This window comes from Lampetra fluviatilis, chromosome 2, assembly GCF_964198595.1.
Source record: "Lampetra fluviatilis chromosome 2, kcLamFluv1.1, whole genome shotgun sequence".
Lineage (NCBI taxonomy): Eukaryota > Metazoa > Chordata > Hyperoartia > Petromyzontiformes > Petromyzontidae > Lampetra > Lampetra fluviatilis.
The window spans coordinates 2,501-124,637 of record NC_136276.1 but is presented as its reverse complement, the minus strand read 5'-3'; the positions used below and the strand labels follow the sequence as shown (position 1 = coordinate 124,637).

The 122,137-nt window shown below is 45.4% G+C and overlaps 3 protein-coding genes across 8 annotated transcripts; 2 read left to right on the top strand and 1 right to left on the bottom strand.

Annotated features, from left to right (window-relative positions):
• Nucleotides 1-4,358: 4,358 nt before the first annotated feature.
• On the bottom strand, nucleotides 4,359-5,879 carry LOC144937499 (uncharacterized). The gene has a single exon (XM_078864747.1). The coding sequence runs from the start codon at nucleotides 5,854-5,856 to the stop codon at nucleotides 4,786-4,788; it is 1,071 nt and encodes a 356-aa protein (XP_078720873.1). The 5' UTR covers nucleotides 5,857-5,879; the 3' UTR covers nucleotides 4,359-4,785.
• A 4,308-nt stretch (nucleotides 5,880-10,187) lies between these two features.
• LOC144938801 (cytoplasmic dynein 1 intermediate chain 1-like) lies at nucleotides 10,188-50,110 on the top strand. 6 transcript variants are annotated; one of them, XM_078866651.1, is made up of 18 exons: nucleotides 10,188-10,292; nucleotides 20,646-20,761; nucleotides 22,277-22,385; nucleotides 25,037-25,060; nucleotides 27,388-27,532; nucleotides 27,918-27,977; nucleotides 29,819-29,934; nucleotides 31,999-32,091; nucleotides 34,418-34,580; nucleotides 36,413-36,512; nucleotides 36,805-36,930; nucleotides 37,297-37,443; nucleotides 38,077-38,190; nucleotides 40,990-41,123; nucleotides 41,494-41,638; nucleotides 45,283-45,423; nucleotides 46,371-46,496; nucleotides 47,886-50,109. In XM_078866651.1, the coding sequence occupies exons 2-18, from the start codon at nucleotides 20,654-20,656 to the stop codon at nucleotides 47,988-47,990; spliced, it is 1,956 nt and encodes a 651-aa protein (XP_078722777.1). In that variant the 5' UTR covers nucleotides 10,188-10,292; nucleotides 20,646-20,653; the 3' UTR covers nucleotides 47,991-50,109. The 6 variants fall into 6 exon arrangements, with proteins under 6 accessions (XP_078722777.1, XP_078722773.1, XP_078722775.1 ...); XM_078866647.1 differs by lacking the exon at nucleotides 10,188-10,292 and adding an exon at nucleotides 11,072-11,166 and having other exon boundaries at nucleotides 47,886-50,110; XM_078866649.1 differs by lacking the exon at nucleotides 10,188-10,292 and adding an exon at nucleotides 11,104-11,178 and having other exon boundaries at nucleotides 27,439-27,532; nucleotides 47,886-50,110.
• An 11,460-nt stretch (nucleotides 50,111-61,570) lies between these two features.
• On the top strand, nucleotides 61,571-103,404 carry LOC144938785 (enhancer of polycomb homolog 1-like). The gene is made up of 14 exons (XM_078866645.1): nucleotides 61,571-62,670; nucleotides 77,929-78,088; nucleotides 81,401-81,546; nucleotides 86,010-86,219; nucleotides 87,909-88,057; nucleotides 90,565-90,703; nucleotides 92,535-92,753; nucleotides 93,321-93,413; nucleotides 93,845-94,143; nucleotides 96,938-97,128; nucleotides 98,421-98,600; nucleotides 101,536-101,636; nucleotides 101,870-102,080; nucleotides 102,457-103,404. The coding sequence occupies exons 1-14, from the start codon at nucleotides 62,512-62,514 to the stop codon at nucleotides 102,936-102,938; spliced, it is 2,739 nt and encodes a 912-aa protein (XP_078722771.1). The 5' UTR covers nucleotides 61,571-62,511; the 3' UTR covers nucleotides 102,939-103,404.
• The last annotated feature ends 18,733 nt before the right edge of the window (nucleotides 103,405-122,137 follow it).

Genomic DNA, 122,137 nt, shown 5'->3' with positions numbered 1-122,137 from the left:
GACACAATTAGTACACCTGCCAGCCATCTCATTTAGTCAATCCATGACACATTCAGTCTGTTCCGTGACCTCCTTCCTGCGGGCCTTCAACACTTTACGTGGCCTCAAAGTGCACCGAGCATGGCACACGGGCTGTGGTGGGTGACGTCACTGCCATGAAGTTGCCAACTGCGGCAGTTGTTGTCGTGTCTCTCTGTGCGCCTCAGTGTCTGAGTGTGTGTCTGTGTCTCCGTATCCCTGCGTTTATTTTTGCATCTCCCTGCCTGTGTCTCTGCATGTATTTGTGTCTGTGTGTGTTTCCATGTCTCCGTGTCTGTGTGTGTTTCCATGTCTCCGTGTCTGTGTGTATCTGTGAGTTAGTGTATCATGGGGAGTCATAGTGCAGCGGTTAGCCCGCTGCGATACGGACTTGGCGACCCGAGTTCGATTCCCGCTCACGGCCAACACCAGTGACAATTATGTGACCGGTCATGGGGCTCCCCTAGGTCTACTCAGCCTTAAATGAGTACCTGGTGTGTAAACATCGCCACTGGAGAGACAAAGGCGGCCGGGCGTGATGTTGACCACCCACCCCCTCGTGTGTCGTGCCGGCCTTCATTGGTGCTCGCTAACTGCACTTGCTCCAACGGGATATTCAGGCTATACGGGGCATCTGTCTTTTTTGTCTTTGTATTCGTGTCTGCGTGTGTCTCTGTGTGTGTTTGTGTATCCGTATTTCTGTGTTCATTGCGTGTAGCATTGTGTATGTTTACCCAACTTCACATCGGCGACAGAGGGCATTGAGAAGGTCGGGGGAGGGGGCTGACGGCTGTCTGCTGCCAGACTCCGGCGCTCTGCCGTGGCTCAGCGGTCGCGATGGTTTAGCGAGCTTCTTGTGCGTGGCATTTGCATGGCTCACACTCCCTCAAGTCGAGTAGAACTTAAAGCCATGCTGTTCGCCTCTAAGGCCTCAACGAGGGCGAGCTCCACTATATTAAATAACCCATTCTATCTTATGCACTTCTATATAAACCTCGATCTCGGTTACGTTCTTGGGGTGATCGGCTGATTACTGTGGTGACCCTCTGGTTACGGAACACCCTACATGTGGAGATCAGGCTCTCAGACAGTGTTGGTATCTTTAAGTTCCATATAAGTAACCTATCCACTTAAAAATCGCGTTCCTAATGAGAATGATTCCTCTTTGGCTCTTATTTCACCAACCGGATATCTCTTTCATGTTTCTTCTTTTAATTCATGACGCCATCAGAATTTTGTGAAAAGCGCCTTTGAAGTGGAATTTATTTATTTTATTGAGCCCAACTGTACAGCTTTTTTAAAATTACGTATTCTATAATTTCACAGGATCGAGAGGTGACAACGGCTTGGGTTTTTCCAACAGACTATAGATCATGGCTTATGATGGTGAGCGTACAGGTCCGAGTGACACGTTCAGGTTGAGTGATGTTATTGTTTTTATGTTGATTGCGTGAATATTATCTCAGCCACCAGGTGGCTCAGGGACAGAGCGAACGGCTCTGTCGGAAGGATGCGAGTTCAAACATTGGCTGTTACTGAGATTAAAGGAGTCAACGCGAGGCTGCACCCACATCTGGCGGACCCACCTCGGACACCCCCCTCCGCAACTACCCCGGCCACCGCCGGTCCCACCTCGGTCTTCCACCGAACCCCCCCTGGACCCAACCCTACCCTGGACCCTCCCAGGACCGCCCCAGACCCATCCTGAATCCCCCTAGACCCAATCCAGATTCACCCCATACCCATCCCGGACCCCACCTGGACCCAACACAGGTCCCCTTAACTCATTTCGGACCCCCCCACCACGACTCACCCTTAACTCTACCTGGACTGCCACCCCGGACTCCCACGATCCACCCTTGAGCCCACCTGGACCTCGGACCCACTGCAGACACTATCCCATACCTCTAACCCTAACTTTATTTAATACGTGGTTAGTTGTTGCCATCTGGTGGACATATGCAGTACTACACGTTTTTCAATACGTGGTTACGCCTGCCATCTGGTGGGCATGTACAGTAACTACAAGTTGTTCAGGACGCGGTTACCTCTGCCATGTGGTGGATATCTTGCACTCTAGCCCAGCACATGGCGCCAGCAACGTTGCCGTTGTCAGGGCTGATCCGCACATTGCCCACAGCGTTAATCGCTGACGCTGCGGCGTTCCGGAGTTCGCCTGAAGCACGGTTCGCCGCATTGAACCCGCGAAGACATCGCACGGTGTCACTGGAGACCTCTGACAGCTGCTCACCTGACGACAAGATGGCAAAGTGCTGCCTGGGAGGCTATAGGTGGTGAAGAGAAGCCCTTCCTGTGAGTGCTGGCGCGTTTGTTGTCTCTGCAGATTTCCCAAATGTGGAGTTGGCCGAGTCTCCAGGTATGGGGGGCCAGTCGGAGGGAGGCCCAAGGGGGACATCCCTCCAATTTGCCACCAGCTGCCGTCCCCCGCCCGCAGGGCTCACGGCTCCTGTGCGCTCAGGAGAAGGGATGGATGTTTCCCAAGGCAGGAGATGACCTCGGGGTCATCTTTAACTCCTCCCTCTCCAACCACATCTCTACTACTACCCGCACTTGCCACTTTCACATATTCGATATTCGCAAAATCCGTCCCCTCATATAACGTTTTACCGTAGTTTGTTTTTGTATCTCTATTTACTTGCTGACCGCCCATACTGGACATCCATGAAAATGTGTTTCATAGCACATCGAATTCCTACAGTCTGAATAAAGACTGTGATTCTATCTGCTGCTAACCCCCTGGTTCACTCCCTTGTTTTCACTCACCTTCACTATTGCAATTTTATTCTCGGCCTTCCTGCCTACGCATTCACTCCTCTCCAACAGATACAAAATGTCTCATCCCGTATCAATGTTAACCTTCCCCACAATTCCCACACTTCTGCTCTACTTTCCCAACTCCACTGGCTCCCTGTCTACTATATTTCTCACTCTCGTCTATAATTACCTCCATGGTCTTGCCCCCCACCTAATCGTGGCTCTCCCATGGTTTACTGCGTCGCATCTCGCCCTTCACGCTCCCAATCTCCAGCTCCTTCCCTGTGCCTTCCTCGCCCTGCGCCCACTCTCGCTCTCGTTCTCGTTCCTTTTCCCTTCTTGCTCCCCTTCACTGAAACCAACTCCCATTGCACATAAACCAATCATCTTCACTAACCTGCGTCCGTTCCTCCCTTAAAACCCATCTCTCCTCCCTTGCCCATCATACTGCTACTCCCTGCCTCCCAGCTACAACCAGGCCTACCCCAAACCCTCCTTAAGCCATCCCACCTGCAGGAGTGGCGAGCGCGAGCGGGGGCCTGGCAGGAGCCTCCGTCGCGCTAGCAAGGCCACGGGCCACGACAGCTCACCGGTTTACCAACCCTGCTTTGTGCAAGCTTTGCGTGGCATAACAGCGACACATCTTTCATTACTCCAGGACAACTTCATGTGTTGAGGACACCCTACCTGTTGCTATGCAGGTGTGTCAGGAGGTTTGACAAATCTGGGAGACATTACCTGTGCCCCTTGTGGGAGCAAGTGATTTCAGAAGCACTTCCACGATGCCATCTCCTGGGGACTTTCTAACTCAGGCTGGTGCGCTGTTTATCAGCTGAAAGCGCGTTACAACAACACAAATCTTCGTTGACAATACGTTTAAAGCACCAATGGATTATACAGCGATGCTCGCTGCAGCCCTCACCCGGTCCTGCGAGATTGCAGCACACTAACCCCCCCACCTTCTAGGCCGATAGCCGGGCCAGCCAGGGAGCACCCCCCCAACCCCATTAGAGCCCCAGCACAGAACGAGATGCTTCCATAAGCCGGTGGCCTTTCCCACTGTGGCTTGCTGCTACACGTAGAAGCTAATTTGGGTTCTGCCACTCCCATCAGCCCTAAGCACACGGTATACAGGACAAGCCGTGGCACAAGCAGTGTTCATAAACCGAGTGATGCATACAACTGGGTACACAACACTCCACAATGCAATTATGAATTCTCAAATTGGAACATCTACGAGACCCAAGGAGCAAATACTGCCCATTATACCATGCAGTGCGCAGTAGGGCACATGCAATACCACGAGCACTCCAATGAAGCTGTGCAAGACAATTCCTCTACAAAGCGTAATCCAATTCATTACGCGAGTTATTTATGTGATGGAGTACCTGACGACCTAATGGGGAGGTGTGGTATATAAGTCTATCATGGAGACGCCTTAATTAGCGGAGTAACAACAGATGTAGTGCTTCACCTGAAACTCGGCACCACAGTAACAAAACTCGCTTTACGCATTGTAACCATAATGATCTGTCAGATATTAATAATTAGGATTTTATTGAACCATAAGTATATTTACATTTTAACTCATGTCACCATTTTTATCATTTGACCTGGTCTAACAGTAAAGTCAAAAGGCAAACAATTATTATTCTGGGACTCCAAAGTTCACATATATACTCAAAATTACTTAAGATGTAAGCACCGAATTATATTTTTAAAATGTATCAAAGGCATTCCGAGGAGACTGCAAATTGACAATATTTCAAACCTTCACTGCAATTACGTAATTTACTCAAAGCTAATATCTGACTGAATGACGCCTACACTTAGCTGCATGCATTCTAATAATCAGAGAAGTATATGAATAAAGTGAACGTTTTGAAAGTTGTTTCTTACTTACACATTTACCCACACACATCCTAACCACTCCTACTCTGCATCACCGCACAGATCCACATCCAGTAACTGCAGGGATCGTCTCACACTCCCTCAATCTGAATTGTCCTCCTGCTTCATATGGCCTCCATCGACCCGGGGGTTGGGGCCTGGAGTCGAATCTTCAGATTTCACCTCCACTCCTGGCCACGTTTTAAAGTTGGAATTTTCTTCTGGTTCTTGTTCCATTGCAGCATTTCGACTCTCTTCTAACTGCAAAGCGTCGGTTCGCTCTCCATCAGAGCACAAACCCTCCTCCTGCTTCATGCTACCTCCATTTATATGGAGGTCTGGTCCTGGAATCAAATCTTCATATTCCACCTTCACTCCTGGCCACGTTGCAAAGCTGGTATTTACTTCTGGTTCTTTTTTCACAAGGGACAAGCTCCTTGCAGAACTTTCACATTTCAATTTCACCTTCCTCTCCTTGTGTATCTTCTGATGTTTGTTTCGGACCGATGACCGTACAAATGCTCTCCCACACACAGTGCATTTGAATGGCTTTTCACCTATGTGTGTTCTCTGGTGATTACATAGATGTGATGAACGTGCAAATGCCTTCCCACACACAGTGCACTTGAAGGCCCTCTCTCCTGTGTGTGTTATCTGGTGATTGTGAAGATGTGATGACCGTGCAAATGCCTTCCCACACAAAGTGCACTTCAATGGCTTCTCGCCCGAGTGTGTTTTCTGGTGTCTGCGAAGATCTTCTGACAATGTAAATGCTTTCCCACATTGGGTGCACTTGAAGGGCTTCTCACCAGTGTGTGTTCTCTGGTGTCTATGTAAATGCGACGATTGTGAAAATGCCTTCCCACACGCACTACACTTCAATAGCTTCTCCCCCGTGTGTGTTTTCTGGTGTCTGCGAAGATGTGATGACAATGTAAAAGCCTTCCCACACAAAGTGCAAATGAAGGGTTTTTCGCCAGTGTGTGTTTTCTCGTGCCTGCAAAGATGTTCTGACAATGTAAACGCCTTTCCACACACGGTGCACTTGAAGGGCTTCTCGCCCGTGTGTGTTTTCTCGTGTCTGCGAAGGTGTGCTGACAACGTAAACGCCTTCTCACACACAGTACACTTGAAGGGTTTCTCACCCGTGTGTGTTCTCTGGTGATGGTTCATGTGTCCAAAGTGATCCGTGCTGTAGGAACATTGGTCACATTGGTGCCTTTTAGTGTCAGGCTCTGCAAAGAGTCTCTGCTCCATGTGGTGGATTCTGCACGAGCCGTGACTAAGGAATTGGAGGCAGCAGACAGAAAACAGCAACATCCACACAACCTACATCAGCATAAAGGCACAGACGCACACGAGTATGCACACATATAAATCAACAGCCTACTTTCGGCACGAAGTGGTGGTGTCACCACGGCGCTTTGCGCCAGGCTAGGTGTACGTTGAGGCTACGTAAAGCGTTGAAGCTCTCGCTGGCAGGTCACGAGACGGACCCATGTGCCATGGGTTTCCTGAGATGACTGGTAGATGCACCACCTGTGCCCCAACTTGATTTGTTTAAGCCGCCTGGCGCTCCGCTCGTTATTGAGCGTCGCTCCTGTCATCCGCTGTTGTTGGAGGGCGGCTGCCTCTTAACGTCACGCTATCAGTCATTCACCCAACCACACACTTACCTACTCGCTCACCCAAATATCCACCTTATAGTCTTCAACAGACTGTTGGGTCAAGTGCTGTTCGCGAACATCTAGGACTGGCACGGTGCACGAGGGGATGGGTGTCCAACACTACGCACGGCCAAAAGTATCTCCCCAGTGCTGATGTTTACACACTGCACTAGGTACTCATTTAAGACTGAATCGACATAGGGGAGGCCCAAGACCGGTTCATATATTCGTCACCTATGTTGTCCGTGAGCGAGAGTGGAACTTGGGTGGCCGGGTTCGTAGCGCAGTGCGCTAACCACTGCACGACCGCTTCACCACCCACGCACTCACTGACCCACTCATTTTTCACTCAATCGCCCACTCACCCAACACATACTCACACACCTAACTTTTCACTCACCCAACAACACTCACCCAGTTATCCACCCATTCAAGACCTCGTTATTCATCAACAGTACACACCCACTCACTCAAGTGGATGAACCATGATGATGTTCAATGCAATGTATATATTTATATACACTTCGTATTTAAATCACGTCTACGTATATAGACTATACATTTTTAGACAGGTCCGTAATGCGCATTCAAATAATACATACTTAAATACATAAAGTTTGTATGCATGTTAATTTGTGCTATACCAAATTAGACTTAGATTCTAATCTACTTATGAACACTACGCATTAAACCAAGTACACCTATTCACACTATCAATAATAGTTGCCTATACTAGTGCGTACTACGAAGTCTGATAGCGTTCTCATCAGCGCTCGGACGCGTGGGAGAATCTGGGACCGATCCCCTCGGCCCCTCGGCCCCCCGAGCGCGGGGCGAGGCGCGGGGCAAGGCGCGGGGCGAGCGCGGGGCAAGGCGCGGGGCAAGGCGCGGGGCAGGCGCGGGGCAAGGCGCCACGACCCCGCGGACATCGCGCCCAAGGCGGGGAGCCTCGCCGGCTAAACGCGATGAAGACTTGACTCGGCAACACTCACATTGCAGAGCACAGGCGGGAATCGATTCTGGTGGCGGGAATCGATTCTGGTGGCGGAGAATCAAACGCGAATCACGGATCGATCCTTCTACCATTGAGTCTGAAGTTACCTGTGGATCGATTCAGTGAACGAACTTGCGAGACTCATTTTGCGACAGCAGGAACAGCAGCGACGGCGCACCACGTGGGGCGCACCACGTGGGGCACCCCCCCCCCGTCACCGATGGGGGGGCGGGAGGCGACGCCTCTGAGCCGCACACAAATCAAAGATGACCGCCTTTTTATTTTAACAAAGCCTTAATTTCGTGTAGCTTTTCAGCAGAGAGGATTAGGGTGATTATATGCTTGTGATCTATTTTATTAATGTAAAACGCTAGTAATTATCAAATGAAAATTCTAAATCCATGTTTGCCAAACACCTTTAATTTTCAAATAAGTACCGATCTAGAACCATATGATTGTGTTTATACTCATGAATACACCCGCTTGATCTGCAGATAATCCAGCTCATCCTGGCATACACAGCTGCATAGGGCTGTGAATGAGGCCCACGCAATAACATCTCCAGCTTCCAGGAACATTAGGCGCGATGCTGGTCTAGCCATTTTCATCCGCACTGTAGGAACTTGGTGGTGACGTCAGCGCTTCTTTGTTTGCAGTGGCGGCTCGTGACATGTCCATTAGATGGGGCTGTTGTGAGTGACCTCTGAAAATATGATGTTTAATATTCTTTGGGTCTTTCGGTAAAGTCACGTAAGTTATTTCAACCTATCTACGTGACTTTACCGAAAGACCCAAATAATAATTACTTCAGTCACGAAAGCTTTAAGTCAAGATTGATGGTGTTTTAATGAAGAAAAATCTCGTCATGTTATTGGCCTTCCCGTGAAAGTGATACATCTGTCTTAACTGCCATCGGTATGCATTTATAAACAATGCGAAACAAAACAAATCACTCAAATGCTGTCCCCATGACCCACAAGTCCACACTAAACAACCCATTTGACTCTGCCAAGAGCCGTGAGCTGATGTGCTTGCCCAGTGCAACCTCGCGTTGTGACATCGTCTCTCATCACAGCCACGGGCGCCTTTTTCACCGCCCTGAATGGCTACAATGCGAGGCTCATCGCAACGAATAAAGAAGGGAGATCTCTCACTCGGACGCCTTCACAGCCGCCCCGAAACCGCATCCACTGTGGTGTTGCAGCGGTTTTGAATATGAACAACTTAAAGTGTTATGTTCATTAAGTAATCAACGTTGAAATAATCATATTTTAATTGTTTTAAACACAATAACAAAATTACAGAAAAGTATTTTTATTATAAAAATAATTTCTCATCTCCAGCTGCTTGGTGGGGCGGCGCCCCAACAACGCCCCTAGTGGACGAACCCCGCCTGTTTGTTCGTCTTGTTGACAAAGCTAACATCATGGGACCTCCTTTGCCAGTACCAAAATGCAGTAGAACCTCTGGTCACGAACGCTTCTGACCACGACCAAATCGGGTTCCGACTAAAAAATTCACAAAATTTTTGAATCTGTATAGGAATAGGGTTTCCCCTTTTTCCTGGCAACAAAACAGGTGTTAAGATGTTAAAACACCAAACTGAAATTTTAAGTTAAGAGGAATGGCCATTTTGAGAGGTTGAAATTAATAAGTGAAGGTCGATGATGTACCCTTTCACCACCTTTGACCTCAGCACTATAATGTATGGGCACAGCTGGGTTCGTGTCTTTTCCCGACACATAACCCGATCGTGCGTCCTGTGCGAGCTGACTGCCTGATGACGTCTCCCGCATCCCACTGCGTCGAGCCAGGTTCGTGCGCGCTGACGTCACGCGTCGCCCACCCCCTCCCCGGCCGTGGGCAGCTGTCGCCGTCCAGTCCGAGACAAAGGGCTGGGGGGGGGGCTGGGGGGCTGGGTGGAGGGAGGGAGGGAGACACGGCCACGTACAAAGGACGAGCTGGTTTACTACTAAACTACTGTTTGACCCTCACCCTGAACGCCGATCACAACCCTGACTCTCAAGTTCTGCTGCACTGCTATAAATAACCACGAGGACCCAGCGAAGAGAACGAAGCGGGAACCCCAGGGGACTCCAGGGCTGGCGGGAAGGTGCTGCCCCTTCTGTGTGTGCAAGACGTCACTTGAAGGGATTTCATGAATAGCTGCGATATCCACTTTCGTGAGCCGTTCTCTAACACGAAGGGATGAGCTGCTCTGCGAGGTTTGTATTGTCACCTTACAACTTGACGCCAATAGAGGTGCAGTGGAAAGTGCAGTCATGTAATTTCTTACTCATGGAAGGGCCTTTACTCCAACTCTAGAGGGTCCTTGGCCTACTCTTCCATGCTGACCAGACGTGTTGGAAGAGGTAGGTGTACCCACACTTTATCCCACCACACGCAACCCTGCCGATCGATTAACTTCCGATTTCTACTGTGGGGTGGACAGGCGGGTGGTGGAGGGATTCAGTAACCTGCACCATTGATTGATGGAGCTGAGCGTAATGTGGCCGATGGGATGTGTAAATAAATAATTTTATGGACAGACCAATTTAAGAAGCGGGCGTGTTGCCTGCCAATGTATTACGTTCCTTATATTCTCCACAACGACGATAATGATGATTGTGTTGCCATCATCCGCCCTGGGGCAATCGACTTCTCAGTGAAAGCTTCCCGAAGCCACCGCCACCTCTCAAGATTCTGCGATGGAACAATCCCGTGGCTGATTTTATATATACACATCACATGCAAGCAGACCAATGACAAAGCAACATCGGATAATATAATCAATATTGCTCTCACCCCAAGAGCCCGTGCGCCGCCACAATTATTAATATAATTATTCTGCGTCTGGGTGGAGCCAATACACAAGCCAGCAACGTCAGAACTGAGGAGGCAGAGACGAGAGAGAGGACACCGAGAGGAGGAGGGAGCTTGGATACACGGTGTGTACGCGTGCTCTGGCTGCAAAACCATGCCACCATAATGGTGGATTGGCGTGACAATGGAGCCAGCCCCTGGGCTCTCCGATGGCTGCGTGTCACGCTCATTGAGTGTTTTGCTGCTGCTGTGATGGGCATCGTTGTGTTATGAATGAGTCATGCCTGCCGATGTTCTCTATTGTATTCGCGTGTCTATGTACTGTATATTCATACATTGTGTTAATTTATGCTGTCGTGAGCCATGTATGTATGAGCACTTATATACAACGGTGCATTAATTATATTGTAATTCAGCTGCCATGCACCGTGTGTTAATTTCCGTTCCATCGTCCGTGTGTTCATTCTGCTGTCTTAAACGTGCGTTCATATTGCCGCATGTACCACGCCCTGGATCAGTGCGATGAGAATGGACGGTGTGACTCGTGATGCACTGTCTGCTTCATCTTGTCAATGCTCGATGCTCGGGTTGTTAAAATAATTTAGTTTTTATTTTGCATGGGTTATTGTGCTATCGATGGACTGCATCTTTGTGCTATTGTTATAGTTCCGCCTTGTTCATTGTTTTGTTGATGGGCGGTGTCTTGTGAACGCTTTGTATTAGGGTCGTTAGAATCGTTCATTTTTTTTTATTAACGGTAACCGCGTGAAATAATAACGGCAAAAAAACCGGTTCGTCGTTTTAACCGTTTTTATATTGCTTCAAGAAACAATTGCTGAGCAAAGGCCCAAAACATCCAGCCAGAAACAAATAGCACTGTCACAATTATGCAATGTTATTATTGTACGAGCTCGGTGAATATAGACGATGGGAGGGAATTCCAAAGTGGAGCAGTGCGAGGAAATATGCAGCAAGAGAAGTGTTGTAACCTGAAGTGTGGTGAGTGGTTGGGTGAGTATAGTAAGGCAGTGAATAGGTGCGTATACGTGTGTAGTGCCTTGTAACGTCACTCAGACGGACACCTACTTACACTTTATTAACCTAGTAGCGGGAAGTACCCAGCGTTGCCCGGGCGAAAAAGACACACACATCGACTTACACACACAGACTTGGACCGACACACAAACACATCGACTTACACAACAACAACAACCGCCATTCGCCACTAAGTGGCGGTGACGTCACCACGACGCTTGTGCCAATCGACTTACACACACATAGATACACACACATCGCCTCACGCATTTATGGGCTCACACACACATGGACTTACACAGACATCGACTTACACACACATATGAACGTAAACACACACATGGACTCACACACAAACATAGACTCACACACACACATACATCGACGTATACACAAATATCAACTCACACCCATCGACTCAGTTACACACACACATCGACTTGCACACACACATGCATCGACTTACACAAATGGACTCATACACACAGATCGACTCACACACACATCGACTTACAAACACATACACATTAACTTACACACACACATGGACTTACACACAAACACATCGACAGACACACACATTGATCTATACACAGACACATCGACTTGCACACACACGTGCGCTTACAGACATTTCGACTCAAACACACACATCGACTGGCACACATACTTCGAGACACACACATCGACTTACACACACATCCACTGAGCCACACACAGAATGACGCAACAATACACACATCGACTCACACACACATCGCCTTAGACACATCGACTCACACATACATACATACATGGACTTACACACACAAACACAGCGACTGTCACACACACACATCGACGCGCACACACATCGACGCACACCCACACACATCGACACACGACGCACACACATATATGGACTCACACGCACACATGGACGTGTACACACACATTATGGCTTGTATATTTGTAATGTGAGCAAGGATTGAGGGGGGCGGAGTCTGGGTCACGTGAGGAGAGGGAGGAGTTAGGGTCACGTGGGGGAGAGGATTTAGGGAGAGAACCGGAAGGGGATCGGGGAGTTGAGACGGAGTGAAACAGGAGGAGGCCACGCTGGGCAGTACGGGGAGGGTGGCGCGATCGCCACGTGTTGGGAGACATCGGCACCGTCAGCCATCGGTGTCAGGGCGCAGAGGGCTAGCGGGCTGTGGAAGGCTAGCTGCAGAGCGGAGCAGCAGGGTGGCTGCAGAGCAGAGCAGCAGTGTGGCTGCAGGGCGGAGCAGCAGGGTGGCTGCAGAGCGGAGCAGCAGGGTGGCTGTGGAGTGATCGTCAGAGGAGACGCGGGCCTGAGCAAGGACGTCGTGTGAGCGAGATTTACACGAACCCAAATAAAGGACAACGGAGATCGACACTGAGAAAGAGTCCTTTATTACATATTTACTAAGTAAGTTTTTTAAATAATAGTTTCTCATCTTCGTGACTTTAGCGAAAGAAGCAAGCAAGAGGGTAAATGCAGGCGTGTGTTATAATTAAGAGCGAGGGCGATGGTGTTCCGCTATTTTTGTGCAAACATTTAGCGCTAACAAAAGCGGTAAAGAAATGAAAGTCAACGAATAAAAAATCAACTTAGGGGGCCGTCCATAAATGACGTCACGCACCTAGGGGGGTCAGACATTTGCGACGATGTGTGATGATGGGGAGGGGGGGATTTGAGAAATGTGATGTCACATCAAAATGTGCAACTTTAAATAAATATAGACAACACGTTCTACTTAATTGGATATACTTTTAAATAAATGTTTTCTCCTACAACATCAGAGTGCAGCGCCACATTAAATACGTACTACAATGACGAAAGTTTAAAGCGATTTGAAGCATGTTTTTTCTTGGGGGGGGGAGCTTTGGGACGTCATATTTGAGGGGGGTCTGACTTTTTGTGACGCCGTGTGACAAAGGGGGGGGGGTCAAAAATCGTCCAAAATCGCGTGACGTCATTTATGGACGGCCCCTAATCTTACCTGTAGCTATGAGCAGATGCGCACCAATTAAGCATAATTGGCATAACGTCACTGCTCAACCCCCGTTCTGAGGGGGCAAGTGTAAATATGTTCGAATGAAGATTTAATAGCATTCAGTATATTTTTTAGTTTGGCACTCTGCAGTAAGTGATATTAGGGGGCGGCTTATGCCTCAAGAATACATAAACAGGCTGTTATTCTCCTAAAAGTAGTTTTTTGTGAGCAGGACAGTGATATTTAGAACTGTAGCTACACACACAAACACGGCAACTGTGATATAGACACATTGACGCACACATACATGGAGCCACACACACACATATGTGGACTCACACGCACACATCGACGTACACACACACGTGACAACTTTTATATTTACTACGTACATTTATAACTGCCGTGGCGTGGCCGGCTCCGCCCCAGGCCACGCCCCCCTTCTTGATCCTTCTTGAAGGTCCGGGCCCCCAACCACGTGACCCCCAAACTCCCCCCTGGGGCCCCTCGCCCCCCTTTGTCCCGTCACGTGTCCTGTTGGGTTCACGCAGAGTATCACGGCCTGACATGACCTCCGTGACACCCGCCTACAGCATCCATACTGAGCCAACACAGTAGTGACGTCATATGTCCCGATGCTCGTACAGTCCCGACACAGTAGTGACGTCGTATGTCACTACATCACCCCCCCCCCCCCCCCATGTAACACATAGCCGGTTGTAATGTAACTGTGGAAAAATTGAAAGGTGTGCCACCCAACAAGCAACATCAATAATGGTGGCCTCACGCGCGAACCGCATCTCAACGACAGCAACTTTTCCATTACTAAGGCATCGATGCCTTCTTCATTTCATCCGGGGGTAGGCGGCCAGCAGCACACTGCGGAAGGCGAGGGGTGTCTCGGAGTCCCCGTGCCTCCGTGCGGCGAACTGATGGCGAGTGTTGGACGGCGGCCCGTAGATCGCCGCCATCTGTTGCATCGCCTGGTGCAGCGTGGAACGATCAGCCGGTGGGATGGTGACTAAGGCTGCCAGGTCATCGTCGTCGAGGGCAACAGGGAGCGCTCATAGCGCCTCCACCTCTGTCCACCCCGCCATCTCGCAGTTGGTGAGCAAGCGCCGCTGGACGGCAGCCTAGTCGCTTCCAGTGCCCGAAAATTCCTTCAGAACGGGCAGGCGCTGCTGAAGAGATGGGACGCGCACCATCGATCGCTGTTCTTCGTCACTTTTGGCGGGAACTCAGCTGATTTGCGCTGTGAAGATGGCGGCCCCCTGCGCCGGGCGCGCCGATCGTGACACGGCGGTCCCCGGTTAGCGGGAACTTTGGGTGGGAGCTGCGGAGACGTCCTTTTGGAGAATTTCAGCGGGAATTTCAATTATTTAGGCGGGAACTTCGGCGGCGGGAGCTGCAGCCCCGCGCGACTCCCCTTCTCCTTCTTCCGCCGCCGGCACCCCGCGGTGTATTTCATTGAAGATGGACGCTGCTGCGTGGAGAAGTTTGGCGAGGCGGGAGTGTGCCGCCTGAAGTGCCCTCCCCGATGGGGCCGCCAACCTCGGGGCTGTCGAGTTGTCATCCGCTTCATCTGGAGACCAGGGACGTGTTTTACTTCTTGTCTCCATAATATAAACTAGCTAAGTAATAAATGTTTGGCCAATTCTGACGCCAGTTGTAGGGGTTCACACCAAGGAGACGGAGGCTTCTTAGAGGCAACGCGTTTATTAACAATTAAGCCCTAAACACGAAGGGGTATATCTACCCCTTCAGCTATCCTAGGGAGGTATCCCCTCTGGGATAGCTAACTCTAGCACCCACTGGCTAATTCGGACCAGACCCCGACTCGGGTCGGGGCCTTGTAGTCGGACAGGTCTTCTCCAGGTGACTTCTTGCAAACAGTCCCTGACCCATTCAGGCCTCCGGCTTATATTGTCCGTGATGAGGCTCACATCGCCCCTAGCCATGCCCCACTTCTCGAGCCTTCAAGAAGGACCTGGTCCTGTTCACGTGGTCCCCCAGCCCCCTCTTTGGGTTCCCCTGGGCCGGTACCTCCGGTCACCAGGCCTCCAGGTTCACACAGAGTGCCATGGCCCCCTGTGAACCCTTGCACCGTACCTGGCACTCTCGCCCCCTAACCTCTAGAGGCTGGCATTGCACGTGAAGTGCAATGCCATCCATCCTTGATTGGCAATTTCAGCCGGCCCCGCTAGGGCCGGTACTGCATCCACAGTGCAGCTTGTCAGAAGTGTGCATGCCGTAGATGGTGTCTTCCACAGGCCAGCTCACACATCATGCAGTGGCATCCCACGATGCCACTACAAATACATTAGCGACATCTTCCGCCAAATCTGGCCAGAAGAAGTCGAGCTTAAGTGTGGCTAGCGTCTTATGCACACGGAGGTGCAGCAGTCGCTCCTGCACCGCCCAGATGATTTTACACCGCAGGGCAGTGGGCACGGCAATGTTGTAACGGTGCAACCCTCCGTCCCAAGGCATAAGCAATCAGCCTCTGAAGATGACAGAGGCTACACCCCGTTGATCCCCACCCCCATCCGCTCCCTTGATACGTCGTCGTAACTTTAACAGGGAAGCGTCCTCAACCTGGAGGCGTCCCCACTTCGCATGGTCCAAGCCAATAACGGCGTCACGCGCCTCAGGACCGTCGGCTTCTTCAGGGGTGTGAACCTCGACCGACGCCGTAAGGGGAGGGGGCGAAGCCTTGGCAGGCGTCTTACAGTGCCTTGAGCCTGAGAAGCACGCGCACCCGTCGCTTGTTGGCAATCGCAACAGGGCATCCGTGTTTATGTGTCAGGTACCTTTGCGGTAGGAGACAGTTAAATAATAGTCTTGCAGGACTTCCAACCAATATGAAAATTGGCCAGATGGCTATTCAATACGCAGGACGTACTGTAGGGCTGCATGGTCAGATGCACCTCAAAGCGTCTGCCATAAAGATAGGGGCGATACTGCTGCACAAAAAAAACTATAGTCAACAGTTCCCAGCGTGTGACACAGTACCGTTGTTCGGCTGGAGACAGCACTCTACTGCCATATGCTACAACACTCTCCACGCCATCCACGACTTGAGACAGAACAGTGCCAATTCCGGTGTTGCTAGCGTCCGTATCAAAGACGAACGGCAAGGAACAGTCGGGGTATCGGAGGGGAGGGGCGTTCACCAAGCCATCCCGGAGCGCAACAAATGCGGCCTCCTCCTCCCCCCGATGGAACTTCTGACCCCCTGCCGTCAGGGCATGGAGAGGTTTGGCGATAGTAGCGAACCTGGCGACAAAACAGAGGTAATAGGACGCAAAACCAATGAAAGTCCGCACCTCCCCCACCGACGTGGGGGTCGGCTAAGAGGTTTTGTCCGGTTCCGTCGCTATGGAGCAGGTGACACTTCTGCAGTTTAAATTTGAGGTTCGCCGCACGCATCTTAAGAAAGACAGCACACAACCGTTACAGATGTTTTTTAAATGTACGGCTAAAAACTATAACATTGTCCAGATAGATCAGGCATGAGTCCCACTGGAGGCCAGCCAGAAACAGTTCCATCAATCACTGGAACGTAGCCGGAGCGGAGTGAAGACCCATCGGGAGCCGATTAAATTCAAATAAGCCTTGCGGTGTACGAAAGGCTGTCTTGGGTTGAGACGACTCATCTAGGAGCAACTGCCAAAATCCCGATAAGAGTTTAAGAGTCGAAAAATAATGTGCTCCTGCCAGAGCACCCAGGGAATCGTCCATTCGAGGAAGGGGGTACGCGTCAGCCACAGAGAGAAGCGCAAACTACCATCCTGCTTTTTAACAAAAACAATCAGGGCTCCCGTTGGGCTGGTGGACGGCGAGATAGTATCGGCGGCCACAATTTCATCAACCACCAGCCATGTGTGGTCTTTTTCTGTGGGGCTCAGCTGGTAGGGGTTTTGCCGGATGGGAGCGACGTCGACCGTATCGATGTGGTGACTCAAAAGGGTAGTGCGGCCGATGTCAAATTTGCTTTTGCTAAACATGGAGAATTCACGCTAAAAGCGCCCTCAACTCCCTCCTCTGAGACTCGGACAATTCAGAATTTTCAGAACAAAGCGGATCCATCCACTTTTAATCGGAAACAAGTTTTGGCTCTATATTCGACGTGACCCCCACCCCACCAACGATGTTTCCCTCGCGAAGCATGGGCGACGCGTGGACTAGCACAGTGACCTGCTGTATGGGAGACGTGTCCAACCTGCATTGAGGACCTGAATGGACTGCTCCTGTCGCGAATGCACCGGTATCGACGAGCATTCTAATTTCAATCCCCTCTATCATTCCGATAATGGCGGATGAACCCGCAGCCGCGGCAACCACTCTATGGGCCAACTCTGACCACTGACCTGGTCGGAGTGGCCAGTCGGCCCAAGCAAAATCCGAAACCTCATGCCCCGACACACGACGGGAATGAAAACCATCCGAACGCGATGAGTGAGGTGGATTCAGGGGCAGAGTGTGTGGTGTGTCGCGACTCACCTTGGGATATAGTGGAGTGGTGGACGATCGGGCGGATGACGGCGGTGGTCCGGAGAGGTGTCGTCGCGGCACGCGGCAACCCGATGAGATGTGTCCCAGCAGGCCGCAGTTGTAGCACATGATGAGCGGTCTTCCGCCGTCGATGTTGTTCATCCCGTCGCACCATGCCATCCTCCCGCCAGCTTCTGCCTTGGGCCAATGCGCAGGCTTGGATGGGCTCCGCGTCTTCGGGTGTATCACGCGTCTCACGAGGCGCGGTACATGCCGCCAACCCCTTATGTCGTTTCAAAAGCAGGTGTGCCCGGATGCATCCTGCAACTTTGAAAGAAGACAAATCATCTTCTTGGTTCTTACGGTAAAGTCACGTAGAAGGGAAATAATAAAATAATAAAAATTTAACATAATAAAATAATTCTCACGACGTTTCGGCCACAACGCAAGCAGCCATCCTCAGGTGAAGAACAGGTCTGTCGGAAAGACAACTGGTGCTTCAAGGCTGTCTTTCCGACAGACCTGTTCTTCACCTGAGGACGGCTGCTTGTGTTGTGGTCGAAACGTCGTGAGAATTATTTTATTATGTTTAATTTATTTTATTTTATTATTTCCCTTCTACGTGACTTTACCGAAAGAATCAAGAAGATGAATCCCTGCGGTCACGAAAGCTTTAAATCGAAAAGACAAATCATCTTCGTCGACAGCTGGCAGGATGATGTTGAGGTCCTTCGCCAGCAATCTTTCGAGGACCAGCGAGTCGACTCCATCATGGTCCATCTTCGGGAAAGCAGCCTTTGTTAGTGCCAACAGTGCGCAGCGAACTTATGGCGCCATTTGGGCAAAGGCTTGCTGAAACGTGGCCCTCTCCGACGGCAGAATGGTGCAAAACGCCGCCAAGGCATCGTCAAGCGCGGCGAGTAGCGCTCTCAGCGCCTCCGCCTCCATCCATCCTGCCAAGTCGCAGTTTGTCTGGAACTGGCGCTTCAAGGCCATCCAGTCGCCTCCCATGGCTAAACATTCTTTAACAAAAGGTAGACGTCGCCTGAGGGATGGAATCTCGACAGGCGAACTCGGCGTACTTTCAGACTTGGCGGGCTCTCTGTCCCGCTCCGCGAACAAAATGGTGGCCGCGTGCGCGGGCTGCGCCAAGGAGCTTTCCCGCTGGCGGGAAACAGCGACGGGAGGCTCGGTCCCGCGCAGCTCTGGTGCTCTCTCCTCCACCGCTAGCTCTCCACGGTCGAACTCAGCGACCATCGTGGCCACGGCCTCGAGAAGTTCAGTAAGGCGGGCACGTAACGTGCGCCTCACTCCCTTATCCTGGGGTCGCCATCCTCGGGGCTGTCTGGGGAATAACGCCTTCATCGTCCTCGTTGTCCGAGAACGTCCTGGTATGTAGTATGTGTCACGTAAGCATAACCTAACTCGGCCTATCTTACCGACAAAATAACGTTTGGCTACTTCTGACGCCAGTTGTAATGGGTTCAACTGAGTCGCAGATGTAGACTTGGAGGCAACACCTTTTATTTAGTTCCAACACACGGGTAACTTCCCCTTAACAGAATGACAATCTAAGCTGGTGACCACCCGGCTAACTACACTAGTCACTACGTAACTGTTACTACGACCGGGACCGACGACTTCAGCCCGGGTCCACATGTTGGAGACTCGTTGAACGGAGATCGTAGACGAAGGGTTTCTTCCAGGTTGAACAACAACCCTGGCCCCTCTCGGGACCCGGCTTATATTCTCTGTGGCCACATTCACCTTCCAGAATCCTCGGGAAGGATCTGGGTCCCAATAACGTGACCCCCCTAGCCCCCTCTTGGGGCCCTTCTGTCAACTTAACCGGTTACATGTCCTCCCGGGTGAACCAAAGTGCCATGGCCTCACACAACCTTATCTTTCGGTCGGCACCCAAACACCCTGTCCTGTAGGGTCGGCACTGCACTTAAAGCGTGGTGTCTTCCAGCACTATTATTCAGCGCACAAAGTGCCCCTCTAGGGCCGGTTCTCCACCCACAACATTGTGGTACCCGGCGATGTCGCTACACCACATTCTGTGCCCCTCTAGGGCCGGTACTGCACCCACAGCATGGTGACATCCAGCGATGTCACTACATGTGTGTAGTGCAGGACTTCGTCTCTGGGTATCAAGGATCACACGGAGACCAGATTCTGTTCAGGGCTGCCGCCGTTTATTCCTTCTCTCTCTCCACACTTCCCCTCATCGCGGGCATTAGCTACCCCCGCACGTCCCTTCCTCTTCCTTACTCCCTCTCTCTCCAAGCTACCCCGCACGTCTTTGCTACAGCCCTCCTTTTCCGGCTCCCTACGGGACGTCTCCTCCAACTCTCTCCCCCTCTCTATTCTGGTCCCCCGTTTTTATCCCCCTTCTTCGGGCTCCACCTTTTCCGTCCACCTTCCCGCGCTTGCCCCTCGTTCGGTCCTCGCGGTACTCCTCTACACGTGTATAGTAAGGGCGTGAATGGGTGTGTGTTTTTTGACCTGCAATGTGGTGAGTTGAATGAATGAGTAAATGAGTAAGGGAGTGAATGGGTGAGGAGCGACGCTCACAATAACGAGCAGAGCACCGGGCAGCTAAAACGAAGATATTTGACAGGAGCACAGCTGGTGCATCTGCCAGTCAGCTCGATCAACTCATGGCACCTGGGTCTGTTCCATGACCTGCCAGTGAGCCTATGATACTTCACATGGCCTCACAGTGCAGCTAGCCTGGCAAAAGCACCGTAGTGGCATCGCCGCCACTTAGTGGTGAACGGTGGTTGTTGTTGAATGGGTGAGTATGAGGAAGGCAGTGGTCGGTGAGTGAGTGTGTTGTTGTGACCTGCAGTGTGGCAAGTACTGGATCATCAGCCCGACTGCTTTTCATTGAATTGTTTTGCGTTTTTTGACATATACAATATTTTAACTGTGTTGTCCTCCTTACCTTAGTGATCATCATGTCTGACAAGACTGACCTGAAAGCAGAACTGGAGCGAAAGAAACAGCGACTGGCACAAATTCGTGAAGAGAAGAGGAGGAAAGAGGAAGAGCGCAAGCTGAAGGAGGTTGTGTGTGTGGGGTACCTAAGGTTCAATCCCATGATAGATGAGGGGTAAGGTATAAGTGCATCTCTGCAATTGCACTGCTGGTGGCAGGCCCTCTACTAGAGCAAACTAGAGTGGTATTCTATTTGGTCGACACTTCCACATTGACTAGAATCGCCAATAGACTAACTGTGGTGTACTCATACTGGTAGGTGGGCAGATGTGGGGGCGAATAACCCTGACTATTTGTGTCTGTATATTAGTATCTTTTTGTGTATACGCCTGTGTGTACATGTGTATATGAGTATACAGTATGTTGTTTTTACTGCCATCACGAGAGATGGAATCGAACCGGCAACCTTTGGAATACAATTCCCATGTGCGAACCATGACAGCACTGCAGTTCATTTGTTATCCGGAGGTCACAGGTTCGATTACATCTTCCGGCACGGCTGTTGACACAATATCGTTGTTCTTCGGCCGCACCTCAGATTGGCACGTTTGCTACATATGGTGCCAAAGAAGTTGAACATTCATACATGTTCACTTACTGTGTACACTCATATACAAATGCACACATACACTCATACACACTCATTGAAGCCACCAGCTTATTTGCAATGCACACCCTATGAGATGTTTAAATATTGTCTCTGCAGATAGACATGCAGAGCTGCAGATAGACCAAATCCATGCTGCAGATAAATACAATGATGAAGACAATATAAATCAGAGCAAAAACAACAATAAAAATCGGACCATTACAAACAAATAGAAATCGGAGCAGAGATGCCAAAAATAAATCTGATCCGAGACAACCAAATAGCAACAGTATTCCTACTTCAGCCATGTTTGTACTTTGTATAGCAGTCACAATTGTTCAGATTTGACAAAGAGATGGTAAAGAAAACAGAGCTTCTTCAATAACTAACACAGCCATGACAGCACATATTAGCTTGTTATACCCAGAAGATTAATGGATTTACCATGGGTAAGCAGTGACAGGAGTGGGACATAACGAGCCGGAACACCGTGGTGGGAGTGAAAACTTTAACCCGACTGTTCCAGAAGGAAACAGGGACACGTGTAGCGGCGGGTAGTTTATATTTCTAGAAAGTTTATATATATACAATTTGAAAGTGTCTGTCTGTCACACTTTGGATCTTCCAAACATACGTAAAATTGTGTAAAAGCTCTGTGAATTTACTATTCATATGAACGTGCTGAAATAGACAAACATTTGTAACGTATATTTATACATGTTCTGTCTTCAAAGTAGACGAATAAACTCCAGCGGAGGGGTTATGGTTCAGATCTGCGTTCTGTAAAGTGTGTGTAATGCACTGATCTAGCGATGACTGAGCATTTATGAGTTCCCGCAGTAATTTATTTACATTTCCGTCACTGTGGATGATAATATTATTGTTAAATATGATGGGAATAACTGCAATTGCCAGCCTTATGTGATATTTTCATATATCAATGTAAGCATGGAATATTCACTTCATAATCCATTTGACATGTTGCACATGACAGGCGGAAATGAAGAGAGAGACGGTATTTGATGAATCTGACCTGGAACGGAAGAGAAGGGAGACCGAGGCCCTACTTCACAGCATTGGCATCCCACCCGAACCCCCATTAGGTAAGTAGCCTATTGTATGCATTTATGTTGAACTTCTTTCGCACAGTACGTAACCAACCATGCTAATCGTAGGTGCGAGGAAGGACAAAAAACTAAATTGAATTATATTGGAGATACATACCTGTTGAGACTTGATCGTATAGGGAGACATTGTCTCCATTGATTTTATATTGATCCTAGAGAATCGTTGGCTGTGTCGGGTGGTGGCGGGTTTTAACGACACATTTATATTTACATGATCTAACCCCCCAAAAAATATTATTATGGAAGGGTTGGAGACAAAACTTGACATCATGGGGTCTGTTGAGAAATACATTTTAAAAATGGTTGCTGATAACCAGTTCTGAAATGGGCATATGATGAGTTACCTGGCTATGTGTTGTGTTGCCAGGCCTGCAGTATTTGAGCTATATGATTGGTAGGGTGATTGTTAATTTGTTCTATAATTATTATATCGTTTAGTATGTTTATTCATCCTGTATGGTACTCATCAGAAGTTCTCGCCTACACAGAAATCCTAGCACATGCATCAATAACATGGTGGCCTTCAAAGGAATGTAGATATACTAGATATCAGGATAGATAAATCATTAGTCTTGTGGAGAATCTAGGTGAGAATAAATAAGAAGACAATACACATTCTTTATCAACCGGTCTCCGACCATAAAAAGTAAAAATATATATTTTACACATCCCATCAGCCACATGGCTTTCTGGGAGTATATAATTTCACTCCCATTGCTTTGACACAAGAAGCATTCTGGAGTGGTTCCAACATTGAGTGTCTAATCAACATAGTCTGGCTCGCATGAACTAATGTTGGTGAACTACTAGAGGTTTAGAAGTAAGGACCCTCTCTTAGATATGGATTCTAGTTCGACATAAAACTATATAACCCATTGCACAAACTAATGTTCAGAACATGCATTTATCCATTTACGTAATGCAGTAATTTTTTTCCATGAAGACTAAATGTATGTATGTTTAACTTCTTTCGTGCTAATCAGAGGTGTGGGATGCTGACAATGTGTAACCTATTTTATGCAAACATTTATTGGTTTCGGGTTGACACAGCCTATCATGATTTTGTGGGGAAGATAAACAGTGGTGTCTGATAAGAGACCCACCCCTGGTATAGGAACATGGAATTTCCACCACTGGCTCAGGGCTTTAAATAGGAGATGAGTACCGCCTCAATGCTCACTTGAGCAGGAAATCACTTCGACATTTTTAACACAGCCGCTGAGCACAGACCTCTAATCACTGAAAGACAGTTTTTTGGGAGACGTTACCAGCATCCACCAAGGTCGTATTAGCTATTACGTCACGAATGTGACTTACGTCAGGAGATCACCACCACCCTGGTGCAGTCGGCCTGAAGGCCCTGTGGAGGGGTCTTCTTGGCCAGCCTATAATGCTGTGATATAGTTCCTAAGCAACGCTGATATCCATACCTTGGGAGGCCAGGCCGAATTGCCCCCTAGTAGCCCCACAATAGGGCACAAACATCTACTGTAACTGGGACCAACTGGCCAAGCTCTATATGTATAGCTTTATAGATCTCACCACATCTAGAGTGCTTAGATGCAAAAAGCACCAGCCATAAGGAAGGGAAGGTGCAGTTCCTACTGCAAATGAAACGAGGCCATCTTGGTCAGGCACTTGGGCGATATTCGTGATTCCACCATGTCTGCTGAAAGTCGAGAAAAGGGCCAGTGTAAAGGCCACCAAAAACAAAGTCTTCAAATTTATAAAAATCTATACTGCGGAGACCAACGGCTTAGATGATACATGAGCAAATAGCATTCAGTACTCGCCTGGTTCTACGGATTCACGACAGCAGGGTGGTGAGGCTTCTTTCAGGTTATGTAAACACCAGTCCTGAGTTTGTTTGCATTGAACCTATGCTGTTGAAATTATGTGCTCACAGAAACTCGTGTGTGTGGCCCATAAGATGTGAAAAATAAACGTATTTTCCACGTGGGGGACAGATATGGGAACGTGATGCATTGTTTGCTGATTTCGTGTGTTATTAATATCGTCAATAATTCTAATTATTAATTTGTGTTAAGTTTTACATTGAACTAAGACCCAAATCTAACATGGAGAGTCCGTGCCTTGGAACATTTGGCAGTTCACCATTGGCTCAAGCAAGCCAAATCAATAGCTTATACAATTTATATACAATTTAATTATACAATTTGTTTATTCAATTCACATCACATCCATTCCAACACACAAATAACAGATACATACATTGTTAAATGATGTGTCATGCTTTTATAGCTAATACAGTTGCACATGTTGAGTGAGTTTCTTTTAATGATAGATTTAAGTAAGTTCAGACGAGTGGCATGTGTTCGTGTATCTGGGAGATCGTTCCACGTGGAAGCAGGTCTGTGTGAAAGTGTGCCTGTTTGGATTTTACTCGAGGGACAGTTAAAAGACCAGAGTTATTATTGGAGTTTCAACTATACATACGTGCAGCTGACGGATGCGCAAATTGATGTGTTCTTGTAGTGTGTATGTCATTGCTTCATACATGTCTGTCTCAAGCATTAACCATCTTCCGTTGCTGTCATCATATCGTTTTGTCCAATTTATGTTGCTGTTTCTTCCCATGTTTTCATCGCTACTGCATGATTTGCCAGATGACCATTGGACTGATCATTACAGTGAGTGAATGTCTCTTGTTTAACATGTAGCTTTTCACATCCACGATTATGAATCGTAATACATTTTCGGGTTGGGCCACAATTATCTGCCCATATTTTAGTTGTACCCCCCCACCTTTCATAAGCAAACAAATTAAATTCCCACTTGTACAAGTGCCTAATACTCTATTGTTTCAACTCGCCTGCAAGTTGAAAAACAATTCGCACAACAGAATTTATAAATTATATACACGACGTCTCTAATTTAATTATTTCCACGATGTTTCTAAATGAATTATATACATAACGTTTGTAACGAAGTCAATTATATACACGACGTTTCTAAGTGAATTATATACATGACGTTTCTAAGTGAATTAGAAACATGACATCTCTAACTAAGTCAATTATATACACGATGTTTCTAACTAAATTAGAAACATGACGGTTATAACTAAGTCAATTCATCAAGCATATTTGTATCATAAACAAGGACTTTGACAGTGTGCCTGTTTTGTGAAGCCAACATTATTGGCAAAGAGTAATTATGGAATCCATTGAGATGGAAGTAAAATTATTTATTATTGTGGAAAATATATAATTTAAGTGTGGCTTAGAAATATGATGGAGAAGTATGTGATATATGTCAATAGTCGACGGTTATAACATGTCTAGCACCTGCTACTGCCTCGTGAGTATTTATAATGAGAAGTACATATTATGCTAACCATTGGCCCGTATAATTTATAATTAACTTAGAATACATTAATTTGCAATGATCAATGTATCGTATTGGTTGAAATGCTGTCATGACACCAATCTAAGAAGGCATGTCAGGTGACATGATAATTCTGACTTCCTGGTTTGTGATATGAAGATACTTAACACAGTTTGAAATGAAACGTTGAATCTCATTGTTAAATTTGGTGGTGAGAAATGTTCTTCAACTTACCGGTACAGTGAAACAATAATAGTTGGCACATTCAATTATTGCACACGTGATACTGTTATTTGTATTCCTGTGTCTGGTGGCAAAGGGTTTTATGACAAAAAACTTGGCCAGATAATGGTGTGGCCTAACCCAAAATGTATATTATGAATTGTCATCTTTGTTTTTTTGTTATCAAATGTGAAACTAGTTTAACTAGGATTGTTAAATGACAACCCGTAGACTGGTAACCATTTTCAGGATTGATAACTGGTTCAGAAAGTCAGGAATCGCCAATCAATTCCAGTAGAAATTTTAGGCAGAAATGGACTGATTGGCTCGTGCAAATGTACAAACCACAAACAGGAAACATTAGCCCATTGAACGGTAAAGGTGCAGCACTGTAATGACTTTCTTTCATTGCTGGCAGAATGGCCTCCACTAAAGGGAGCTCTAGTAGTTAGTTGATCTACTCTTCCACCCTGACCAGACATGTTAAAAGAGGTGGGCTTACCCACACTTTACCCCACCACATGCGACAAGCAGATTAACTAATTGTGGTGAGCCTTTCCATTTATGCTGCTGGTTGGACAAGAGGAGGGGGATTTAGGTAAATTCCCCCATTGTTAAAACTGTCGTGCCAGGGGGTGGAGTCGAACCTGTGATCCCTGGACTGCTAGTGTCCTAGTCATTACACCACAGCAGCTCCATATGTTTCTTTATATTTTATGTTTATTGCTGGAGTAATTTCGATATGTCTGGCTTACCAATAGCTATCGTTTTAGCGCTTTTTTCATGTGTTTACTGGTTATGCAAAACATACTAATTAACATAACCGCTCTGTGCTCCGTGCAATATGGTAATTACACCAATTTTCATGAGTGGTGTTGTGTAATGCTGCCTTTTTATGGTATAGATATGTGTTCATGCATGTTAGTGGTTAGTTGCAAATGTAAAGAAAGATTCTTTGCAAATGTGGAAAATCATCTGTAACAACAAATAAGCATACAATATGCCTCCTTTCTGTATCCGTCCCCTCGTGAACATTTTTTTTTATTTTTTACGCATCCCATCAGCGACACGACCTTCTGCGACTGCATAATATCAGCAGCATCGTTTATACACCAGCAAACTCTGAACCGGTTTTGACATTCAGTGTTTAATCACCAGTCAGGCTTGCTTGAACCAATGCTAGTGAACTGCCAGATGTTTATAAACAAGGCCCCTCTCTTCATATGGCCCTAGATAGGGAAAACTCTATTTTCAAGGTGAAGTATTTAAACAATTTAAAATTAATTTGATATTTGTTTTTTTTCTTCCCTTATTTCTCTCCATTTTTCCATACTTTCATTTTTTCCCCAAATCATTCCATGTATTTTTTTACCCATTCATTTGCACCCTATCATCAAATCATCATTAGGTCATCCACTAAGGGTCGTAACATGGGATACGTGTTTATTTCATTATTTAGTTCCACCTCCCATGTCACCTACCTCCTCCAAATCACTCAGCACTCCCAGCGAGGCAGGAAGTCAAGACTTTGGTGAGGTGCCACCTGGGGTCAGGTATGCAGATTTTGTGTCTTCCTCCATTTTGCCTGTTTACAGACCAGTGTAGAAATCGCCCACAATCCACGTTGATGTTATTTAGTTTTACAATGAATGGTTTTTAAAATGATTTTTAATAGGCAAAATGTTTTTCAAGAAATTTATTTAATTTAATACTCAATTATGTTTGTGCCTTTTTAAAGATTTCTTCTGCATGGAGGATATTGTTTCACAATTTTTATTGTATTGTATGTGCTCTGCTTTCTATTTTGATTGTTTATTTTCTTAATCCAACTTCTACTGATTAGATTTTTTCTCTGAATTCTATTTTACTGTTTTGGCTGCGATTTTAGTTTGGTTGTTTTTGCACTGATTTATGTTTGTTACATTTCGTTATGTGCAGGACACTTCAATGGGATACAGACCCTGCAGCGTTGCAGCTGCACACAGATTCTGAACTCAGGTATCAAGTCTATACCTAAGTCAGTCTATACCTAAGTCAATCTTAACTGTTGATCATAGCCTGTGATGTACCCATTTATACTGCTGGGTGGATGGCGGTGGGGGGGATTTGAGAAACTTGACTGTTTCAACTTGGATAGTGCTTTTTGCTGCTGGCCATTTTACTTTTTGGTCCTTTGGGCCAGTGCTCAGCACACAAATATGTATGTATGTTGAACTTCTTTCGCACGGTAAGTAGCCAACCGTTTTTGCTGCCATTCGCCACTAAGCAGCGGTGACATGATGACTGCTTGTGCCATGCTAGGTACACCGTGAGACCACGTGAAGTAAGGAATGCTCACTGGCAGGAGGACAGACTCAGGTGTAATGGGTTGGCTGACAGAGATCACTTTATCTCATCCCTTTGTCGCATCACATTCTCTCTCATCACTTTCTTTCTCTCTCTCGATGCACTCGTGTAGAGTTCCAGATGCAATTTGTGGGTAACCAAAATCGCGCATAGGAAATTCGTGATTAACGAGGGAATATTGTATACAACACACTACTGTACACTATGCACTACATTGTACTTACAAACTACTGTACCCTAATGGACTGTAAACTACTTTAGTGTGTAGTACTTCACACATTAAATGTAAAAACATGGCACACATAAACACGCACACAAATACACAAACACATGTGTTAGCAAACCAGCATATATATACATACACACGTGCACATAAATATACACATGTTAGCCAACAAACCCATGCTAACACACGCTAACAAACGTGCCAATAAACGCTAACAAAAACTCACAAATGTTAAAAACGCTTAGAAAACTATAAATCGCTAAGAACTAACGAAGGGCTATACACACACACTTTAATATAGTGACAGATATGCACAGTCACATAAACACAAATAACAATGGCCACCATTCTCCACGCAGTTTAAGACTTTATGGACTACCCAAGACTTTATGAGCTACCAAAAATTCACAAACCTAAAGTCCCATTGAGACCCATAGTTAGTACAATAGGCTCTGCCACATACAAATTAGCACAATATGTAACGAAACAAATACAGCCCTACATCGGTAGGACCTTTTCGTTCATCAAAAACTCTGAACATCTCGTAAATATAATTAAAGATATTAAGCTTAACCCGAATGATATTCTCGTAGGTTTTGATGCGACTTCTCTGTTCACGAGGGTTCCGGTCAACGAGTCAATTCAATTACTCGACACTCTGGTAACGAACAAAGGTTTAGCCAAAGACATCCCAAGACGAGCTGAACACTGTCTAAAGAACACCTACTTATTGTGGCAAGGTGACTTCTACAAACAAAAGGAAGGAGCAGCAACGGGCTCTCCTTTGTCTCTCGTGATAGCGAATTTGTACATGGAAGATTTTTAAACAAAAACAATAGCTTCAAGCACACTAAAATGATCTGTTTGGTTTAGATATGTGGATGACACATTGGTGATCTAGCTACACGGAAAAGATACACTGAACGCTTTTCTAAATCATCTCAACTCGCAAAACCCATCCATCCAGTTCACCATGAAAGTGGAAACTGATAGATTCCAGTGATAAAATATTTTCTGTAAATTACTCATTTCAATTACACATAGCAACATCGTCGAAACTGACAAACGACTGTAGACTCTCTGTGAAATACCTCCGATTAGCACAGTTGGCTACGTACAGTGCGAAAGAAGTTGAACATACATACAGACATAATAACCTTCATGATAGCATTGCACTATACGAATGGCGCGAATACCAAATGTAATAAATACAGATATAGTTTTGTTTTAATGACTGCTATCTTCTGAGCTGTTTGGTGTCTTGCAGCCGCCGTGCAGTGAAGCTCAGCATGACCAAGGTATCTCACGTAGACTTGCCAGCCAGAGAGATGGTGTCATATGCCAAGGAAACACAGACCCCTGTCACAGCTCAGCAAACAGATGGTAAGGATATTATGAGGGAATGGCTTTTTTCCACCCCGACTGCAATGTAGCGTTGTACAGGAAAATCTTTCCAGACACGGGGGTTACGTTGCTAGGAAATATCACGTTGGGCAACATTGCGTTAGACAAATAATATACCTGATGGGAAAAATAGGGTTGCATTCCTGGACCCGAAATTATCACCCCTTTTTTGTTTAACTAACTCTTTATAATTCCCGCCAACTATTATTGTACTAATGGATGTTGAGTAGCTCCATTTATTGTGTGTGTGTACACTTTTTCAATTTCACAAAATCCCCGTCTCCATTATTCTTCCCGCACCACTTGCGCCAATCCTCGCCTATAACTTGAACGTTTGTGATTCGCCATCTAGGCATCCGTGTAACTGACGTCCTTAATGTGTGGACGGCAAGACGCATGTGGCAATGTGTGTGATCCTTTGCAAAAAAAACATATACACAAATAATATTTATACAAAAACATACGTGGTAAATAAATCATTCTCACAGTCGATTAATCCACATGCTTAGTACCTTCCAACGGATGCATTCTCACTTCTCGCAAGCCAAACAACTATCTTAGCAATGTCAAGCCACGTGCAACGGAAACATCACCCGCATGTTCCGGAAAACAGCTCTCATTAAGTAAACCATGTGTAGCCAAAACACGCTTTAGATAAAACTGCGTTTTGCGAGGTTTTCCTGTATAATAAGTCTCAGTGAGAGCTTGCTTAAATGAGCATTAAGACAGTGCTTACCTCCTATTTACATTTCTGTTAACTTAATCCCACATATTCTTTGGTTCTTTCGGTAAAGTCACGTAGGTATGAAATAAAATACATCACGATGTTTCGATTGCAACACAAGCAATCATCATCAGGTGGGAAAACCACAGCAATATATTTTTTTTTGCTGAAGTGTATTTTTTCTTGCTGTGGTTTTCCCACCTGATGATGATTGCTTGTGTTGCAATCGAAGCGTCGTGATTTATTTTATTTTATACCCACGTGACTTCACCGAAAGAGTATGGATTCCTGCAGTCACGAAAGCTTCAGAACTAGATTTAATCCCACATATCAAAAATCAAGGTACGGCCCCTGCAGGCTTGCGGTGTAGAGTCCATCTACTCCCTTACGTACTGACCCGCTCACTCAAAGACAAAGATCCCCCCTATAGCCTTAATAGACTGTTGGGGCAAGTGCTGTTAGCGAGCACCTATGAAGGCCGGTGGATGGCCTGCCTTTTTCTCCCCAGTGGTGATGTTTACACACTGCACCAGATACTCATTTGAGGCTCAGTTGACCTAGGGGAAGTCCAGGACCAGTTCAGATATTCATCACTGGTGTTGACCCACTCATATTTGTGGTGTCTGGCCCATCTACGTGGAATTTTCTGCTGATCACTTTTGGTATGTATGGATGTATGTTGAACTTCTTTTGCACCGTACGTAGCCAACCATCTTGAGTTGACTCAAGACTGAAATGTTCAGTAAAGCTCACAAAGCATAACCATATAGCCTTCATGATATCCTTTGCACTGTAAGAATGGTGCAAATACCAAATATTTTATTTATTTACAGGCTTGAGCAAGTTACTGTGAATATTCCACATTCCTATAGTGGGGGCGAGTCTATCCTAAGGGCAGCAATTGTTGATCATTCTCACAAAGTGGTTCCTATTTTAATGTCCCCAGTGGAATGATGGGCTGAAGCAATTTAAGAATCTGGGTTTTCTTTTCTTTTCCATGCAAATACCTTTATCTTCCTGGAATGTATTCTATATTCCTGGATTCTGTCACTTGAAACTCAGTTTCAAGGGAAATTTACCCTAATTAATAAATTTGGCTGTGAGATTGTTCCACTTGCCACTGATCTGAGACAATGGTGCACTAAACACTTGTATGAGTGAACATTTGGCTGTCTGGTGGAGGAGGGTCTTACAACATCAATTTAGTCAAATCATTACATAACCTAATCCAATAATAATATCTATTATGAATGATAATATTGCTGCAAAAACCTATGTGTGAAGTTAATATGACGCTTTTATGATTGTTTTTGTTTTAGACGTCAATGAGGAAGACGATGACATAATACAGCCGAAGCCAGCTGTTGATGCTGATGTGGAAAAACAAGAAGGAAAAGAAAGTGGTGAAGATGGTAAGTCATGGACGTGTGCACATCATGAACCAAGCAGCTTCTCTTTGACCAGATAGAGGGGGATAAAAATGCATGGCACGGGCTAGAGTAGATATGGACTGATGTGGTACAGCGAAATAATGGAGCTGAATGGACTTTCTGATGACTGGTACCAGCAGTGTTAGATTGGCCTCTGTGGAGGAAGCTCGTTAAAGATGCTACTGGACAACGAGCAGAGTGTTGGGTGGCTAAAACTCTGCAAATTAGCACAGTGGGTTACACAGGTGGTGCAATCATCTCAGTCCGCCAACCCATTATACCTATCTCGTCTATCTTGTATGTATGTTGCTAATCTTGTGACCTGTCAGCAAGCCTTCCACACTCAATGTTATTGCCTCAAAACGCACCTGGCTTGGCACAAGCACTGTGGTGATGTCACTGCCACTTATAGACAAATGGCGGCTGTTGTTGATATATGTGTAAGAGACACCTAGAAGTACTCCCCACCACTTATACATAAAACAGCAGAAGGGCCAAGAAAGGGGTTTCCGACACTGGAGAAGATGCGAATCAATCGGGCCCGGCTGGCAGCAGGTAAGGTTGAGAGCCCTGATTAGCCGCTCCGACTGCCATTCCGGAATGAGTAAAGGACCAGGGGATTGGCCAGGGAATTCAAAAGGACAAGAGTTAAACATAGGAACGGGAAATAAAGACGTTCAGATGTCGAAAAATAGGTGAAAAGTGAAAGAGGTAAACTTGTGTGGAGTTTAGGGGGGATTCTAGAAGGTTCAAGAAGAGAGTGATTTAATGGTGCATGGCATGATCACGGGGCTGTCACGGGGATTGGAAAGGGAGATACGTGTGGTGGAACGAAGTGTGGAAGAGTGCACGTGTGGGGTAAAGACTGCTGAATAATAAAGTACCTCTCAAGGAAATGATGTATGGACCTCTATAACACACGTGTGCATGGTTACGTGTGAGTGTCCATGTCTGTATGGTTGTGTGTGAGTGTGCACATGTATGTGCGACAGGGATGTCCTCTTGCTCCCACATTATTTAACATCTATTTTGACCATGTAGTTCGTGAAGCCTTCAATAGCTGTACCGGAGGAATTTCCATCTGGTACTGATACAATGGGAGGCTGATCGATGCCCGGATATGGTCAAGGGATGGCTCCCTATTGCTCAACCACGTTATGTATGCCGATGATCTAGTTATTGCTGCTCACTCAGAGGAGGAGTTGGAGGCGCTGCTGCTGAACCTGGAGCTTGCCACGAAGAGGTGGGGCCTTATCATCAGCCCCACCAAAACTAAGCACCTGCCTGGGTATTTTGTACCATCGGACACTCCACCCCCACAACTCCCAATTGGTGATGTGGCAGTTGTGCAGAGAGTGGAGAGTTTCCCATACCTGGGCAGTGTGCTCATGACCGGCTCCAGTTTGACAGCAGAGGTCTCACTCCGAATCAGTCGAGCAGCATTATCTTTTCATCGGTTGCGTAACGCTGCTGTGTGGAAGATACCTGGTCTCTCGCTCCGCACGAAGCTTCAGGTGTTCTCGGCCACAGTCATTCTCTCCCTTCTCTATGCTTGCAAAACGTGGACCCCCCTAATGGAGAATCTTCGCTGGTTAGAAACATTTAGGCTGGCTTGCCTACGATCCATCCTGGGTTTAACCAGGCTGGATTGTGTGAGGAGCTCACAAATCCTTGAAAGATCTGGACAAAGTCCCATCAGTGAGCTCCTCCTGCAAGTGAGGTTCTGTTGGCTGGTCATGTAGCTCACCTGCGCAGCTACTGCATGCCCAAGCAGCTTGAGAAGATATGAACTGATATGGTACAGAAGGATGTGGAGCTGATTAGACTTGGCGATGACTTTTATTTGCAGTGTCAAGATCGGCCTTTGTGCAAGAGGTTTGTGAAGGACGCTGCTGGAGAGTTGGAAGCAGTCGCCCTCCAGCCATAATGAAGGGGAGAGGAGCGATGCTCATAACATTCAGCAGAGTACCGGGCGGCTTACAACGTAGGGAATTGGCACAGTGAGGAGCACAGTTTGTGCATCTGCCAGTCATCTCAGTCAAACCATGGCATCTAGTTCTGTTCTGTAACCTCCTGCCAGCGGGCCTTAGACACTTCACGTGTCCTCAAAGTGCACCTAGCAAGGCACAAGCGCCGTGGTGACGTAACTGCCATTTCGTGGTAAACAGCGGTTATTATTGCATACGTGTTTTTACGTGTTTGCAATGTATGTGTCAATTGACACCAATGACACCCTAGTAAATGAGATTTTCTGTCAAAGTAGTTTGCAGGTGAAATACTTTAATTAGAACGAATGTGCGACTTGCAGTACATCCATGCGAGCTCACAGAAGAGGAGAAGGAACAGGTGCTTCACTCCGATGACTTCCTCAACTTCTTTGACCGAACGTCACGTATCATGGAGCGTGCCCTGGCTGAACATCAGGACATATTCTTTGACTACAGTGGCCGTGATAACGAAGAAATGGATGGGTAATATCTAAATTCATATTTTTTAAAACACCATTTTTTATCATCATAAGTGGAATCTTGAGACTGTTTGCTTGTCTGTTTCTGACACCTGTGTTTTGCTTAGATTCATATATGTAGTATACGTTTACATTTAATGAAAATTGCAAGTATATAAAGTGTTGTTGACTAACTGGCCATGGCTCAGTGCTATAGTGAGCAGCTCTAAATTTGAAGGTTCTTAGTTTGAATCCTGCCTGGTGTGGATTGACTTGCCTGATTGCACTCATGCTAGTGTAGCGATGTCGATGGGCTGTGTACACTTACCTGCAGGGGCAGTTAGGGTCCAGCAGGGGCAATCGTTATATCTAGCCCGAAAGCAGGAGGGGGCTGCGGGGTGTCCTGGGATCCCCCGGAGCCCCCTGTGGAACTCTCTGGAAGTTAGGCGGAGCTAGAGCTGAAGCAACGGTGCTGGGTATAAAAGCCGGACCCCGGGAAGGGTCCGGGGCCAGTCCAAGACAGAAGCCAGAAGACTGGCTAGCTAGTACCCTGGGACCCCAAGCCCCGCTGCCCTTGTAAGGGCCGGGACTCTGTGTGGCCCAATGGTGAGACCCTGGGAACCCCCGGCCCGACGTCCTTGTAAGGGCCGGGTCCAAGTGGGCCAGTGGTCGGAACCCGCACCCTGGCTAGATCTGGTTAGTGTAGCCTCCCTTAGGGCACCCATAGCCGGGGACCGAGAGCTGTAGCCCCGTGACAGGGCACGTTAGCCCAGAGGCAGTACTTCCCCAGGCAGTAGTCACAGGGGCCGTTGCCCTGTGTGAGACTTGGACTGTGTACTGCCGAGTATTTGTATTGAATAAAGTGTCGCCTCCAAAGATCCGTCTCCGACGTCACTAGAACCCACTACACTGGTATTGGGTACATTTCCAAATGAAGTTAAACAGAATCTCCAACACGATTTCGACTTAATTCAACATCAATTATCACTAAGATTGCTCCTAAATCCTAAAAAAACGAATATCATGCTCTTTTCTTCAAATAAAAATCCAGTTTCATTCTCCACCTATGACGGATATTAGAACCAATATCATTAAACAAACGGAGTGCTTGAAATAAATATTTATACTGATTGATTCCAAAATTACATTCCCACCCCATATTGATCACATCTAAAAGAAAATAAAACGAAAAATTGTTTTATATCGAAACAAATATTGTTTTCCCATTCGAATGCGCCTGTAAATTGTTGAAGCTATCATTCTACCACTTTTGAACGACTGTGATGCTGCTTACAGATCAGCTAATGAATCACTAAACAAACAAAACCGCTTTATCATTCTAGTCTTTGGGAGTGAGGGGGGGAGGGAGAAAGGGAGCCCTTATCCTAAAAGTATAAAGTATATAATAAAATAATAATAAATAAAACATAATAAAATACAATTCTCACGACGTTTAGGCCACAACAGGTCTGTTCTGAAGAACAGGTCTGTTCTTCACCTGAGGACGGCTGCTTGCGTTGTGGCCAAAACGTCGTGAGAATTGTATTTTATTATGTTTTATTTCTATTATTTTATTATTTCCCTTCTACGTGACTTTACCGAAAGAACCAATAAGATGAATCCCTGCAGTCACGAAAGCTTTAAATCGAAAAGTATATAAGAATATGCAAATCCATATTTTATGCATTAAGCGAAGTTCCCTGAGTTCTGTTCACTGGAATAGTGTTCTAATGTGTTCCGGAACGTATCGTGGGCCACTCATGAAAACCAGATGTAATATAAGTACTAAAATATAGTTTTAAATCGAGTGTATGGCGTGGTGTGCACTGCTACACTGGGACTCTTGTGTGTGTGTAGGGAAGTATCGGCAGGTGCCAAGCTCTCCTTGAACAGGCAGTTCTACGATGAACGTTGGTCCAAACGTCGAGTGATCACCAGCCTGGACTGGTCTGCCCAGGTTTGTGGTGCTGTGTTAATACTTAGGTTGTCAAACAGTAACCGATAAACCAGTCACCGTTTTCAGGATGGATTAACGGTTCCAAATTTCAGGAGCCAGTAATCATTCCCAAGTGAAATTTTAGTAATGCACACACCAAGTGGCTCGCGTGAATATTAAAACGGCACAGCGGCAGGCCTAAGTCACGGCGTAGTATATTTGCCCTCGTTTATCACAAATCTTTTTTTGTGTCGAGGACAGATATACAGTCTCCAAATTGAATCTGATTGTGTTGTGTTATATGATCCCACAGTACCCCGAGTTGCTCGTTGCAACCTATAATAACAATGAAGATAGTCCCCATGAGCCTGATGGAGTGGCCTTGGTTTGGAACACAAAATTCAAGAAAACTACTCCTGAGTATGTCTTCCATTGCCAGGTGAGTGAAAAGTGTTGTCTGTGTAGATTGTAGTCCAAGCTACCTCACCAATGCCTTAAAACATTATTACTGCTATAGAGAGCACATTAGGCTGAAGTTGAAATCCAGCTGTCATCTCGGTTGGAGCACCCAGTGTTTACATCGCTGCACTTGATAGAATTTAGAGTGAATCAACCAGGGTTATTGATGACCCAGAACTCACTGATTGACTCCGATCACCACTCACCAGCAGTCGGTCAGTCACCTTATTACGCTTCCATTGCTACTACTATTGTTAATGTTCCCAAGTCTTCAATATGGGTGGAGGAATTAATGAGTGCAGAATTAACATTGAGAAATGCAATGTGCCTGTCTGTTTGAGTGCAGTCAGCTGTGATGTCTGCAAGCTTTGCTCGTTTTCATCCAAATCTGGTGGTTGGTGGCACCTACTCGGGTCAGATTGTGCTTTGGGACAATCGAAGCAATCGCATGACGCCTGTACAGAGGACCCCCCTGTCAGCAGCAGCACATACGGTAAGCCGTAAGACCGTTTTGAATCTAGGGTCTGGCACCTTTTCCACTTTAGACCAAACCTGGATATTTTTCTCATTCAGCCTAGGTCTATCAAATGAGAGCGTATACTGTAATACAGTTTAACAATACCACCAGATCACAATAAAAAATAATTTCTGCCACCCAAACACAGGTGGCAACCTTACTTGACCAATTTAACCCTTTCTCTCATTTCTATTTTCAGAATTGTTTTATTTTTTATATTTTTGCTTTTGTCATTTTCATGATGCTGGTCACCATTGCAATTCGGACAATCCCAGAGTGAATTGCGAGTTGTTTTTATGGACCTACCCACGTGTGTTGTGTCTGCTGCAGTCTAGTGACAACATGTGAAAAACACAAATATTGCACAAAAGGACTGATTGGTTGACTCGGCCAATCATCGCTTCTTCCAGGGTGGCTAAAACAACGACAACGTTGTGGAGAAGATCAATAGTGGAGATTTACCACCGCCATAGTAATGTGGAATTTCCACGATCATTAGTTCAGGGCTGTAAACGGGAGATAGGCACTGCCTCAGTGCTCGTTTGAGCAGAAAATTATTTTGATGTTTTCTCTGTTCTGCTAACTCTTGTTTTGTCCTTTGGCTGTCAGCACCCAGTGTATTGCGTGAATGTGGTGGGGACACAGAACGCGCACAATCTCATCAGCGTGTCCACAGACGGACGAATGTGTTCCTGGAGTCTGGACATGTTGTCCCAGCCACAGGTACTTCAAACATAGCCACGCATTTGTAACCCGTGCTCACGGTGTCTCATCCTTCTGGCCGTATACCTCGCCAAGAACAAAGGGTGGTTATTGTTAAGTGAATTTGTCAAATTTCGGCAGTACTCGTGCATTGTATTCTTGCTGCTGCTCGGCGTCCCTGTTACTCGTTCGCCACCACGCATACACGGAGCCTCCAGGTGATTTTGAAGAACCACAATGGTGCCCGTTTATTCACACTGACTCCCCATCACGTGGGAACACCAACATGCCAGCACACTAACACGCCGACTCACCAACACTTCGGCACACTGACACCCCAGCACACGTATACGCTAGCACACTAAGATACCAGCACATCAAGACGGCGACTCACAGGCACTCCGGCACACCAGCACACTGACACTCTGGCACAAGAACACGCCGACTCACCGATACACCACCACACTAACACATGGCACACTAACACATGGCACACTAACACATGGCACACTAACACATGGCACACTGACACTCCGGCAGACTGACACGCTGGCAGACTGACACGCTGGCACACCAGCAGGACCTGCAACGCAACCATCCCAGGCCCTGACTCGGCCCAGGCAGTAGAACACCTTCGCAAAGCGCTTCTTGTGCTCTGACGTGGCAGTCCCGAGACTACCGACTTGCATCTGGAGGAAGGGGCGGGGCATAATGTACCGCCCATCTGTCCTTGACCAATCATGGGCCAGCGTTACTCTTCTATTGGGCAATTCCAACACTCGTTACTGGCTGGCATCAATATACGCACAAGATATCATAACCATGACCACACCTGTTACACATATCCAGTTCTGTAACATATATTTTATGAATGTCTTTACTTTCGCCAAAGTGCACTATCAAACCACATTTATTTATTTTATTAAACAGTTGCTGAGCACAGGTACATCAAGCAGCCAAAACAAACAGCGCTATCAAAACTGTGATAAACAAGAGTTGACATACGTCTAGAATTGAGCAAGGTTATTATTCTTCTTGGTTCTTTCGGTAAAGTCTCGTAGAAGGGAAGTAATAAAATAATAAAAATAAAACAATAGAATAATTCTCACGACGTTTCGGCCACAACGCAAGCAGCCGTCCTCAGGTGAAAACCAGGTCTGTCGAGGCTGCTTGTGTTGTGGCCGAAACGTCGTGAGAATTATTTTATTATGTTTTATTTTTATTATTTTATTACTTCCCTTCTACGTGACTTTACCGAAAGAACCAAGAAGATGAATCCCTGCAGTCACGAAAGCTTTAAATCGAAATTTAAGGTTATTATTATATGAGCTCGGTGAAAAGAGACGATGGGAGGGAATTCCAGAGTGGAGCAGTGCGAGGGAAGATGGAGAAAGAAAGAGAAGTGTTGTGACCTGCAGTGTTGTGAGTGAGTGGGTGAGTGAGTGGGTGAGTGAGTGGGTGAGTGAGTGGGTGAGTGAGTGTGTTGTTGTGACCTGCAGTGTTGTGAGTGAGTGGGTGAGTGAGTGGGTGAGTGAGTGGGTGAGTGAGTGGGTGAGTGAGTGTGTTGTTGTGACCTGCAGTGTTGTGAGTGAGTGGGTGAGTGAGTGTGTTGTTGTGACCTGCAGTGTTGTGAGTGAGTCTGTTGTTGTGACCTGCAGTGTTGTGAGTGAGTGGGTGAGTGAGTGTGTTGTTGTGACCTGCAGTGTTGTGAGTGAGTCTGTTGTTGTGACCTGCAGTGTTGTGAGTGAGTGGGTGAGTGAGTGTGTTGTTGTGACCTGCAGTGTTGTGAGTGACTGTTGTTGTGACCTGCAGTGTTGTGAGTGAGTGTTGTTGTGACCTGCAGTGTTGTGAGTGAGTGTTGTTGTGACCTGCAGTGTTGTGAGTGAGTCTGTTGTAGTGACCTGCAGTGTGGTGAGTGAGTGTTGTTGTGACCTGCAGTGTGGTGAGTGAGTGTTGTTGTGACCTGCAGTGTGGTGAGTGAGTCTGTTGTTGTGACCTGCAGTGTTGTGAGTGAGTGTGTTGTTGTGACCTGCAGTGTGGTGAGTGAGTGTTGTTGTGACCTGCAGTGTTGTGAGTGAGTCTGTTGTAGTGACCTGCAATGTTGGGAGTGAGTGGGTGAGTGAGTGTGTTGTTGTGACCTGCAGTGTTGTGAGTGAGTCTGTTGTTGTGACCTGCAGTGTTGTGAGTGAGTCTGTTGTTGTGACCTGCAGTGTGGTAATTCGGTGAGTAAGTAAAGGAATGAGGAAGGGAGTGGTGGGTGAGTGAGTGTGTGTTGTGACCTGCAGTGTGGTGGTGGTGGTAGTGGTTGAATACTGTGTGGTGGATGAGACGAAATAGTCTGTGTCTGGTAGATCATCCTCAACATGGGTGGCGGAATCAACGGATGGAGCTCACGGAACAGTAAACATGCGAGTAGCGATAGAAGAGTGATCATTCATGTCATTGTGGAGAATCTAAGTAACAAAATAAATAAACAGACAATGTGCCGCCACATTCACATATGTCTTCCTCCACACCTCTGCCTTTTTTCTATTTTGTGTTGTATAATTGTACGTCGAACTCGGACCCCCTAACAGAGAGGGTGCTTGCCAATAAACATATGGCAAGCCAGACTGCTGACAAAAAATTCTCCCAGAAGAAAAGCTGTGTTGACTGATGGAATGTGTAAAAAAAATACGTGGAAGAACATACGCGAGAAGGAGGCATATCGTCTGCTGATTTGTGATTTTATTTATCTTCACAGCGACGCTAATGAGTTTTGCGTTCTGTGTGTTCGTACGTCTTGGCAACTGAGCACGTTTCCTCCATGTGGTCAAACAGGACAGCATGGAACTCGTGCACAAACAGTCCAAGTCGATCGCAGTCACCTGCATGACCTTTCCTGTCGGTGACGTCAATAACTTTGTGGTGGGCAGTGAAGAGGGTTCGGTATACACTGCCTGCAGGCATGGGAGGTGAGGTTACTGATTGTGAGTTTTATCTGTTTAAATACTTCACTCTAGAAAATCCCTTGGAATGAAATGTCTCGTTTGCACCGGTATACAAGCTGTCAATTGACATGCATAGGAAACATGCAGTTCACATCCACAAACACACGTACGTGGATACATTCGCACATACACAAAGGGAGTGTAATGGAATCTGGCATTTCCATGGTCACTGACTCAGGGCTGTAAACAGGAGATGAGCAGTGCCTCGATGCTCGCTCGAGCCGCACTGTTGTCGCTACACTCTGGCTTAAGAATGTATTTGCTACACTCTGGCTTAAGAATGTATTTGCTACACTCTGGCTTAAGAATGTATTTGGCAATGTGCATGTTCCAGCAAAGCAGGGATCAGTGAGGTGTTTGAAGGGCACCAGGGACCAGTGACTGGCATTCACAGCCACTCTGCTGCAGGACCCATTGACTTCTCTCACCTCTTTCTCACCTCTTCGTTTGACTGGACAATCAAGCTCTGGACCACGAAGGTCTGTTACCCGCCTACTCACTCTCCCACCCACTAAACTCACCCACTCATCAACTCACTCACTCACTCACCCACTTACCCACCCATTCACTTACCCATTAAAATACTCAGCCATTTACCCACCCATCAACTCAACCACTTGGTTACTTATCTATTCACTCACCTCCTAACTCTCGTTTGTTGTCCTTCCCCCGCACCTCCAATTAGCACGGTTGGCTACGTACAATGTGAAATAAGTTCAGCATACTGTACATACAACAACAAGAACAACTGCCGCTCCCCACTTAAATGGCGGTGACGTCACCACCGAGCTTGTGTCAAGTCAGGTGCACTGCAAGGCCACGTGAAGTGCCGAAAGCTCACTGACAGGAGGTCATGGGACAGACCCAGGTGCTATTGGTTATTGACTGAGGTGACTGGCAGATTTACCAGCTACAGTATGCGTTTTAATGTGCCAACTTTCAGCATTTTAACTACTCGGCGCTCAGCTCGTTGTTGTGAGCGTCTCTCCTCTGCCCTCCATTGTTGTTGGAGAGCGACTGCCTCCAACTGCCCAGTAAATAATGTGGTTGCCAGAGGACATCCCTGTTGCACAGCAAGATGATCAGAGAATGGCTCCTACTCCTGGCCATGTAGCTTTACCCGGGTCTGCCCACGGTGAAGGTGGTCTATGAGCAGAGAGTCAGGGACTCCGAAAGCACAAAGAACAACCCAGTGCCCTGGCCTATTGATGGTATCATAGGCCTTGACCAGGTCAATAAAGCAGAGATGTATATCCTGTTGGAATTCCTTGCACCTCTGCTCTCGCAGATGGACAAAGAATATGGCATTTGTGCAGGAACACCCTGGCTTGAGACCACATTGAAGCTCCGAAAGTTACTCCTCAGCATGCCTGGCAAGAAGTTAAATAATCTTTGCCAGGACCTTTCCCAGCACACTGAGGAGGGAGATACCCGTTAGTTGTTACAATCTGCGCAGGTCCCCCTTAAAGAGGGGGACTACTAGGGCGTCATTTAAATCATGCAGAAGTTGTCCTGTGGTCCATACAGTTGTGATGATGTCATGTAGGGCAGTCTGCACACAGACACCACCCTCCCTCAGCAGTTTCCTTGGGAGTTCATCCTCTGCCCGGCATTTTTCATGGTCTCAGACTCTGGATCACTGCTCGTACTTGAACAACAGATTGCACTTCAGCCAGCCACTCACAAGGGGTGGTTACATCAGCCAATATTTGAGGCACCACAGCTCCAGCAGGGGCATCCTCACCTTGCTTCATGATGTTATTTGGGCTGAGGGAAATCCCCTCCCCAAGACATCATAGAAATACTCTGCAAACCTGCAGATCTGTTCCTGGGGGTCGGAGATCGGATCACCGTTATTTGCCTTATGGATGGTGATAGATAAAGCGCTACAAGTTATTTTCTGATGGGATTAAACAGTGATTGCAGACTACTGAGGCAGATTCCATCTCCTCGGCACTCATTCTTGCAGTGCCGCACTGCTCTCCGAACCTCTGAGCCTCCTTATTCTCCAACGTTGGATGTTGTAGACGACGGGAGTGGGTTTGTCATTTTCTCTCAGCCAGCTGGAAACACCTCTTTCAGCCAGGGTCTCTGGGGAGGTCTGGGGTGGATATCCTATGCAGTCATTGCAGCTGCATGAGCCGCAATCCTGATACTCACCCATTTTCCCTCAGCATCAGGAGGGCGGAGAGATGTCAACTCCAGCTGCAAGCGATGTTGAAATTCCTAACTTGCAACTCGTCAGCTAGTTGAGACCATTCTATTGTGTATTTGAATGGGGTCAGAGGTGGGCACCCACCTCCAGAGTGGAAGAATGGCAGGTGCGTCTTGCAGATGACAAGTCAATGGTCAGTGGACAGATCAGCTCCACAGAAGGTCCTGGTGTTAAGGACATGGGCCCACATCTGCTGTTCCATCAATATATAGTCCAGCATATGTTCTAGTTTGGATGCGGCATGCATCTATTATGTGTGGATGCGCCAGTATCGGAAAAGCATGTTGGTAATGACATGCCCATGGGTTGCACAGAAGTGTAGCTGCCGCCTACCGTCATTACTTTTAATCACTCTGCTCCAGGTGTCTGCGTCATGACCCACTCGGGCATTAAAGTCACCCAACAGGATCACTATCCCGAAGGGTCACTTTAGCTCGCACCTAAAGGTGCATTGAAAATGTTGTATACTCCTACTGATACTCCTGCTGTTATGGAGTGACTCATGCAGCCAGCTATGGCTGCAAAGTTTCAAATCTAGAATTAGTACATGAGAATAGGTTTTCCCCTTTTCTCTGGTAACAAAACAGGTGTTAAGATGTTAAAACACCAAACTGAAACCTTTTACAAGGAATCATGTCTGCATTAACCACAATACTTGTGGTCACAATGAAAACAAACAAAACATACTCTGATAATATATACATTGTCTTTGAAACTGATTGATTCACATCAGAGACAGCCTTCTTTGGAGCCTCGTCTCAAAAGGTGTTCGACCAGAGGACGCCAAAAGGCGTACATGTTATGTATATCGTTTATTGTAAAATTTTAATCACAGTTCCTATGATCACTGTTACATTGCTTTTATAGCTTTATTTTGGTGATTTTGAAAAGTTTTGGTTTAGCCATATTTGTTTGTTGTAATACAGAGTTAGACTGATAACTTTAATCTAAATTGTCTTATGGTTGTTATTGTTTGACTTGCATCCCACTGGGATGTTTGCGCACAGCATTGATATATGGTGCTTTTTCTGGAAGACTTTGCTGTTTTTTCCTGGATTTTTCTGTTTGCGCATAGTCACTTTAAGATGTTTCTTGTTCATGTTTTTGTTTGTTGTGGTTGCACCCGATTCAAGAGCCGAATGGCTCACAGGGCTATCTCCATTAATATAAAAGGCATAGTTGTGATTATGTGTGTCTGTTCAAAATGTTTAGCGTACTTCCCGACATGCAACAAACTTGAAATTTGCCATGTGGGTACTTTCCAGACTGTACACCATGCAAAAATTGAACAAATACACTTGTTTTGGGGGGGAGGGGGCTCAATAATGCATATATTTTTTGCACGGCAAGTGAGCTGTGACGTCAAATCTGTCATGTGACTCGCGCATGTAGAAGCGTAACGCATGTGTATAGCGCGCTGCGCTACGAACCCGGCAACTCGAGTTTGATTCCCGCTCACGGCCACCACTGGTGACGATTATTTTAACTGGTCCTGGGCCTCCCCTAGGTCGACTCAGCCTCAAACAACTAACTGGTGTGGTGTGTGAACATTGCTACTGGGGAGACAAAGGCGGCCGGGGTGAATCCAAGTCCCGGGCGAAGCTGGGTAGTCAAGCTAGTACCAAATAAATGAAACTGAAAAACTTAAACTCACCGACTCACACTCATTCACCCACCCAGTTGCGCACCCACTCTCTCACTGACCCACTTACCCACACAGTTATCCACTCACTCACTTACTCACCCACTCTTTTATCGCTACTACCATGGTTACTGTTCCCGTGAACGTCACTTGTTGAGTCCTCCAGTCCCAGGGGCTTTCTAAGAATGAGCACAGAAAGTAAGAGCACCTGTCTCAAACATGGAGAATGTTCAGATCTTAGTATTTTGTGCTTTTCTCTGCTGCAGAACAACAAGCCACTCTATTCTTTTGAGGACAACTCGGACTACGTGTACGACGTGATGTGGTCTCCGGTCCACCCGTCGCTCTTTGCGTCTGTAGATGGAATGGGGCGGCTCGATCTGTGGAACCTGAACAGTGACACGGAGGTGAGGACGAGATTACTCAACTAGAACTAAACTATTTTTTTTATTTTAACAGTTAAGGGCCACTGAGCTACATAGCTCTTTTTCAGAAGTGACCTGGCCACAAATGATAGCTCAACGAAGTGGCTTATCATGTGGAAATTTATTTTTAAAAAACAACTAGTTGAAACACATGTTGATTCTAAATGTGGAGGGAAAACCGGAGAACCTGAAGAAAATTCCACATGACCAAATATACAGGTGTCAGGGTCGGGATCGAATCCACGACCTCCTGCATACCAGGCAAGGTAGTTAACATCTCGCCACTATGGCACCCAAGTGCATACCCAGGTGGAGTGAGCCAAGCTTTTAGTGTAATTATACATTTCTCAAAAAGGTACCCGTTGCAGCCTTGGGGGAAAAAAATGTGGTCGGGCCTGGTGCTGGCCACTCCATCCCCTTGTGTGCCGTGCCTGCCTTCATAGGTGCTCACTCATGACACTTGCCCCAACAGCCTGTTAAGGCAATACGGGGTATCTTTGTCTTTGTAATGTTATATGAATACATACAAATCCACCCTGTAAAACTTGTCAGTTTTTGTTCCACGTTATTTGTTAAAACAACAAATACAACAATTGATATTCACGCGATCTAACCCAAAAACCTCTGTTATGGATGATATTAGTATTGAAAGCCTACGCGTTAAACGTATTGACATATGTAGTAAACCCCAGCTAGCTGGACCCCCAGCTCGTCATTTAGCCAAACCAGTTCAGCTAAATTCACTCCCAGAAGGTCATGTGGCTCATGGGATGTGTAAAACATACTTTTATGAGGAGGGACAGATGTCAGATAGAGCCTTGTTGTTAACTTATTTATTTTCAACTCTAGTTGGAAATTATTACAATGTGATCCTTATCCAACAACTCATGCACATCTTCCATAGCCTAAATGCGTGTGGTTTATTGCAGGTTCCTGCCGCTAGCGTTACGATTGATGGCTGCCCAGCTCTGAACCGCGTCCGTTGGACTCACTCTGGTCGTGAGTTGGCGGTGGGTGACTCTGAAGGCCACTTGTGGATTTACGAAATAGGCGAGGTAAGAATGTGGAAGTCATGGTGTATTCTCGAGCACATAGTTTATTTATATTATTAATGAAAATATGTCACTGAGATTATTCCTTGAGATATAACATCTTGTTTGCAATTGTGTCCAGGGTGTCAGTTGACATGCACACAGCAAACACGCAATGACACAGAAAAATACACTCTCACACACACATAGACACTCAAATATAAACAGACAAAGATCCCTCATAGAGCTTTTAACAGGCTGTTTGGGCAAGTGCCGTTAGCGAGCACCTATGAAGGCCAACATGGCACATGGGGGTGAGTGGCCAGCACCACACCCAGCCGCCTTTTTCTCCCCGATGCTGAAGTTTACTCACCACACCAGGTAAGGCCAAGTCAACCTAGGGGAAGCCCAAGATAAATTCAGATAGTCATCACCGATATTGGCTCTGAGCGGATATCAAATATGGGTCGCTTGGTTCATAAAGCGTGTTCTAATGTATATATGTATGCTGAACTTCTTTCGTACCATACATAGCTAACCGTGCTAATCGGAGGTGCAGGTGAAGGACAACCGACCACTACGTAACTGCTCCCCATGTCCGAAGCCTCACCTATTGTCATGCAGCATCCCTCGTCATTCCCTCGTCATTCCCTCGTCATTCCCTCGTCATTCCCTCGTCATTCCCTCGTCATTCCCTCGTCATTCCCTCGTCATTCCCTCGTCATTCCCTCGTCATTCCCTCGTCATTCACGAGGGACATGTTCCAGAGATGCTCGTGAATATCACGGTTTTTAATGACTTACCTTAAATGAATCCATGAATACATGAAAATTATAATAACACCAAAAAACAAAGTAAATAAATATATAAAAGTATTAAACAATAGTTTATAAATGAACCTACCTTAAATAAAGATGACGCTGCACAGTATAATGATGCCAGAACGATGATGCTGACAACGATGATTAAGGTGATCGTTGCAATGCCCCTACTCTCTCATCATCACTTTAGCTCATCACTTTCTTTTCTCTCGCGCTCTCTCTCTCGATACAGTTGTGTAGAGGCCCAGATGAGATTCGCAGATAGCCATAATCGCAGATAGCAAGTTCGTGAACAACGTGGGAATACTTAATATGAAATATTGTTATTTTATTTTATCGTGTTGATTTTTGTCATTTGTGCACCACTGCTAACGCAGTATCACCGAATAATTGGATTTTACTCGAAGACTTTTCTTGAATTAAGCCAATGTTGCTGAAAAAATCCCAGAAGCCCATGTGGCTGATGGGATGTATGACACAAATCTATACTTTTGTTTGTTTTATGTTGAGAGACAGATATGGAAACGAGGCATATTGTTTGCTTATGTATTGTGTTATTTCACTTGATGGTTTTGTCTATTGTCCTTTGCAGCAATTGGCACTGCCACGCAACGATGAGTGGACGTCCTTCGCTAGGACTCTTGTGGAAATCCGAGCCAACAGGGCAGATGCTGAAGAGGAATCGTCCCGTATCTAAGATCCAGCTTTTCCAGCGTGCCGGTGTTCCCAAGGCATAGCAGCTGCTTGTAGCTGATAACTGTATATGTGGGTTATACTCCGTGCAGAGTTAGTGAAGACGTGCTTCTGCCACAGCTGCTGTCTGCTACAGAACTTGCCTTATGACTCAAAATAACAATACATGCCTATCCCTCCACATAAAAATATGAAAGTATGTTTTAGACATCCCATCAGCAACACAGCTTACTGGGAGTGAATTCATGGAAACTCTATTTCGGTTTTTGACAGTCGGCGTCTCATCAGTAGTTCGGCTTGCTTGAACAAATGGTGGTGACCTTCTGTATTTTACATATGGATCCTAGTTTGATACAAAACTTTATAATGCATAACACAAAACCATCATAAGTGTCGTTGAGGAGAATATTATGACATCTATATATATGTCTTGCCTGTACACATCTGGAAGTTCACCGGTATTGATTGAAGTAAGCCATAACTACTGATTAGACGATGCATATTGAAACCGGTCCAGAATTTTCTGGTGTTAAACCAATGTTGCTTTTTTTATCCCAAAAGGCTGCGTGCCTGATGAGATATTTAAAACAATATTAGTATTTTATGTGCAGGAACAATAATGTGAAATGAGGCGCATTGTCTGCTTATTTATTTTGTTACTTATAATCTCCAATGACACTAATCATGTTGTCATAAGCAGCATTCTAACCAGTAGTATTTACTGTATGGCTTTTCTTTCGCTTTGGATGTTAGCATTACGATGCATTTAGGGATTCTATACTAATATATTAAAAGTCAACACAACACTGAAAAATAAGTTTTGCATGAATGCCATTATTTAACAATACACTGCAACCTCTGCTGAAATTGATGTTTAAACTGCTACACTACATTGTGTTATTATACACAGGGGTCAGCAACCTGCGGCTCCGAAGCCGCATGCGGCTCTTTAATGACTGCTTTGTGACGTTCTTTATTAACGACTGTCTCTTATTCACTTGCATTGCGGCTCTTGAAATATTGAGTTTATTACAGAATTCGAAAACAATGGCTCTTGTTATTTTGGTTACTGACCCCTGTTATACACCCTTATATGCTGCCTGTAAAGATGAAATAGACCTATAGAACATTACTTATCTAATGAATGGGGATATTATGGTAATTGGAATGCTATCTGTATTTATGTAATATTCTAACTTATTCGTATTTATTGATAAATATGGTTTTCAGAATTAAGTTTATTCATTACCGTAAGTGACTATTGCATTTATTTTTAAACAATCGAGCACAGGCCCAAATGCCCAATACGTCAAGCAGCCAGCAATACACAAATTTGAGTTGTAGATCAGAGTAAACGTGTTTCCTGAATTGAGCTTGAGAGGGAATTCCAGAGTGGAACAGTGAGATGAAATAGAAGTGTTGTGACCTGCAGAATGGTGAGTGTCTGGGTGAGTGTGGAAGCGGTAGTGTAGCGGTTAGCGCGCTGTGCTATGAACCTGGCGACCCGGGTTCGATTCCCGCTCACGGCCAACACCAGTGACGATTATCTGAACCGGTCCTGGGCCTCCCCTAGGTCGACTCAGCCTAAAATGAGTAGCTGGTGTGATGTGTAAACATCGCCACTAGGGAGACAAAGGCGGCTAGGCTTGGTTCTGGCCACCCACCCCCTCGTGTGTGCCGTGCCGGCCTTTATAGGTGCTCACTAACAGCACTTGCCTCTACAGTCTGTCAAGGATATACGGGGGGATCTTTGTCTTTATGGGAGAGTGGGTTGGTGGAACACAGTATGGATGAACAAATGCATAGGTGAGTGGGTTGCTTAGAGTTATTAAGTGGGTAGGTGAGGAAATGTGAATGTGGTGAGTGGGTGTGTGAATGAGGGGGTGGGTGAGTTTTAAGTTGTGACCTGTAGTTACAAATTACCACGCACATCACCCAACATTCTTATTAGGTATTCCTCAGTTGTATGGGTTTATATTGTTGCCATTTGATTTTATTTCAGCAACAAAACAATATGTGTCAGTGTACAAGAAAATTGGATGTTGGTGTGTAAGAAAAACACGATCAACTCAACAAAACAGAATAAAGAAAGGTCCAAAACGTAAAGCGACCAGCAATAAATGACACGATCGAAGTTGTGATGTTTATGTCCAATGGTGAGTTTATTTAGTAGCTATGTTTTGTGTGTACAATCTTATATTTATATAGGGTTGGCTGAGCTACTAAACAAGGTGAAGAGAAGGAGCTCTACTGAGGAGAGAGACTGAGGGAAAAGGTTCCAAGAGGGACAATGCAAAACGAGGCAGGGGTTTCTGGTTAGAGGTGGGGTCGAGGTGCTGTGGATCTGCTAGAAAAAGGGGCCCGGTGCTGCTGGGACTGGCCAACATGATCACCTGTATAATGGAGGTTTTTGGGTTAGATCGCGTAACCCAAAAACCTCTATTATGGATGATATTGGTCGCCAAAGCCTACGTGTTAATATGATCACCTGTATGTATTGCTTATAAGGAATGTTGGTCATCGTGAATCCGCCCCATCACAACCCCCACCGCTGCCCACTCACTTTCTCACTCAAATTAACTGTGATTCATTTGAGCGATTTAGGGGTGGGCCCTAAAGTGGCATGAGGCCTAAAGAGGGAGTGGGTAGGACATAGACATGAAGGGGTAGGGGTCGTACAGATAAAGGGCATGGCCTAGACAGGAGGGGTGGAGGCTAAAAAGGCAGCCCAAATGAGGGGCCAGGTTTAATTCGAGGTTTCTTTGGACTTCCTCTTTAGGCCCCACGCCTTCCTCGTAGAGGAGATCTTCACCCATGAACCTCCCTGTTTTGAGGTAATTTAGCACAGGATCAAATAAGTGCAGCAGGCAGAAAACGTTTAATTCTGCAGATGTGACCACAAGCCTAGTCCTATTATCGTTCCCTGTCTAGGTGCACTGCTTGTGCTAAAATATACCCTAGAAACTGTTCCTGCCAGGTTAGTTACTGTGTACAAAATAGGGCGCTGCGGTGGCGAGATGTTAACGACCGCTCTGTTATTGTGTTCCTTGTAAAGCAGCAGCTGTAGTTGATCATTTATCCATAAGAGGGCATAACGTGACTTGTATAAAACTGATAGTGCACATAAATCCATCACAACCCCATAACCCTGACCCTTACCTGTAAATACCTGAACGCTGTAGCTCTAACCTATAGCCCTAACCCTATAGCTCTTACGTATGTATGTTGAATTATCGCACCATACATAACCAACCGTGCTAATCAGAGGTGACCATATACAGCCCTGAACCTAACCTGTAATGCACATATAGCCAACTCAACTCTATAGCCCTTATCCTATAATCCTAACCCCCCATCCACAACCCAAACCTTAACCCCTGGCTCTAACCCTAAACTCGAACCATAACCCCTAATTAGGGCTACATGAGTCCCAATTACATTTTCGGAAGTCCTAATTCCATAGCGTTGGAATTCAGGCTCCAGAATGTGGCATTCAGATTCCCAGAAGTAGAATTGGGACTCCTGAGTGTGGTCTTGGGACTCCCTGCAATGGAATATTAGGCTCCTTAAGTTTGCAAGTGAGATGCCTCAAAAAGCACCTCCGATTATAACACTGTAACAATAAATATTTGTTTTTGTTCCTGGGTAGTGTTATTTTCTAATTGCTTATGCCTCAAACGTACAGAAAATGGCTATTATTCCCCACAAACTTTGCTTTTGTGACCAGGACAGTGATATTTTGAAATGTACCTATTTTTAATGAGAAAACGTGTGCATTTGTGTCATTCCTTCACATAGAGTCATGGTCACAAAAGCAACGTTTATGGGGAATAATAGCCATTTTCTATACTTTTCAGGCATAAACAATTAGAAAATAACACTTACTACCCAGGAACAAAAATCGTGTTACATAGTGAATTATCAGAGTTGGCTACGTACGGTGCAAAAGGAGTTCAACATACAAACAACATGCTATGTAAAAATATGTTCAAGGACGCCCCGGACCGACACCGGAACACCCCCGGACCACCGTACCCACAGGACCCATCCCGGACCTTGTCCGGAAGTACGCCGGACCCCCGACGGATCCTCTAAGGATCCACCCTGGACTCTATACCCATCCCGGACCGCCCCACCTGGACACCCAGAACCCCCCCTCCCTGGGGCCTACCCAAGACATCGCCGGACCCCTTCTCCCCTAAACCCGCGGACCCACCCCAGCACAACCCGGACCCTCCCCTAACACCAAAATCGTTATCGTGAGCCCGGCTTTCCAGCTTTAAAAAAAATACGTCTTCTATAATTGTACAGAACCGAGAGGTGACAACGGCTTGGGGAACCCTTTATCCAGCAGTCTATAGATCATGACTGCCAATGGTGAGCGTACAGGTGCGAGTGACACGTTCAGGTTGAGTGATGTTATTGCTTTTATGTTGGCTCAGGGAAAAAGCGAACGGCTCTGTCGGAAGGATGCGAGTTCAAACCTTGGCTGTTACATCAGATTAAACGAATCAATGCGAGGCTGCACCGCCACTTGGTGGTCACATCTCGATCTTGACTTAAAGCTTTCGTGACTGCAGGAATTCATATTTTTGGGGTCTTTCGGTAAAGCCACATAGATAGAAAAAAATAACAAAAATTTTAATCACGATCACAACACAGGTAATCATCTTCACCTGAAGACAATTGCTTGTGTTGCGATCGAAACGTCGTGATTTTAACTTTTGTTATTTTTTCTATTTACGTGGCTTTACCGAAAGACCCAAAGAATATGGTCATATCTAGCTTATACACGTATGTGTGTAACAATGAAGATACAAGTACGATTACAACCATACTATTTTGTTCTTTCATTAAAGTCACGTAGGTAGAAAAATAAAATAAAATATAAAATAATATATCACGACGTTTCGATCGCAATGCAAGCGATTGTCCTCAGGCGGAAAAAATAATCCAGCAGTGGAACTGCTGAACCAGGAAGAAACACAGCGAGTGAGCTGTTACAACAAGAGGTTATATATGTTGGCCAAGGGCAAGCAGGCGGTGTCCGAGCTGGAAAGGAATTCCATCCCCGCACGCAAGCACGTCAGTTGTGTTAATGGGAGAGATTAGGGAGATTAGCAAGTTAATGTCACGTCTATGTGTAACACAAGCTGCAGCGCTGCCAACTGCGCTGTGAGGAGCAAGCGCGTCAACGCAAGAGAACCACCGCAACGGTGGTCACGCCAGGGAGACACTCAGCCATCACACAGCCAGAACCATCGATACATCGAGGCTAAGGGAGCAGAGGTGGCCATGTTAGTGAGACCCCAGCCTGTTAATGCAGAGGCACCCAACAGGGAAATGCAACTTAGAGAGTCGGAGATAACAGCCAAACGGCAGGAAGGATGGAAGCACCACAGCAAGTTACGACTTTGCTTGGTTAATAACGTCCTTCCAATGATTGCTCAGCTTATACCCATCTTCTCGGTTGCAATTGTCTCTGTGTTTATATATCTGGATGGCTTCATGGACAAATATTTGATGGTAGCCCGACGGTTTGCAGAGTACCTTGGTCTCGGGAAAAAAAAACAATATCGTGCGAGCCCACTGCATTATAACAATGATCAGCCACGGCAGAGATATTGGTTCTCCCGTGTTTCAAATCTGCCTTGTATTCGCGAACACGGTCTGAGACGTGTCGTTTCGTTTCCCCAATGTAACTGCTACCGCAGACACAACTTAGTTTGTAGACACCAGGGTATTGCATGTCTGAAATGACATCCTTCACAGATGGGATCAAATCACGAATTTTGTGTACTGTATTGAATCGGACCTGGATCTTGTGTTTGTTTAAGATTTGGGAAATATTTTTGGTAACACCTGCTATGTATGGCAAGGTGATGGTTTTGATTGGGTCCTCAGATGGTTTTCTCCCCATGGTTGGGGATACAGCTTTGCGGATTGTGTGGTCTGAGTATCCATTCATCTTGAGGGCTTGATGTATGTGCTCCAGTTCACTGGCTAGGTGGCTCTGGTCAGAGATACAGTGGGCCCTATGGGGTAGTGTTTTGATGAGAGAATGCTTCTGGGCTGGATGGTGGTGGGAATCAGGCTTTAGATAGGAATCCGTGTGGGTGGCTTTCCTGTAGATGGAATGTCCCAACGAGCCATCAGGCCTCTTCTCAATCAAAACATCCAGGAATGGTAGCTTGCCAACATTTTCCACTTCCATGGTGAATTTGATGGATGGGTGTATGGAATTGATGTGGTTGAAAAATTGGTTCAGTGCTGGCTGGCCATGTGGGCAGATGAATAAAGTGTCATCTACGTATTTCTTCCACAGGGAAGGACGTAGGGTGGATGTCAGGATGGCATCTGTTTCAAATTTCTCCATGAAAACATTCGCTACCACTGGTGATAAGGGAGAACCCATAGGGGTACCTTCATTTTGTTTGTAGAATGTACCATTCCAGATTAAGTAAGTGCTGGTAAGGGCAGTGCCTCACTAAAGTTGGTACATCAGGATTCAGTCACTGTTGGACCAAGCCTTCAATGATTGCTATGGTGTCAGGTACAGGCACCTTGGTGAACAGAGAGACTACATCAAAACTGACAAGCAAATCATCTGGAGACAGTGAAATGTCCTTGATTAGAGAAACCAAGTGAGCTGAGTTGAGTACTGCTGAGGTGGTCTTGTCCGTGAATGGAAGCAGGTTCTCAGACAGAAATCGGGCCAGTTTGTAGGTAGGTGAGTTGATGGTGGATACGATAGGACGGAGTGGAGTACGTTCTTTATGGATTTTTGGAAGGCCATAAAATCTGGGTGGTCTAGCAGCCAAAGGTTTTAGAGAGAGCTGCTTAGTCGGTTTGATTAGTGATATTGTTGTTTTTTGAAGCCAGGCGGTTGGTGGGATCTTTGTTGATTTTGGTATAACGGCCATCATTAAGAAGGTCCTGGATTTTGTTGTTGTATGTGGTTTTATCCATGATGACTGTGGCATTGCCCTTGTCGGCTGAGAGGATGACAATGTTATCTCTATTTTTCAATTCGGCGAGTTCAGAGCGCTCGTCCCTGCTGATGTTACGAATGGGTTTCTTGGCGTTCATTGAGGATGGCGGCGGTTTCAGATCTTGCCATTGGCTAGTGTCAGAGCCAGATTCACACACGGAGGGGGCGTGGCCTCACGGAGGGGGCGTGGCCGAATTGAGGGGGGGGGTGTCTGACACGCCCCCCTCAGTGAGGCAGTGAGGCAGATGTGATAGCTGCCTCCCCTGGTGCTTTTTCATTGCAGTTTCATGACGAGACCAGCGAGCCTAAATATTTTTATACACATACATGAAATAAGTTACCTGGAGTATGGAAGGCGAGGACATGGAATTAAGGGGTCTACAAACATTACATTGGTGACATACTGAGATAGTAACAGGCACGTGCTTATTGCCCGCGCTCCATTCAGTTACTGAGGGGTTGCGCAATCAGAGGGGAGGCTGAGCTCGTCGATGCCTCACCTCTCATCTCTTCCTGTATTTGCAGCGGAACTCCGCAAATTTGGCGATTTTTATTATAAAAAAAATATTGTAATCGTACAGAAATTACATTTATAACACAGATCAGTGGAAAAATCTTAATATTTATTTGATTTGATTATTCTTTTTTTTTACTTTTTGTAACAGCTATTTTCATTGGAGTATGACAGGTGAGGCTCTGCCTCCCCTGCCTCCCTTGACCGCACGTCCCTGCATAGCAGGTGTTGCCAAAAATATTTCCAAAATCTTAAACAAACACAAGATCCAGGTCCGATTCAATACAGTACACAAAATCCGTGGTTTGATCCCATCTGTGAAGGATGTCATTCCTGACATGCAATACCCTGGTGTCTACAAACTAAGTTGTGTCTGCGGTAGCAGTTACATTGGGGAAACGAAACGACATGTCTCGGACCGTGTTCTCGAACACAAGGCAGATTTGAAACACGGGAGAACCAATACCTCTGCCGTGGCTGATCATTGTTATAATGCAGTGGGCTAGCACGATATTGTTTTTTTCCGAGACCAAGGTACTCTGCAAACCGTCGGTCTACCATCAAATATTTGTCCATGAAGCCATCCAGATATATAAACACAGAGACAATTGCAACCGAGAAGATGGGTATAAGCTGAGCAATCATTGGAAGGACGTTATTAACCAAGCAAAGTCGTAACTTGCTGTGGTGCTTCCATCCTTCCTGCCGTTTGGCTGCTATCTCCGACTGTCTGAGTTGCATTTCCCTGTTGGGTGCCTCTGCATTAACGGGCTGGGGTCTCACTAACATGGCCACCTCTGCTCCCTTAGCCTCGATGTATCGATGGTTCTGGCTGTCTCCCTGGCGCGACCACCGTTGCGGTGGTTCTCTTGCGTTGACGCGCTTGCTCCTCACAGCGCAGCTTGTGTTACACATAGACGTGACATTAACTTGCTAATCTCCCTAATCTCTCTGTCTAATCTCGTCCATTAACATAGTACTAATTTCCCATTAACACTGCTGCTCTGCGCATATGCGGGGACGATACTCTTATGCGGCAACGAAAGCTCATTTCATGCTAATCTCTTTCTCTAATCTCTCTCTCCCTTATCTACCCCATTAACACAACTGACATGCTTGCGTGCGGGATGGAATTCCTTTCCAGCTCGGACCCTGCCTATTTGCCCTTGGCCAACATATATAACCTCTTGTTGTAACAGCTCTCTCGCTGTGTTTCTTCCTGTTTAAGCAGTTCCACTGCTGGATTATTTTTACCGCCTGAGGACGATCGCTTGTGTTGCGATCGAAACGTCGTGATGTTATTTATTTTATTTTTCTACCTACGTGACTTTACCGAAAAACCAAAGAGTATGGATTCCTGCAGTCACGAAAGCTTAAAATCAGGATTGGTACGAATACGAAACACATGAGCAGACACACGACGCTTGTTTCCCAGATTAATCTCTACACATAAAAATGAAACTTATTTTAATAAAACTCATATTCTGGACAGCGACGGCAATGGTTATTTTGTGTTTTGTATTATTTAGTTTGCCGTTGAACGAGGAACCATATCTGCCAGCATCCTTGCCAATAAATGTCTGGCGGTTCACATGCATTGGATCAAGCAATCCTGATTCTGCTGATGAAACACTGAATATCAAAACCGGTTCTGAGTTTGCATGTATTGCAAACTGTATTGAACCCAATGCTGTTGGAGAAAAAAAACACTCCCATAATTAGTTGTGGCTTATAGGATGAAATTAGGCCATTCTCCGGCTGGACCACACCACCCACGACATGAGGGATCGAATAAAACGACACAGAAATATAATTTTTCAAGATTCGGGCGATATATACGTTTGTATGTATGTTGACCTTCTTTCGCACCGCACGTAACCAACTGTGCTATTCATAGGTGCCGAGTTGGCAAGGCGGACGGTGCAGAATAAGATGGATAGCAGAGATAAAGCAGAATAAGATTAAATAATCAAGAAATTGCAATCCAATTAAATGCTTTATCGACTCGTTTCGGTTATATTCAAAACTCGATTTTGTCCAGAACTAGTTCATAACCTATGGCCCTGCAAAGGAAAATAATTAAATTCCATTGTCATACTCTTCTCACAATCCTCCCATACTCGGAGCACGAAAACGAATCTGCTTTTTAAATCCTTTATATTAAGTTTGCTTGCTTGCTTAGGACCGTGCAAATCTTTCGGTCGTTTTTTAACCCACTTTCCGTGATCCAATCGAGCTGACATTTTGCACACACACTCGTTGTGCGTGACAATGCATTTTTGTGAAAAAAATTTTCCAAAATTTTACACTGTTTAGGGAAATTTTTTTAAATATTTAATTACCAATTGTTTAATGCTGCCAGACAATCATCTGACCCATAGGTGGCAGCCATCTCAAGCCGCCCCGATGCCACGCATATAAAGGATTTATAGTAAAAAACTTAGTTTTTACGGGTTTACTTGTTATGGTATCAATTACGAAGACAATATGTATTGAGTTTTGTTTTATATGCTCTAGGCTTCAAAGAATATTCTGGCGAATTACATGAATAGGATGACCAATTGAAAAGTTAAAATGTTAAATTAATCGTGTCAATATTTTATATTTGTTACTCCCACCGATTCGGTGTCGCTATAACTGTAAAGTATGTCTTCTGTGTTCCAAGGGATCTCCCGTTTGGCCAGTTACCCAAATAGTTTCGGTGGCAACAGCCCGCAGCCACGAACAGAGTTCGATTTTGACTTAAAACTTTTGTGACCGCAGGAATTCATATTCTTGGTTCTTTCGGTAAAGTCACGTAGATAGAAAATAAAAATAATACATTTAAATTTTGTATTTATACAAAATAATATATTTTTTCAATTAAAAATATATTTATATTTTTATTTCTATCTACGTGACTTTACCAAAAGAACCAAGAATATGAACAGAGTTCGTATTGGGGTTAAGAGCCTCGACAGCAGCCAGCCAGAAAACTCGAGGCAGATTATTTTAAGATTACAGTAGTTATAATGGACCGTGTTAAAAGTTTAATCGGTTCAGGAGTCACACAAACAGTCATGCAGCTCTAAGGGCTGCTTCGTTACGTTATTCACATCAAGTTCAAGTTCATTTATTAGTTCTAGATTTGAAGCTTTCGTGACTGCAAGGAATCATCTTCTTAGGTTCTTTCGGTAAAGTCACGTAGAAAGTAAAATAAAATAAAAACAAAAATCACGACGTTTCGGAGGCAACACAAGTCTCCGTCATCAGGTGGGACCGTCACAGCCAGATTAGCTGTATCAAGTGAGGCAATGATTCAAGATGTAATCCCTTAAAAGCGAGTTGAGGGGGGAGGGAGAGGGAGGGGGGGAGCTCATCAGACTATGGTAGCCAATGAAAGGAACGTATCGGGAGGGAGGGGGGGGCGAGGCCAAAAGGGTGGGCGATGGACGTGGAAGCGCTTGTGCGCAAGCGGCCAATTACTGCACACGCCAACACAATGGAGCGATTGTGCGCAAGCGGCCAGCCACTGCACCCGCCAACACAATGGGCAGAGAGGAGGAGGGGAGGTCTAATACACATGATAGACAAAAGAACGAAAATGATGATGGGTACAAACTTAGGGGGAGCTCATCAGACTATGGTAGCCAATGAATGGAACGTATCGGGAGGGAGGGGGGGGGCGGGGGGGGGGGCGAGGCCAAAAGGGTGGGCGACGGACGTGGAAGCGCTTGTGCGCAAGAGGCCAATTACTGCACACGCCAACACAATGGAGAGAGAGGGGGAGGGGGGTCTGATACACATGATAGACAAAAGAACGAAAATGCCCATGTTTATACCAATGCTGGCTGAACAATGAAGAGAGTACTGTTAAAATAACTGAGGATGTTAACACTCGGTAAAGTACAGTAAAATAGTGCCTGTCAGATAAGATGGTCCAAAAAAAAAAAATTTGTGATTAAGTCTTTTTTGCGTGGTTGATAACATCTTTCCAATGATTACTAAGTTTGTACCCATCATCTTATCTGACAGGCACTATTTTACTGTACTTTACCGAGTGTTAACATCCTCAGTTATTTTAACAGTACTCTCTTCATTGTTCAGCCAGCATTGGTATAAACATGGGCATTTTCGTTCTTTTGTCTATCATGTGTATCAGACCCCCCTCCCCCTCTCTCTCCATTGTGTTGGCGTGTGCAGTAATTGGCCTCTTGCGCACAAGCGCTTCCACGTCCGTCGCCCACCCTTTTGGCCTCGCCCCCCCCCCCGCCCCCCCCCTCCCTCCCGATACGTTCCATTCATTGGCTACCATAGTCTGATGAGCTCCCCCTAAGTTTGTACCCATCATCATTTTCGTTCTTTTGTCTATCATGTGTATTAGACCTCCCCTCCTCCTCTCTGCCCATTGTGTTGGCGGGTGCAGTGGCTGGCCGCTTGCGCACAATCGCTCCATTGTGTTGGCGTGTGCAGTAATTGGCCGCTTGCGCACAAGCGCTTCCACGTCCATCGCCCACCCTTTTGGCCTCGCCCCCCCCTCCCTCCCGATACGTTCCTTTCATTGGCTACCATAGTCTGATGAGCTCCCCCCCTCCCTCTCCCTCCCCCCTCAACTCGCTTTTAAGGGATTACATCTTGAATCATTGCCTCACTTGATACAGCTAATCTGGCTGTGACGGTCCCACCTGATGACGGAGACTTGTGTTGCCTCCGAAACGTCGTGATTTTTGTTTTTATTTTATTTTACTTTCTACGTGACTTTACCGAAAGAACCTAAGAAGAAGTTCATTTATTAGGTATAGCCCTGTGAGCCATTCGGCTCTTGAATCGGGTGCAACCGCAACAAACAAAAACATGAACAAGAAAACATCTTAAAGTGACTAAGTGCAAACAGAAAATCCAAGAAAAGACAGCAAAATATTGCAGAAAAAGCACCGTACACCAACACTGTGTGCAAACATCCCAGTGGGATGCAAGTCAAACAACAACAACCACAAGACAACTTAGATTAAGGCCATCAGTATAACTCTGTACTACAACAAACATGGCCAAACCGAACTTTTTGAAAATCACCAAAATAAAGCCATAAAAGCAATGAAACAGTGTTCATAGGAACTGTGATCGAATTTTCACAATAAACGACGTAAACAACATGTACCACCAAACCTTGCAGCCATAGCTGGCTGCATGAGTCACTCCACAACAGCAGGAGCATCAGTCGGAGTGTCAACATTTTTCAATGCACCTTTAAGATCAGCACACTAAATCAAAACACAGATCATACTTTGCAGCGATCATCCGGAGCGAAACATTTTATTTTAGGCCACTGAATTGCAGTGGCAGCTAAGGGTGTACAACTCCTCTAGAGCAGTTTTGAGTGAAGATCTCATAGGTAGTGATTCAAGTTGCAGTTTATTGGCAATAGCATTCCAGACCCTGGGGGCATCAATAGTATGCATTGGGACTTGAAATAATGAGTTGAATGGCTCTTGTTATTTTGGTTGCCGTCCCCTGGTCTAAGCGAATTAATATAACTTTTATGAAGAGTGGATTGACCACACACAAGCTATTCCTCCCGTAAATGCAATGTGATATCTAATTTAACTTTAAATGCAAATTCGTCATACTGTTCAATTATGCAAGAATGTATTACTCAACAGTGACGAGAGGTGTACATTTATTTGCCTATTAAAAGCAGTTAATGAGTATACTTTTTAAATGATTATCAGGCCCCAATGTGTAAAAAGGTCCTCATAGCCACGTTCTCTCTGGCCTCCGTGTGCTTGTGTCACGTGTCCCCTGGTGCGAACTCGTCATTTCCTTTTCCGGTCCCTCCACCCCACCTTTCTCAGCCCCCTCCTTCATCCTCCCCTCCTCCCCCCAGTTTCCGACATTTCCGATTCCGGTCCCCCTCCCCTTGTTGACAAGATCCGCAATCCCCCTCCAGCCCCGCCCCTTGAAGCCCCGCCTCTCCCTCGTAAGCCCCGCCCCTCACCCCACTAGGCCCCCGCCCCTTTTGCCTGAGGCCCCGCCCCCCCGCCCCCTACAAGGACTCGGCCCGCCCACCCAGGGCCCCGCCCCCCGCGCGCGGTGCAGCTCGGGACCGCCGCGTCCATTATGGTCGCCCTCGTCAGCGCCGCCATGTTCGCGGAGCCGCTTTGTTGTCGCGGCGCGCGCCGCTGCCGCCGCTGAGGAGACTGAGGCGAGGGCGCGACCAGCAACGCGACGACAAAGAGCAACAGTAGCTGTGGTTCGCGGCAACGGTGCTGGTGGTAGTTGTGAGGGTGGTGAGGGAGCGGTGGTGCGGGCGGGATGAGGCGCCACGCGGTCCCAACGCAGCCTCCGCGCCTCTTAGCCAGCGCCTAGGGATTATCGTGATCCGTCACAGTTGGTATTTTACATTTGTTTTTATTAATTGCGAGGTTGTGTGTAAAATTGTGGAAACGGAGTTGGGTGCCATTTTTAGTTATCGTTTGTAATTTTTGTTATATTTTTTTTTACTGGATTATATATTTAAATTTGTTTTCGCGGGGAGGTAATTGCGGGCTCCATCTCCTCCCCGCCTCTGCTGGGGGAGGAGGAGGGGGGAGGAGCGGCCCCTTCTGGAAGTCGTAGCAGCGAACATAAACACGTGGCAGAGTCTTCTGCCTCTGGAAGAAGCGTCTACCACCTATGGCAGAAAGAAACAAAACGACTGCTACAACAATAACTCCTACAGAGGCAGATGTTGTTTTGGTAGGCGGATGTGCTGCCGCTTAGAGACCACAGGAGAATAAGCAGCGTCTACCGCTTCAAGAAGCAGAGGCGGTGGCGTCCGGTGGTGCGGAATCTGCTGCCGGAATAAAGATTTGGAGAGGGAGGAGCGTCCGCGTCTTCCGGAAGGAGAAGCGGGGCGCTGTGGAGGACTGTGGAGCAGGCGGAGGCGGCGTGCGGAATCCACCCCCCATCTCCCCCGCCCCCTCCCCCAGTCCCCCCCCGCCCATCCCAAGCCCCCCCCACATCCATCCCGCCCGCGCCCGGCGCGGCCTGGCGGCGGTCGCCATGAGCAAACTGGGGCTGTCGTTCCGTGCCAGGGCGCTCGACGCCTCCAAGCCGCTGCCGATTTTCCGCGCGGAGGATCTCCCCGACCTGCAGGAGTATGTGTCCATCAACCGCACCGTGCCGCAGATGCCCACGGGCATGGAGAAGGAGGAGGAGACGGTGAGTGAGTGAGCGAGCAGCGCTCGGATTAAGAAGAGTGGACGGGTCGACCGATGCGGATGTGTGCTGTACGGCGTCGTGACTGGCGGGACTACCTCTGCTCCCCTTCGCCGTGTCTCTGTCTCCGTGTCTCTGTCCCCGCTGGGGGTGTTTTGTGAAGGCTCCGTGTCCGGCTTGACGCGTCTTTGTGCGACAGCGTCACGTGACGTACGGGTCACGTGATGCGCCATTTTGGGATCACGGAGGCGTGTCGACAGCATGTGTGGAGACAGGGTAACAACGTGTGTGTGTAGTGTAGAGACAGGGTAACAACGTGTGTGTAGTGTAGAGACAGGGTAACAACGTGTGTGTGTGTAGAGACAGGGTAGCAACGTGTGTGTGTGTAGAGACAGGGTAACAACGTGTGTGTGTGTAGAGACAGGGTAACAACGTGTGTGTGTGTAGAGACAGGGTAACAACGTGTGTGTGTGTAGAGACAGGGTAACAACGTGTGTGTGTAGAGACAGGGTAACAACGTGTGTGTGTAGAGACAGGGTAACAACGTGTGTGTGTGTAGAGACAGGGTAACAACGTGTGTGTGTAGAGACAGGGTAACAACGTGTGTGTGTAGAGACAGGGTAACAACGTGTGTGTGTGTGAGTAGAGACAGGGTAACAACGTGTGTGTGTAGAGACAGGGTAACAACGTGTGTGTGTAGAGACAGGATAACAACGTGTGTATAGAGACAGGGTAACAACGTGTGTGTGTGTAGAGACAGGGTAACAACGTGTGTGTGTGTAGAGACAGGGTAACGACGTGTGTGTGTAGTGTAGAGACAGGGTAACGTGTGTGTGTGTAGTGTAGAGACAGGGTAACGTGTGTGTGTGTAGCGTAGAGACAGGGTAACAACGTGTGTGTGTAGAGACAGGGTAACGTGTGTGTGTGTAGTGTAGAGACAGGGTAACAACGTGTGTGTGTAGTGTAGAGACAGGGTAACAACGTGTGTGTGTAGTGTAGAGACAGGGTAACAACGTGTGTGTGTAGTGTAGAGACAGGGTAACAACGTGTGTGTGTGTAGACAGGGTAACGACGTGTGTGTCGTGTAGAGACAGGGTAACGACGTGTGTGTAGAGACAGGGTAACAACGTGTGTGTGTGTAGAGACAGGGTAACAACGTGTGTGTGTAGTGTAGAGACAGGGTAACGTGTGTGTGTGTAGTGTAGAGACAGGGTAACGTGTGTGTGTGTAGTGTAGAGACAGGGTAACGTGTGTGTGTGTAGCGTAGAGACAGGGTAACAACGTGTGTGTGTGTAGAGACAGGGTAACAACGTGTGTGTGGAGACAGGGTAACAACGTGTGTGTAGTGTAGAGACAGGGTAACAACGTGTGTGTGTAGACAGGGTAACAACGTGTGTGTGTAGTGTAGTGACAGGGTAACAACGTGTGTGTGTAGAGACAGGATAACAACGTGTGTGTAGTGTAGATACAGGGTAACAACGTGTGTGTGGAGACAGGGTAACAACGTGTGTGTAGTGTAGAGACAGGGTAACAACGTGTGTGTAGTGTAGAGACAGGGTAACAACGTGTGTGTGTAGTGTAGTGACAGGGTAACAACGTGTGTGTAGAGACAGGGTAACAACGTGTGTGTGTGTATAGACAGGGTAACAACGTATGTGTGTGTAGAGACAGGGTAACAACGTGTGTGTGTGTAGAGACAGGGTAACAACGTGTGTGTGTGTGTAGAGACAGGGTAACAACGTGTGTGTAGTGTAGAGACAGGGTAACAACGTGTGTGTGTGTGTAGAGACAGGGTAACAACGTGTGTGTGTAGACAGGGTAACAACGTGTGTGTGTGTAGAGACAGGGTAACGACGTGTGTGTAGTGTAGAGACAGGGTAACAACGTGTGTGTAGTGTAGAGACAGGGTAACAACGTGTGTGTGTGTAGAGACAGGGTAACAACGTGTGTGTGTAGAGACAGGGTAACAACGTGTGTGTGTGTAGAGACAGGGTAACGACGTGTGTGTAGTGTAGAGACAGGTTAACAACGTGTGTGTGTAGAGACAGGGTAACAACGTGTGTGGATAGACAGGGTAACAACGTGTGTGTTTGTAGAGACAGGGTAACAACGTGTGTGTGAGGAGACAGGGTAGCAACGTGTGTGTGTGTAGAGACAGGGTAACAACGTGTGTGTGTAGAGACAGGGTAACAACGTGTGTGTGTGTAGAGACAGGGTAGCAACGTGTGTGTGTAGAGACAGGGAAACAACGTGAGTGTGTTTGTAGAGACAGGGTAACAACGTGTGTGTGTAGAGACAGGATAACAACGTGTGTGTGTAGAGACAGGGTAACAACGTGTGTGTGTGTAGAGACAGGGTAACAACGTGTGTGTGTAGAGACAGGGTAACAACGTGTGTGTGTAGTGACAGGGTAGCAACGTGTGTGTGTAGAGACAGGGTAACAACGTGTGTGTGTGTAGAGACAGGGTAACAACGTGTGTGTGTGTAGAGACAGGGTAACAACGTGTGTGTGTAGAGACAGGGTAACAACGTGTGTGTGTAGTGACAGGGTAGCAACGTGTGTGTGTAGAGACAGGGTAACAACGTGTGTGTGTGTAGAGACAGGGTAACAACGTGTGTGTGTAGAGACAGGGTAACAACGTGTGTGTGTAGTGACAGGGTAGCAACGTGTGTGTGTAGAGACAGGGTAACAACGTGTGTGTGTGTAGAGACAGGGTAACAACGTGTGTGTGTGTAGAGACAGGATAACAACGGTTGTGTGTGTAGAGACAGGATAACAACGTGTGTGTGTGTAGAGACAGGGTAACAACGTGTGTGTGTAGAGACAGGGTAACAACGTGTGTGTGTAGAGACAGGGTAACAACGTGTGTGTGTGTAGAGACAGGGTAACAACGTGTGTGTGTGTAGAGACAGGGTAACAACGTGTGTGTGTAGAGACAGGGTAACAACGTGTGTGTGTAGAGACAGGGTAACAACGTGTGTGTGTAGAGACAGGGTAACAACGTGTGTGTGTGTAGAGACAGGGTAACAACGTGTGTGTGTGTAGAGACAGGGTAACAACGTGTGTGTGTAGAGACAGGGTAACAACGTGTGTGTGTGTGAGTAGAGACAGGGTAACAACGTGTGTGTGTAGAGACAGGATAACAACGTGTGTGTAGAGACAGGGTAACAACGTGTGTGTGTGTGTGTGTAGAGACAGGGTAACACGTGTGTGTGTAGTATAGAGACAGGGTAACGTGTGTGTGTGTAGTGTAGAGACAGGGTAACAACGTGTGTGTGTAGTGTAGAGACAGGGTAACAACGTGTGTGTGTAGTGTAGAGACAGGGTAACAACGTGTGTGTGTAGTGTAGAGACAGGGTAACAACGTGTGTGTGTGTAGACAGGGTAACGACGTGTGTGTCGTGTAGAGACAGGGTAACGACGTGTGTTTAGTGTAGAGACAGCGTAACGACGTGTGTGTGTGTAGAGACCGGGTAACGACGTGTGTGTGTAGAGACAGGGTAACAACGTGTGTGTGTGTGTGTAGACAGGGTAACGACGTGTGTGTGTAGACAGGGTAACAACGTGTGTGTGTGTGTAGACAGGGTAACAACGTGTGTGTGTGTGGAGACAGGGTAACGACGTGTGTGTGTAGAGACATGGTAACAACGTGTGTGTGTGTGTGTGGAGACAGGGTAACAACGTGTGTGTGTGTGTGTAGAGACAGGGTAACGACGTGTGTGTGTAGACAGGGTAACAACGTGTGTGTGTGTGTGTAGACAGGGTAACAACGTGTGTGTGTGTGTGTAGAGACAGGGTAACGACGTGTGTGTGTAGAGACAGGGTAACAACGTGTGTGTGTGTGTGTGGAGACAGGGTAACAACGTGTGTGTGTGTAGAGACAGGGTAACAACGTGTGTGTAGAGACAGGGTAACAACGTGTTTATGTGTAGATGTTTGCGAAACATGGAGCCATTTACATCAACATGTGCTGCGCCGGTTTAAATATTGAGATCTGGACACAGTGCCATCAATGAGCTCCACCGGCAGTCGAGGTAGCGTTGGCTGGGTCAAGTAGACCGCATGCCATAACAGCTTCTGTTCGGCAGGATAGAGGGGACTAAATGGGCTCGGCACGGGCTATAGAAGAGATTAACTGTTGCAGTACAGGAGGATGTGGAGCCGAGTGGACTTGCCGATGACCACCACCAGCGGTGTCAAGATCGGCCTCTGTGGGGAGGAGGAAGCTCGTGAAGGACGCTGCTGGGCAATGGGAGGTAGTCACCCTCCAACAACGAGCGGAGCGCCGGTCAGCTAACATTCATAAAGTTGGCACAGTCGGGGACACAGGTGGTACATCTGTCTGCCTGTCATATCAGTCAACCCATGGCACCTGGGGCTGCCCTGCCAGGGACCCTTCGGCAGTTCACGTGGAGTACTGTATGTAGACAGTAACTTGTAGTGTGTCTAGACGCAGTACCGCGTGTCGTGATCGTAAGACTTACAATATCTATCTTGAAAATAGAGTGTAGACAGCTGAACCGTGTATATAGACAGTACCACGTGTACAGACAGCAGGAGCACATGTCTGATTACTGGTGGTGGGGTCTGTCACAGTCCTACGTGTGTATAGACTGAGTGTATATTATGGATGAGGGTGTATGTTGAACTTCTTTCGCACCATACGTAGCCAACCGCTGTGCATACAATGATCACTGTGCACACAAGACCTAGTGTGTACAGGGTACACCTTGTTTGATGTATACTGTACCTGCCATGTGCACATGACCACCCGCAGTATGTTGACGTTTCGCATGGCCCATGGGCCAGCAACCAAAATAATGAGAGCCATTTTTTTCGAATTTGCTAAAAACTCTATTTCAAGAGCCGCAATGCGTGTGTGAATAAGAGATGATGGTCCTGAATAGCAAGTCAGGAAGGAGTCCTTAAAGAGCTGCAGGTTTTCGACCCCTGGCCTCGTGTGCAAACGCGTACCACTCATCGACTTGACAAACACGCACACCTAACGTATATTGTACTGTGCCTACTATATACGTCTATATGCGTGTGATGTGTGTACTATCCACAAAACATACTCGATATAACACTGACATTGTATGTCGATGTTATATATATACTGTACACTCAATGCATTGCATTTGGTGTGTACTGAAGTGCTAGTTCAGTGGTTAGGACACTGCGCTGTGAACCCGGCGAGCCGACTTCGACTGTACTCGTTCGTGCGTGTGCCTGTTGGTAGATCTTGTGTGTTGTTGGGTAAAGGGTGTCAGAACCAGCCTTGGTCCTCGCCTAGGTTGAATCAGCCTTTTAAATTAGAGCCTAGTGCAATTGGGAGATAAAGGTGCCTTTGAGTGCTGTTGACCACATTTTGGGCTCGCTAACAGGAGGATTTTCCCAACAGTGCTTAAGGATACATGAGTTGCGTCTGTGCTGTGTAGTTGGATGGCCGGTGAAGTGCTTCTGTATGGCCCAGTTCATTTGTGAAGGTGATCTGTATTTCAAAATTTGGAATCTGTTAGGTGTGTGAGTTTGTAATTATGGGCAGTTCATAAATGTGTTTTTTTTACATTTGCAGAGGCCCAAAACTTTCGATGCTCTAACTCATTTCTTGAATTGAGCAATGTTATTATTTTCACTTGAAGAAATCAGATGGTATGGAATTCCAAAGTACCCCAGTGCGAGGAAAGCAGAAGACAAAGGTTTACGTGAATAAATTAATGGGTGAGTTGGTGTGTAATCTGCAGTGTGGTGGTATCTTAATACAGTGTGGATGAAATGAAAGAGTCGGACTGGTAGATGGAGTCCACAGCATGGTGGAGTCATCAATGATTGAAGTTCATCAAACGGTCAACAAAATCGAAGAGTGATAATGATGCGATTGCCCGCTAGTGAGTGAGTAACTGGAACCAACCTGTACGCATATGTGCGTAGTGTGGTGTTTGGTTCGGAGTTCGATTCCCGCTCATGGCTAATACCAGTGACGATTATGTGAACCGGTCATGGGTATCTCTTAGGTTGGCTCGGCCTCAAATGAGTACCTGGTTCAATGTATAAACAAAGTCACTCGTTAGACACGCGGCTGGGGGTGGTGTTGACCACCCACTCTTTCGCGGACCGTGCCGTCTTTATAAGTACTCTGTAGCAACACTTGCCCACAAAGTATGTTATGTCAATACGGGGGGGGGGGGGGGACTTTTGTCCGGCTTTAGTAATGTGTGTGTTTGCTAAGACATATGCGCGATTCACGTAGCTTGAACTACTTAATCTCAGCAAAGCATGGCGACACTCCGCTCTGGCCACACTTTCAGAACAACACTGGTGCACAATTATTAAAACAATTAATCATGGTAACATCTGTACTATAGTACTCTTATGTAGCATTACTAATTAATAATTGAATTTTCTAAATATTACCGAGAAGTTAACTGCAATTGTACTTTTTGTACAATGCATTTCATACAAGAATAACTGGTCAAGTTGCAGGTGAGAATAAAATTAGATTTTCGAAAAAGAGCTATGCAATATTATAATACACTGAAATTGTCTTGGAATTTTCAGTGTACGGTTGAGTAAGGGCTTGTTATGACTGGAAGGAAGCAAGGAACCCATGTTATTGATGCTGAGATTTGACTTTGAAGCAAATTTCCTGGGTTGATGGAAGACGAAACCTAAAAAGGCTGCGCGTTTCATGCAAGGTGCTTCTTATTTCGGATCACAGGATCGCAGTCCCGTTTTATTCCCGGCTGGTCTTGGCTTGCACTGCAATACGCAAGGTGGAGTGGTCGGCGCACTGCGCTGTGCTCCCCGCTACCTTCGTTCGATTCTGGGCCACCTCACAACATTAGTGGTGAGTCATTTGAACCGGTTCCTCACCAGAGTGGTTAAGTCTGCCCAAACAACCATGATAGTGGCGATGTGGGGAGTCCATCATTGGTTTTATAAAGGGCCTAAATTATTGTGAATTTGATTTAGCGTTAAAATCTGGTGATGTGGCTGCTGTGGTTGCCTGTGTTACTATGCCCCCTATAACATATCATGTCCTCTCCAGACAACTTTGCCTGGTCCCCTTTCTTCTCAAGTGTTTCCTGAATATCTTCCTCTTGTATCCCTTGTTTGCAGACCCTTTTAATTGCTTACTTTTTTCTTTATTTTTGAGCGAGCGGATTGGTGAGTTAGTCGCTTCCCCTTCCCTTGCTCCCATCTATTTTCTCGTTTTCCTCTGTGTTTCTGCAATCTGAAATGCTACGTTATGGCCGCATTACTAATGTACGTTGTAAGAGCCACTAGGTGTATGCTATGGAGTGGCCATGCTGTGTGAGTTGGTGTGAAACGGATGCGTGCTTATGCTGCAGGTTAGCCGACTGGGTAGATTGATTGATTGAGTGAGCAGGAGGTCGCGAGCCCAATATGTTCCCATGTCGCCTGTCGTTCACTGTGGGCTCGTATCTGGCTCGCAAAGAAATGCACAGAATAATCCATCATATGCACACAAACTCCAGCGGTGTGTTTCTCACGTGCGGTGTTACATAACAGAGGAAGGACCCCATCCCACATTCAGATTGGTAACTTTTAAAATAATAGAAATGATTTACACCTTTGTTATGTTCACCTGAAGGAAAAAATTAACCCATAAAAACTAAGTTTTTCACTAAATCCTTTATATGCGTGGCGGCTAGAGTCCTCTCGTCTTCTGGCTTGAGATGGCTGCCACCTATGGGTCAGATGATTGCCTGCCACCATTAAGCAATTGGTAATTAAATATAAAAACATTTCCTAAAATGTTGAAACTTTTGGAAAAAAAATTTCACGAAAATAAATTGTCACGCACAACGAGTCTGTGTGCAAAATGTCAGCTCGATTGGATCACGGGAAGTGGGTTAAAAAACGACCGAAAGATTTGCACGGTCGTAAGCGCGCAAGCAAGCAAGTGAACTTAATATAAAGGATTTAAAAAGCATAACTTTTACGGTCTCGAGTCAGTCTTGGTTTTGACCCGACTGCGTGAATGAAATAACCAGCGTGGCAGTGACTGATTCCTGTAAACAAGAGCACGTGCTTGCACGCCAGACGGTACAGCGATTGACTCGCAACATCGTCTCCCACTGACCTTTACTTTAGCACTGATCGTAGCACACGGTACTGAGGTAATGCCCGTGTCCCTTTTACTTCACGAGGCCCTGCCACACGTATTATGTGTCTGGTATTTTTTTGTTATTACTTCAAGTTTTCTGATTGAGTAAGGAACGGTCACCACCTGGACTTGCTTGAGATGTTTGGCCACATGCAATTGTTCTTGTAAGAGGGCTTATGATGCTTCAATACGTGGCTCATCAGTGTTTTAATGAAATTGGCAGCATCTTCGGTGATTATAGATGGGAACGTGTGGTTGTTTATGAGTTTGTCACTGATAACATTTTCGGATTTCGAAGTGTGCCCTTTCGAAAACCTCGTCAATCCCAGTATTTTAAGCAAATATATAAAACGGCTAATAGCTGCTGTGGGAACATCAATTTATCACTGCCAAAGATACATTGGTTGTGTAAAAATCACCAGAGACATCACAGCCCAGATATCTGTTGGGTTTGTTTACATCTGATGCACATATTAACTTTATGGCGGTACCCGGGGTTCCATGGTACCCCGGCTCTCGCATAATGTCAGTGATGCAGTAATTTTTAGTCTGTTGATGGTCGGCGCTGCGGCAATTGACTCATCCCGACGAGCTCTACACGATGCACTATTCAAAGTAGAATTTTTCGATAACGGATTTTTTATGCTAATGTTTGGCGTTTCGACATCACGGAGTAGCACTGATTTCAGCACTGATTTCGGATTGATTGGTACCCCAGTCGCGGAGTTAAGTACACCCCTGGAAAAAATAGTGTCCCAGAAATAGAATATTTAATTGTCTCTGCCATTTTGTATTATTTGGTACCCTGGGGTACTGCTTTAAGGATCAGATTACCTCCAGAACTGCACAGCCCCTCCCCCAAACCATTCTGCATTCAAACTAACTTTGTCCGCTGCTTTTTTTAATTTCTCTATTTCGAGTAGGGACCATGATTGGTGGCACAAGGCAAAACCTTTAGTGACGACTCACTTGTTTCAACAGCTACAACCCACAGATTTAAGCCATTCTTAGCAAAAACCTTTCGCCACCTTCATGTTTTTCTTTGCGATCTTTGCTCGATATGGAATTTATACGTCATTTAATGAAATTTATGTTGCCTTGTCGAATTAATATGGGATACCGAGGAGTGTTGCGTTATACCTACGCATAAGTATACATCCATTACCAACTCAGCTGGCCCCTTTTAAAATAATTTGCATTAAGTCCCATATATTCTGCGTGTCTTAGGACGCTGGGAATTTGCTTTGAAATGAAAGCATTTTGTAATAAAGAATCTCATCAACATAATCTGACATGGTGCCGATGCCGCCACCTCTCACGATTCCACTGTGCAATAAACCTTCCAGCACCTGCACACAAGCTGATTTCATTGCTCTATCTCCTTGATGGATGTACTCTCAGACATGTTCCATTTCTTGGCTGCCACAGTAGTGAGATTTTATCGACCTTGCCTGGTATGCAGGAGGTAGTGGGTTCGATACCGACCCTGATGCCTGTATTTTTAGCGTTTCCATGTTCTCCCCGTGGTCGCGTGTATTTTGATCTGGGTCTTCCAGTTTATCACTCTACATTCAGAAACATTGGTTTAGAGTATTTGGCTGCTATAAATTCCCACGTGATAAGCCACTTCGTTGATCTATCATTTGTGGCCTGGTTGCTTCTGAAAAATAGCTATATAGCTCAGTGGGCCTTGCCTCGTAAAATATGTTTTTTTGCAAAATCATCTCAGATGGCCCAAAATCCGGTTTAATTCGGTTTTATTGCCTGTTAATCCCTATAATTATAGCTCCCACCAAAGAGAAGACAAACAACACGTTCCGCTACAAGATGATGGTTAAAGGTCGCAAGACACCGATGGAGTATTGGCTGTCCATGGCAGTGAGTGGCCTGAGCTGCAAAAGATCGCCGTCAAGCTGTTCAGCATTGCCACGTCCAGTACTGCATCCGAGAGGAACTTCTCCACCACGGCCTTCGTTCACTCCGAGCTGAGGAACAGCCCGAGCGTGAAGTCGGTGGAGAAGCTCGTCTTCATCAAGAGCAACATTCCCGCCTTCGACGGCGCGGTTGAGATTATCGAAGAGGACAGCGAATCTGATGACTGGCGCCGATTGACGACAACTTGACTTGCCGGATTAAACCATGTTTTTTTTCAACAAAATCGGGTTTAAAAAAAATAAAACCAATGACCCGATTTAAAATTTGCAAAAATCGGCTTTTTTCCACCCTTGCTTCAAACCGCGACATGTCCTACTGAATCTACTTTTATAAATAGGTTGGATGATGTCAGTCACCTTAATATGTTCTCTAATCCTCATGCTCCTCTTTCCGTCTTGCAGTGTAATTCCAATCCTGTATCTCTTCACACTTTGCACACCAGTTTTTGTTCCATATTTTTTAATTCGTGACCATGTTTCAGGGTCATATGTCATAGCACCTAGTGCACACTGATTAAACACATTTTTAAGGCAAAATTGTGTCACTTTTCATCGGGACAGTGCCAACCGTGAGCGGCTCTGGCAGTCAAAGCTGCATCAGCTGGGTCATGTAGCCCACATGCCCGTGGAAAGTGATTCAGATAATGAACATGAATACACGCTTTTTCATTAAGTTCAGCGTTCCAATCTGCTCTCATCCACCACTATTTCATCTTTTTTATTATGATCTCCTTTCAATAGATGTCCCAGGCACACTCACTATGTGCAGCTGGAATGCAGACTGCCCTGCTAGCTTTAATACGGTAGTTAATTTTTTTGTATTGCAGTATTTGAAAATTTCACTTTATGCGAAGTTGAATCGGCCATTTGCCATGGTCATAATTTACATATGATTCGCACTCCGTGATATTCTTCTAAAAATGAGCATTGCGGCATTGTGCATCTGTTTTATACGTTTTTGCCACGATTCACCGAGTTAGTCAAAACTATAGGCAATCCTCGCTTAGCGCTACCCTGTAGAACGCTTTTTGTCCTGGGGCAAGTTTATACAAAAAAATGGAAAAGGCGCTTCAGAGTGAGAACACAGGTTTGGCAGGAAACGCACATGCCACAATCTTTTTTTACATTCACTTGGCCAATAAGAGCAATGTACGCTCAGAGCAAGCGGCACTAGCCAGTTTTTTTAAAACACACCCGCCAGTGTGTTTACTCCACCTTAGTGGCTTTCTGCCTTATTTTCGTGTTTTTGGGAGCATTTTTTACCCTGAAAAAGGCCTCTTAGTCAATCTTTATTTTACGTGCCAATATCTCTGTCAATAATGTAGGCATCGGTGCACATTACAACGGAACAGGAACAGTACAGGGGCATACAGCAACAGGAATGAGAAGTAACCTGTCCCGCCCTCAGCGGCTAACACCGACTGATAAAAGTTAATTGCAATCACGTGCAGGATGAAGTGCAACCGTGCACAACAAGTAACATGAGTAAGGTAAGTAGTAAATCAAAAGAAGTAAGTAAAGGCATAAAAAACATTATAGGAAGGCAATTCTGAATAGATGTCTTGCACAGACCACTGAATTGAAAGAGGTCTGCAAGTGTTAGTGCTGGAAATGTGGCCAAAGTGTCGAGGAAAAGGATCACTGGATATTAAAATGCAAGTGATACGGCGAGTCGAGGCTGGTGATGTGTGTTGTGAGCATCAGTTGGATGCCCTGATGAGTACCATACAGAATGCTGATGTTTTTAAAATAAAAAGAATACATTTAAATGTAAAATGTTTAGCATCTGTATTATTAGCGCTATTGCCGATACCCAAATGAAGCCCTGATATTTTGTTCATACATAATAAATAACAGAGTCGGGAATGCATCCTCGTATATATAATATAATATAATGGCCTTTTTAGCGCTGATTTGATTCGCGCTTCTTTAGGAACGCATCTTGAGTGCCAAGCGAGTTTTGGGACAGGTACCTAATTTCTTCTACCCATAAATCTCAGTTTTTTCTGCATCTCAGTGCAAGCTGCAGCTAGTGTTAGCCATCTAGCTAAAAATAATGGGTGTTTTTTTTGGCACACTTTGAGCGTCTGAGAGCAAGGCAGAAAATACATATAAAATCTTCTAGCCGTCTCGTTTGCTCTTCGTACATATTCTTTGAGTCGTGCATTTTTTGTAAAAAAATATATATTAGCACATGTAGTAGTAATAGTTAAAATACAAATTTACAGAAGAAACTCTATGCGGGATTGAAATATCCAGTGCCAACCCGTGCATTTTTTACATGCCTTGTGGTCGGCCACGATGTGGAAATTTGTGCTGTCTGCAAAAGCCTCTCCCGTTTTGAGAAACGTTTTGAGTAACGGGAGAGACTGCATCGGCTACTAAATTGGCAAGGGTGCAAGGCTGCACACTGCAGAAATTGCCTCGGCTCACACGTTGGCATCAAAGTGCCCGTCTCTATGCCTTAACGCTGTGGTCCCTCATACCGAGGGTTGTGGCCAGTGGCTGCTGCCATTTCAGGAGTTTCCTTTCCCCCCTTCGGTTACCAGATTTGGAACTGTTGCTATAGTTATGACTAAGTGACCAAAAACAAGTAAACCCGTAAAAACAAAGTTTTTCACTATAAATCCTTTATATGCATGGCGGCTAGAGTCTTCTCGTCCTCTGGCTTGAGATGGCTGCCACCTATGGGTCAGATGATTGTCTGCTAGTATTAAGCAATTGGTAATTAAATATTTAATTTGTTTTCCCTAAACAGTGTAACATTTTGGAAACATTTGTTCACAAAAATTAATTGTCCCACACAACGAGTCTGTGTGGAAAATGGAAAATGTCAGCTCGATTGGAAGTGGGTTAAAAAAGGAGCGAAAGATTTGCACGGTCCTAAGCAAGCAAGTGAACTTAATATAAAGGATTTAAAAATATATTCGCCTGTGGAGGACGCAGGGATCGATCCCGCGACCTTTGGCATGGGAAGCGAGGGCGCTACCAACTGCGCTATTCCGCCACGGCCTGTGGAGGGGTTACGCTCTGGGCTCCTACACTGTGACGTTCAGCCAAAGCCATGAATGAGTTGTATTTGAATAAATGTAAAATAATTTTTTTTTGCCTAAAAAGTGTAAAATTTTTGAAATATTTTTTTCACGAACATTAATTGTCTCGCACAACGAGTCTGTGTGGAAAATGTCAGCTCGATTGGATCACGGGAAGTGGGTTAAAAAACGAGCGAAAGATTTGCACGGTCCTAAGCAAGCAAGCACGCAAGCAAGCAAGCACGCAAGCAAACGAACTTAATATAAAGGATTTAAAAAAGCTTAATTTTTCACGTTGAAGGACATGTATGGGAAAGGACCAAATTATTGTTTTCTTATTGTTGTTTACTACTGCAAGCTGGATTGTGCAATCCTGCCCCACTTACAACATGTTTTGCCACCCTTTGATTTGCGGTCAGGCAATTGAAAAGTTTTGTGATTGTGTGCCCAGTGTTTAATCACACGCGTTTTTATCTAGGTTGGAGAAGGGATTGCCGTTCTAAAAAAACAACACAATTGAGTTCGCTGCTTTGAATTATTTCTGGCCCAAGTGGCGTTATTAAACACTCGTTCCCTTTGCCGTCAGTGATGACATTGGTAGATGTTGTAAGCGACCTGTGTTGAATTGCTGGCATTGTTATTGACAGAATTTTGATCGTAGGCACATGCAATAAAAAAATGTAGATAGGCGTGCTGTAATATTGTCTGGCACATAGCTCCATGTGGAAGGTAAAAACTACAATGAGTAATACAGAACCACGGCCGTGGTCAGACTCGTCGTAGCTCAACTAAGTTGCCTGTTAACTAAACGCCAATAATATGCAGTACATTACACAATAACATACTGAAACATAAATTAACATAAAATTTACTTTACATACCTTTCGTGTTGAGGGTAGACTCATTGACCCCAAAGACTCTCCCCACAGATGCAACCCTTGCCAAGTACAAACTTATCAAACCTGTCACTTGTTTTGCTTTCTCTGCTTTTTTCTTACCTTCACTCGCTGTATTTTTCGGGTCCATGAATAAGGGGAAAATGTATATGAATGACCAACAAATAGAATCAAAATATGCATTTGCGTTGCGACGCGGTCTATGCGCTGCAAGAATCAACAAAACATATAGACAGCTGATAAGCTACAACGCAGCACCACGGGTGGTACGGAGGAGAACCGTGGCCTTGTGAAATTTGTAAATGCATGTTGAGGACCCGGGCTTACCCGTGGATACTTAAAATTTCCAGGTCGTATTGCTAAATTTGTATACAGATAGTAAACCGTGTGTACATTCCGTGGTTGGCGAGGGATTGCTGTGCAAGGAATAGTCTCGTAAGAAAATCTGTGCTGAATCTCCTGAAACTCTTTGGTTCTTTCGGTAAAGTTACGTAAAAAGAAAATAAATGTAATAATAATAGAATACGACGTTTCGATTGCAACACAAGCAACCATCATCAGGTACGAATGAATGAGAAAACAAACATAGCAAACTTAGAAAGAGAATGCAATATAACCCAGAGAGTCTGCTAACACAACAGTCAACATCCTACCTGGTTGATTAACGTTCTTCCAAAGAATGCTAAATTTGAGAGAGAGACAAAACACAGACACGGAGACAGACGGATACACAAGTAGAGAAAGAACATGTGTGTCCCTCTCTGTGTCTGTGTGTTATCTCTCTAATTGTGTGTCTGTGTCTCCGTGTCTGTGAAATTTACACCTTGTTCCCTCTGTAAATTTCACCCCCACCCTCGCGCCCGTTGCGGGGGTCCCTTCCTCCCCCCCTCGGATTGGCCGATGTTTGCTAGCTCTTCGATCTTTTACTTGCAAATTCCATCCCTAGCCCACTTGCCCTTGGGTTGTGCCCACCACAAGCGTATGTGGCCTCTGGTTGCGGTGGCGCACTGGCTACATTTTCTCCTGCCTCAGCAGTCCGCCTGCTGTGTTGTTTCACCTGAAGACGATGGCTTGTGTTGCTATCGAAACGCCGTGATCTATATCTAAATGCATTTGGTGGGAATCTTCAAATATGCGATGAGAAAACCCGTGATGGGCAAAGTTTTGGTGTATCGCTGCATGTCAGTGTTACCCCTCACCCGTCCACTCCAGTGCTGACGTTCCCCGTGCTTCCATCTTCCCCTCCCTCTGGTTCCACCCCATGCAGGAACACCACTTGCAGCGCGCCATCTCGGCGCAGCAGGTGTATGGGGAGAAGCCTGAGCACATGGTAATCCCCGTGCCAGAGGCGCAGAGTAACGTGGCGTACTACGACGGCCTCTACAAGGGCGATTTCAAGCGGCCCAAGACCTTCATCCACCTACAGCGTAAGCCTCGTGCGGAGCGCTCGACATGTGGTGCAGGATGCAGATCCGCTCTTCCATGGCTGCAGTGTCTTTTGGTTTTCGCTCCAGCTGAGCTCTCACACCATTGGTAAAAGTTTTTTCTGGTTATGCTGTGGCTGTCTCGGGTAGCAATGTGATATCCGCTGTCGTGGGCTGTTCTCTAACATGAAGGGTTGCACTGCTTTGCAAGGGATTTGAATGGATTTATCCATACATTGGCCACCAACACGCTTCTACTTTAAACATTACAACCCATTCTAGTCCCCAGCACGTTGACTTAGCTCACGTGTTAAAGTTGCATCATATATAAATTTTATTACAAGTACTCATAGGCTAGGGGGAATATCCCCATTGCCCCTCCTCCTTCGGGAGAGTATTCTGGAAGATTACAGGGAAAACGCTCAAGCACACGGAGGTGTAAATCTCATTCGACACTGGCCTTGGCAGTGTTTTGGGCTGATAGGGCCAGGAGTTCATTTGCAGGACATCTGTAGGGTAGCGGTTTGTGGAGCTCGCCCCATACCTTCACCAGCCATAATTGTGTGGACATTCGTGTGAACACGCAGAAGGGTAGCTTTGGGAGAGCTGTCCTTTCGGTTGCGGTCTCAGTTATGCCTGATGGGGTTTGGAGGGGGAAATAGGCATTTTTCCCCATCTCTAACTAGGCTCTGATACAGGTGCTTATTTATCTAGCCAGAGCGTGTCAGTGACCATCAAATAAATAAATAAATGTTATATACATTCAATCTGGTTTTCATAGTTGTTGAGCGACACTTTCCACATCACAAGATATCCTTTGTTTGCTGAGACGTATGATCAAGCTCAAGCTCGCAGAACGAGAATCACTTTGGATGGAGTGTTTCACACTTTGGATGTGACAAGAGTATTAAAATTATTTCTCTCGAGAATGGTGGGCTGGCGGAAATCGCACCAGCTGTTCGTCTTGTATGGGAACTTGGTCATGGGAAATTCTGGCTTTAAAGTGCGTATTTCCACGGAGCTAAAGGAGTGCATTTGGCAGGGCGTCCAACGGGCTATGCATGTCATATTCTCCCTGCCCCGCCCCCTCCCTTGCAATGCGGAGGAGGGGCAGGGTGTGGAGGGAGAGGGTCCCACCTATCTGGAAAAAAATAAGTTTAATTTTATTAAAAGTTTTTGGGTTCATATACAACCAAGTTGGCAAATGCCATATGAACAATATCACAATGTGGTGTTCCAGTTCACTCCTAGAATGCATTATTTTTTTGTAAGACATTTTTTGTTATTGGTGTTCAAAATCCAATGGTACAGGTGGAGTAGCAGAGAAAGGGTGAGACGGCATTTAACAGATGCACGGTTCGCATAACGAATTTCTCCACCATGATAGGGGAACGGACGGGAGCTCTCAGACTTGCCGCCCGACCATGGCAGGGTAAAAATTGGGGACCGAGTACTTGAAGGGGAGGAATTGGGGAAAAAGGGCATGGAAGGGGTTAAGGCAATGTCACCAAACAAGACAGATATAATAACATAAATGCGACGTCTGAGTTTTTTTTACTTCCAGGAGCAACGATCACTTATGTAAAGATGAGGGTGGCGTAGTGTCCGGAGTCCATCCTGACTCCCCTATCCCTTCTCCCCGGCCCCCAATTCCATGGTTACTCATGGTGGGTTAAGCAAAATGGGGACCATGTGGCCACATTCCCTCTCCTTCCCTTTTAACGTATGGCTCAGACGTTCCATACCCACCAGGAAGAGGAGAGTCCTATGCCACAGTCCACAAAGGGCGGTTCACGGTCTTTCCAGTTCGGTAGAATAGTTTTTCTCGGCACTTTTGAGGTTTTGGAGTAGGGTGTTATAGTAACTTGTTAATCCTTTTGGTCTGAGGGCCCAGTAGGGTTGAGTCAACTGAAAGGCTTACCCCCATGTTGCAAATACGGTTAAAGTAGTCTGTAATATCCTGGTAAATGCTGAAGAGCCGCATGGCTCACAGGGTTATACCTAATAAATGAAACTGGAAACTGAGATATCAGAGCATGTCAAAAAGGCGTGCGACTGTTTGCAATGTGCCCGGAGGGCATCTCGGGCAGTCTTGGGAGCAGTTATTGAATTTAGCTCTCCTGTTGTTCGTCATGTAGGTCCTGTAGATTAACTTGAATTGGATGAGTTTCACTGACAGTGACTTGGGGCCTGTAACTGGGGCCCGCCATATCTGAGTCCACTTCCGAATAGGAATGTCTTATCCCGCAAACCATTCCGAGAGCTTTATAGTTTTGGGTCTTACCCGTGATCCCCCTCCATCAATCAGGTGGTATGCCACTGCAGTTTATATCTTCCCTTGTATTTCCCCAGCCAGTCCAAAATTGGTTAGGGAAATTACCAGGTCTTTGAGGCTTGAGTTATTGCATCCCGGATCTGAAGGAATCTAAAGACATGCAAGCATGGGATATCATGGTGCTCACACAATTGCTCAACTGTCTTCACCCTGCCTTGTTTAAGAGATCACCCACCTTTTTCAGGCCAGTCACTTTCCAGCTGAGCCAACAGAACACAAGGCCTCCCAGTTTCAACAACAACGGGGATTGTTTGCATGGGCGTAGGTGCTGGAGATCATCCATAGGGGTTTAAAGTTTTGGGGTTTATCCCTAGTAGGGGTAAAGGTGATGCCAGATAATGGCGACGGTTTTAACGGAGTCCTCTTCCCATGCGTTTTCTGTTCCCCTTTTTAACGGGTTTATCCACTATCTAATGTTCTGGAGGGTGATGGTATTTCAGGAAGTTTGGAAGTGCAAGGCCCCCCCCCATTCCTATGCAGGGTGAGGGAATGATAGTCTATTTGTGCCCAGTTTTGATTCCAAATTAAGGAGGCAATGTGGGAATGGAGTGTCTTGAAAAAGGCCTTCAGGATACGGGTCTGAACCCTGCATAAGTAGTATAGGAACTTGGGTAGAACCACCATCCTGACCAAATGGGCCCTGTTCAAGAGGGAGAAGGGAACGTCCATCCTTTCTTCAAGTGAGTTGGTAATCTCCTGGAAAATAGGGGGGAATTTTTTTCCAAAAGAGTAAGGAGACTACAAGTTTCATTTCCAAGGGAAGCTTTTGTTGCAAATATAAATTAATTGATTCGTAGTCTATTTTTGGATTAGGAAACAATTATCTGGCGAAATCTGTCATAAAACCCTCCACCCGATATGACGAAACATTAAATGGTGAGTGTTCAAGCGTTTTAACGCACCTATTATTTTTTCCGCTATGCGGATTAACGACTTAAGTGTGAACATCGAGTGAGATATTCTCGCTGCTGCCCCCCTAGCGCTGAGCCTGGAGGTCGAGCATCCCGACTATGACCTGGACTCGGAGGACGAGACATTTGTAAACAAGCTGCGGCGGAAGGTGGACATCGACCTGATGCAGTTTGAGGAGATGATGGACCGACTCGAGAAGGGATGCGGCCAGCAGGTATCACCCATGCAGTACCACTATGAGACTTCCTAGAGGGGCACATTGGGATCTACAGATGAAATGCCCCTTACAAATGTCAATTATTGTCATTATTGCTATTATCCACAGCATCACCCTAAAAATCCTTGTCTGTTTGCATATTTAGTAAAATGGCCATCATATGTCTGTTTTAATGTTTATATATCTTCTAATGTTATTTGACTACTATATTTACCCAATAATTTCAGTGTGTAACGTGCGTGACGCCACTCCACGTCGACCAGCCCCCCTCATTAATAATCATGCGCAGGTGACATCTTCTAATTAGACCCAATCATGAGCTCGTGACGTCACTCGACATGGGGGTAGGGGGGGGCGCCTCCTCCACCCTCCTCAACGTCAACTTACAACCCTTACTACAAACGCAGAACCCTCATGTCACACGATCTCCATCACGCTATTGAGACATACAAGTAAAAAGGACGTCATGATGAACAAGGGATTATAACCTTTAAATGAAATGAGTCTGTCACCACGGCCTTACAAATTGCACACGAATTGATGCATTGAATATCACGTCGCGGTCTGATTTTCGCTTGCAAGTTTCAGATTTACTGAAATACACCCGTCCTTGTACGGGAAAAAGGCTAGTTATACTATAATCAGGCTAAACATAATCTGCCCGAACCAACTTGTGCTATGCAAAATGTATCATTTGCCATTGATTTATATTTTTGCAATATTTTCAAGTTTCTCGTGTGACAGTTGTTTTTGCTCTGATTTTTTTTGCTTCATCACTGTACTTTATTTCTTTTGTTTTACTTTCAGAAGTTGAGTAACGCAGCTCAATCTTTGTTTACACAGCTCCTAAACCCATTATATAACCCAAACAAGCTTGGTTTAAGTTTTTTGTTTAACCAGGTGAGAACTCAAGAGACTAGAATTGTCTCTTAGTCTACCAGTAGGGTGGGAAGGCACCAATGATTGCTAATTATAATTCCAATTGAGTAATTTGCTGTTAATTTGAAAATTTGGGCACACCGTACACAATGGCCTAGTCTTCCAAATGACATCAGGGTATCTTTAACGTCCCCTGTGAAGCGGACAGTGCTTATCGTTACGATTATTTCAATCTGCAGTATTAATCTTGGTAGCTACTGAATTCAGACCGGCAACTCACGGTAAACGCACTAGGCTGTGCTACCACGCAAACAATACTACCCACGGTACCACCCTCGGTACCATACACAGTGCCAGCCATGCAGTACCGCCCACACAGCACCATCAACCACAATCCACGCTGACACACCAGACATAACGGTACGTCCCTGACGGACCCTACACTGCAAATCAGCAGGAGGAAAGTCCCAGGAGGTTCCCTGTGCCATGATAACACGGGGGAAGGTCCCACGGGAGTTTCCATAGCAACGAGGCCACGGGAAAAATATTGCCAGATTATTTTATGGAGGAAAGGTCCCAGGAGAGCTCCTGTGTTGCGATAGAGTAGCAACAGGGCCCTGAGAGAACCACAGTCCTACCAGGGTGCAGCGATAGAGGCTCGGTAGATTCCGCACGCGACCAAGTAGATCCACAGGGGTCGGGAGGCATAGGATGTGAGAGGGTCAGGAGGCTGGCAGCCAAGCAGACCTGGTGCAGAGCCAAAGAGAAAGAACACAACAATAATAAGAAATAACACTATACAAGGATAAGCCATTAGGTCAGACAGTGTTGCAAACACAAATTGCACCAACTGCATGCAACGGAACAAAGGCAGACAAAGCATGGGACAATATGGCTCGTCTAATGGGGAGCAATGTTTTCAAGTCGAGCACAGTTTATGCAAATGAAATGCTCACGTTACATTTAGGTTAATAGATCAGCACGCTATAGAACGAGACCGAACAATAGAGAAGCAATACAAAATAAATTTGGAAAATAGTACCGAAGATAAATTAAATATTAATTATATCACGACTGTCCAAGTGATAATAACTAGTCCCTCTTCTGGAGGGGGGGGGGGATGAATCGTGTCCTCACTATCAGCTGGCATTTATTGCCATTTGATCGTTGGGAGAATTTGGAATGGTTACATATTCCGTGTAAGTAAATACTTCTGACCATGTTAGAACCCACTGAGACTACAAGCCTATTTTTATAAAGTAGATGTAGATTTTGGGCTTGAAATAAAAACTGATTTTTGAATCCAGAAAAAAACACAAGGCAGATCTGAAACACGGTAGTACCAATACCTCGGTTGTGGCTGATCATTGTTTTAATGCTGTGGGCACACACGAAATAGATTTTTCCAAGACGAAGGTACTCTGCAAACCCACTGGCTATCAACAAAGATTCGTTCATGAAGCCATCCAGATTTGTAAACAGACACAATTTGAACCGAGAAGATGGGTACAAACTGAGCAATCATTGGAAGGACATTATTAAACAGTTTAAGTCATAACTGGCTGTGATGCTTAGTTCCTACCTGCCGATGTTAGCAGTTATTTCCGACTCTCTGAGTTACATTACCATACTAATAGGGTTTTTACACTTTTTTCTGGCAACAAAACTGACACCTTTTGCACGGAATCATGTTTACATTAACCACAATACTTGCAGTCAAATGCAAACAAAAAACAATACTCTGATAATTTATGCATTGTGCTTGAAACTGATTGGTCCACACCAGAGACAGCTTTCTTTAGAGCCTAGTCTCATATGGTGTTCGACCAGATGACGCCAAAAGGGGCACAGTTCAAAGACAACGCATTATCAGAGTAATGAGAGCTCGGGGTGAGCAGCTACATAATGGGACCTCCTTTGCCAGTACCAAAATATATCAATAGGGTTTTTCCCCTTTTTTCTGGCAACAAAACTGACACCTTTTACAAGGAATCAGTTTTGTTGCCAGAAAAAGGGGAAATCCCCTATTAGTATATTTTGTTACTGGCAAAGGAGGTCCCATGATGTTACATTACCTTGTTAAATATCTTTACATTAACAGGCTAAATGTCTCAATAACAGCCACCGTTGACATGTTAATCTCTCTCAATACAATGGCTACCTCCACAGCTTCGGTGGTACCTGGTTTTCATCCTAATCTTACATTAACAGATTGACATGTTAATCCCCTCTTTTTTCACCTGATGATGATTGCTTGTGTTGCGATTGAAACGTCGTGATATTTTTTCTTTCTATCTACGTGGCTTTACCGAAAGACCCAAAGAATAACTTTACACTTGCCAATAAAACCACCTGATAACAGTGAACCACGCCAAACTGAAAATTCAATGATGGCATTGAAGTATTTACCTGACATTTTTTTCTGACTAATCTTGGCATAGACGTGTACTTCGATGTTATTTCCATACGCGAGGGATATAAAGATATGCAGTCTGTTAACATTTCGTGCACTACAGCCTTCACAGCAGAGGGGGCAGTGTTTAATCTGAAATTGGAGATTGCTTTTGGGGCAAGTGCTGTTAGCGCCTAATGAAGGCTGATATGGCACATGGGTGCGTGGCCAGCACCACACGCCTTTGTCTTGCGTGTGGCGATGTTTACACACCGAATCAGGTACTCGTTTAAGGCTGAGTCGATCTAGAGGAGGCCCAGGATCTGTTCAGATAATTGTGACTGTTACCAATAAGCGGGAATCGAACTCTGGTCCGCCGGGTTAGCAGCGCCGCGCCCAAACCTTTACACTCCCCGCAAGCCACCCATTTCAATGCCACCACGAGGCACCCTCCCGCAACCACCAGAAACACGTGGTTCTTGGAGCACAACACAGCTGGTTAACAGCTGCGGCCCACAGTGCACCCCCTGCTGCCATGGGACGAATGTCTTGCTCGTTTTGCAAACAAATGGGTCTCACTTCAAATTGCACTCTTTAAGCCTGATGCCTGTAATATTTTTTTTCTATAAAATTCCTGGAGCTTGTTGTTATAGATAGATTTTCATCGCGAGATGAGAAAAATGTGTATTGGAACACAGAAGCAATTGAAACTGATACGCATCTCCATTGTGAATCCTCATTTTTCAATGGTTTCGTATTTTGTCGGTGACCATTCCTGGGTCATACAAAGCAACAGTGCCATGAACAAACGTATTGGCTTCATCTGGAGAAATAGCGACACCCAGTGGCCACTGCTTCTCATTACTCTTGTCTAAACATTATTACTCTGCTTGTTTACCCAACATCAGTGGCGAGGGATATGTTCACCAGTCCTTGCCCCTTCACTAACCCACGTTGACTGTAGTGCAGTATGGTCAAATAACATCCATGGCCGAGAGATGTTTGTTAACATAATGGATGAATAATCTTTTTGAAAAGCTTGCATACATTTTGCGTCCAAACCTTTTCTAACGAACTTTGAATTGACTAGACAGCACTTATTGCATTCAGTAATTTGAAAAACCTTGGGTTGTTCTTTGATGCTGCTCCTCTTCCTCTCTCATTCCTCCTCCTTGGTTTCTTGCACCAGCTCCTCACACTCCCTGAGGCTCAGCTGCTGCTTCCCGGGGAGGACAGCCTCATCCGGGAGGTGTTTGAATACTGGCTGAAGAAGAGGAGGAAGAGCTCCGCCGACTCTCTCATCCCGACCATAAAACAGGAGCGGCGTGATGGCGGATCCTCCTCAAACAACCCCTACATCGCCTTCCGCCGACGCACAGAGAAGATGCAAACGAGAAAGGTGAGCACTAGGGCGACCACCGCACATACGCGAATATAAATGCACAACAACCGCTGTTCACTAAGTGACGGTGATGTCACCACGGCCCTTGTGCCAGGCTAAGTGTGCCTTGAGGCCCCGTGAAGTGTTGGGAGGCTTAATAGCAGGAGATTTATGAACAGATCCAGGTGCCATATGTTTACTGGCAAATGACTGGCAGATGCACTACGTGTGCCCCTACTGTGCCAACTTGCTACGTTTTAGCTGCCTAGCATTCCACTTGTTGCGAGCATCGCTCCTTTGCCCTCCACTGTTCTCAGAGGGTGCCTGCCTCCAACTGCCCAGTAGCGTCTTTCATGAGCCTCCTAATCAGCTACACATCCTCCTGTACTCCATCAGTCCATCTCTTCTCCAGCCTGTGCCGTACCCATTTAGCCCCCTCTATCCAGCCAAACAGAAGCTACTTGGGCATGCAGTGGCTGGGCATACGGGCTACATGACCCAGCCAATGCAGCCTTGCCTGCCGGAGGAACTCTTTAATGGGAATGTGTCCAGACCTTTCAAGGATTTGTGAGCTCCTCACAAAATCCAGCCTGGTTAAACCCAGGATTGATCGTAGACATGCCAGCCTGAATGTTTCTAACCGGCACAGGTGTTTCATGAGAGGGGTCCACGTTTCACATGCATAGAGAAGGGAGGGCTTGGCTGTGGCCGAGAAGACCCGAAGTGGTGTGGAGCGACAGACCAGTTAGCTTCCACACAGCATTATGCAGCCGATGAAAAGATAATGCTGCCTAACTGATTCGGCGTGAAACCTCTACCATCAAACCGGAGCTGGTCATAAGCACACTGTCCAGGTTTGGAAAAAGCCTCCACCGTCTCCAATTGCTCAATCACCAATGGAGAGTTGAGGGGGTGGAGTGTTTGATGGCACAAAATACCCAGGCTGATGGTAAGACCCCACCTCTTCGTGGCACACTCCAGCTTCACCATCAGTGCCTCAAACTCCTCCTCTAAGTGAGCAGAAATAACCAGATCATCAGGATACGTAACATTGTTGACCAATAGAGAGCCATCCCTCGACCGCACCTGGATATCGATCAGCCTCCCGTTGTATCTGTACCAGATGGAAATTCCTCCGGTACAGCCATGGAAAGCTTTTCAGACTACTTGTGCAAAGATGATGTTAAATAATGTGGGAGCCAGAGAAATATCCCTGTCGCACCCCAAGGTGAACAGGGAATGGCTCCGACTCCTGGCCACATACCTTTACCCAGGCCTGCCCTCCATCTTGTAGCCCTTAATATTTGTGAGCATAGTCAGGGAATCCAAAAGCATGCACAAAGAACAGCCCAGAGCCTTGGGCTGTTGTTGCCTTAATAAGCCTTGACCAGGTGCACACACGCATACAGACATGTACTCGTTACCATACACACACAGACTAAGCTCGATAAAGTTGTTTGTTTTGTAGGACCGGTAATTGCATGGTACAAGAACGTCGACCAGTTTGCTGCACACACAGAAATGTCTAGCAGTAATGTGTCTAAAACTTTTAGCTGTTGTGGTGTAATGTTGAGTGTTGGAATTTCAATCAACTCACAGTGGATGGCTACGTTCTCTGTCCAACTGGCAGGCTGCCACCTAAATCGATGGGGTTGGCGAGTGTGCGGTTGAGCGATCTTCGTGCGGGCTTGTGTTTTCCCCCCGCAGAACCGTAAGAATGATGAGGCGTCATATGAGAAGATGCTAAAGCTGCGGCGAGACCTGAGCCGTGCCATCACCATCTTGGAGATGATCCGGCGACGCGAGCGCAATAAGCGCGAGTTGCTCCATCTTACCCTGGACATCGTTGAAAAGAGGTGGGTCCACGTCGTAAGCTCCTCGCTTGGAGTTTATCTCACTAGCACACCTTGCAGTGGAGCAGGCTGCTTGTTAGTTTTTCCATGTGTACACGCAGGGTTTAATTAATTTCAACCGGAAAATAGATTTGTGCCCAGCACACTACGTTCAGTAATAACTCTCATTGCTATGGCTGTGACTACTAATCATGTGTCTACTCCACTCTACAAGTGTTAGAAATGAGGCTCCTAAGTAAAACTGATTGCAATTATATATAGTAAGGTGTGCAAGCAGGAGAATTTTATCAAAAACTAGCAGGAAGTACCTGGCTTTGCCCGGGGGAAAATATATATTTCAAAACTTGTCTTCTCTTAAAAACATAACATATACATACACAAATACTAAGCTATTGTGAAAGCCCGGCATTCCGTTTGTCCATTTGTCCGTCAACAAAATTATAAGAAGCTTGCAGTAGTCCTGAATCAAAAAGTAATAGAAAGTGGAGGGTAAAATGTTGATCTAAAAGGTTTTCAAAAATTGTCGACCCCCCCCCCTCCCACAAATCTTTTTACCCCCTCCAGCTAATTTTTATTTTGTAGGCATGTATATCTCCACACCCTACATACAATAGTCAATAGTATCTACAGAGTCTACAGTAGTTAGATACCGAATCTGCAGTAGTATCTACAGACTCTACAGTAGCAACTACTAACTCTACAGCAGTTTTCACTGACTCTGAAGCAGTATCTCCTGACTCTACAGTAGTATCTACTGACTCTACAGTAGTATCTACTGACTCCACAGTAGTATCAACAGACTCTACAGTTGTATCTACAGACTCTACAGTAGTATCGACTGACTCTACAGTAGTATCTACTGACTCTACAGTAGTATCTACTGACACTACAGTAGTATCTACTGACTCTACAGTAGTATCTACTGACTCTACAGTAGTATCTACTGACTCTACAGTAGTATCTACTGACACTACAGTAGTATCTACTGACACTACAGTAGTATCTACTGACTCTACAGTAGTATCTACTGACTCCACAGTAGTATCAACAGACTCTACAGTTGTATCTACAGACTCTACAGTAGTATCGACTGACTCTACAGTAGTATCTACTGGCTCTACAGTAGTAAATACTGACTCTACAGTAGTATCTGCTGACTCTACAGTAGTATCTACAGACTCTACAGTAGTATATACTGACTCTACAGTAGTATCTACTAACTCTACAGTAGTATTTACTGGCTCTACAGTAGTATCTACTGACTATAGTAGTATCTACCGACTACAGTAGTGTCTAGTGACTCTACAGTAGTATCTACTGACTTTACAGTAGTATCTACTGACTCTACAGTCGTAACTACTGATGCTACAGTAGTATCTACTGACTCTACAGTAGTATCTACTGACTCTACAGTAGTATCTACTGACTCTACAGTAGTATCTACTGACTCTACAGTCGTAACTACTGACGCTACAGTCGTAACTACTGACGCTACAGTCGTAACTACTGACGCTACAGTCGTATCTACTGACTCTACAGTAGTATCTACTGACTCTACAGTAGTATCTACTGACTTTACAGTAGTATCTACTGACTCTACAGTCGTAACTACTGACGCTACAGTCGTAACTACTGACGCTACAGTCGTATCTACTGACTCTACAGTAGTATCTACTGACTCTACAGTAGTATCTACTGACTTTACAGTAGTATCTACTGACTCTACAGTCGTAACTACTGACGCTACAGTAGTATCTACAGACTCTACAGTAGTATATACTGACACTACAATAGTATCTACTGACACTACAGTAGTATCTACTGACTCTACAGTCGTAACTACTGACGCTACAGTAGTATCTACTGACTACAGTAGTATCTACCAACTCTACAGTAGTATCTACCAAGTCTACAGTAGTATCTACTGACTATAGTCTCTACTGACACTTTAGTAGTAACTGCACGCGTGGGGGTGGGGAGGACATCACACTGTTCAGGATTTACCTAAAATTTAGCCAACACAATCCCATTTTGGTTGGTAAATCAAAAAGACCGCGGCACAGAAAAATATTTCCCTTGTAGCCTACATAGACTAGAAGTGGATATCAGAGCTGCCTGCTGAAATCTACTAGTGAAATAGTGGTTGTGGCTCTGCATCTACATCAGCCATATTAAAGAGGAAGAAGACCACTGAGAGTAATATCCCTCACGTGATGTTCAAACTGTTTTTTTCACTCCCAGAGGATAAAAGAAGCCAAATTTAAGTGTAGGAACTCATTAAATGACGTAGTTTTTTGTCATTGGCGGCTGCACTGAGACCATCAAATAACAATTTAGGGATTTCAGCGGTGCTGGCTCGGTGCCTTTGACCTGCGAGCCACTTGGCCACATTGAAGACCTGGGATGTAATTCACAATCACAACACCTTGCTATTTCACGGTGTTTCCATCAGGCTGCACACAAACGCACGAATGTGCGGCATATGCGTGACGGCGATGTCCGTGATGCAGGAACACGGCCGGCGATTACGACGGCGCCATTCTGGGCGAACTGCTGGCCCAGACGCCAGCAGCCAAACCCGTGTACACTGGGCCCATGCTGCTCTACAACGGCAGCCAGTACCGGCACACTGAGCTCCTCAACAACCGGGTGAGTGCCTCCCCTCACACACTCCACCCCCATCCCACTGCCCCTTCATGGATGTGAGTCACACTGGCCGGATGCACATGCACATGGGTATGTGGACGTGGTGAGTTGAATGCTTAAAGAAAACATTTGTGGATATATCCATGAAGCGTTTATAACCAGGTAAGCACTCGAGACCAGATTAGCATGAGTTGCAAGCCTGACCTGTGTTATAAATATGACAAAACAAAAATAAAATTAAATACGTTAATTAAGTAAATGGATCCATGGGTCCTCCTTTGCCAGTATCAAAATATAAGAATAGGTTTTCCCCTTTTTTCTGGAAACAAAACAGGTGTTAAGATAATTAAACACCAAACTTAAACCTTTTGCAAGGAATCATGTCTGCATTAACCACACATACAATGCATATACTGTCAGAGCATGTTTTTTGTTTGCATTTTGCCACAAGTATATGTGGTTAATGCAGATATGATTCCTTGCAAAAGGTTTAAGTTTGGTGTTTTAACATCTTAACACCTGTTTAGTTACCAGAAAAAAGGGGAAAACCTATTCTTATATTTTCATACTTGCAAAGGAGGTCCCATGATGTAGCTGCTGACCCCAAGCTCTCATTACTCTGATAGTGCATTGTCTTTGTGCTGTTATTTCCACACAATGAGCCACTTCAGTGATCATTTGTGGCCAGGTCGCTTATGAAAAAGAGCTATATAGCTCAGTGGGCCTTATGTGGTAGAATAAAAATTGCTATACAGTGGTACCTCGGAGATCGAACTTAATTCGTTCCAAAACCGTGTTCGAACACCGAATCAATTTTCCCCATAAGAATGAATGGAAATAGCATTAATTGGTTCCCCACCCAAGGATGCTCCTATTATGGGCCATTTTTACACAAAGTTTACAATATAAAAATACAGTACAGTACAAAAAAGCATACAAAAAACAAGAAACACAGTTATAATTAATAGAATAAATTAACATTGAACTTCACTTTACCTCTAGTAAGGAGAGTGGATTGCTTGAGTGGAAGGTGGTGAGGAGGGGAGGAGGAGGTGTCAGTGTTGCTTGGAAGGGTAGTCCCCCTCCATAAAAACGTTGGGTAACTGCCCTTCTGGGGTTCTTTCTTTTCTTTGCCTTTTTTATAGCACTAACTGTGATTCACTTCATGGACTTTTTGCTAAAAACTGATCAAGATGTTGTGCGGGTCTGCACTGGGCGAGAGCTACGCGTAAACTGGGTCGTTTTCCTTTGTCTTGGTCGCCCTGGCTACTCGGCCCAAACAGGTCCTTTCCAGTTGTTCGACCTCCGAATTTTTGTTCGATGTCCGGGGCAAAAAATGGTCGAATTTTGTTCGATCACCGAATTGTTCGAGTTCTGGGGCATTCGATCTCAGAGGTTCTACTGTCTTCTTTTAGATATCAGAGTTAAAAAAAACATTGAAATGAGGAATACAAACATAAATGAACTCTGAATCAAGGTTAAATATTATATTTCTTCCAGAGCAACTCACCTAGGGCAGATGACCTCCAGAACAGAGCAATGTCAGAGGCCACAAATGCAGGCGACAACTGCCGCTACCATTGAACCGCTGCTCCCCCGCGCATTGCGTGGACCCTTTTATAACGCAGCAGTCAACATCTCCTGAGCCGCTATGATGGCCCCCGATCCTTAGTTGCAGGGCAATGACTTTAATACCATTTTGTCACTAATGCACCTTCGAGCTCGGGTTGCACAAACTGGGACGCACTGCCTTCAGCGTTTACATAGGGGTAGCTCGTCTCTTTCAATCTCTGCTGTCCCCATTCATTTATGCATATGTGGGTTTGTGCCACAGCTGCACTCTGATCTGGTCGGGAAGAGGCCACTTGCTGATGGGCCACGGCCCAAGCGGAAGTACGAGAAAAGGAAATACAAGACGCTGAGCGTGGGTGGGGGGACGCCCGTCGGGCCCCGCGGCTCCCCGCGAGGTCTTGGGACAGCCCCCCCTTCCTGCCCCGTGCGGGATGCAAACCAATATGACTTCCCCAGCTCGGAGGACGAGGCGCCACCCACGGTGAGTGAGGGGGTGAGTGAGCAAGCAAGAGAGTGGCGCAAAAGTGGACGAGTCAGTGGATGAGTGGATTATGAATAGCACGGTTGGCTACGTACAGTGCGGAAAAAGTTCAACATACATATACATACTGAGAGAGTGAAAGAGCGTGAGTGGGTGAGACCGAGAGAAAAGAGCGTGTGGGTGAGTGTATGAGTAGGGGAGAGGGTGAGTGTCAGTGAGTGGATGGCCCCTGTCCTCCAGAGACTGACAACTGCTTTTAGGATCAAATAAGCCATTTTCTTCTTGCTAAGCAGTTGCTGGCTGCAGATCGAACAGCAGGATGCAACAGCAGCCAGATGAAATACTCTGCATCCTCACTCCAGTGTGGTTAACGGTCCTATGGCATTCACAGGTTGGTCGATAGCCAGTGTGAATGGACAGTATTCATGTAATCCCTTTTTCGGGTGAGCGTCGCTAACGGCCAAATGTAAACGTTCTGTCCTGCGTCATGTGCTTACACAGCCAGGATATGGGGGCCGTCCAGAATGCATCCGCAAAATAGTTTCTCTTTTTTTCCCCCCGTTCTAGGTGAGCGCTTCGGCCTCGGAGGGGGAGGAGGAGGAGATGGACCCTGACGCGGTGTTTGTGTTCCGCCGTGCGGCTGGGTGCAGCTACCTTGCAGTGAGTGATGTTCAGAGACAAACACATTTGTCATTGCACGCGCACGATTTTGCCGACGCTCATACTCCAAGCTTGGACTTCCATGTTAGTTCGCGTGTAAAGAATTTCTTTTCTCAAGCTCCGCGAAATTTTGTGGGTATCTTATGTGGAACCGTCGTATCTAATTGCTAAATTTCGTTGTCAGAATAGTTTTTCATTCGACAGCAGTAAGCTGAAACAATAATTCGTGTGTTAAGTGCTTTGAAAGCATCCAAACGTGAACATTTAATTTGTTTGCCTGTGTCAAGTGGTGGAGTGTCCACCACTGGGTCATTAAGTGGCTTAACCCAAAAATAGTGACGCATCAAAATATTGGTTTTGAAAACCTATGTGGCAAAGCCGGACTGTCGTATTGACCATTTTGACTTTTACCACCTGTTTCCCCCCTCCAGCCGCGACCCTTGCGAGGGAAGGACGCCGACTCGGCAGGGCGATGGGAATTCGGCGGAGCCTTCGACGGCGAGGAATTCCCGCTCGGCGCTCGACGGCGCACCGATTCAAGCGTCGGTGTGGCCATTGCTTCGCCGGCGGTGGGGGCTTTCGTGTCCGCATCAGTAGAGGGGAGCAGGCTCCCGATGTCACCGCCGCGGCTCGCGGGGCCTGGCCAGCAGACGCCATACTACCTGGCCTCACTGCGCCATCCTCATCGCATCGTGGGGCTGGCACGCAGGCGTGTGGGCCGGGGCGGAAGGTGGGTGCTGTGAAACTGATGTGACAGAAACTGCCCTCTTAACAGCCGCCCTTCCAGCAGTCTATCTCTTGACACATGGTGCACATTGTTTTTTGAGAAAACAGGTTCTTCACCTCATGCTGAAAGAACAATTGTATTACATTAGAATCTGATAACGTTTATGCAAAAAGTCTATCATCAAGCAACCCCCCCCCCCGTGTCCCCGCACACCACCTGTCATCGTATCCGCCATGTTCTGTCTTTTGCTCAAGTCTACCGTGTTTGAACGTAATGCAGCCAGATGAGCTGGATTTTCTAATGGGGCCTGGCATTGCTTGACACTTGACCCTATGCCCAACTGCCCCACCTCCTGTTCTCTCTCCCCCCACCTCCTGCTCCCTCTACTCCATCTCCTTCTATCCCAGTTCATCTGGTCACCGACGTGTCCGAATATTAAAAAAAATAAACTAATCACTCATCAATCATTGATGTCCTCATGTGAAATGCTCCAAAAGTGGGTGTCCTAGGAAATAATCTGACCACTCAATGATTTTTGGCATTTGACATACAAGCTGCTTAATTTTCTATGTAAGATTATATTTAAATGTTCTTTTAAATTATTTTACCATCGGACCTTTTTCCACAACACCTCCAATTCTGACCTCCCTTACGTCTGTAAGATTCCTATAATTGACACAAGCTTGATATTTTTTCCTGAAGAGTCCTTAATTTTTATTGGGTCTTTTTGTAAAGTCACGTAGATTTGTTAAAAGTATATACAAAATAAACAAAAAACTGCAACGTTTCAATCCACTTCGTTTATGCACCTAGGTTTACGTCCATTTTAAACCTTTAAAAACAGCCTGCTTTCGGCAGTTTTCCCCCTCTTTTTTTCCTCCTGCTGACGATCGCTTGTGTTGTGATCTAAACGGCGTAGCTTTATTTATTTTAACCTGTCTACGCGACTTTACCGAAAGAGCCAAAGAATATGAATTCTTGCTCGGTGGCCGTTGCCTTTCTGATCAAATTGCGATTACAAATATGTTTAACTGACACTTTGCATCTCCAGGTCACATCTTCAATACTGAAATCCAGCCTTGTGACACCACTATTCACCTGCCTCTTGACCTGATCTGATAAAAATTAAAAAATCCTTCTAATCTCAAATTTTGAAGTCCTAACCTTGTTCTCCACGTGAAAAATTTCCGCTGGTGATGGTGCTGGATGGCCTGCCTGCCTTGCAGGGAACTCCATTGCCAAACTGATAGCCCACATTCAACATTTCACTTGTAGAGGAATCCATCCCCCCGTGATAAAGGTGGCGCTTCAGACAACCCTAACGATTACCGCCCTATCTCAAGCCTCTCCAAACCCTAACTCTGCCCTATTCTATCCTATGCAATCTGTCTTTCAAGAAATTATATAGCAGTCTCTGCTATACTCTACTCTTGATATCTCAACAGTCTGGAATCTCTTCCTCGTCCCAACCTTTTTCTTGATTTGTCTAAAGTGTTTGACACTGGATCACGCTGGAATGTAGCAAAGGCTAAAATGCTGACATTTTTCATATTGTTTAATCCACTGGTTTTGCAATTACTTATCTGACCCATTTCAAATTGTCTCCATCAATACACCTCACAGTAGAGAACCCCCCTTACTAAGGGAGTGTCTTTGATCTGTGCTTGGCCCAATCCCATTTGTTACGTATGTCAATCAAGGCATCTGCTAATCTGCACTATGTGATATTTATCTTTTTGCTGATGATAGCCCTCATCGAACCCTGGAAGTTCTATGGAGGAGTTAAAACAGCACAACAGGATTTCGATAATTCCTGAACTTACTGCCCTAAAACTGATCCTCCATGCTAAGAAGACCAATATATAATGCTCCAGCTGCCCTAAACCTATTTTTGCCACCGATGCACATTGTGGCTCTCAACTCGCACCCTATTTAGTAGGTTTGCAACATTAAATCTCTCGGCATTATCCTGTACTCGATACTATCTTTCAAGACCCACATTAATCATATGGCTTTCAAGATAAAAAAAAAACTAAATTGGATTCCTATACAGAAATGCTGCATTCCACCACGACTCCGTCTGAATACTGTTAAAGCCACCATCCTGTCAATATTTGATTATTGTGACGCCATCTCTTGCCTAGCTCTTTAAACCTACCTTAAAACGTCTTGTTCCATGATACCCCCCCCCCCCTATCTGTGTTGCCGTTGACAACTCCTATAGAACCCATTGTTGCAAGCTGAACATCAACTCATCTGTCCCACCTAGATATCTTATGAGACCCACTGAACCGTCTTCATCCTAAACAAATCCCTCAATTGCCTAAAGGACCACTTAATTCATCTCGCTTCCTCCCGTAGCCTCAGAAGTCTCTCTATTCCTACAAAGAAAGTATTTCCGCACTGCTTTTCCGCATTTCTGGAATACCCTTGCGGCTCATTTACAGCTTAGTTTCCTCCCTTCACTTCCCCTATTTATGTATCTCTCAACACACAGAGCTTACTTGCACCTGAACCCAACATTGTTATGACACCTCTTGCTCTAAAATCTTCACAGTTTTTTATTTGTTGTATTGACAACTGTTAAACACCTCCTTTGTTCGTTGTGCAATATTCTTTATGGACCCTGTTTTATTCGTTCTCTGCAATGTTGATGTTTGTTTGTTTTGTTGTTGCTATGGTTATGCAACATGTTTTTCCCATATAAAATAAGCGGAAACTGGTTAAATGGGATCATCCATGTAGCAAATCTAAATAAACTTAAACTTCTCATCTTCCCTCTTAACACCTTACGTAGAATGCTGCTCGACCGCTTACACACGCCGCTGGACAAGCTGCTGCAGCAGCTGAACCCCGACGACCTGCCAGGGTGTGGGAGCCCCCTAGGAGACGATAACGGAGCCTCCTCTCCCCCCCATGCTGCCGCCTCTTCATTATCGCCCGCAAGACGGGCCCCAGCGACCACCAGCCTCCATCCCACTTCCTGCGGTATGTATGTTGAACGTCTTTTGCACGGAACGTAGTCAACCGTGCTAATTAGAGGTGCTTTCCTTGTGTGGCTGTCGTTTGTAGAGATGTGTGCTTACTTTTAAGGTCTGTGCTTCCTCTGTGAGGCTATTGTGTGTTTCCTGTGCAAGGCCCTTGTGTGCGCCCACCCTGTTTGAACAGGGGGTCTCTCTGGTCAGTCTGTCAACAGGTAATACAGTAGTATCGCGATCGTTCTTGGAGCTTCATTCACAGATTGAGACTTCGGATATTTAATAACTTGGGACATTAGTACTCTGAGGATGCATTCCCAGCCTTCATAACTTATGTTTTACTATAAACACTTCTTAACTAACCATTAATAGTGTCAACAAAGATAATTTATATTGAACATAATATATTTTATACTGTACAGTGTTACAATAAAAAAAACGACGCAAAAGAAACCGTGTACTGTAACATATATTCACTTGCCAGTGTCGTCTTTGGTGCTGTCATAAGGTTGCATTGCCCACCCAACACCATAGCTCCTTACATGCTTCAGTGGACGAAGGGATTTTGGAGTTGTGGGGAGTGCGATGATTGGCCGAGATTAATGTAAACAAACCTTCTCAAAAATCTATTTTTATATAATTATATTATTTATATGGTATTGTAGATCTACAAATGTATTCATTTCGGGTTTTTTTTTATTAGAAATTTTTAGCTTTCTGTGTTAAGTAATGATAATAAATCCAATGTTCGTTATGCTAAAACTTCGTTTATAGAATATACGTATATCAAGGTATCATTGTACAATGATAGATGATCCTAAGTATGCGTGTGAATTTTCGCGTGCTGGTGTGTGAGTGATAATGGCAGTACAATCAGATATCCTAGTGCGCAAAGAACCATGCGGAGATACATGCTTAGAATTACAATGAGCGACAACAAAATAAATATGAAGCATATGCAGGTTGAAATAATTCAAACTGTTAAGATAAGTAAGTCTGCCTGAGTAGAACATGTAACCACTCACAGGAATGATGGACAATAGTCATAATCAGTAACGTAGTAGCAGCCAAGGAATGTTACGCGTCCAAGAGGACCGCCACCAGACAGGAGGTGGATCGATCAAATCGGCTTGTGTGTGTGGGTGCAAGTGGATCATTACATTGCGAGATCATGAGAGGCCGTGGCTTGGGGGAAGCCTTCATCCAGCGGTGAATTGACCACGTCTGATGATGATGCACAGCACTCGCCCTGCAAGGCTGATATAGGCACGCGTCTTTTTTGTGGCGGTGTCTCCGTCACAGATCGCCTGATGCCGGAGGATCTGATGGCTGCGATCCGTGCTTGCCGCTGGCGCCACTTCAGGCCTCGGTCCCTGGCCTCCCCGTGCGGCGGAGTTCCACCCGCGCCTCTGCCGGGGCCTCCACAGGGCGGCACGGTGCTCGCGGTTGCCTGCCCACGCACCTTGGCGCCTCGTTGCACAGGTCCGCACCTCCTCCGCTCGCTCCTTCGCCACTCACCCCCTGGACTAAGAACAGCCTGTGCCATAGATGTCTGTGCTTCTGTGGTGTAATGGCTGTAATCCACCTGAGTATATTTAGGCAACCATTGCTGGCAACCTTCAATGGCAGTGGTTGCCCAAACTCTGGACCAATCTGATCGCAGCGCCCTCTAGTGGGCAACTGGGATGGCGAGAGCCAACCAGGTCACAGAACTCAAGTGACTATCGTCTGATGTCAAGCCATTTCTCTTCATTTGAAAAAAATCTGATATTAGGTCACAGCATGCGTGGAATCTGGATGACATGGTGTGGTGAGAAGATGTGTCAAGTTGCATGATGGTGTAATGAGCGTGATTGGCCTATGAGCCATTTCGGCAGATTAATTTAATCAACATTCATTTACAACCTCTAGACCAGGGGTCCTCAAACTACGGCCCGCGGGCCACATGCGGCCCACCGAGGGCATTTATCCGGCCCATGGTCACTAATTGGGCTGCGCTTGTGAGCACTAATTGGGCTGCGCTGGTGAGCACTCATTGGGCTGCGATCTGTGAACAAAACTGCAGGTGTAATTAACTTTTTAATGGCACCCGCACCAGTGTGAGCCTGGGGTAAAAGCGGAGTTCCCCCAATCAGACTGCATTGATGGGCAGTGCAGTCTGTATGTCTCTGTGTGGGCAAAGTTATTGCTGGTATATTGTTTTTGTAGCGCTGTATATATATTGGTATTTTACTAATAGCAATTTTGACTCCCTAGGAAACAATGATGTCAAGAAAGAGAAAAATTTACTCGGAGTGTAGGATATTCAAAAAACAGTGGACTTATGATTACTTTTTCATGCAGTACAAGGAAAGAGCTGTGTGTCTGATATGCCAGAATATAGTGTCTGTGTTCAAAGAATACAATTTACGTCGACACTATGAAACTCAACATAAAGATAAATATGATTGTTTGGTCGGAGAAGTGAGAAAAGATAAAATATAAAAACTGAAAAATACATTAACAACTCAGCAAAATACTTTTGTGAAGCAGAAGCAGCTAAATATTTCATCACTGCGAGCAAGTTTTCAAGTTGCCAAGCTAATAGTGTGCACTGGCAGACCATTCGTTGAGGGAGAATTTGTTAAAGAATGCCTTCTTTCTGTTGCCAAAGAGATGTGTCCAGAGAAGGCCGATTTATTTAGTACAGTGAGTCTTTCAGGACCTACAATTACACGGAGGATTGAAGAAATGGGAGACAATTTCCATCAGCATTTGCAAAACTCCACAAAAAAAACTTTCCTATTTTTCCTTGGCACTCGACGAAAGAAATGATGTTCGTGATTCTGCACAACTTCTAATTTTTATTCGTGGGACGAATGACTATTTCAAAGTCACAGAAGAGCTTGCTGCACTGCAAAGCATCAAAGGAACAACTACAGGAGAGGATATCTATGAAAAGGTTTGCCAAACTGTGAATGGTTTGGAGCTGAACTGGGCTAAACTAGTCAGTGTGACAACTGATGGTGCTCCTAGCATGGTGGGGTCTAAGAAAGGAGTAATTGCTCGCATTAACCAAGAGATGGACAAACATAACCATTCTCATCCAATAGCCATACACTGCCTCATCCACCAACAAGTGCTGTGTAGTAAATCACTGAAGTGGGACTGTTAACTTCATTAGAGCTCATGCACTAAACCACAGACAATGTCAGGAATTTCTGTCTGAGCTAAATGTTGACTATGAAGATGTTCTGTACCACACAGAAGTCCGTTGGCTGAGTCGAGGGAGAGTTTTGAAACGGTTCTATGACTTACTTCCACAGATTACAGCTTTTCTGTTTTCAAAAAACAAAGAAGTACCAGAGCTCAATGATGCAGAATGGAAATGGCACCTTGCCTTTCTGACAAATGTAACAGAGCTACTCAACAGTTTCAATGTGCAACTTCAAGGAAAGGGGAAGCTCATCTGTGATGTGCAATCACATGTCAAAGCATTTGAAGTAAAATTAGGCCTCCTCATCAAACAAGTGAAGGAGGAAAACTTCTGCCATCTCCCCACAACTCAAAATCTGTTAGCGGAAAAACCATTGGTTGCATTCCCAAACAAAACTGGAAAAATTGCAAAAGGAGTTCCAATTTAGATTTAAAGAGCTTCATCTCCATGAACAGGACATACAGCTTTTCCGTAACCCATTTTCTATTGACATTGAAAATGTGGATACAATTTACCAAATGGAACTGGCTGAACTGCAGAATTGTGACTCTCTGAAAGACGCATTCAAGTCAAGCAGCCTTCATAATTTCTATGCATTTCTCCCCTCTGAGACATAGCCTCATCTCGGGAACCATGCACTCAAAATGGCAACCATCTTTGGCAGCGCTTATGTCTGAGAACAAACTTTTTCCAGAATGAAACATTTGAAATCTCCAACCAGATCTAGACTAACGGGTACACACTTGCATCACTTGTTACGACTAGCAGTGACAAATATGGAACCGGACATTGACCATCTCATTAGCCAAAAGCAGGCCCATAGTTCCCATTGAAATACTGGCAAGTTTGTTGATTTAACTTTACTTGTTCTTCATTTTAAATATTGTATTTGTTCCCGTTTTGTTTCTTCACTTCAAAATAAGATATATGCAGTGTGCATAGGAATTTGTTCATAGTTTTTTTTAACTATAGTCCGGCCCTCCAACGGTCTGAGGGACAGTGAACTGGCCCCCTGTTTAAAAAGTTTGAGGACCCCTGCTCTAGACCCATCGCTGTGAAGCAAACAGTGCAGTGATTTACAAAAGAGATATCTCACTCTGTTTCTTTGCCACAGTTGGTTATGGTTTACATGTTGCTGGTGCCAATTGCTGGAAATGATTGCAATAAAGTTTCCCAAGTAGATAGTAGCCTTCAAGTTGCCACTGTCGGTCGTGTGTGTAGGCTTCACGCTGGAGCACTACCACAACCACCTGGTGCAGCTGCAGCGGCAGCAGCAGGAAGCAATGCAGACGTCAGGTCCGGTGCAGGGTAGCAGCGCACAGGTGGGGATCGGCACGCACCGCCGCGTCTCACCCCCAGACTACCCTTCACTGCCACCGTCCGACACTCGCACGACCACACAACTACTGCTGTTACACGCACACGACCTGTACGGCCGCCGTCGCACAAGACTATACCACTGAGGTCGTACGAGCCCGCACCGTGTACCACTAGATTTCCACATGATTATCCTAATGCTCCTCCACTGCCTGCTACTCCTGCCCGCTTCATACAGTCGTCGCGGACTCTGGACTCGGAGAGCGCACAGTTCGCCGTGTCGGCCGTGCTGGGGGGTGCGGAGTCTGTGGCCCCCCCGCCTGTGGCAGCGGTGGCGCGAGCGGTTGTGGCTGCGGTGGGGGGGGTGCGTGGCCGCTCCCCCAAGGAGGTGGAGGGCGGCGTCGTCCTGCCCCCCCCCACGCAGGTCAACGGGATCCTACAGCCTCGAGGTGAGCCTCTCCGCCAGGTTTCCATTCACTCGCTCAAAGACAAGTGGCGTTTGTCCAATAAACAGTGGTTTGGAAAGTGTATAGGAAGGATAGCGATGTACACGCTTTATGGACAACGAATCCCACTTTTGTTTTCTATAGAAATGCCCCTGAGTGTTTGACCGTGTACGGCTGAGGTCAATTCGGCCTCAAATTAATACCTGGTGTGTAAACATCGCCTCTAGGAGACAAAGGCGGTCGGGCGTGGTGCTGGCCACCCCACCCCCTGGTGTGCCGTACCGACCTTTCTGAGGTGCTTGCTAACAGCACTTGCCTCGAAGGTCTGTTAAGGCTATACGTTTGTTCTTTGTTTTTGTGCGTCCGCGTTTTCTTGTAGGAATGTGCAAGCTACCTGTTCCATCCGGCACCGCCGTGGGTACCATGATCGAGCTGGTTGGCCATCGGCTCTCGAGACCCTCCATGCCGCCGTCCCTCTCCACCAGCGTCACCAGTGTCGCTACCATCGTCACCTCCGCTGCGCACGACCAGCCAGTGCTCTGCGCTGCCGCGGTGCCTACGGGTGGCCTCGCGAAGTCGCCGCACCTCAACGGCATCCAGGCGGTGCCGGTGGTGCTTGCGCACGCGCCCGCCCGGCCAGGCAGTGCCCCCCTGCTGCTCAACGCTCGGACTTTGGCGGAGTCGCAGACCGCGGCCAGCGGTAGGACTTTAACGCCCAGCACGGTGGTGACACTGCCCTCAACCCCGCCGCCTCCACCTCCTCAGCAGCAGCTGAAGCTGCCATCGCACGGCCTGGGCGTGAGTGGGCCGGTACCTAAGGTGGCGGCCCCGCTGCCTGTAGACGGCCTGGCTTCCAGGTGAAGGAACGCGGCTCGCCAGCCCCTCGTTTGGTGACCCCGTGAGCGTCTTGTCATCAGCAATAAGCAGTGCGTGCCGCGCCATGCTAGGACATGACAGCATTTTTATGGATGGACTGTGATGTGTGTGTTAAAAGAAAAAAAAATATTTTCCATTTTATTAACTTATTTCAATAAAGAAAATTGGCATTTGTGCTCTATGGTCTAAAACTCAAAACAAACTTTCGAGAGTTAATTTATTTCTGGCTCTGCCTCCTGCAGTAAGACTCGAGGAGTAGACTGCCACTTTTAAGGTGTCAGACATCCCAGTGGCAACAGAAGGAATGTGACAGATGTTTGTGCGAGATCGTTTTTGTCGATGCCTGCAGGAGGATCTACCACCTGCAACTACCCCGGTTTTGTTACAGGAGCTGCTAAGAGATTAAAATGATATGAAATAAATAAATAAAAATTACAAAAAGGAAAAAAAATGTTAGAAAATATTTAAAATCCATAATGTTACTTGAACGCTAAACATTTACTGTTGAGATTTGCACTTGTTTCAATGTGAAAATGACATTAAGAGTATTTAATATTGCGCTGCATATTGATTGGTCATCGGATAGATTCCCTCAATCGGGAAGGTGGTGATGACGGTCTCATCACCCTTGTGAAATTCCCAAGCGCAAACTGCAACTTTGAGCCGTGGAACGTCATGATCATGATTATAAAGATTTCTCAAGCATAAAAACAATTGTACATTTGACTGTCTGTAAATGTCCCAGTGAACTACACAAAGGGTATTTTCCCCGCACCCGCCCCCTACCCTCCAAATGTTGGGCTAATTGTGAAATTCAGAGACTTGTCTGTAAATTGGGGTGGAATTGTTTAGTACAAAAGAGAAAAATCGCAGCCATTTTCGGTCCACGATCGGTGTCTTCATTGCCCTTTGGTTACATTTGGTCTAACCTGCAAAAAAGTGGCCAAATGAATGCGAACTTTGAGGCTTGCGTGGTGTTTTAACACAAGAGACTTTGGCTTTTTCTCATTTTAATCAGATCACATGATTTCTATTTTACCATTTTATGAATACGTCATACATTCTTAAGGGATTAATTGTGTGAAATATTCCTCCCTTTACAGTATCACCCCCCCCCCCCCACCATTCAATATTGCCATGTTTTTAGTAGGCAAGGTGCGCAGCATCACAGAATGACTCATGTTTGTTATAAGACAGATCATCTTTATCTGGCTGCTAATGAGTTTGACATGCATGCTTTTTTATACACGCACTCGTAATTCAATGTTTTTTGACCAGACATTCCTTTTATGAACGTCCTTGATGCAAAAAAACTTAAGACGAACAACAAGCTGAAAAAACATGAGAAAACCCCGTCAGAAATAAGAGGAAATATTTGCATCAATTTTTTTTTCCAGTTGGACTGAGACTGGAGTCTGAATTCCGAAGCGGAAGGAAACACTCTCTTCAGTGAAGAGTTCTCGCGAGCGATTCAACCGCGAGGGTTACCGTTACTACTGTATGCTGGTCATGTTTCTGGAGTTTTTGTTTTTGTTACTTTCCGTTTTGTATGTTTGAAATAAACCCAAAGCATTACACAATGCCATATGGTTTCCCTTTGTGTGGAGGTCGGAGCGGGGAGGTGTGGGGGAGTTATTCATGCATTTGTTGTGCTCTCCTTTAGAGGAGGTTAGAGCCTTTTGGTGTGTGATGGAGGTGTATCTCTCCATTCTCTTCTACCACGTCCACTCATGGTTGTCCTGGCACTCGCGAGATGAAATATGGACAACTCGACTGCAAGAAACTTAATACAGTTTTATAATCGTCATAAGGGGCCGTCCATAAATGACGTCATGCACCTGGCAGGGAGGGTCAGACATTTGTGACGATGTGTAACGAGGGGAGGGGTTTGACAAATGTGACGTCACATCAAGATGCGCAATTTTAAATAAATATATAATTGTTATAACTACACAATTTTTTAAAATTAATTTTCATTATTAACTATTTGATTATTTAAATTTACAAAGGTCACCTTTCATTTATTCCATGAATGAGCATTTTGCTTCTCCATGGGGGAATGGAGAAGCATACTTTTTTTTTATGATTTGTATTAAACATTTTTATTCTAATGATTCTACCAGGGCTTTTCATTCTGTGGAATGAATGTGTTATAATTGTACTCCATTTTTATTCGTTCTACTACAAAGTTTCAATTATTTTTTATAGTTATAATTACTTTTAATATTTTATAATTAGAAGATAATTTCAATATAATATTCTGAACATCTGCAGTTTTAGGTAAACGTTGAATATTTTCTAGTGAATTTTATGCTAAATTTAAGCTTTCCAACGCCTTTTTAATACGTGTTTTCTCCAACATCAGAGTGCAGCGCCACATTAAATACGCACTACAATGACAATAGTTTAAAGCGATTTGAAGCATGTTTTATTTTTCGAAATGGAAATATGGTTTTGGGGAGGGGGCAGAGCTTTGACGTCATATTTGAGGTGGGGTCTGACTTTTTGTGACGACGGGGGGCAGGGATCAAAAATCATCCAAAATCGCGTGACGTAATTTTGGACTGCCCCTGTACTCGCTTTCATAAGTGTTACTCGCTAACAGCACTTGCTCCTACAGTCTATTAAGGCTATATGGGGGTATTTGTGTCATGTAATGCGGAATGGGGGGCCGACGCCCCCCGGCGCCTTCCTGGTGCTGCGCACGCCAGCTTCACACGGCTCCCACCGCGGGCGGTGGCCGATTCGCGATCTTCGCGGGTCTCGCTGTCCGACTCGTCAGCCTGCCTCACCCGCCCCCTAGCGGGGTCGCGGGGGTAAGGGTTGGGGTGGAGGTGCCCCCGGACCCCCCTCTCACTGGGCTTCCATCACTGGACGGCCCCGTCGCTCGAGCCCGCAGGCATCACACACTATTCCTACACCGCGCGGCCCACCACGCAATCGCCCCACCACGTGCTCACCACAATATACAACCGAGGCGCCGAGAATGGAATGATTTGGAGAGAGCAAACATCATATCAGCAATTGTTACTTCTTCATGACGCCTCCAGTTGGGAAAGGTGTATCAAAGAGGAATAAGTGTACTGTGCATTATCCAAACATTCCATCAGCTTTACACCCAGTATCCCACGGATAACTGCCAGTTCCTAATGCACCAGAATCATTTTCACTTGAGTCAGACGAAGAAGAGGATTAAACTTCTGTTCCTGAACCATTAAGGTCACATGACCCAGAATTTCTCCCATCCTCCTCCTCTGAACCACACTTCATAACACAAGGTGAACTGAAAGACCTTGTCAGGGATTTGGAACTACCCAAGAGTAAGGCATAGTTGTTGGGCCCCAGACTGCAGGAGTTGAATCTCCTAGCAGGTGATGTTAGGATTTCCATGTTCCGTGACCGTCAAAAGGATCTTGTCCCATTCTTCTTCATGGATGGTGATCTTGTAGCTTGTAACAACATCGATGGTGTTATGGCAGCCCTCAATATCGTTCATGATCCGGATGGAAACTGTCAACTTTGCACCTTAATAACAGTTGTTCCGAAATACATTTCGGGAAATGCTTTGTGGGGGGGGGGGGGGGGGTTCATTAAGGGTGACAATCAATGTAAGATTACACAAAATAAACTAAATCGATCATGGGGAAGTATATTTTACATTGGTGGGAACATCACCCATTTAAATTTTGCCGTTCCGCACCTTTACTTTTCACCAAAGCCGGGAGCACGCAGGGAGGTTCAATGTCCCAAATATTGTTGACCTTGCTTTCTTACAGTGGGTGAGGAACATTGTGAGAGATACACTGTTCTTCCATACCAAGAAAACACCATTGCACGATTTCCTGACAAACAGAGCATACGATGCCCTACAATAACACATTTTCCTGTCGCAAGGCCAAGATGGGTACCATGTCAATATTCTTCCAATTTCAAAGCTGCAGGACAAAGACATCCTCACAAAACTGTCTCCTCTAAAAAAACTTCTATTCATTCGTGATCATGGACAGAGGAGGAAACCACATATTATTGTGCGCCAACCTCTTTCACCAGTATGTTGTCGATGAGTATGCTAACATTGAGAGTGAGCGCATTCTTTACATTCAACTGAATCAAAACCGCCTGCGTGTGAACAGTATGCTCATCTCTTGGATGCCATCAATGCCGAAGGAGATGCAAACGGTCACAATGTGGGCTGATTAGTTATTTTCCCTTCATCCTTCAAAGCTCCACCAAGATACTGTACATGCATGAGAAGACTCAGGATGCCATGACGTACATCAGCCAATATGACACGCCCCATCTCTTCATCACCTTCACTTGCAATCGCAAATGAAAGGAGAACCAAGTTTACCTTTATCCAAACCAAAAGCCACCAGACAGACATGACATCTTAGCCAGGGTTTTAAAACTCAAAGTTTATGACCTCATGATGCTTATTACGACCAACGAAGGCGGCGTCTTTGGATAGACAAGCAGTAACTTGCACACCATTGGGTGGAAAAACGTTGTCTTCCTCATGCTCATATTTCGCTATGGATGAGGGAAACAATTCATGCAAGTCACATTGACAATTTATCAGTGCTGAGCTACCTCACCCCTATCACGACCCTGGCCTTTTTCTACGTGGTCTGCAACCAAATGGTCCATGGCCCATGTGGCCAGTTCTATCCAAATGCGCCATGTATGCAAGACCACAGGTGTACCAAGAGGTATCCACGGAACTACTTGCAAGACACTCAGTCGGCCCATGATGGCTATCCTCGATATCGTCACAGAAATACAGAGCATGGTGGATTTCAAACAGCGCTCAGACCTGCCACTAACTCGCTTATTAAGGTTCACAACCGGTGGATCGTTCCCTACTGCGCTCTCCTGTGCAAGATCTTTCAGGCCCACTTTAATGTGAAATTCTGCTATTCTAAAAAAAGCCATCAAATATATTGCCTAATACATCAACAAAGGCTCTGACATGGCTGTATTTGCCTTACAAAACAGAGGGGCAAAGTGTGCATGAGCTCTAACTTTTTTTCCAAGAAACATACATCAGCAACAATGAGGCCATTTGTTGAATTATTGGCTTCCCCATCCATGACCGTTCCCCCACAGTCGTCCATTTGGCACTTCACCTCCAAAATGGTCAGCGCATCTATGTCACCAAAGGAAATGCCCAACAACAGGCCCTGGCTCCACAAGATACCACCCTTATGGCGTTCTTTGTTTTGTGCCCAAGTGACCCATTTACTGCCAACCTGCTTTACCATTAAGTTTCCTCCTACTATACAATGGACTGCTCGGGAATCGAACAAATATGGTCACCACATTGTAGCACAGCATGCAAACCACTGCACTACTGCTCCCCACACAAACAAGTAGCAGCGATATCACCACGGCACTTATGCCAGGCAGTAGTGCACATTGAGGCCATGTTAAATGTTGTAAACTTTGACAGGTCACGGGATAGGTCCAGGTGTTAGGGGTAAGGGTTAAGGTTAGGGGTTAAGGTTTAGGGTTAGGGTAAGAGGCTGGGATTAGGGTTAATGGTTAGGGTTAGGGGATATGAGTTAGGGTTAGAGTAGTTAGGGTTAGGGTAGGTAGAGTTAGGGGTTAGGGTTAAGGGTTAGGGATTATGGTTAAGGGTTGAAGGTTAGGGGTTAGGGTTAGGGTAGTTAGGGTTTAGGGTTAGGGTTTAGGTTTATGGTTAAGGGTTAGGGTTAGGGGTTAGTGTTCGGGTTTATGGTTAAGGGTTAGGATTAGGTGTAGGGAAAGGGTTAGGGTTAAAGTTAGGGGTTAGGATTAAGAGTTAGTGTTAAGGGGTAGGGGTTAGGGTTTGGGGTAGGGTTAGTATGCTATATCATGGGACCTCCTTTGCCAGTACCTTAATGTAAAAATAGGGTTTTTTTCCTTTTTTTCTGGCAACAAAACAGGGGTTAAGTTGTTAAAACACCAAACTGAAACCTTTTTATAAGGAATCATGTCTGAATTAACCACAATACTTGAAGTCAGAATGCAAAAAAAACAATCACTTTCTATATATTAGGTTAAAAGTGGGACATTTTACAATGAAATCTTCAAGTAAAAAAAAATGAATTGGCATATGCCGTTTTTAGCAAAAATTCCAATTTTCAGGTTTTTTTTTGTTACAAAAAGTTCATTCCTCCATTGGATTTACCCTTAGTATGCTATGTCTTATATTAAAATTGGAAAATTTTACGATGAAATGTTCACGTCCCAAAACAAAAATCGGCATACTAACCTATACCATTTTTGGCCAATATTGGCCAAATTTTTACAGCTTTATTTTTCAACAAAAGTGCAATCCTCGGGTGTGTTTAGCCTTTAGTATTCTATATATTATGTTAAAAAGTGGGAAATTTCCCCATGACATTAAAAAAAAAATCGGAATACTAACCTATGCCGTTTTTTTGCCAAAATTAGCCCAACCTTCACGGCTTTATTTTTAGACAAAAGTTAATTCCTCCATTGTATTTAGCCTTAGTATGCTATGTATTCGATTAAAAGTTGAAATTTTCAAGTAAAAAAAAAGCAAATCGGCATACTAGCCTATGCCGTTTTTGGACAAAATCTTGTTAGGGTTTGGGCGAGGGTTCGGAGTTAGGATTAGGGTTAGGGGTTAAAGTTAGGGTTAAGGGTAGGGGTTAGGGTTAGGATTAGGGGTTAAGGTTAGGGTTAGGGGTAACGGGTTAGGGGTTAGGATTAGGGGTTAGAGGTTAGGGTTAGGGGTTAGAATTAGGGTTAGGGTTTAGGGTTAGGATTAGTGGTTAGGATTAGGGTTACGGGTTAGGGTTAGGATTAGGGGTTAGGATTATGGTTAGGGGTTAGGGTTGGGGTTAGGGTTAGGTTTAGGGTTAGGGGTTAGTGTTAGGGTTTAGGGTTGGGGTTAGGGTTAAGGTAAGGAGTTACGGTTTAGGGTTAGGAATAGGGTTAGGCCTCGCTTATTCCGACTCTACTCTTCGGCACGTCTGGCAAAAACATTACCAAGCTGCAGCGAGTACAAAATTATTTGGCAGGCGTCATGACGGGTTCTGCAAAATCCGACCATGTCTGTCCAGTGCTCATCGAACTGCATTGGCTTCCTGTTGCCGAACTCATCCATTATAAGGTTGCACTCATTACATACAAAGGGCTTGCCACAAATGAACCACAATACGTTGCTGATATTATAAAGACCATAAATCATCACCCAAACTCTGGTCATCTTCGCAGCAGCTTTTGGCTAGTCATCGAATAAAGACGGTCTCTGCATTGCACGCTTTCAGATGCACTTCTGCAGCAGTCTGGAATGTTTTTTCCTTCTGATATTAGGAAGTCACTCGAGCTACGCATTTTTAAAATCTAGATTGAAAATAAATTTTCTTTAGAATTGCTTTTTGTGTTTAGTTTGTTGTCCTTCCCCCGCACCTCCGATGAGCATGGATCGCTATGTACGGTGTGAACGAAGTTCAACATACACACCATCATGGACACTCGCTAAATAACCTATCCATCCTGGACACGCGCTAAATAACTTAACCAACATCGACACTCGCTAAATAACCAACATGGACACTCGCTAAATAACCTAACCAACATGGAAACTCGCTTAAATAACTTAACCAACATGGTGCTGCAGCGCCACCGTGTGGTCACGTGGTACCACTGCAGTGCCTGGCGCGGTGACAGCAGCAGTGGCGCTGTGCGGCGTCTTCACGGCTTCATTGCCGCCAACCCGCTTGGGACTAACGCCAGGACGCCGCAGCAGCAGCAGCGACTCACAACTGCGGGGAATGCGCGGGTGACGCCTGACAGCGGCAACTGCTGGCGAACTGTTGGCCTACACTGCACATGTCCACCACATAGCGGACGAAACCACGAATTGAATGCTTGTGGTACTGCACTTGTCCACCAGAGGGCACACGTAACACGTCCGGCGCCGGTAAAATAAACGAAACTCTGCGGCCGATTCGTACTGCAATTCTGTATTTCTTCACGGATTTTAAAGTAACAAACTACTGCATTGACATCCCAAGCTGTTCCATACGTTTACACCGTTGAATATTTGGTGAACATCGGTGCTTAAATAGTGAAATGCACTGCATTCCCAAACAGTGCGCTTCAAATCATTGACTTCAAAGCAAAATGCCGCCCTGGTCCAACAAGTCACACAGGCAAGTGGTATATGCCCTGAGACTCTACTTGACAGAGTCGAGCCATATATGATTCAACTAATCTCGCTGAGACGCGTTTAAAGGCATATTTGAGGCATCTCACTTGCAACCCTAAGAAGTCATAATTCCCAAAGCAGGAGTCTCAATTCTAAATCTCGGAGCTCCGATTCCTCATCCGGGAATGTGAATACCAAGGAAGTGGTCATGGGGCTCACGGAAATGGAATAGGGACTCTCAAAATAATCCATATACCCTGTTAGCCTAGTCAGGGTTATGGTAAGCGGTTAGGGTGAGGGGTCAATGAGAAGTGAATTCCTCCATTGAATTTACAATGCTGTATACAAACTGGGGAATTTAACATGTATATTTTTTCTGCGTGAAAAAAAATCGACATAGCAGTCAAATACACTAAACGCATGTGGAGGGGAAAAGCCACACGACCGTGGGGAGAACATTCAAATTACAAAAATACAGCAGGTGTGAGGGACGGGGCTGAACCTACAACCTCCTGTATATCAGGCAAGGTCGTTACATTCTTGCCACTGTGAATTCTTCCGTTGACGTTAGTCTTACTACGTGATGTATGAAACAAAAACTGTTAAATTAAACGTACTACGTGTTTTTTTGCAAAAAAATTGCCACATTTTTAACATGTCATTTTACAATTAGAAGCTCATTCCTCCAATGCCTTGAGGCATACTATGCTATATATAAAATACAATTGGGTGATTATACAAATATTTTTTCTCGAGAAAAAAATCAACGTACTAACCCAATTGAATTAGGGGTAGGTTTAGCTTTAGGGGTTATGAAGGTGCAAAGTTGACAATTTTTCAATGCAATTTTCCATTGGAAAAAGTCTAATTGTTGCAAAACATTACTAAAAGCCCTTAATTTTGCTTGTTAATAACACTGCAACCAATAGACATGGAGAGCCAGTTGTTGCATTTCCTGCTTGCAGAATATGGAGACTACAAATTGTCCAGGGGTTTGACGAAAAACATTTCGAAAGGATTTGCAATTTATGCGTCCCAGAATTGTACGAAAAACATACTTACACATGGTCTGGAAGATCTGTATATACTGCAACTGATGTTAACCGAGTCACCCCTTGTCTCAATGAAGCCCCCCGAGTCAAAAACAGTTGCATTTGAGCCACTGAGTTGAATGGTTTTCCAAAAAGGGGGGCTCTGTGCTCAAAATGACATTCTCTTTCACAGGCTTTCATTGATTCTAGATTTGAAGCTTTCGTGACTGCAAGGAATCATCGTCTTAGGTTTTTTCGGTAAAGTCACGTAGAAAGTAAAATAAAATAAAAACAAAAATCACGACGTTTCGGAGGCAACACAAGTCTCCGTCATCAGGTGGGACCGTCACAGCCAGATTAGCTGTATCAAGTGAGGCAATGATTCAAGATGTAATCCCTTAAAAGCGAGTTGAGGGGGGAGGGAGAGGGAGGGGGGAGCTCATCAGACTATGGTAGCCAATGAAAGGAACGTATCGGGAGGGAGGGGGGGCGAGGCCAAAAGGGTGGGCGATGGACGTGGAAGCGCTTGTGCGCAAGCGGCCAATTACTGCACACGCCAACACAATGGAGCGATTGTGCGCAAGCGACCAGCCACTGCACCCGCCAACACAATGGGCAGAGAGGAGGAGGGGAGGTCTAATACACATAATAGACAAAAGAACGAAAATGATGATGGGTACAAACTTAGGGGGAGCTCATCAGACTATGGTAGCCAATGAATGGAATGTATCGGGAGGGAGGGGGGGGCGAGGGGGGGCGAGGCCAAAAGGGTGGGGGACGGACGTGGAAGCGCTTGTGCGCAAGCGGCCAATTACTGCACACGCCAACACAATGGAGAGAGAGGGGGAGGGGGGGGTCTGATGCACATGATAGACAAAATAACGAAAATGCCCATGTTTATACCAATGCTGGCTGAACAATGAAGAGAGTACTGTTAAAATAACTGGGGATGTTAACACTCGGTAAAGTACAGTAAAATAGTGCCTGTCAGATAAGATGGTCCAAAAAATTTGTGATTAAGTCTTTTTTTTTTTTTTTTTTTTTTTTTTTTTTTTTTTTTGCGTGGTTGATAACATCTTTCCAATGATTACTAAGTTTGTACCCATCATCACGGTTGAAATTATGTCTGTGTTTGTATATTTGTATGGCTTCGTGTACAAACCTTTGATGGTAGCCGGGAGGTTTGCAGAGAACCTTGGTCTCGGAAAAGACAATTTCATGAGAGCCCACCGAGTTGTAGCAATGATCGGCCACGGCAGAAGAATCAGTTCTGCCGTGTTTCAGATCTGACTTGTGCTCGCGGACACGATCAGAAACATGACGTTTCGTTTCTCCAATGTAGCAATCACCACAAATGCAACTCAATTTGTAGACTCCAGGATACTGTAAGTCAGGAACGACATCCTTCACGGATGGAATCAGATCACGGATTTTATGCACTGTACTGAATCGGACTTGGATCTTATGTTTGTTTAGAATTTTGGAGATCTTTTTGGTCACGCCTGCTATGTATGGTAACGTGATGGTTTTGGTCGGAGTTTCATGTGGCTGTTTCTGTGTGGTGGGAGAGACAGCTTGGCGGATAGTACGGTCAGAGTATCCGTTCATCCTGAGGGCCCGATGTACATGTCTTAATTCACCGGTCAGGTGGTGTTTGTCAGAAATGCCATGTGCTCTGTGGTATAGCGTTTTGATGAGAGAGTTCTTTTGAGATGGGTGGTGGTGGGAATCCGGTTTCAAGTAGGAGTCTGTGTGGGTGGCTTTTCTGTAGACAGAATGTCCCAAGGAACCGTCAGGACTCCTCTCAAACAGAATATCCAAGAATGGTAGTTTACCGTCTTTGATGTAGTATCTTTGTTTACCAAAGTCCCAGTACCGGACACCCTAACAATAATTGAGGACTTAGTCCAACATGGATTGAATTCTGATGCACCTGCGCTGGTTAGGCATTGCCTCACCAACACCTATTTTACCTGGAATGGCACCTTCTACAAACAGAATGAGGGTACCCCTATGGGCTCCCCTTTGTCACCAGTTATAGCCAACATATTCATGGAAAAGTTTGAATCAGACGCCATCCAGACATCCACCCTGCGTCCTTCCCTGTGGAAGAGATATGTGGATGACACTTTCGTCATCTGGCCACATGGCCTCCCAGCATTGAACCACTTCTTGGACCACATCAATTCTAGACACCCATCCATCAGATTCACCATGGAAGTGGAGAAAGACGGTAAACTACCATTCTTGGATATTCTGTTTGAGAGGAGTCCTGACGGTTCCTTGGGACATTCTGTCTACAGAAAAGCCACCCACACAGACTCCTACTTGAAACCGGATTCCCACCACCACCCATCTCAAAAGAACTCTCTCATCAAAACGCTATACCACAGAGCACATGGCATTTCTGACAAACACCACCTGACCGGTGAATTAAGACATGTACATCGGGCCCTCAGGATGAACGGATACTCTGACCGTACTATCCGCCAAGCTGTCTCTCCCACCACACAGAAACAGCCACATGAAACTCCGACCAAAACCATCACGTTACCATACATAGCAGGCGTGACCAAAAAGATCTCCAAAATTCTAAACAAACATAAGATCCAAGTCCGATTCAGTACAGTGCATAAAATCCGTGATCTGATTCCATCCGTGAAGGATGTCGTTCCTGACTTACAGTATCCTGGAGTCTACAAATTGAGTTGCATTTGTGGTGATTGCTACATTGGAGAAACGAAACGTCATGTTTCTGATCGTGTCCGCGAGCACAAGTCAGATCTGAAACACGGCAGAACTGATTCTTCTGCCGTGGCCGATCATTGCTACAACTCGGTGGGCTCTCATGAAATTGTCTTTTCCGAGACCAAGGTTCTCTGCAAACCTCCCGGCTACCATCAAAGGTTTGTACACGAAGCCATACAAATATACAAACACAGACATAATTTCAACCGTGATGATGGGTACAAACTTAGTAATCATTGGAAAGATGTTATCAACCACGCAAAAAAAAAAAAAAAAAAAAAAAAAAAAAAAAAAAAAAAAAAAAAAAAAAAAAGACTTAATCACAAATTTTTTGGACCATCTTATCTGACAGGCACTATTTTACTGTACTTTACCGAGTGTTAACATCCCCAGTTATTTTAACAGTACTCTCTTCATTGTTCAGCCAGCATTGGTATAAACATGGGCATTTTCGTTATTTTGTCTATCATGTGCATCAGACCCCCCCCTCCCCCTCTCTCTCCATTGTGTTGGCGTGTGCAGTAATTGGCCGCTTGCGCACAAGCGCTTCCACGTCCGTCCCCCACCCTTTTGGCCTCGCCCCCCCTCGCCCCCCCCCTCCCTCCCGATACATTCCATTCATTGGCTACCATAGTCTGATGAGCTCCCCCTAAGTTTGTACCCATCATCATTTTCGTTCTTTTGTCTATCATGTGTATTAGACCTCCCCTCCTCCTCTCTGCCCATTGTGTTGGCGGGTGCAGTGGCTGGTCGCTTGCGCACAATCGCTCCATTGTGTTGGCGTGTGCAGTAATTGGCCGCTTGCGCACAAGCGCTTCCACGTCCATCGCCCACCCTTTTGGCCTCGCCCCCCCTCCCTCCCGATACGTTCCTTTCATTGGCTACCATAGTCTGATGAGCTCCCCCCTCCCTCTCCCTCCCCCCTCAACTCGCTTTTAAGGGATTACATCTTGAATCATTGCCTCACTTGATACAGCTAATCTGGCTGTGACGGTCCCACCTGATGACGGAGACTTGTGTTGCCTCCGAAACGTCGTGATTTTTGTTTTTATTTTATTTTACTTTCTACGTGACTTTACCGAAAAAACCTAAGACGAGGCTTTCATTGACAGATCAAAGATTGTTGGCCATTGACTACTGAACAATCTAAAGGTCCACAGAGTCAGTTTTAACATTTCCTGATTTCAAAATATGTCGGCTACAAATTGTCCCGAGGGATTTAAAAAACACTTCCATCGTGAAATGAGCCCCCAAAAAGCATTTGCAATTTATACATCCCCGAATTGTACTAAAAACAGAGGCAAACATCGGATAGCATAGGGGGAGGGGGACATTTTTTTTTCAAAATCCCTTTCCTCAAATAACTGAAGTATAGCAACTGAAATTATAACAATCATTGTGGCATGCAAGCCAGATATTCAATTCAATCAAGGCCATAGGGTTTGAGGTGGCTATATGAGCATTACAGATTATGGTCAGGGCTATAGGTTCCACACAAGTCACGTATCTCCCTCGTGTGGACAAATGCACAACTACAGTACACAGTCGAGGGTTTTCAACGGTTTTACTTTACTTTATTCCTGTGTCGTGGTCACATCAACATCATCACATCAACAATCAACATTTAGTCTACTTCCTGTTGTCCAATCAATTCCAAATGTTGCACACGGACTCAGATCCGGTGACAATGTATGCCTGTATCAAAATCGGCATCAATTCATAAATTAATTCGCTACTTTAAAGCAATTTACATTTTGTATGGACGCCGTATTATTTATATATATTTGTGTAGGTCAAAAACTCCGCGGTCCCTAAACTCTCGAATCGCGTCGCCCAAGAAGCAGGCGCCACGTGCCTCAGGCGCGCACACTCCGTGTCAACGAGTTACGGGCACCCTAGCTCCACGCATACAAAAGTTTTACATTGAAGATTCATTTATAACATTTCGTCGTGAGAATTTTTATTTTATTGTGTTTTATTTTTGTTATTTTATTATTTCCCTTCTACATTGCTTTACCGAAAGAACCAAGAAGATCAATTTATTCAAGTAAGCGTTGATGTGGGAGCAGGCGCCGCATCGTTGTGACTAAACCCGTTTTTTAAAACTTTTTTAAGGAGTTTATTTAACTTCACTTGTGTTTGTCGTGATCAAATCTTGTAATCAAAAGTTAGTCTACTTCCTGTTCTCCAATCAATTCCAAAGTTGCACAAGTACTCAGATCCGGAGACAACAATGCATGCCTGCTTTCTAGCAATGTTTGTATGGACGGTTTATTACTTATATATCTATGTGAAGGTCAAAAAACGCCGCGGTCCCTAAACTGTGGAATCGGCTCGCACAAAAAGCCGGCGCCGCGTGCCTCAGGCGCGCACGCGCCGCGTGGGCGAGTTACGGCCGCCATCGCTCCACACAAGCACAGAAGTTGGACATTCAAGACGCAGTTATAAAGTCATCAAACAATTCAAGTCGGCGTTGATGTGGGAGCAGGCGCCGCATCATTGGCGTACTTTTCGACCGTGAGTTGAACTAAGTTGTGAATAAAAGCGTTAAAACATTTTTTTAAGGAGTTTATTTTATATATGTATAATATATGTACGATATAGAGATTTTGGGGCTCTAGTTGCGAATGGCACTATTATATGATGGATTAACAAAAGCAATTTTTTATATTTGCACGAAGTAGTCGGAAAATTAATTTAAAGGAAAAAACGAAAGGCACCCACATCATGTGCCTTGCCTTTTGAGAAAAACAAAGATGCGTACTTTATCGAAAATAAGTGACGAGACCAAAAAAGAAATATTAATTGACAATGCATTGCTGCACCTTAATATGCTGCATTGATTTTCCGTGCGATTGTTATGATGATGACAAGATCTGACATCTTTGTATTTAATGTAGTTTAACTTTTTTTAAAACAAACGGTGCGGAAATATACGTTTAAGAAACCGAGTCATGTTATTCGTTACACAATTTGCATGTATCGGCATTTTTGTAATTTATAGTGGTATATTGTATAAGCGCAGCTGCATTCACGTGTAACACTTTGGGTAAAAAAACAATGTTATAGAGATAACTAGCTTTACTATACTCTTAGGTTTTTTCGGTAAAGTCGAAAAAAATCCTTGCAGTCACGAAAGCTTCAAATCTAGAATTAGCTTTACTATCCGGGACTTGGATTCACCACGCCCGACCGCCTTTGTCTCCCCAGTGGCGATGTTTACTACACACCACACCAGTCTACCTAGGGGAGGCCCAGGACCGGTTCAAATAATCGTCACCGGTGGTGGCCGTGAGCGGGAATCGAACTCGAACTCGGTTCGCCGGGTTCGTAGCGCAGCGCACTAACCACTACACTACCGCTCCCCCCCACACACACGTCCATAGGTGCACAGACACGCGCCTGCTGCAGACACAACGTTCAGGGTGCGTCCGGCAGTAAACGACTGAAATAATAAAGCAGCAATGCTGCGCGAAGAACGCCTTAGACCTGCAACACATTTGTATGGCACTGTACCCGCGGAGGGTAGGAGGGAGGGTGCGTGACATGAGCAGGCACACTGCGTGACGCTTCCACATGTATTTTTTAAATATATTTACACGGTGTACAGTCTGGAAAGTACCCACATGGCAAATTTCAAGTTTGTTGCATGTCCGGAAGTACGCTAAACATTTTGAACAGACACATAATCACAACTTTTCCTTTTATATATATGGAGATGAATGAAATGCAGATGGCGGTCTTCTCGCACGGCCAGCTCCATGTCGCCTTATCTCGATCACATCGAACCGAACCCCCAGCAAGGCCTTCTACTTAACGACGAGAGAAAATTCACGTGAAATGTCCTTTTCAATGAAGTCTTCCAGATGTAAAAGATATAAGCTTTTAATGAAGAAATAAAATTATCTAATTCAAAACATAACACAATTCATCATGGGATCTCCTTTGCCAGTACCAAAATATGATAATAGGGTTTTCCCCTTTTTTCTGGCAACAAAACTGGTGTTAAGATTTCGATTTAAAGCTTTCGTAACTGCAGGGATTCATCTTCTTGGTTCTTTCGGTAAAGTCATGTAGAATGGAAAAATGTAAATAAAAAATATATAACATAATAAAATAATTATCACGACGTTTCGGCCACAACACAAGCAGCCGTCCTCTGGTGGAGAACAGGTCTGTCGAGAAGACAGAGTCTGAATGACACACCCCAGGCTTGGAGCGTCTATTTAAGCTGGGATGGAGGGGGAAGAGCGCCTTGACAAAATAATTTGCATATCAAAAGGAAATTAGCATATTTATGGGAAATGCAGACATGCGATTAGTACTACTTGTGAAATGCGTAGGAGGTTTGGCGGGGGGTTTAAAGTCATTATGCCCATGCATTATGCAGGATTAGCAGCATCAAAGGGAGGGGATAGGGGTAGCATTCATAAAGGGAAGGAATTTTAATAGTATGTAGCTGCAGTAACTACACAACCACGTAAACAACTAAAGTATAAACTACATAGTATCATCAGTATACTAAATATACTCTCCAATAAGCTGAGCTACTAACAGTAAGTAATACATTACAATTCTATGTCGCAAAAAATATAATATGCTTCCAGCTAAACTTTATTCTCTTACATCACACGGGTCTACACCGTACTATATACTGCCATAGACAAACCCAACATTAAATGATATACTGTATAGTCAATGGTATAGTGTATAGCAGATTGTATAAGAATAAATGGTATAAAATTGTAATGTTTAATACAATGTATAAGGTAATATATAGTATCATAATTGTATAGTGAATATACAGCAGTGGGATATACAGTAGGGTGGGTAGAATAATACATAGTGTAATATTACAATGTATAGTCGAAGGTATAGGGTGGTGTATAGTAATACAGTATGTAATTTAATGTTGGGTTTGTCTATGGCAGTATATAGTACGGGGTAGACCCGTGTGATGTAAGAGAAAAAAGTTTAGCTGGAAGCATATTATATTTTTTGCGACATAGAATTGTAATGTATTACTTACTGTTAGTAGCTAAGCTTATTGGAGAGTATATTTAGTATACTGATGATACTATGTAGTTTATACTTTAGTTTTTTACGTGGTTGTTTAGTTACTGCAGCTACATACTATTAACATTCCTTCCCTTTATTAATGCTACCCCTATCCCCTCCCTTTGATGGTCCTAATCCTGCATAATGCACAGGCATAATATGACTTTAAACCCCCCGCCAAACCCCCTACGCTTTTAAAAAGTAGTACTGATCGCATATCTGCATTTCCCATAAATATGCTAAATTCCTCTTGATATGCAAATTACTTTGTCAAGGCTCTCTTCCCCCCTCCATCCCAGCTTAAATAGACGCTCCATTACCAGCTCGTTCATGTGGATTACCAGCTCGACCATGTGGATTACCAGCTCGTTCATGTGGATTACCAGCTCGACCATGTGGATTACCAGCTCGTTCATGTGCATTACCAGCTCGTTAATGTGGATTACCAGCTCGTTCATGAGGATTACCAGCTCGTGTTGTGGATTACCAGCTCGACAATGTGGATTACCAGCTCGACAATGTGGATTACCAGCTCGACCATGGGGACTACCAGCTCGTTCATGAGGATTACCAGCTCGTGTTGTGGATTACCAGCTCGTGTTGTGGATTACCAGCTCGACCATGTGGATTACCAGCTCGTTCATGTGGATTACCAGCTCGTGTTGTGGATTACCAGCTCGTGTTGTGGATTACCAGCTCGTTCATGTGGATTACCAGCTCGTGTTGTGGATTACCAGCTCGTGTTGTGGATTACCAGCTCGACAATGTGGATTACCAGCTCGACAATGTGGATTACCAGCTCGACCATGTGGATTACCAGCTCGTTCATGAGGATTACCAGCTCGAGTTGTGGATTACCAGCTCGTTCATGTGGATTACCAGCTCGACCATGTGGATTACCAGCTCGTGTTGTGGATTACCAGCTCGTTCATGTGGATTACCAGCTCGTTAATGTGCATTACCAGCTCGTGTTGTGGATTACCAGCTCGTGTTGTGGATTACCAGCTCGACCATGTGGATTACCAGCTCGACCATGTGGATTCACAGCTCCTCAAGGTGAGTTACGAGCTCATTCGGTGGAATGTTTTGTCAACACAAAGTTACGAGGCCTGTCTTGTGTTTATAGTTAGTAATAGCTAGACTCATAGACCTTTGCTTTTTTAAGCGAAAATTTAAGCTATTTTAAGTGCAAAATCCTCAGATTGTTTTTCATTGTAATGAGGCGAGGAGGAGGCTGTAACACATCCCCAACAGGGATGAAGTTTAACATTGTGCATCAACACGTGTTGAGATTGCAGCCTGCGTGGTAATTATCCGCAGCCTATGCGTAATTTAGGCGAGTCCATGCTCGTTGAATATTGTTTTTTTTGCGAGGGTTTTAAAAAATATACTTCCCTACGATCTAGTAGTAGGTTTTTACCCTTTTAAACTGGTACAAAACTGACACCTTGATTCAAGGCAAAATATAGTAGTAAAAACCTACTACTATATTTTGCCACTGGTAAAAGAGATCTCATAGTGTAAATTCCCTACGATCGTTTTGTTTATTTTGTGTAATCTGACAGTGATTGTCAATCTTAACCCCCCCCTCCAAAAAAAAAATTCCCGAAATGTATTTCAGAATAAATGTTGTTAAGGTTCATTGTTGACAATTTGTCAATACAATTTCCCTTAGGAAAAGTCAAGCCTGAAGCAAAATATTACTAAAAAGCCTTTAGTTTGCTTATCAATAACACTGCAACCAAAATACAGCGTCAGTTTTTACATTTCCTGACTGCACCATTTGTAGGCTACACATTGTCCGGAGGGTTTAATAAAAAAATATTTCCACCGTGAAGTTAGTGGCCAAAAGCATTTTCAATTTCTACATCCAAGAATTGTATTAAAACATAGGTAAACATAGGATAGCACGAGGGGGGATTTATTTATATTCCAAAATCCCTTCAATAAAGTATAGCAACTGAATTATAACAATCATTGTTGCATGCAAGCCAGATATTCAATTAATCAAAGCTATAGGGCTGAGGTGGTTATATGAGCATTACAGATTAGGGTCAGGGCTATACAAGTCACGTGTTGCCCTCTTGTGGACAAATGCACAACTACAGTAAATATAGAAATGTTTGGGTTATATCGCGTAAAGATAAATGTTAAACCCGCCACCACCCGACACAGCCAATTATAAA

Coding starts and splice junctions, on each gene's coding strand:
- LOC144937499 (XM_078864747.1), bottom strand. CDS start 5,856: ATGAACCATCACCAGAGAACACACACGGGTGAGAAACCCTTCAAGTGT.
- LOC144938801 (XM_078866646.1), top strand. CDS start 11,133: ATGCAGCAAGAGAAGTGTTGTAACCTGAAGTGTGGTGAGTGGTTGG. Junction 27,533..27,917: donor GAGGTGCCACCTGGGGTCAG/GTATGCAGATTT, acceptor CGTTATGTGCAG/GACACTTCAATGGGATACAG. Junction 36,931..37,296: donor AGTATGTCTTCCATTGCCAG/GTGAGTGAAAAG, acceptor GTTTGAGTGCAG/TCAGCTGTGATGTCTGCAAG.
- LOC144938785 (XM_078866645.1), top strand. CDS start 62,512: ATGAGCAAACTGGGGCTGTCGTTCCGTGCCAGGGCGCTCGACGCCTCC. Junction 90,704..92,534: donor CTGAGCTCCTCAACAACCGG/GTGAGTGCCTCC, acceptor TTTGTGCCACAG/CTGCACTCTGATCTGGTCGG. Junction 98,601..101,535: donor CTTGGCGCCTCGTTGCACAG/GTCCGCACCTCC, acceptor TCGTGTGTGTAG/GCTTCACGCTGGAGCACTAC.